The sequence below is a fragment of the Ochotona curzoniae genome, unplaced genomic scaffold (genome assembly GCF_017591425.1).
Source record: "Ochotona curzoniae isolate NIBS_2020 unplaced genomic scaffold, NIBS_Ocur_1.0 contig_1, whole genome shotgun sequence".
Classification (NCBI taxonomy): Eukaryota; Metazoa; Chordata; class Mammalia; order Lagomorpha; family Ochotonidae; genus Ochotona; species Ochotona curzoniae.
This window is the reverse complement of record NW_024464918.1, coordinates 16,953,178-17,080,155: the sequence shown is the minus strand read 5'-3', so window position 1 is coordinate 17,080,155 and position 126,978 is coordinate 16,953,178. Positions and strand designations below refer to the sequence as shown.

Genomic DNA, 126,978 nt, shown 5'->3' with positions numbered 1-126,978 from the left:
TTTTAAATATGGGCTAATTTAACTTCAATGTAGACTAATTTAATGTGTTCTAAAATTTAAATTTCTGACCCCCACACTCTTCCCATCAAAATTTTATTTAGTAGGTCTTAGTTGGATCCTGGAAATTTAACCAAAAAAAATTTTTTTAAGCCCTTATGTGATTATGATGTTGAGCTAGGTTTGACCATAGGAACCTAAAAATGTTTTATTCAAAGACTTGGGTGATACAAACCATTCCTACGATGAAAGCTGCAGGCAACATTGTCAAGATTCAGACACTTTAACAAATGGCCAAATGCTGAGTCTACAGTAATTCCCAAGTCTAAATCCGCAGGTTTTTGCAGATGATCTTAAAATTCTCCACAGAAAGAGAACCAAAATTAACCAACACATAATCCCTAGAATTTAGAAGCGGGGAAATTCTAACAAGAAGTGTGACAAAAATGGTTGGTTGTGCCCTAGACACACATTCCAGCCTTCTAGTCAAGTAATAGAACTCTCCATTTTCATATGAGCACACAGCCAGGAGGAATAAAGACTGCATTTCCCCAGTCCCTCTTGCCATTAGATATGGCTAAATTCTGGCAAAAGACATATGGATGTAATAGGGAGGTTCACCTATAGCTTCTGGGAAGAGTCCCAGATGAAGGATGAAGAGCAGGATGAAGAGCAAGGATGAAGGGGCAGGATTTTGGCTTAGCGATTAAGATGCCCATATCAAGTGCCACTCTGCTACTGTGCTCCCAGTTCCAGGTCCCTACTAATTAACGTGCACCCTAGGAAGCAGCAGGTAATGCTCAAGTGGATACTTGTGTATCCACTCCATGTAAGAAGCCTGAATTGGGTTATGAGCCCTAGCAGTAACCTGGCCCAGCTCCAGCTGTTGCAGGCACTCGGAGACTAAACCGTCCCAAGAAGAAATTACTATCCCTACATTATCAGTGAGGAAACTGAGCTATGGGCGGGCCACATAATTTGCAAAAGCCCCACAGCAGCAGAGTCAGGATGCCAGCATAGTGTGAATAGATGTTGGCATTCCTAACCCCTATGCAGTGGTCCCTCTTCCTGCCAGAAGTTAAGATATCCACCAACCATCTACTCATCAATTCAGTGAATTCTAATCAAGTGCCTGGGCACTGGAGACTTAGGGGCTGTATAAACAACTCCCTGTCCCTACAGAGCTTTCAGTCCCCAAACAAGCAACACATCTACAAGCACCTCCAGAGTCTGAGGAGTGCAACTGCCAGTCCCTGGGGACACAGCAGGCAGGAACCACCACTAGTGCTCCAATCATTGCCAGCATCTGCCTCTCAAATGTAACCATTGGATTTCACTGGACAAACTGTCTTGTGGGGGTTAAGCTAGTGGTCTTATCCACTATCTGCCCACTCCAACCAGGGGATGCTAATAGATTAGAGACCCCATCACCAGGAACCAGGCCTAAAAAGTGCCCATCTGTTTTCAACAAAGGACAACCGCTGAAAATCACTCCTAGAGCCACTTGGCAAGAAGGTGGGAAGGGAGAGCAGTGGGCAGGAAAGAGCTTTTCCAAGACTGTGACTACGTGGCTCAAGTGTCCCGTCCTGATTCATTCAGACTTGGGGGTAGGAGAAGAATAACTTCTAAACTGGGGACTGACTGGATGGGAGGAGCTGTGAGGGAAGGGTAGGAGCGGGGAAGCATCACTGCCAAATTTAAGAAAGATTGCCAGGGAGCCTGGTCAAAAATCATACATGATCTTTGACCACAATTTCACTCTGGCCCTCCACAAGGTAATGAAAAAAAGCCTTATGTTCAAAAGTATTTATATAGAACCATAAAAAAAAAAAATCCAACTACTACAGACACATGTAGGTAAACTATGGTAGTAGCACTCCTAACATTCATTAACCACTTATGCTATTTCAGGCATTATGTTATACAGCTACTTGTCAGCACCCATTCCATCAAGCCTAAGAAGAGAAACGATTTGTTAATACACAACAGCAAGAAAGGAGTCTAATTCAGATTTGAACCCAGCAAAACCAACACACCTGAGCAGCAGTGAACTGTACTACAGCATCTGGAGTGTTACAAAGTCATTAAAAATGGTAACTGTGAAAACTATATAACCTGGGGCATGGTTAACAATCAGGTATTCCTTTAAAGACTTCAAAGTTATACAGAAAGGATGAGCTACAGAAAGGCTCCCAGACCCTGAAGACTAGATGCTAGGATTGCTTCCCTACCTGCAAGGATCGGGATGAGAGGTGCAGGGTATCCCCTCACCCTGACACCTGAGGTATAAGCAGGTAGATGTGTTGGGGAAATCCTCTTCTCTGCAGAGATGAGAGCGCCCGGTTGAAACTGGCCAGGGCCAAGGCAATCCAGACCATTTTGGTCATTTGTAGCACTAAGCCAGAAAGACATGAGCTCTAGCAACTCTCCTGACCCTCACTTTTGAGGAAATTAATGAATTAAAAAAGATGGGCATGAGGCTGCCCCAGCCTCCCCTTCCCTCTATCATCTCTGCAGAAGCTGGAGGTATCAGTATGGGGTCTAATTAAAAAGGAGAAACCATCAATTTGATCAGAGGAGTATTAATACAAAAATTGACTCATTATAACTTTGCCTGGTAAAAAGAAAAGAGAACTGTAAGAAACACAACCATAGCAGGTATAAGCAGCAGCTAACCATGTGCCCAAGCCAAAGATCCTGCTTCCTCTCAGACAGGGGAAGCTGGTGCTGAAGAAGTTATGTGTGCCACAGTGGCATAACACTGAACACAATACTGTTTTGAAAAAGTTCTAAGTGCAAAATGAATGTGGGAAATGTAGAGCTTCTGTCCACACTGACTGTCTTTGGAACCAACAGCACACACGTGCTTGTTCGGAAACCCAGCTGTTTTCAGAGTATACAGCGGAACTCCCCAGCTGAAAGATGACAAGGCAAAGCTGTGTTTCAACTTTCTGTCACCAGCCTTACACTGGATATATACCATGTGTTCAACATTTATTTTTGAATATATTAACTCTGAGGGAGAACTAGTAAACTAATTTTTTCCTATTGCAAATGTAACCAAAATATTTGTTGGGGAAATACAAAGGTAGAATAGGAGAAAACTATGAACAATATCCCTGCTACCCCCAAAATAATCACAATTAGAACTTCCGAATATTTATTAAGTAAAAATAATATATTTCTAGTTTTTTTTTATTGCCAAGTCAGATATATATACAGAGAGGAAGATCTTCCATCCGATGATTCACTCCCCAAATGACAGCACAGCCAGAGCTGAGCCAATCCAAAGCCAGGAGCCAAGAGCTCTTCTGGGTCTCCCACAGGTACAGGATCTCAAGGCTTTGGCCCGTCCTCTGCTGCTTTCCAAGGCCACAAGCAGGGAGCTGGGTGGTAAGTAGGACTGCCAGGGATAGGAACTGGCACCTTTATGGGATCCCGGTGCATTCAAGGCGAGGATTTTAGCCACTAGGCCACTGTGCTGGGCCCTATATTTCTGTTTTCAAGACTTATTTGAAAGGTACAGTGACCAAGAAAAGGAGAGACAAAAAGATCCTCCATCCACTTAGTTCACTTTCCAAATGGTCCCCAGTGGCTACAGCTAGAACAGACTGAAGGCAGGAGTCTGGAACTGCATTCAGGTCTCCCACACACTTGGGCCACCTTCTGCTGCTTTCCTAGGCACATTAGCAAGCAGCCGAAATGAAAGCAGGGCAGTGCAAACTCCAACAGGTGCTCCTGTATGGGATCCTATCACTGAAGGGAGTACCTTGACCCCAAATGCCACAACCCAGGGACCAGGCCCCTTCTTTTAAAATACAGATGTAAACATTTGATATCCTATATGAAATTTTATTTCATGCACATTTTAAAAAAGTATTTTTATAATCATTCATCTACTGTTGAAGAATTAACAGTGACTTATCACAGAAAATGTTTACATTGATGCTGAAATTCCCTCTCTTAAATGTTGACTGCTCAGCATCTCATTCTCAAAATGATAGGTAGTTTATGCAACTAACCACTTCCTTTTTGGAATTTGTAGCTTTTTAAAATTTTTTTCCTTATCATAAATAACCCCAGATAGAGTACTGTTGTGCTTAACATTTTTTTTCTGAGAGGCCTGTCTTAAGATGGATGTCTCTTTTGTAAAATTACTGCGTTGGATGGCATAAATGTACTTAGGGTCACTGAGGAAAATTTATTTATTTATAAATAAATTTATTTATTTTTACTTGAGTTTTCCCTTTTTAAACAGGACACAAACCCAGGACCTTCTATGCCCTCTAGCAGGAAACAGGAAAGCAAAATACCATAAATCAACAACACTTGCTCACCTATTATCACGCTCCCTCCCTTTACATGCTACCCAGCCCAATCCTGGTTTGTCCCATATTCTACGTGTGTCGCCAAGCTGCCCAGTTGCTAATGTACTTACTAGATGATTCCCTAAGGCCCTTTCAGGAGGGTGGAATGGTGCCCTTGGGGCACCAAACTGCAGGTGCCCGGGCGTGGCAGGGCGAGGCTAACTCACAACAAACAGCACAGAGCTCCCGGGAGGGCCCGAGGCTACGCAACTCCTTCCCCAGCGGCAGCCCCTCTTCACCGGTCCACCCTCCCGGACCTTACCGAACTGCAGGTTCTTCCCCGTGGAAGGGTCGCCCAAGCACGGGGGGCTCTCCTTCCTCCCGCCCCTTTCCTCTCTGGGTCCTCCGAGCCAGACCCCAGTCTGAGGTCTCCGCCACCCCCAAGATCCCGACCCGATTCCGCCCCCTCCTGTTCTCGGCACCTCTTTGCCCCGCATCTGTACGGACTCGTCCTTCAGTCTTTCCCGACTTGACTGGTTTCTGCCCTGTTTTATCCTCGCCCCTCTCCAACCTCCCGTCGGTCTGCGAGTGTCTGGTCCCGGCCCAGTCGCCGGTACCCCGAGTGTCTCTCTCCTGACAGGATCGGATCCCTGTAGGTCTCCTTGCCTACGCCCTCCCCCAAGCCTGTCCCTCTGCGCCCCCGCCCGCCTCTGTGTTTCTGTCAGCTTCCGGGTGTGTTCCGCATGTTCTGAGCCTCGCCCTCTGTCCCTCCAGATCCCTGCTCGTTCTTCCTCCCCGGGGACGGAGAATCTTCGACCTGGTTCCCCGCCCTCACCAACGAACTCTTCCCTCTTCCACTTTCTCTACTTTGAACCCATCCCAGCAGAGTCCAGGAAGTAGCCTGGCGCCGGAGACTGGCGGCGGCGGTGCCCAATGGAGCGCGCCAGCGGCGGCGGCGGCCCCGCCCTGAGCGCGAACAAGGCCAATGGACGAGCGGAGGCGGGACTTCCGCTGTCCCGAAGAGGGCGGGGGGAGCGAACTGTTGTGGTGCGGCGCGTTGTGCGGGCGGCGGCCGGGCGGCCCAGGGGCTGCCGCGGGAACTCGGGGTGCAGCCGAGAGGCTGCAGGGGCGGGGCGGGCCGGACACGCCGCGGGGGCCCGGGCGCCGCGGGTTCGAGGCCGGGCCCCGCGCGGGGAGGCCGCGTCACCCCGGGGGAGCTGCCCGGCAGCGAGTTTGCCCCACTGCCGAAAGAAGGCGGGAGCCGACGGGGGCCTTCGAAACCCCCTGGCAACCCCGGCCCGGAGTCCCTAGGGAGCGGCCGCTTCCTGAGACCCCGTACGGGAACGCCAGTGTCGCAGGGTAGCTGCAGTGAGCCCCCCTCAGCAAGAGGGGCCTCCGGGTGACCCCCCGTGAACCGCCGGAGTCGACTCCGGGGCCTCTCGCCCTGGAGGTAGAGGGTTCCCGGAGACTCGCGGCCGAGAGGTCTGAGGGAGCAGGGCCTCTGGGACGCGGGGCAAGGTAGCCCTGGTGTGGAGACTGGCTCTGGGACCCTCGGGTACGGGGGGTCTCGGCGACCTGCCCCGCAGGGAGTGCGGCCGCGGAGTGGCCTGCAGGGGACCTTGCCCCGGAGGGGCCGACGCGGAGCGGGGAGATGAACGGCTTCAGCACGGAGGAGGACAGCCGCGAAGGGCCCCCAGCCTCCGCCGCCAACGCCGCTGCTGCCGCCGCCGCCGCCGCCGCCCCGGGCTACGGCCAGAGCTGCTGCCTCATCGAGGACGGGGAGCGCTGCGTCCGGCCCGCGGGCAACGCCTCCTTCAGCAAGAGGGTGCAGAAGAGCATCTCGCAGAAGAAACTCAAGCTGGACATCGACAAGAGCGTGAGTCCGCGCGCCCTGCCGCTCGTCGGCCGCTGCCCCGGGGCCGAGGAGCTTTCCTGCCGCGGACCTCGCCGCCCCTCCTCGGCCAGCCGGAGGAGTTGGGAGCGGGATTTGAGAGGCCGCTGGAAGCGCGGACCTGCCCTGGCTGTGATTCTGCTCAGATCCGGGAGGTTGGGGGCGGGGGAGGGGTGCGAGGACTCCTCCTGCCGGAGAAGATTTGACAGCAGTTTGCAGCTCGTGTTATTGGCTCAGACGTTAGGGAAGTGGGAAGTGGGTTAATGTTGGCCCACGAAGGTGCGAGAATTGGGAAAGGGGTGATAAAAGGACCCGGCTCTTGGCCAACTTCTGGTTCCTTCTAGGAACCCTGTTTGTAGTGCCTTCAGATGGGGAGAGGTGGCGGCCACTTCCCTGTCCCTGCGACCTCTTTCCGCGGAGGATCGCCTCGCGGACGGTGGTTTTTCCAGGGTGTTGCAGAAATAAGGCCACGGGCAGGTCTTCGGAGGTGACACTAGCGAACGTAGTGATTGGGTTCGTGGAGGGCGGGGAGGAGAGGGGAGTGTCAGCCTGGTAGCGTCTTAGAGAAATGCGGAGGTGGAAGATGGAGATTTAAGTCTTGCTTGCCCTGCCTTGTGGCTAATAATAGGGAACTTTTCCTGTGTGATTTCTCTACTTGTAGTTAACAATTCTGAAGCTGTGTCTTTTGTCATCCAGTTAAGAACTTTTTGGTTCAACATCTGTTGCTGCAAGCCTTGAGTGGCTGTTTTGTGACTAGGAATTGGAAGTGAGTTAAGGGGGGGAGCAGGGTTAATGTGTAGGTGCTTTAGCTAAGAGGTTAGGTGGTTAATATCCATTCTCTTGAGGGACTAGAATTCTTCCAGAGTTTAGGAAAATCAAAGAACGTTAAACTGAGAGGAAGCGCACGATTTTGCTTGTGATTTCATTGTTGACACTGAAGCCCAGATACTGGAAAGCTTGGCCCTGGATACACACAGTCTCCGAAGCTGGTTGAGATCTTAAACGCATTATCTGGTTTATTCTGTAGCCACAGGGGCAAACCTTCATGAAACTGCCCCTAAAATGTCTTCCCTGACCTTCCAGGCTCTTGCCACCCTGCCCCGATTGTATTTGAATTTTGTTGTTATAATGTATCTGTTGCTGGGAGTGAGTGAGTTTCTCTTACTATAAATCTGAAAGACTGGAAGAGATTAATTTTGGAAGGGACAACTGACTGGACATTGTGATTAAATCAAGTGTTGGGATGAAATGTTTGTAGGACATCAGTGGAAATGATCTCTACTTTCCCTATAGTTAGTAAAAGCTTTTATATTCATGTAATGCAGTCTGTAAGAATAGAGAAAGAAGTATCCAGTCGGTTTAAATGCTTGGAGCCTTCACATGGGAGTGGTTCTGCTGCTGCAGTTGCAGCTCTGTTAACCCGTTGACCCCTACAGGACGCCTGTGTTGCTCATTGCACACGCACAGGCGCCATCCCATCCAGGAGAGAGGCCGCCTGAGTTGAGTGCTAGTTTCCCAAAAGTCACGCTTCTGCAAGAAAAAGGTTCCCAGGTGGAGTCCCTCACCATTGGTTTCACTGTGGTGTTGTGGAGTCATTATTTCTGAAAACGATTCTATTTCTTTCTCACATGCTTGGACAGAAATTCAATTCCAAGTAATTGCTGTGTTATAAGGATTTTTAGCTGTTAGTGAAAAGTTAAATTTTGCTGCTGCTATACTGCCCATTTCTTACTCCAAAGGCCCCATACTCAAAGCTGTAAAAATAGTAATAATTTTTTTTTAAGATGTATGTATTGGAAAGACAGATTTATAAAGAGAAGGAGAGCCAGAGAGAGAGAAATCTTCCCAACACTGGTTTTCTCCCCAAATGACTGCAACGGCCAGAGCTGAGCTGATCTAGAGCCAGGAGCTTCTTCGAGGTCTCCCATACAGTTGCAGAGGCCCAAGGACCTGAGTCTTCCTCTATTGCTTTCCCAGGCCATAAGCAAGGGGCTGGATGGGAAGTGGGACAGCCAGGATATGAACCAGCACCCATATGGGATGCTGGCAATAGGCAGGTGGTGGATTTAACTCTTTGTGATATTCTTTGAAGCATGTATATTGGAAAAGTGTTAAGGAGAAACAGTGACTATCTTGTGAAAGGATCTGGCAGAAAACCTTTGTAACATCAACAAATCAGAAAAGTTAACTCATGTTACACAGACATGGCAATATTCTGGTATTTGTATTAATGTATACATGAAACCATTTCTCCCATTGATATTTTTCTGGAGAGAAGTGAAATTGAGAATCGAATAAAGGAAAAAAAGTAGGCCTAGGAATGGAAATATGCCAGGAATTAGAAGATTTTGGTGACATTGGTCAGATCCTTTGTGCCCTCTAAGTGGCTTCAGGCTGCCCTTCCAGGAAATGAGATTGGGAACTGTGAGTTTGCACTCGTGCTTTCTAAATTCTCTTCCAGCTAGGATTCCAATATTCTAGTGTTACCACTTGAAATCTTCCTCAAGCCAAGCAGGAAGTTGCCTGCTCTGCCTATTGTCATGCTGTTGTACTTGCAACTCTGAACTTGAGGTGTGCCTGGTCTCAGCATTCACATGCCAGCCTGCTGGGCAGGTTTGTCTCAGGAATTTAGTCTCCTTCTGGAAAAAGACATGTCCAGGAATACAGGGGCACTTCAAAAAATGCATGGAAAGATGGAATTCAGAGAATTTAATTTTGTTGCAAAAAAGTCTTTAAGTTTATGCATAGTTTTAGCATAATAATACATTTACAAAACCTGCTTTTGAAGTACCCTCTCATGTATGTTTATGTGTATATCAGCTAGGTGGGATTCTGTGGCACAGTGGGCATGTGCTGTGTCTGAAAAATACTGAAAGAGTTGAATTTGTCAAAGTTATCTATCCCAGTTTATTACCATGTGAGTGATAGTGTTTGTTTCTTTTTAACTGGCCTTATGGATGTGTCAGCCTTCATGGAGTACCTGCTGTTTACCAAAGACAATCATAGTGTAACCTTAAAACTGCTATGTCTCTTTAATCTAACCACACAGAAATGGTAGTTCATCTGACTAAATAAAGTTTTCACTATTTTCTTTACAAAAAGTACTGAATTGATGCTGATTACCTGTTAGTTTATTTTTATCTTTAAAGATTTATGAAGTAAACTCAAAATCTCTCTAAAATATCATACAACAGCTACTTTTAATATCAGTAACCCCCAGTCATTTATAAAGGCATTAGGTTTCTATAAGGTTTAGAATGGTTCCCCCAGATAACCCTGATACTGACGTCTGTAAATAAAAATATATTCTTCGCATCTTAGCTGCCATTATCACCTTCATTGTCAGAATGGCTCCAGCTGGTATTAGGAAATAAGCAGTAAGATCCTTGTGAGAATTTCCACATTTCTTTTTGTATGGATCATTTGTGAAGCAATGCAGAAATTAGAAATGATACATGGAGTCATATTTTTTAAGGAGTTATCTTGCCATAGTAACTATGTCAGTAACAGTTTATAGCATGTCCCATGGACTATTACCACAGCCCTTTTTCCCTCCTTCCCTTCTCCCAGGACAATTTGTTCTAGCCCCACTTAATGTCATGACTTTTATAGCCCTGGAAATGTTGCACCACTTCTTGTCTAAAAAAACAATGAGGGCTTCTATCTTAAGGAAAATCTGAGCTGTTCTTGCTTGCCTACACAGGCGGTCACTACCACCTAACTGCTGTGGTGTGCCCTGGACTGCCTCACTCTGTGTGATAACATCCTAGCTTCTCCTTCCCATCTGAAATGCTTCCTCTGCACATCTTCCCTTCTAGACAGGAATCTCCACCTTATCTGATCATTGCAACCACAGAAATATTTCCCTTTGCTCAGTCAGGGCTATTTACTGTCTTTACCTCTGTGGATGCTTGGCCTCTCTATGTGTATTTTGTTGTGCAGTTCAGTAGCGAGCCTCTAAAGTCTGGCCCACTTACTCCTCTCTCCTTCCAATGACCTCAAAAGAAAATTAGCCCCATCACTTGGCACTTACTTGTTGAAGTTCCTGTGAAACTGGCAACCCTGACTTTTAATTTCCTTTCCATCAGGTAAGGCACCTATATATCTGCGACTTCCACAAAAATTTCATCCAGAGTGTCCGAAATAAAAGGAAGAGGAAGACAAGTGATGATGGTGGAGATTCTCCTGAACACGACACTGACATTCCTGAGGTAAAGGCCAAAGAAATACCAGCCTGAGAGATGGAGAAGGAACCTCTGATCTCATCCTTACCCTTGGCCTGGTGTCCTTCTTGCGCTAACAGGTCATTTTAGTTCCCTTTGTCTGCTGTATTTATTTTAAAATTGGTTCATAGAGCCATAATATTAAATCTGAATACATAAAAGCATGGAAATCCACTGGACTGACTGCCCCATCATCTTAACAGGTACAGAGACCTAAATTGATGTCCATGGTTTGATCCGAAAGCTCTACTCTAGCATCCTTCCCAATAGACCACCCTACTTTGTCCATAAGGTCCTTCACAAATGCTTAAATACAACCACAGTGTCAGAACATTTAAAATCTTCCTTTTGACTTTACAGACTGAATGTCTATGGTTTGAGAATGTAATCTCTTCCTCTGCGGTTTGTAAAATAAAGATGTAAATTTGTCATTTCTCACCAGCTCTGGTTTTCTGTCCCTTTCTGCTTCTGTTACTCCTCCTAGTGCAGGCTGCTTGTTCCTGAGAATCCATTCCAAAGTCAGTTATCCTGCACCAGAGTTCCTCAGCCCTGGCACTTTTAATATTTGACAACCAGATAATTCTTGTTCTGGGGGATGCCCTGTACATTGGAGAAGCCAATTATACCACCCCTGGAGTCCTGACAGTCAAAACAGGTTCCCAAACATTGCTAAGTGCCTTTTTGGGGCTCCAGTGCTCAGGTGTTGCGAACCACTGCACTAGATCATGAGACCTGCGCTTCTGAAACCACACAGCCTTCAAGGTGCCAGTGTCTGTGAAGTGAGGCTCCTGGAAAGGATATTGGATTTTTTTTCTATCTAAATTGTTTTCACTTAAGACTCAGCAAAAGAAGAACCGTTTATAGTGTACATTGAATATTTGGTGCATGAATATTTCATAAGGCAACTGCCTGTTAGCACTCAGAGTGAAAATGACTGTGTAGGAATAGAAAGAGTAGGCGGGCCTTTGTCTGCAGATGTGGAAGAAACCTTTGAAAATCTGGGTGCTTTTCCCCTTGTCCCTCTCTGAGTTGCCTTTTCAAGTGTTAGTTTATAGCACCTTTCTGTTGCATTTAGCATTGTTTTATAAAGAAATTGATGTGATAGATTTCTAACTGCTTTTCATAAAAAAGAAAAAAAAAAGCACGGTTTGAGGAATGTTTTGAAAAGAATAAAGGACTTGGGTCCTTCATATTGATATTCATTTTGTTTTTAAGTGCTCACCACCTGCCTGAAGCAAGAACATCCCTTTTAGAGGCAGGTAAAGACAGCCCAACTTTCTGGGCCTTCAATGTTTCATGACTATATAGCTTTCCTTTCTTGCTGTGTTAGGGGAAAAAAAAATGGTGGGAGGTCCCTTGCCCTCTATTATCCAGTCACCTGCAGAGACCCTCACCCTGACTTGCCAGTTGTCCATTTACTGGAGGAGCTTTTGCATCTTCTTTTGGAAGGTCATTAAGAATTCTAATACTTTCTGGAAGAGCTAATAAAAAAGAAATACTTGAGTGCCTCCTAGTGTTCCTCATGCCCTCTGCCCAGTGCCCGCTGCTTCTGGCAGGTCTTGGTCCCAAGCATCTCTCTGGTTTGTGCTTTTGCCCTTCATCCTCGGTAAAATTCAGCCACATCATCTCACTCAGGACTGCTGCTGCAGCATAGCTTTCTGGCCTGGCTTGCAGTCAGTCTTCACTGTGAATGACCCTGCACCAGATCCACCTTCCTGAAACAACTCCATGCACTGCCTGTGGGAACTCCTCTTGCTTTTCCAGGCTTGCTGCCATCCCACTGTTTTTCAAACCACTGTGATTGCCTATACCCTCTTGCACATCTGTTCGCCTCGTGACCTTCTGTGCATGTGACCTTCTTCCACCTCACTTCCTTTCTAGACCCTTCCCCTACTTTGCTTCAGCTTCACTTCTACCTCTCTGTCTGGATCACCCCACCCAGCTGGAACTCTTTTTCCACTGTTGTTTTTATCTTCTCAGCCAGTTACTAGTCCTCAAAGGGCCATTTTTTTCTTAACATTTATTTGTTTATTGGAAAGTCAGATATACAGAGAGGAGGAGAGATAGAGAGAGGAAGATCTTCCATCCGATGATTCACTCCCCAAGTGAGCGCAATGGCCGATGCTATGCCAATCCGAAGCAAGGAGCCAGGAGCCTCTTCTGGGTCTCCCACAGGTGCAGGATCCCAAAGGCTTTGGGCCGTCTTCAACTGCTTTCCCAGGCCACAAGCAGGGAGCTGGATGGGAAGCGGGGCTGCCGGGATTAGAACCAGCACCCACATGGGATCCTGGGTGTGCAAGGCGAGAGGAGCTTAACCACTGCGCCACCGCGCCGGGCCCCCAAAGGGCCATTTCTAAGACTTCTTTTGTAGCCGTACCCATCCTTATCATCACCTACAGTGACACAAAGCATATATTGGACTCTTAATGAATCCTAAGTGATCATGTGATAGGTAACAAGTTTCTGCTTTTTTTTCTAGGTTGATCTGTTCCAGCTGCAAGTGAACACCCTACGACGTTATAAACGACACTACAAGTTGCAGACCAGACCAGGCTTCAATAAGGCCCAGTTAGCAGAAGTAGGTGACAATATTCTCTTAAAAAGAGAAAGCCAGCTCTGCGATTCTGATGGTGACTCTAATTCTCCTCTATTTCAGTGTGTCTCTTCATTATATTTTTCGTAGTTCTAAAAGCAACTTTCTCATCCCTGTTTTGCATATATTATAACCCCAGAGTTTAGACTTGACAAGAAGGTCCCTTTTTTTTAAAATTTATTTTTATTACAAAGTCAGATATACAGAGAGGAGGAGAGACAGAGAAGAAGATCTTCCGTTGATGATTCACTCCCCAAGTGAGCTAACAGCCAGTACTGCGCCGATCTGAAGCTGGGAACCAGGAACTTCTTCCGGGTCTCCCGCGCAGGTGCAGGGTCCCAAAGCTCTGGGCCATCCTCGACTACTTTCCCGGGCCACAAGCAGGGAGCTGGATGGGAAGTGGAGCTGCCGAGATTAGAACTGGCGCCCATATGGGATCCCGGCGCGTTCAAGGCGAGGACTTTTAGCGGCTAGGCCATGTCGCTGGGCCCAAGAAGGTCCCATTTTTAAAAAGAAAAGCATGATAGTGGAGAGGAGTAGACTTGTGTAAGATCACATAGCAGGGCTATATAGGTATTTAGCCCAGTGATTAAGCTGCTGCTTGGGATACCCACATGTCATATCAGAGTCCTTGGATTTCCTGCTAATGCACACCCTGAGAGGCAGCAGGTGATATGTCAAGTATTTGGTCCCTGCCACCCAGGTGGGAGACTTGATTGGAGTCCTGGCTTCAGCCTGGTCCAGCCCTTGCTGTTGCAGGTGTTTGGGGAATGAATCAACCAATGGAAGATAGCAATCTCAAAATCAGTCTCTCTGATACAGTGTTCTGCTAGACCTTTTTATTGTAATTATTACTTGACATGGAAATAGAGTACTCCTATCCTATGATTCACTCCAGAGACCCACAGCAACCAGAGCTGGGACACATCCAGAAGCCAAGAACTCGGGCCCGGTGTCCCATGGACCAAAATATTTGAACTATCAGTTGCTGCCTCTCAGAGTCTGCGTTGGCAGGAAACTAGAGCCATAAATCAAACTCAGGATATACACTGTAGGATTTGTGCACCTTTTTTTGTTTGTTTGTTTTCTTTTGGCTTTTGTTTTTTTTGTTTGTTTGTTTTTTCCTTTTTTAAAGATTGATTTATTTACTTGAAAGGTATAGTTACCAGAGAGAACTTATATCTGCTGGTTCATTCCCCAAATGTCTGCAATAGCCAGTGCTGGGCTAAAGCCAGGAGCGTCATCTGGGTCTCCCACTGGGGTTGAATAGCCCAAATATTTGGACCATCTTACACTGCTTTTCCCAGGCCTTTACAGGAGATGGATTAGAGCAGCCTAGACTTGAACTGCCACCCATTAAGGATGCCAGTGTCACAAGCTGTGGCTTTACCTGTTACACCACCTGCCAGCCTCTACATAGGCATCTGAACTGCTAAGCCAAATGTTTATTTTATGGACTTTTTTCTTTTCTTTCTTCTTCTTTTTTTGTTTTGTTTTGTTTTGTTTTTTAATTTGAAAAAGAGATCTTAAATCTGATAGCCCACTCTGCAAATGACCTGCAACAGCTAGGACTTGTCCAATCTGAAACCAGGAGCCATGGACTCAATCTCCCATGGGTGACAGGGACCCAATACTTGAGCAGTGGTCTCCAGCCCCCAGAGTGTGTGTTAAGAAGAAGCTGAGTCAGAAGCAGAAGCAGATCTCATCCTAGGCACTCCAGTAAGGGATGCAAAGGTCCCAGAAGGCAGGTTAATTTGCTATGACACAGTGTCCATCCCAGACTTACTTTTTTTTGTTGCTCCTTTTTTTTGATTTCTTCTATTCTGGTGTTGATGAAAGTATTCATTATAGATTATTATTGTAATGAATGGTGCCCAAGAAAGATTTCTCCTGGTTGAGGACCTGAGTTCTTGAAAGAGTTGGGAAAGAGGAAATGCTCCATTGGTAAATATTTTTTGTTACACTGCCAGCCTGGTTGATACTTCTGTTACTGGCTTTTGTGTGGGTATTTTCTCATTCCTCTTTTCTTCCTTTTTTTCCTTTTAGTATTTTAAAACTAGCTTTTTTGAATTCTATTTTTAATGTTGTTTACATAGTTGAGGATGTCTGCCCATGTGAGCCACCAGTTAGGGAGTGTCAAGACATAGAGGAAGGAGGGTGGGACACATGCCTCCAGTTCTTTCTCTCCTGTATCTGCAGGGCAGATGAGGGGAAAGGGAGGGTGAGTGTTGTTCCCTGTTGCCAAACTACGTCTGACCCAGGGATGAGGGGGTCATTTGATGTTATCTTACAGACCTTGATGGGAGGAATGTTCTGAGGATGTTTCTTGAATGCTTTTGATAGTTTTAGGTCATTGTGGTTTCGATGCTGCAGTGTTGAGAAAATCTTTCCAAGGTCTATTTGTTGACAAAGTCCACCTTAGTCCATCCACACACCCTTGCTGTAAAGCATGGCCAGGAGAGTTGTCCAACCAGTTCTGCTTTCCATCCTCTCACAAAGTGCTCAGTGTCCTCTGTTGGCCTTGATGAGCTGATTTTCATGTCCCCTGTGGGCATCTGGTCATGTTGTCTGTTGCACAGGCATCAGCAACCGAGCCTGTCCAGTCCTAATACGTGTACACTAATATACCCAATACATAGCACATATCGTATGATTTTCCCGGTAACCGGAGTTGGAGTCCAGCGGCATAGTTGGGGAGTCCCACAAGAAACCTAGTCTGATCCCAGACCTGACTCTTTTTTTTTTTAAAGATGTATTTATTTTTATTGGAAAGTCAGATATACAGAGAGGAGGAGAGACAGAGAGGAAGATCTTCTGTCTGATGATTCACTCCCCAAGAGAGCGCAACGGCCAGAGCTGCACTGATCCAAAGCCAGGAGCCAGAAACCTCCTCCAGGTCTCCCACACGGGTGCAGGGTCCAGGCTTTGGGCTGTGCTTGACTGCTTTCCCAGACCTCAAGCAGGGAGCTGAATGGGAAGCAGGGCTGCCGGGATTAGAATCTGCACCTGTATGGGATCCTGGCGCATTCAAAGCAAGGACTTTAGCCATTAGGCCACTGAACCAGCCCCAGACCTGACTCTTGAGTGCACCAGCTAGTAAAGGGTCCACTTCAGTCCATCACCCACATCATTCCATGCACATGCTGATGAATGCAGTTGCCTAGTCATTTGTGCCGCCAGCCCCATCTCCTACACAAACCAATGGGTGCAGTGGCCTAGCAAAACCCAGTCCTTGTATATACCAGCAGAAACTGCAGCCTAGTCAAGGCCACCCCCGATAGCTCCAATCAGGCCTGCCCTGAGTCTTAGTTCCTGCATGTGCCAGCATGTACTTCAGTCTTAGTCTGGTCTGTGCCACATCTCAGCCACTCTCATACATTCCTAAGATTCTGCAGCTTAGCTTTGTCAGACCCATCCCCAGACCCAGCACACAAATCTGCTGACAAGATACTGTCACCTTGTCTAGCTTTATCACCCCCAGCTCTGGCTCCCATGCCCATCGGTGGGAGCAGCAGCCCAGCAGAGTTCTCCCAGCAGGCCAACTCCCAGCCCCAGACCCTGCATCTGTTACGGAGTACTACAGTACAGCCTGACATCACCTGTACCCAGACCCAGCATTTACCAGCAGATATGGCAAAGCCCAGCTGGCCTGCACTCATCCTGGCTTTTGTATGTCCAGCAGATGTGTCAGCCCTGTCTAGCCTTGCCCTCTCCCAAACTCAGCCCACATGCAGACCAATGGGCCCTCCTGTCCACCCCCAGTCCCAGCTCTCACACCCACCAGCAGGAATAGTGGCATCCTTGAGTTTCCTGTAGCAGGTTTGTCCCTAACCCTGTGTCTTGCCTGTGCCAACAGGTGCTACAACCCATTCTGACATGGCCCACTCCACCTTTGCATTCACTGGCAGATCCTTTAGCCTGGCTCTGCACAGCCCACCCTAGTCCCAGCTCACCCTGGTGGTGCTATAGCCTAGCTCAGCCTTCTGCCCCCATCCTTATGTGAACCAGGGGTTGAAGTAACCCAGCCTGACATGGGCCAGACCCCATCCTGGTTCCCATACATACAAGTGGGTACTGAGGCTTGGCTCAGCCCAACCTGACAAGCCCCCTGAGTCAGCCCACACACATGCCAAGTGGTATAGCCCTGCCTGGCCTTGACCCACCCTGAGCCCAGGCCCTCTCACTTACCAGTTGGAGCCATGGCTTTGTAGAGGCACTCCCCAAATTCTCCCTACCAGGCCCACTGCCAGGCCCGATCTCATGCATGCCAGCGGGTGCTAGGCCCTTGCCCAGCATAGTTAACCTTCAGTCCTGGCCTTTGTATATGAACAACCTAACCTGCCCACAGACCCAATTCTTGAGTACTACAGTCTGGCCCAGCCTGGCATGCTTCCACGAGTGTCGGCGAGTTCTGTGGTCATTCTTGGCCCGGACAGCTACAACCCCCAGCAAACCAGCAGACACTGCAGACCCACATATCTCCCATAGAATCTGTCCCCAGACCTTGGCTCTCCCACATGCTGGCAGTGTCATGGCCCAGCCCTGTGTCGCCCATCCCCTGTCCCAACTGATATGTGCTACAGCCCAGCCCCCAAAGGCATGTCCATGGTCATTACCTCTCATGTACGCCAGTGGATGGCAGGTCTCCCACATGGGCAGTGCATTGTTTGGATCCAGATACACCGCCTTCCTCACCCCCTTGGTTTTCCCACCCCAACCCACCTGATCTTGACTTCCTCACCTACCTCTGACTACAGTGGCCCAGTTCACGGACACCTCCAGAAATCACTCCACACCTGCAAGACACTCCCTTGGTGGGTCCCCGACTCCCACACATCTCTAAAACCATCTTTCTCTGGCAAATCTGGTGGGACCTCCCAGCTGCCAGCCCCCCTCCCATGTATTTTAAAAAAAAGAAAGAAAAAGAATAGGAGCTATGCTGGCAGACTGGTATAGTTAACACAGATTTGGCTTTAACCAGGTCCAGAATGCCTGCCAGCTATTGGTTGCTTTTCTCCCAGCAGTGTAACATTTCCTTAGGAACAAGGCAACCTAGACAGTTGCCTTCAGCTGGGGCACTTCTCTTCATGGTTTTCTTTTGTTTGTTTGTTTTTTGTTTGTTTTGTTTTTGTTTTTCTTTAGAGATTTTTAACTGAGTTATTATCTTTTCTTAAGCCTCTTTATTTCCAGCATCCTCTTTAAGTACAGGTGCAATCCAGACTTTCCAAGTTTAAGGTAACTCCACCATGGGGCTGGTGTTGTGGCACTGCAGGTTAAGCTGACACTTTAAATGCAGGTGTCTGTTCAAGTCCTGGTTCCTCTACTTCCAGTCCAGTTCCCTGGGAAAACAACATAGAATAGCCCAACTATTTGGGCTCCTGCCACCTACCTGGGAAACCCAGATTGTGTTCCAGGATCCTGGCTTCTGCCTGGGGACTAGTCCCAGCTGTAATGGCCTCTTGAGAAATGAACTAATGATTGGAAACTATTTCTCTTTCTTTTTGTTTCTGTCTTTCTGTCTTGCTCTGTCACTGTCAAATTAATAAATCTTTTAAAAAATAATAATATCACTCGCTTGTCAGTGTTCACACCTGGTGGACAAGATGAGGCAAGAGGAAGCCTGCCTTCTTGGATTTTTGCAGATAAACACAACGTCAGGAATATGTAGTAAATGATGAGTTTTCCTTTAAGTCTGATACCTTTTAAGAGGCAGTTATGTGCTTCAGTTTAAACACATGTGTTCGGCTCCAGTGTGATAGCCTAGTGGTTAAATCCATGTCTTGCATGTTCTAAGATTCCAAATGAGCGCTGGTATGTATCCCAGCTGTTCCACTTCCCATCCAGGTCCCTGCTTGTGACCTGGGAAAGCAGTAGATGATAGCCATGGCCTTGGGAGTTTGCACCTACGTGGGAGACCTGGAAGAAACTCCTGGCTTCAGATTGGCTTGGCTCCAGCCATTGCAGCCACTTGGGAAATGAACCAGTGGATGGAAGATCTTTCTCTTTATGTCTGTTCTCTGTGTATCTGCCTTTCCAATACAAATAGATCTTGAAAAAATACATGAGTTCAGTTGACTGTTCATCTGACGTAATTTTTTTTGCATTTATTAGTTTATATTGGAAAGGCAGATTTACAGAGAGGAAAGGCAGAGAGAACAGTCTTTCATCCATTTGTTCACTGTACAAGTGTTCAGCTAGACCTGAGCTGATCCAAAGCCAAGAGCAACTTTTATGTCTCCAGTGTGGGTGCAGGAGCCCAAGGACTTGGGCCATCCTCTGCTGCTTTCCCAGGCCATAAGCAGGGAGCTGGATGGGAAGTGGAGCAGCCAGGATACAAGCCGGCACCCATTTATGGGATGCTAGTGCTTAGAGGTAAAGGATTAGCCCATTGAACCATAATGTTGGCCCTGACACAGATTTTGTTTTCATGTTTCTACCAGGACCAGAGAGGGTTGGTAGCAACTGACTAAGCAGAGCAGGCCATTTCTTCCTCCTTGTGGATGACCATTTAAATTATGTCATAATGAATGATTAGCTGCCATAAATAGAATTGTTCCCTGACTAATTCAAGTGCCACTTACGGAATCCGGGAAACCAAGACACCGTTGTACACTGTTGCAGAACTTCTGTAGTAACAGTAGTTCCCTACTTAGTACTGGAAGCAAGTCCCTGTCCCCTGTTATTTAGGTATAAAGGATTTTGGTTTCTCTCCTTTGCAGACTGTCAGCCGACACTTCAGGAATATACCTGTGAATGAAAAAGAGACCCTCGCCTATTTCATCTACATGGTGAAGAGTAACAAGAGCAGACTGGACCAGAAATCAGAGGGCAGCAAGCAGCTTGAATGAAGACAAAGCCCTTGATATATAATGCTTAATGCACAGGTGATATCTGCTACACTTAAAGACTGTTAATTTTTATTGTAAATAAAAAAGTTTGAATGATGAATACTGTAAATCTTTTCGGTCAAGAGAATTAATATTCTCATGACTCAGCATGTGTATAGAAAGACTTTTTAAGATAATTGCTGGACTGAAACAAACAGGATCATAAAAAGAATTACAGAAAAATGATGTATTGCAGCATTCAGCAAAATATTATGTTTCTTCTACTGGAAATGTGAGATAAGAAATAGTTTGGTTGTCACCTTGCAATTGCAGGCTGCCACCTGTGAGACACCACCACCCTAGAATGGGATAGGGTAGAGTTGATGGTGGGGGTGCCTTAGCAGAATAGAACTGGGCTTCAACATTGCCCACAGGGAATGTAGATGGCCTGCTTTGTTGAAAATTTTGTTGTCATTATTAGTTTGACGTTGTTCCCCTCACTAGTTCTGTGCCTTTTCTACAGTGGGCACTTGATCAGTATTGCGTTGGCTGACCTGTCAGCAGTGCCAGCACTGTGATGTCTGCCTCCTTGCTCTTGCTACTGAAATGTCCACCATTTCTATTGCTTTGCCACTTAATTACAGTGTGGAGAAAATTTGATGCAAAGAGAGGTTGCAGATCCAAAGAGTATTTTGGGGCAATTGGATGTCCCTACTTGTCAAGGCTTCAAAAACACTGATAAATGTTTCTCACAGGAGACATGGTACTTTGCACACCCCTCTATGCTTCACTTTAGAGATGAAGTTACTTATTAAAACTTCAGCCAGGCTCCTGGGCAATAAATGCTTTGACCCAATGAGCAGTGTAGTGATTTGGGGCTAATGTTTTCAGAAGTATTAATCCTCAGTTCATAACCACCAGGAAAGCTGCCAAGGACCGTAAGACTCCTGCTCAGAAGTTCAGCTGTGGGGTAGAAAGTCTGCTGACCTTGAATCCCTGGGCTCTCTCTGATAGACAGCACATCATGAATTTGAGCAACCAAGGTTAGTGCCATCTGATGCTCATTTTGTGAGCAATTTACTTCCCAATTTGAGAGGAAGCTTGCATAAGATAATTTTTAAAGTATTAACAATGACCTGATTGTTGTTGTTCAGTAAGTCACTCTTCTAATTATATTGGAACCAAAGTATCCTGTGAAAACAAAGCTTTATATATGTTTAAAAAAAAAGCTTTTGCAGAATTCTCTTTATAATTAGTGTGTTGAGAGCAGAGAGTTGGGTAGAAGGAAGCTGAGAGAAAAAGAATTTGGATTCTAATTTCTGACAATCTTGATAAATGATTGTCATCTTCCTTCTCAATTTTGATTTTGTTTTTATTTTGTAAGCCTTAATATTAAAAGGAGCAGCACACAGCCTGGCTAGCAAAGTTTTCATGCCTCATAGATGACTTAATCTGAGCACCGTCAGCGAAAAGTCAGAACAGAACCAAAAACCCCACTGGGCAGTGTGGCAGTGTCCGAAGGTCCCAGTTCTGTGAGCAGAGTACCATACCTTCTGTGCAACGGGGACGGGACCACCACGCTCACCACCATGCAGTGTGTTCCCTTGCAGCAAGGCTGTCACCAGTGTTCCAAGTGCATGTCTGGCAGATTGCACCCTTTTTACATGTGTGTAGATGAATGTATATAGACAGTACTCTGGACTCTGTAGGGATCCTGTTTTGATACACTTGACTGTGGCTGGCATGTCAAGGTACTCTTGAGTATTCTCAGTCATTCAGATCCAGTATGTATTTAGTGATTATTTCCTTACCTACAGCTGAAGAATATGGATAGCAACCTCAAGAACCCTCATCAGGGGCTGAAGTTTGGTGGCAGATGGAGCCTGCAGGTTAAGGCATCATTAACGTGCTCTCTGGAAATGTATCTTGTTAAGGAATAATGTATTTTTTTGATATTTATTGCCAAAATTGTGAGCATGTAGGTCATGTCACAACTTTGTTAACAGCAAATCTGTTTTCCCAGTGGAGAGAAACAGCAGCGCATTTCTGTACAAGAAGACGTGGTATCAGGATCCACCTGTTGAAGTGTGTCTGTAAGATGGCTTTTGTTCCAAAGTGAGGCCTAGGCGACTTTTCACCTTCAGCCGAAGGCTGTGCATACTTGAGTCTTCATGTCGTCTTGAAAAGTGCTTTGGAAAGTGGAAATTATAGATATCTTTTTCAGCTTTTTAAAAACAGATCGGTTAAGACGAAGAGACACCGTTGTTTGAAGTTTACTCATGTCCAGCTATCTGTTCTTTCATCAAACCACTAAACCACTTGCCTTAGCCTCTGCCACAATTGCTGACAGCTTCATCTGTGTGCACAACACTTCTGCCTGTGAGCAACAGCAGGCCTTCCACAACAACAGGCTCTGGCTAGAGGGAGCGGTGGGGCTGGGGAAAGCAGTGTGGGGCATGGCTACCTGTCAGATGTGTGCGCTTCTCTCCAGGTGTGACTGCAGCATTGCCTTCTCTCCTCTTGGTGCTCCTGGGCAAAACTGGAATGTGACACCCAGAACTGGCATTGTCTTGTCTAACAGTTATGGTTCCTGCCTCTGTTCCAGCATTGCAAGATTCTTTGATGTGCCCTGAAGGTGGTCACAAGAAAACATCAGTATCCTGCCATTTGTGTTTTTTTCAACTTGTTTTCAAAAAACAAACAGACAAACTTTCAAAGAACAGACTCTTAGGTTGGCCGACAGCATGTAATAATGATCATAGCTGAATCTCATGAAAGATTGAAACCAAAGGATTCAAGACAGTGTTGTAAACTGAAGAATTTCATTGTTGTGTTATAGCTGCCGAGTTATTAGATGTTCTCTTGTAGCTAAATAGTCACAGCTAGCCTCTTGAAGAACAGCTAGAACAGCTAGAATGTGGAGTTGGCATTTGGACTGTTTATTTTGTGGGAACTTTTTGTTACTAACCTGTACAACATCTACCCTGGTAGAAGGGAGAGAAAGTGGGGATGCAAACTGCTTGTTGAATGGGTTGTCCTCGGTGTGTGTCCCAGGGGAATTTGGCCCTGGATGTCACCTGAAAACTCTGAACCATTACAAGAATAAGGTCCAAAAGTTGTGAAAGGACTTTACATTGCCTAGCCCAATTTCCCCTTAGGTGCTGACATGCTGCTTTACAACTATCCCAACAAGGAGTTGAGCAGTCTGGACTTAAACACCTCTGAGGACAGAGAACTCACTACCTCCTGGGGAACCTGTTCTATCCTTGTAAACCTCTGGCTTTTTTGTATTCTCTGTCATTTCCATCTGCTCTGTGGTGCCCATTGTGGAATAAGTTTATTTTGGCCAAGTACCTAATTGCACTATCCCAGGGCATAATGTGTTTGGGAAAGGAGCGACTAGGACATAGGCACTCTTACGTTCTGACTGTCCTTGTCCCCGAGTATTGGTCTACTTAGTTCCTTGTTGGAGGATGTGGAAGAAACCCCATTAGTCTGGCTGTACTCCTTTGTTCCTGTCAAAGTGGTGACATGGGGCAGGAGCAGGGAGGATGTTAGCACCTTGCTAAAAAAAAGAAAATCTCCTAAGACAGATGAGGCTTTAGTTGTGTGCTTGTCCTACAAAAACCTAATGCTCACAGTATCACTTAGGGTAAACTTCACCCAGAACATTATAAAATGTCATTGCTATGCGTGAAGTTTGGAGGTCCCATGGTTGCCAGCAGTGTGTACCTTGTGATTCCTGTAACAACCTCACACAGTTTTCAAAAGCAAAGGTGAAGAACCTGAGAGTGGGAAGTCATGTCTTAGAGAAGTGCCATAGTGGAAGTCCTTTTTAAGTTACAATTGTCCAATCAATTTTTAAGGATGAAAAAACCAAATTCACGATTTGCTTGAGGTGATATAGCATTATCAAACTAATTTCTAGTCCTCTTAAACTGTCCAGCATTCAGATCACCTTATGATTTAAACAATGCATCTAATTCAGTCAAAAATAAGCTGCCCTCAGACTCTAAAGAATTTGTAACAGAGCATAAGTCCAAGGCCACCCTGGTTCTCGGGACAATGAACCAACCTACAGAATGTAGGGTTAAATTCCAAATGATTGGACTAGACAAGCTTTTGTAAAACCAGTAATAAAGGGAAAACAGATCTGTTAATTCAAGACCAAGGTTCACAGGCTTTCATAGGAAATATCTTGTCCTAGAGTCAGTTCTCATGAAATAGGCTTGGTGCTGAGGGGTCCATTTTCCACCTTCCAAGCAGTCCTTTGAGAGTATGCAGTTCAGCTGGCTCTGGCCCCTGGCCCTCCTGCTGAGTTCTGCAGTTGAGAAACAGGTGAACTGAACATCATGCCCTGGGGAAGTAGGGTGCCATTTACTCCTTTCATTATTACAGACTGTTCCCACAATTATGATTAGGAAGGGTCAAGTTGATTGCCATTTGAAGTAGAATCCAGCCTGAGGCAAGGTGGGACCTTTTCTTGAGGCAAAAAAAAAAAAAAGGCTATACTCAGTTGTTGCATCAAGCTTATGTCTTGACACACCTACCCTTCAGTTGCTTTCATCTACTGAATACATTTACCAGCGACACAGGGCTGAACAGGATCCCTGTTTAGCATCGCTGTTGACCTGTGCTCATCAGAGTATTTTGGGGTATGGGTCTTTTCCTTTCTCCATTTTGTAAATGCCTTATTGAAAAGTAAGTGCCCTTCCATTTCAGGCCTCCTCATATTGTACTTGTTTCCTGCAAAAATTCAGGAGATTGTGTTTTAATTTTATAATCTATGGCTCTGTACTGTTTGAAAGACTCTCAATTCTATGAGGTCTCTTTGTATGTATGTGACTTTCATGCTGCAGTATCGCACAGATGAGATGGCTCTTAATAAACGATCTGAATGAGTAAAAGACACTCTGTGTGTCCTTTGAAGGTCCCGTTCGGAATTCAGGTTTTTTGGCGTCCTTCACTGTACGTTATAGGGATTAATGTCAGCAGTCCGTGTTCTCAGCTTCTTGTATCAGCACCTACATTTCCCCGGCACCCACAGAGCATATCCAGTTTGTTCAGATCGCAAGTGATTGGGCACACGTTCTAGCTTTCCTATCCCAGTCACTTAATGTGGAAAGAGACTGGCCAGACCCAACGGCTTGATGGTGGGGCTTAACTTCGGTGTAGTGTACCAGATACCCTGGGCAGTGGTGTGCACTCTCTAGGTCTTCCCCTGTTCATCAGTGCATGAGAGTCCTGAGTCAAATAGAAGGAGGGTTGTACATTAAAATGCCTGCAAGGGGCAGCTGCATTCTGGCACACTTGGATCCCTTCACAAGTCAGCCACTGCTCAGCTCCTGCCTGTTGCTACCATGTGGGATCAGGTCTTGCAATTTTAACAACAGGAATTGGAAGTCTAGACCTTCATGTAAATGTTCCCAAAACTTAATTTTAACAGTGGATAGGATGTATTTATTTAACATTGCCCCATTGGAAAAGTACTTGGGAAGAAATGTGCAGTCTCTTTACCTGCATCTACCATCCAGGAACCAGACCAGGCTGGTACCTAGCGCGTTGTGGTTTGAGAAGCCTGGGCTATTAACTGAGTTTCACTGATTGGGTCCCTGGGGCCTGGCAGGAGGATTCCCATTCCCCAGCTCAGGCCCAGGTCTCCTTTCAAATTCCTTATGAGTGTATGAATGCCATTTGACTACATCTCTGTCCTCAATAGACGGAAAGAAAGAAAGTAAATTGTCTTTATCATACTGGTTAAATAGAAGTAATAATCCTGCGTGTAAAGTTTTTTTTGTTTTGTTTGTTAATTATTGGGCCCAGTGTGATAGCTTGGTGGCTAATGTCCTCACCTTGCATGCACTGGGGTCCTATGTGGGTTTGTATCCCAACTGTTCCACTGCCCATCCAGCTCCCTGCATGTGTCTTGGGAAAGCAGTAGAGGATGGTCCAAAGCCTTGAAACCCTGCACCCATGTGGGAGATCCAGAAGAAGCCCCTGGCTTCAGATTAGCTTGGCTCTGGCTATTGCAGCCATTTGGGGAGTAAACCAGCAGATGTAAGACCAAATATATATTTTTAAAAATTTATTTACTTTTTATGAGAAAGGTGGATTTACAGAGAGGCAAGAGAGAAAGATTCGTCCACTGGTTCACCCAGCCAGTCTGAAGCCAGGAGCTTCCTCTGGGTCTCCCATGCAGGTACAGGATTCAAGGCTTTGGGCCCAGCGGCGTGGCCTAGTGGCTAAAGTCCTCACCTTGAACGCACCACGATCCCATGTGGACGCCGGTTCTAATCCCAGTGGCCCCACTTCCCCTCCAGCTCCCTGCTTGTGGCCTGGGAAAGCAGTTGAGGACAGCCCAAAGCCTTTGGGACCCTGCACTCATGTGAGAGACCCAGAAGAGGTTCCTGGTTCCCGGCTTTGGATCGGTGCAATACCAGCCGTTGCGGCTCAGTTGGGGAGTGAATCATCAGACAGAAGATTTTCCTCTCTGTCTCTCCTCCTCTCTGTATATCTGACTTTGTAATAAAAATGAATAAATCTTTAAAAAAACAAAAACAAAAACAGGATTCAAGGCTTTAAGCCGTCCTCTGCTGCTTTTCAAGGCCACAAGCAGGGAGCTGGATGGGAAGTGGAGCAACCAGGACAGAAACCCGGGAAACTTTTAAACCATAAGTAAATTTAAAAAGTGTAGACCCTCTCACCATCTTCATTTTCTTATTCCACTCCCCTATAAGCCTTGTGGGGAGAGATGTCCCATGAGGCTTTAGTGGGGTCTAAGAATGGGGAGTTCTGGCTTTTGCCAGGACCCTCACAGGACCAAGATGGATTTTTGCTGAAGAATACCATTATTTACAGGATCTCCGAGTTGATCTTCTGACTGCAAAGGAAGTTCCACTTGTCCTGCCATTTGGTCTCTCCATTTGAGGCATACTGTAAGTAGTTGTTTCTATTCCTCTGCTGCCCTCCACACTTTATATCCAACCACAGAGGCAGTCTACTCTCCTCTGGCTACTTACACACTGAACTGCAGAGAAGTGCTTTATTCCCAAGCTTCTCCCAAACTCTGCTGCATATTCTGCAAGGCAGTTAGTACTTGGATCTCTGTGCTCCTGGCTTCAGCTCTGTCCAGCCCAAGCCATTCCAGGTATCTGGGGAGTGACTCAGCAGATAGGAACCCCCTTTTTTTCTATCAACCTGTTATTCTACCTGTCAACTAAATAATTTCAAATTAGAAAAATAAATTTCCCAGAGCCATCGTGGCCCAACATGTTACCACTTGCAGCGTCTCCTCTCAGAACCCAATAACATTCCAGCTACTCTGTTTCTGATCCAGCTGCCTGCTAATGAGCATGGGAAGACAGAGAAATTGGCTCAAGCACCTCAAGCCTTGCCCTCATGGGTCCTAACATCAGCCTAGCCCAGCCTAAGCCATTATGGCCATTTGGAAAGAAATAGTGGATGGAAGATTGTTTCCCCACCCATACCACTACTGTCACTCCACAAATCATCATCATCATCTAAGCAAAAATCCTGCAGTAAAAATGAATTTCCCCAGGTAAGACTTAAACTCAATAAAGCAGAGAAGCACTTTTGTGGTCCCAAGATTGCCCAGTCCTAGCCTGCAGATGAGCAGCTTCAGCAAGATAAAAATTAACAGTGAGATCTATATAAATAAAAGTCTTGAGGTGGAGGGGCTTGGGTGGGAGGGTAAGAGGAAGCTGTGTTTTTATATAATCTGGATTTTTCTCTTCACATCCAGGTTTGAGAGCCTCTAGATTCAACCACCTAAGGCTCAGGACAGCAAAGTAGCTACGTTGAGCATCAAAACAGGTCAGTGTCAGCCTGAGCACATAGAATGACAGGGCAGCCACAAAGATACCATTAAGGCACATCATTCAAACAGATAGCCTTCAGTCTATACAGGGTCAGAGTTGGAACAGGCCACAATTCCCAGTGCAGTGCCTGGCATGTTGGCCACTGTAAATGTTGGTGATTGAAACTTTTCATTTATAAAACTTTTTAAATTTCCAAGGCTTTTCCACATCCAGGAATAATAATAGCTACCAAGGACAGGGTGCATGCCAATGTTCTAATGATTTCATGCACATTATTTCATTTAATCTCTACAATCATATAAAATAGGAACTGCTATTAATTCCAATTTATAGAGGTATAAATACAGACTCAGAGAGGTCGAGGAACTTCTGGGACCAGAGCCAAGCTTCATCTGGCCCTGGGGACACTGTTGTCAGGTCCTGCCATCAAAGAACTCAGAATGCCGAGCTTTGAAGCAGCACAGCCACAACAGTTAACCCTTGTGCTGATAAACGGGATTGACTAAACTTTAATGAGGTATTCCAAGAAGTCTCTGAGACTCGTTAGGAAATTTAATAGGGTTTAATGGAGGTTAACAAGATACATCCACTCTCCTAGCCAGGTTTCAACTTACCAGAACTGAACAGGAATTAAACCCAGGAGGTAGAAAGGCACCTGCATGATTTAATGGGGTTAATGAAACTGTCAGAGGTTGACTGAGAGGGACAGAACTAGAGTGGACCACTGTTAATAATTCAATCCAGTTGAGGTCAACGTTTATTCAGCAGCTGAAGCCTGCCCTGCCCTGCCCTGGGCACTACAGAGGTAGCAAGTGAAAAAGAGGCCACAACCAGCAGGCTGATCGTGGTTAGACTTGGTTGATGGTTTGGGGAGTGAGCTTTACTTTCTCCTTTGTAATTTCTTGGCATCCTCTAAACTGTTGATAACAGGCAGAGATCATTTTCACCATAATTGTAAAATAGCAAAATAATTCTTAAGATGCCCTCAAAATACTATCTGCTTGCATAATTTAAATTGCATATTCCTAAGACAGGTAGAAAGTAGAAGATGGGAAAACAACTTAAATTTGGCAGCACTTGGAGTTGTAAAGAGCTATCTCTGTCTCTGGGTTTTTATCACACAGAGGAAAGCAGTGAAATTGTGGGTCACACCAGTAGAGGGAAAGCCTCAGCAAATCCTCCCCTTACACCTCCCAAATTGGTACCAAGTTGTCACCAATGGCTGACTATGTGATAGGTCCCATAGTAAGCATCTCATGTGTCTTGACAACTCTATGAGATACAAACCATTGTAATCCTTGTTGTAGATAAAAGATGAATGGTGAGATGGCTTGTCCAGAATCATCAGCAAGTGGTGGAGATGAGAGTCTTAGCACAGGTCCCAGAGTCCACCCTTGCTGTGCTGCCTGCTATATGGGCAAGGTGATATCTAACAGGAGCATTGTTTGGAACAGTGAAGAACTAAATACAGCCTGTATACCGAGTCAGAGTTCTGAGGTGGTGGGCTTCTAGAATAGCAATTAAGATGCCAATGAAGGTGCCATGTCTCATATTAGGTTCAGTTCCCAACTCCTGCTCCTCATTCCAAAATTCTGCTAATGCACACAATGAACTATGGTCAAGAAAATTAGCATCTGTTGTGGGCAGGTGTCTATGGGAATAAACTGTGCTCCAGGAGCAGGAAATTTCAGAAAGGATCAAGACTCACTTAGGAGTGAAACACAGCCCTTCTGCTACCAAGATGGCAGAATCTGGGAGCAAGGCACAGAACCCCAGGTCCAGCCCCACTCAACTGAAGAAGGAGCATCAGTAAAATGGGCTCTTAAAAGTCCTAGGGAAGCCAGTGAGACGTAGCATCCTTAGCACACTTACTTAAGCTAAGAAGTGAATGAAGCTTCCCGAGGGCTCATAGCCACCAGCAGGGCTGCATGTGGATAGATCAGCAGTGGGAGGGTACCTGTGCCCCATTAACACCTCTGCCACCTGCCTAGGTGACAGAGTGAGAGGAAGGGGAAGAGCTTCAGGGGGAGATGCTCAGTGAGCTGGACCATCATGGTCAGATGGGGCTCAGACTTAGTTTTGTCAACAAGCAACCATCAAGTGAAACTGGATCTTATGCAGCTTGGTGAACCTGAAGAGTAAGAACGGAGGGGAGGCCAGGTTAGGGAGAACTCTGCCTGTTTTTGGTGGTTCATCTTAGCTCTGATAGTTTGTCATTTTAAAGATTTATTTTTATTATTTTTTCATTGGAAAGGCGGATATACAGAGAGGAGAGACAGAGAGGAAGATCTTCCGTCCGATGATTCACTCCCCAAGTGAGCGCAACGGGCCGATACTATGCCGATCCGAAGCCAGGAGCCTCTTCCGGGTCTCCCACGCGGGTGCAGGTTCCCAAAGCTTTGGGCTGTCCTCGACTGCTTTCCCAGGCCACAAGCAGGGAGCTGGAAGGGAAGCGGGGCTGCCAGGATTAGAACCGGCGCCCATATGGGATCCCGGGCGTGCAAGGTGAGGACCTTTAACCACTTGCGCCACCGCGCCGGGCCCTAGTTTGTCATTTTAAACAGATTCACTATTTCTCTCTCTCTTATAAAAAATTTATTTTATTTTTATTGAAAGGCAGATTTACTCAGAGAAGGCAAGAAAGATCTTCCACTTGCTGGTTCATTCCCCAAATGGCTGGAGCTAAGCCAATCCAAAGCCAGGAGCTAGGAGCTTCTTCTGATTCTCCCATGTGGGTATAGGGTCCCAAGCCTTTGTTTCATCCTCTACTGCTTTCCCAGGCTACAAGCAGAGAACAGGATGGGAAGTGGACCAGCACCTATATGGAATGTTGGCACTTGCAAGCGGAGGATTAGCTAGTTGAGCCACCCATCATTTTTTAAGGAGGCTCCTTCACCTTCTGAAGTATTTATCTGTGGCTGCTGATACCATTTTCAAGTGCATACTATGCATATTGCTGCCAAGGAACCATGATTGCACAGCTGGATATGAAAAGGTGCTCAGGATGGCAGGCCTCAGGAATGTAGCCATTGTTTATGTTATGTATATATTTAAAGATTTATTTTTATTGGAAAGGCAGATATATAAAGAGAAGGAGACACAGAAAGAAAGGACTCCCATCTGCTAGTTCACTCCCCAAACGGCTGCAGTGGCTGGAGCTGAGCTGATCTGAAACCAGGAGCCAGGAGCTTATTCTGGGTCTCCCACGTGGGTACAGAGTCCCAAGGCTTTGGGCTGTCCTCAACTGCCCTCCCAGGCTACCAGCAGGGAGCTGGATGGCAAGCAGAGCAGCTAGAATTAGAATTAGTGCCCATCATTGTTCCTGCTAGGTCAGGAGGTGAACTGAGTAGAGCTGGCCCATGGACCCACCTGTGTATGCGAGATCTGGCATTGGGAAAGGTTCTGATGGGGAAACCTGGGAAACTGTTCTGTCAGGACACAGTCCTTGCAGGTGAGTGCCAGAACCATGATAGGGAACAGCCCAGACAAGGCCAGGGAACTGTACCCAGCGGCATACATTTGGCATAGGTTGGGGGTGAACCAGGCAGGGCCAGTTCACATCACCCGCTGGCAAATCCGAGCACCAGAATGGAGAGTGGGTTGGGCCAATTTCTGTCGCAACACACACCTGTACACATGAGGGCTTGGACTGGGTGCCAACTAGGCTGGGCTAGGCTGTAGCCCCCACCAACCTGAGCTGAATTGGAGGTAGGCCAGGCCAGGCTAGGCTAAAGCACTACTGGCAAAAGCTGAGGTGAGGCAGGCATGCCAGACCAGATTGTGGCACCCAACCAGTACACACAAGACCCAGTCGGGGGAGGGTAGGCAAAGCTGGTAGGGGAAATGTGGAGGGCTCCCTTGCTGGATCACCACTCCCACTGGAGAGCTTGAGTTGGGTTGGGGCAGGCCAGACCCAGCAGTGCTGCAACACCTGTTGGCTTCATGTGAGCTGGACCAGGGAAAAGCCAGGCTGGGTTGAATATTCCTACTGGTACAAGTATAAGTCAGAGTGGGTATGAGTTGGTTGGGCTCTGCTGCAGCATCAGCTGACAGATGCTGGCACAGGGGGCTAATTCTGTCAAGCCAAATTGCAAAACCATCTGGAGAGTACATGATCTGGGAGTGGGAGTGAGCCAGGTAGGGAAATAGTGGGTTGCCTCCTGGGTTGCCACTTCATTTGGTGAGCATGAGAAACAGGACTGGGGCAGGCTTGGCTAGACAGAGAGTAGCACCCATCGGTAGGTGTGTGGGCTGGATAGGTTGGAGTGAACTAAGTTTCAATGCCCATTGACATATATGAGAGCTGAATGGGATGTGGGACAGACTGGACCAGTCTGCTATACATACTGGCAAGCATGGGAACCAGCAGGGGAGCAGACCTGGTGAGGGTTAATGGAGTTACCCCAACTAGGCTGCAGCTCCCACTGGTTTACGTGGCCAAGTTTGTGGTGGGCAGGTTCAGGATGGGCTCCAACAACCATTGGTATGTGTAGAAGACGGGGCTGGAGGCAGAACTGACCCAGCAATTGCAACCTCCAACATATGCATAGGCTGATGGGGCGATGGACTGTGCTGGGCCCTGTACTGGCAAACACACCCAAGAATCTGGTCTGGGATCACTTCAGATGAAATTTCTTTGGGGATCCTCCCAGTTGAACTGCCAGACTCAGAAACCCAACCATAAAGAGAAGTGCAAGTTCCATGGTCTGACTTGGTCAAAGCTGAGCCTCCTCAGTGACTCAGACAGAGCAGTGGACAGCATATCCAGGTGCACACGAAGGATATGGTAGCACATTGGAGCCTGCAGAGGACACCTGATATAACATCAGAGGGCAGAACAAATTGATCAACTACCCCAGCCAAGACTTGGCAATGAAAATCTGGAAAAGTAGAGATGCTGGGGTGGACTGTGTCAGCCAGTGGATTCTGAAGAGATTTCATCGTGCTTGGAATGGTGAGATTGGCAGCAATTCAGAACAGTTGAACTAACGAAACCACTTGAGTAGTACCCTTGGAGCATGCCCCACATCAGGGACCCTGGGATGGTTGGGAAGGTGGGTGTGGCTTCTCCCTTTGTCCCTTTCCTCCAGATATAGGAAGGAAAAAAGAGTGTGGAAATAATGGTCTTATCCACTTTCCTGTATCCCTTTGAGCCCTAATAAACTATGATAAACTATGTAAAGATCATTGAAAAAAACAAAAAACAAAAACGGGTGCCCATATGGGCTCCTGGTACATGCAAGGAAAAGACCTTAGTCACTAGACTACTATGCTGGGTTTTATATATATATATACACACACACACACACACACACATATCTCCCAGTATATGATTTTGTTTGAAAAGCAAAGAGAGAAAGCTGTTCCAGCCACTGTTTCACTCCCTAGTTAGCTGTTACAGCCAACACTGGATCAACCCAAGGCCAGGAGGTTTATCCATGTCTTCCACATGGATACTGGGGCCCAAGCACTTGAGCCATCTTTTGCTGCTTTTTCCAGTCCATTAGCAGGGACCTGGATCACAGGTGGAGCAACTGGAACCATTACCAGAGCCCATTTGGGATGTTGGCATCACAGGCAGCGGCTTTACACCACAGTACTGGCCCCTTGTTGCTGCTGAGAGTTATACAAAGGAAGAGAGTGCTCTTTCACTCATTGGTTCACTCCTCAAGTAATTGAAACAGCCAGGACTAGGCCAGGCTGAAGTCAGAAGTCTGCAACTGCATCTTGGATGCAGGACACAAAGGATTTTTGACATCTGCTGCATTCATAGGTGCAATAGCAGGGAGCTGGATTGATTAAAAGTGGAGCAGCCAGGATTCGAACAACACTCATCTGGGATGTGAGCATCAAAGGCAGTGGCTCAATTTGCTGCCCCCACAACACTGGCCCCGTAGCCATTATTTATTAAGCACGTATTAACAAGTATCTTTGTGCTCCCGTATTTCAGTGTGTGGTCATATCCTCATTGAAGCCAGCACAGAAGTTCTTATCACCCCAAATTTTCAGATGGGACACTAAAGCTCAAAGAAGTTGTGACCTAGGATATTTTATCCATAACCTCATATTCCATGCTCCAATGTCCTCCCCACCCTCTCCACACACATGGAGAAGGGAATGCTGACTGTGTTGGGGAGATGGAAGAGTAGCAAAAACTCTTGGAAGAACTTGGAATTACAGTGGTTGGTGTAGTGGGATCCTACCTTCTACATTTTATCAATCCACTACAGTAGCAGCTGTAGGACTTTGGACTGCCTTCTATTCACAGTAGCAAGAAGAAGAAAGTATACATTTTAATGTTTTAAACAAGGGTTTATTTATTTTTTCGAAAGTCAAGTAAAATTTTTGCTGCATCTGATTCACTTTCCAAATAGGCCAGAATTAAATCAAAAGCCTAGAACTCCGCCTGGGCCTCCCAAGTAGGTGGCAAATACTCAAGTACTTGGGCCTGCATCCACTGACTTTCTCAGCACATTAGCCTGAAACTGAATCCAAAGTTGAACAACCAGGACTGGCATTTTACTTTGGGTTGTGGCCCTGGCAAGTGGCTTAAGCTGCTATACCAGAATATCCTCACCTGTATGATTGTTGGGAAGAATGTCTGGGATCTTGGATTCCAAAATCCCAGCGTCCCTGCAGAGTCAGCCTCTAATCCAAGACTTCTGATTCCATGAACTTGCTGGGCGCCCTCTCTGCGCCAAGAAAGGGAGTGCTGAAGCTTTGGACTCACTGTGCAGGAGGAATTAGGACTCTTCAGTGCTGTGAGTGCAGTGGAAGGAGTGATACCACCAGGGGGCGCCCTCCCCTCAATCGCTAGGCAGCCACAGTATATGGGAAAGCTCAAGAGCATTTTCTTTCCTTAAAGATACTGCATTTGAAAAAAAAAAAAAGATACTGCATTTGGTGAATGCTTTCATTCATATTGTGGCAAAAATCCTAGACAAAGCATAAGAAAAAAAATGTGTCTGTGACTGTTCTATCTCATAGATGGCACCAAAGTCCAGCAAAGACAAGGAAGAAGCTAAGATCACAGGATAACCTCAATGCAGTTATTTTGGCCCATGAGTGCAGTACCTTTTCTGCCACACCAATTGTTGCGATAATCCTACATGCCACCTACTGACTACCTGAATATCCACTTCAGCCATGGGCCTCCCCCTGACGCTCACTACACACTGTTGCTTCAAAGCAGGTCCAGCAGCCAAGCTGGACAGTAGTAAGAGTTAGTGTCTCACACCTGCCCACTCAGAGGCAAGCCAAAAGCTGTCGGAGTCATCACTGGCGCTTCACCACATCTTTGGAAGCTAGTCTGCTTTCCCATTCCCAGTAGAGAACCCTGGGGCTAGAACTCAAGAAACGTGCCCAGTGCCATTCTGCCCTCCTAGCCAGCTTCTCTGCTTAAGATCAGGCCTGGAGGCTCATCCAGACCTCTGTCTTGACCTTGGCCTGGTCTCATGTGCTGTATTTTCTACTTCAAAACACTGTCAAAGACCTTCTCCCCTTTAAGCCTAGTTAAAAATAAGCTATTGTCAACCACTTTGGAGAAGAAACTGGAACTTAAGGGAATGATTGGGCCAAAGCCACTTGACTTGTAGTATACTTGGATCTGGAACTAGGCAAAATGTCTGAGGACATTCTGTGTCCCTCTAGTAAGTCCAGCCCCTAGGGAATTGGGGGACTCAACAGCTAACGTAGGTTTGTGAGTCACAGGAGGTTGAATCTGCAACCCAGCATTCCTGTTTGACATTTACGTAACTGAAGAAATGATGTACTGCCATGTCTTGCAGAAGGAAATGAGCCCTTAGTTGTCGTCTACGGCCATACCACCTTGAACGTGCCTGATCTCGGAAATGAGCCCTTAGACAAGACACCACACGCCATCAGACACCAATAGACCGGGCTCCAGGACTTGCGCACTCGCAGGCATAGAGGCTATGGATTGCTCAGGAGAAGGGGCTTGAGGATATGTGGGAAGGGGAACCGCTGAGGGAGAAGTACATTACAGATGAGGAATGACTTCTGGGGACTTCACTGACCAGGCCACTGCACTTGCAGACCTGCATAGGATGTTGAGTGTCATGTCAGAAGATGGAGAGCAGAACAGGTTGGACAACTCTCCTGGTCAAGCTTTGGCAGCAAGGGTTTTGGTGAGTGGGTGCTCTAAGATGGACTGTGAGCTAATGGACGTTGGAAGGATTTTCTTAAACTTGGAGCAGCAGAAGCAGCCACATCTTGGAACTATCAAAACCATTCAGGAAATACTTTTGGAACATTCTTCCCCACTTCATCAGGGTTTCTAAGATGACATCAAGTGGACCCCCCACATCCCTGAATACTGATATAGCTTGGCAGCTGAGAGCAGCCCTCTCCCCATGTCTCACTCCCTTTCCCCTCCCCAGATATAGGAGAAAAGGGAAGAAAAGGAAAATAGGAAGCATTTGTCCCACCTGCCTTCCCCATGCCTTGACCCTCTCCGCCCTAATCAGTGCTCTTCATGGGCATGCATTCTTGTCAACTATGTGAACAGCATCAAAAATAAAATCAAAAAAAGTAATGAGCCCTTCAGTGTCAAGTATTAGCTACCTAATGAATGGTCAATGCTCAATTAAACATGTGGCTATTCTGTGACATGCTCTGCCTTTAAAATTCCTATGCTTTCACATCGGCAATGTTCAACATGGTAAGCCCTCACCATATCTGGCTATTAAATACTTGATGGGGCAGACATGTTGCTTGCAAGCACTGGGATCCCCTGTGAGTACTGATTCATGTCTCAGCTGCTCCACTGCCCATCCAACTTCCTGCTAATCGCCTGGGACTTCAGTGGAGGACAGCCCAAAGCTTCGGGACCCTGCACCTACATGGGAGACTCGGAGGAAGCTCCTGGCTCATAGCTTTGAATCTGCTCAGCTCTGGCTCCTGTGTCCATCTGGGGAGTGAATCAACGGATGGAAGATCTTTCTGTCTCTCCTTCTCTCTGTAAATCAGCCTTTTCAATAAAAACAAATCTTTTTTTTAAAATGTAAGGATCTCAGAAATTTTTTACATTAACATTAAAATTATATTTTGGACAGGCATTGTGGCACAGCAAGTTAAGCCACCACTGGGACACCCATAGCTCCTATCAGAGTTCTGGTTTGAGCTGAATCTTTTCCACTTTCAATCCAGCTTCCTGCTGATGCTGCTGGGAATGCAGGCCGTGATAGCTAGGTGCTTGGAGTTCCAGGCTTCTGAGTTCAGCCTGGCCCAGCCCTGGCTGTTGCATGCATTTGGGGAGTGAAGCAGCAGATAGAAAAATCTGACTTTCCCCTCTCACTGCCACTCTGTCTTTCAAATAAATTTTGAATTTTGTGTTATAAATTAAGTTACTGTATTAAAAAAAATATCTTTAGCTGTTTCTCTTTATGTATCAACACAGCTACTAGATTTTCACATGATTCATTTGTGCCTTACATTGTACTTCTATTGCACAATGCTGCCTGATACGGCTTCAAAAATGTAACTGGGGCTGGTACTGTGGTACAGTGGGTAAAGCCACTGCCTGCTATGCCAGCATCTCAAATGGATACTGATTCCAATCCCAGCTGCTTCATTTGCAATCCAGCTCCCTGTTTATGGCCTGGGAAGCAGCAGAGGATGGCCCAAGTGTTCGGCTCCCTTGTACTCAGGTGGAATACTTAGAGGAAGCTCCTGGCTGCCATTTCAGTAGCAAACTAACAAATGGAAAATATCTCTTTCTCTACCTTTCAAATAATTAAATCCTTTAAAAATATATATAATTGCTGCCACCTGCCTGGCCCTTGATTTACTTTGATGATGTGAAGTATACCTGTCAGAGCTTTAAATCTGGAATTCATTCCTGGCTGTGTGCTCTTGGGCAAGTCACTAAAATTTGTCCCTGTGGAAAGTTCCCCTGCTTTTACAAACAAATCAAAATAAAACTTCACTCCCTCACAAGGCTGTGGTAGGTATTAAATAAAACAGTAAAAGTAGCTGTGGCTCAGGACACCATACCCACTAATTTGCTTGTCTTATTTCATTTCATCCTTGGAAACTCCAGGACGGATGTTGGGACGATCTCCTCCTTCACTTAGTAGATGAGGAAATGGAGAGTGGCATGTGTGCAGGGTCTCTGGGCCACCACATGGTGCTGCTGTGCCTTGCACTGGAGGTAGAAGATGCCAAATAAACAAAAGGCAGGAAAAGAAGAGGTTGGCTGCCTCAGGACCCCGAGCAGTCCCTCCCCTGTGTGGGCCTTGCTTCCCTTTGGGGACAACAAGGGGATGGTGGGGAGAGATGGTGGAGGCATCAGCACCATGGGGTATTCAGACATCTCAGCATGTGCCTTTCTGGCCTTCCGTTGTCCATTCTGTGGGGATAAATGTGCTTTTCTGTTTGTTGTAATAACATTTGTAGGAGCTTTATATAGTGTTTCTGTCTGCTTACATTAGACGCTGTGTATTATAGTTAAGAGTCTTTCACCATTTCCCATATAAACCTTGTTTTTTATGGGTTTGGGAGTGCTCAGCTGTAAAAACTCTCTCCACTGGAAAAAAAAATTTTTTTTTTCCAAACAAATTGGGTTTAAATCAGGAGTCTAGTTTCAGACACTTTAGAGGGTGCATATTTTTTTTATTCCCAGTCACTTTTCATTTAAAAATGAGGCTGACTGATTCCTTAGTTTCATTTCTTTTACGAGGATTAGGCAAGATCATTAGCTCAACTGTTAGTGGCTTGAAGAGAGCCATCACACAGCGGGGTTTTCTCCCCTGACCCTCTCCAGAGCCCCGGAGCTGAAGCCTGCCGGCCCACCTTGTCACCCTGCTCAGTGGGCTCTGGCACCCTAAGCTGGTCACTTCACCTCCATGAATCTCCTGCCCCAGCTGCCTTCTAGCCAGTGGTGAAGAAAACGTGCTAGTAGGAGTATGCGAGCACGTGGACAGGAGAATGTGTTGTGCCAATGCCAGAGGCTGCAGCCAGGATCCCACATTGTACTGAGTTATCCCCAGCAGACAGTCAATTCTGGGCATCACAATTAGGTAGTCAGAAAAGCATCTCCAGATCTTGGAGCCCACCCTCTGCCTCATTTTATAGATGGAGCCACTCGGAGACCTAGCATGGAAAGAAGGTTCCAGGCAGAAGGCTGGTGGTCAAACCCTACACTCTGGTGAGTACATCCTTCCTCTTTTTCTTTTTCTACATACTGTGAGGAACAAGGAGCACTGGATTGTGAGAAGCAGAATTTGGGTGCACATATGCACGCGTGCATATACACACACACACCCTGGAGGTGCTCCAAGGTATAGAGAAAAGCCAGGGCTCTAACCACTCGCAGAACTGCATGTTGATCCAAGCCTGCTTTTCTTGGTCTCAATGACCTTGAGTGAAGTCTTCCACCTCTCTGAGCTCCCATGCCTCCACGTCAATCTCACAGAGCCCTTGTGAGGGTTCTATGAAATAATGCCACCTCAGGGTTTACACCATTCCTTTTCTGAATGGTAACTATTATTATAATGGCATTTATCAAAAGGGTTTACATGTTTAAAAAAAAAAAGCAAAAACAATTTCCTGTGTTGAAGCAAACAGCATGGTCTTCAAGATAATTACCATTACAGGTTAATGACTAGTTACTACCAGGACTTTTTTCTTAGTCATTTATATTGTCCTGTGAGGAGCACGTGGGGAGCAAACGATTGTTGAATAAACATGAGAACGCAATCTAAGTGTGCTGGCAGCAGGAAAAATTAGGAGGAAGTCGCAGCTTAATTTTTACTGTAAAAGTAAATCCATATTCATTGTAAAAACAACATTTGGAAAAATATAGCTAAGCAGGAGGAGAAGTGAAAATCACCCTCTCTCCCACAAGTCAGAAGTGGAAATATGAATGTTTTAAGACTCCACTTTTTTCTCCATGGCTGTTTATCTATTTATCCTTGATGTGGCACTCACCATGGACAATATTTAGCAATGCAGGAGGAGCTTTCTGCTCCATGCATCGTGAGGAATTTGCATTCAGTTCTCACATTTTTTCCCCTAGCAAGTGAGTGGTAACTCAATAGGATTTCTTTAACCAGTTCTGTAATTACAGTTTGTGGGGATCCATCCCTAGTTCTCACTCTCCAAAAAGGCCTGTAGTCAAAGCTTTGTACCATGATAAATTCTGGAATTTATTCTTAAGTTCAATACCACACTGATTTCCCCCTATGTTAAAAAAAAAAAAAAAATTACATATTTGGGCCCAGCACAGTAGCCTAGCAGCTAACGTCCTCGCCTTGCATACCCAGGATCCCATGTGGGCGCCAGTTCTAATCCCTGCAGCCCCACTTCCAATCCAGCTCCTTACTTGTGGCCTGGGAAAGCAGTTCAGAACGGCCCAAAGCCTTGGGACTCTGCACGCACGCACGTGGGGGACCTGGAGGATTGACTCAGCTCCAGCCTTTGCAGTCGTTTGGGGAGTGAATCATCAGACAGGATCTTCCTCTCTGTCTCTCCTCCTCTCTCTGTGTCGACTTTGCAATAAAAATAAAATAAATAGCTTTTTTTTAATTACATATTTAATTCAGAAAGAATAATCACATGGCCTCTTCAGGATTGAGGAATCCTGGACTGAGAATAAGAAAGATTCAGCTAACAGAGCAGGATGGGAGCTGGTGGAGTGAGGGAGTAGGACCCTTGTTAAACTGGTGGCTCTGCTTCCCTGTTGTGCCCTGAGGGCCTAGGACAGGGCTCAAGTCCTTCATTCCTTGGTTCCTTGTTGGAGTGAAGGCCTGGGTTGGTGGCAGGGGGAGGGAGGAAGGTGGGCAAACATCCCTTTGGGCACCAGTTCCCAGGCTCAGGGTCTGACCTGGGGATTAAGTCAGGCTGGAGCTCCATCTCTGGCAAATGACAGAGGAGGAGGGTTCCCTGTTGCAGTGGCCGTTGAACCCCTCAGTATCCTACTGCTTCACCAGCAAGGAAAGCACACGGGTGCACATTCCTCCCGTGCCTGGGATACTTCCCCCAGCTAAAAATAACCACGGGAGCTGGACCCTATGTATAGCCCTGGAGGTCTGTCCGAATCTACACTAGTCCTGGGTTCGAATCTACACTAGGTCTGGGGGCAGGGGTGGGGAGGAATTTAGATCACTGGCTCACTGGGATTCAGTTTCCCCCTTGTGTTCCAGGATTTCTAGACTTCTGATTTCTAAACCCTCTTGGAACGTTTAGAAACTTTTCTTTTTGTGGTGTGTGTTCTTCCCAGAGGAGGCCCTTAGGGCTGAGGCCGGGGGAGGGGTGCGTGCTGCAGCGGCTCATTACCGCGAGGTGTTGCCCTCGTTAAACTGCAGGCCTTTTTGATCTGGCTGCGGGACTAGAGGGAATAAAGAACAAACTAGGGGTAACGGGGTGGGGAAGACGTAGGGTGACGCTCACTTCCCCCATCTTTTATTAACTCGTTCGTGTCCGAGAAGACCCGGGTGGACTGTCAGCTCCTGCCATGGTGTTTATAGCCAAGGCTAATAGGGCCCCATATTCACCCCATGCCCGGGTGAGGCGTCTGAGGCACGCCTATGCTGCAATAATAAGGACCCTAGAGCTGCCCAGTGCCTCCCTTCTGGTCCCTGAGGCTAACGCCCAGCCCAGGGATGTAGAGTGGAAACGCTGCAGGACTGTGCGCCCCCTGCCACCTCCTCAGCGGGGAGTGTTGGAAATCCAAGTCAGCAAGTCAGCGTTAGGAGGTACTGGCACATGCTTACTCAACTCGGTATTTACCCATTATTGTTACGAAAACATAACCACCCTTGTTTATCTGCCCCCAGCATAGCCCAACTCACATGCTTGCTCCTGGGCAAATTTGTTCACTCGCACAGCCAGGCAAGGGTGTGCATGGGGGGACTCAGAGGTCGCTATCCGGCATCAGAACCAGATTGCCAGCAGACATTCTCTTTCTTTGCACAAGTCCATGGGCTCTCATGAACCTGGGGGATGCTCTGTGGCCAGAGAGAAACCAAAATGTTTGCATGCAGGCATAATCGCCTCCAAGCTTCTTTTACATATCCATAAAATCACAGTGGCCACCGCTGGTTCCAGTTTCCTGCCTGCTGGGAGCTGTGCTAAGCCCACTCTTGTAGCTCCCTGCACAGCCTTCGGTCTCATAAGGGTGGTGCCCAGCCTCCAAGTTCAGAATTTCACAGGCTCCAGAAAGATTCCAGAGCCTACACCCCGCTTCCAAGCCACGAGCCACATGGCCCTGCAAATGTTCTTTCCTTATGGGATAGGCGCCCTTCCTTACCCAAACCACTGTGTGCATGTGGCAGCATGCCTACTAACCCACAAAGCAGGTAGGGACTGTGGATCCAGTCTCCGGATTCAGGTAGGTCATCCGTCTGTGTTCGCACTATGAGGAGAAAGTTGCTTCTTGGTTTGGGTTTGGCTTTGCTCTGAGCCTTCTTGCCTTCACTTCGATTTGGTGTTTACCCCTGGAGCAGGGGCTAGAGCACTGGGGCTCTGCTCTGGAGCCCGCAGAGACATCACATAGGCTCTGGGGAAATTTCAGAAAACTTTTTTTTTATTATTATTATTAATCAAGAGCATAGATACTGCTTTGGCAAAGGGAGGACGGTGAGTGGCCATACAGTTTTGAGGTAGAAAAGGGGTGGGCATGGAGGCATTAGACAAACACCTGAGCAACAGGCACTTTAGGTAGTTTAAATACATAAAAACTTCCCGACATGGGTAAGTTTTTATTTACAAAGAATCAAGAAAATAAAAGGAGAAAGAATAAGAAAAGAGAGTGTGTGTTTCCCTTGGAACTAAGTAGGAAATGCAGCCACAAAATAAAATAAAATAAAATGCTACTGCGGAAAGGAAAACAACAAAAGGGAACTCTCCATCTTCCTGCTTTTGGTTCTCTTCCCCAGCCAGAACCACGGGTTCTTCTTACTGTGTTTTAATAAGAGACGAGGGTGGAGAGAAAGCCAAAAGAAGGGCAGGATGGCCTTGGCACTAGGCTGTCACAGTTCATCCCAGAAGGGTGGGTAGGGTGCATCTTCGGGCGCCTGGCTCCTCAGTGTCCTTGCTGCTGCTGCCTTGAGCCTCCAAGAACCACCCTCAAAGGAGGTGGATATATATATAGATATAGATATATATATTTCTCTTTCTCTTAATGTATTAAAAACAATTTCAAATGACATTGCACGTGCGATCCAAGTGTGTGGTTGCAGCAGGCAACCGGCCAGCATTCAGCAGAGGCTCCCACAATCCGGCCGCAACCCAGAGCCTGGACTTCGCCGCCCACCGCCGTCCTATGTTCCTGAGGCCCCGGGGGTCGTTGGCCAGCCGTGGCCCGTCCTTGGCTCAGGGCTCAGCTCACTGGTTCAGCTCCAGAGCCCAGACCTGCTGCGGCCAGCCGGTGCGCCCTTTCATCCTCTTTTCTCCAGGGCCCAGAGCCGGAGGGAAGCCTTCTTGCTGCTGCTGAAGGGATGACACAGGAGAAGAGGGGAGGAAGAGAAAGAGAAGATTGAAATATTTCTGCTCCAATCACCCTACGTGGAGTGACTGGGGGAATAGGTGTCGGGAGTCTTTAAATAAGTGACGGATTTCTGTTTGCAAAATAGGCAAACAGGCTCATAAATTAGCCTTTATGCATGCCAAGTTCCTGGGACCCGGGATGGGATGCACGACTTGGGAAGGTTGGGTAAGGAGACCTCTGTGCGGCTGGTGACACTGTTGCCGCACCCTGAGGCCCTTGCGGTGCCTACAGAAGATATCAGCAGGGTGGGATCAGGAGGGCTAGCTATCAGCAGGTCTTTACCCACTCCATGCACACAGTGCCCAACCACTGACTCTCCAGCGTGATTCAAGGAGTTGGGTCCATTTTGAGCTAGAGCTCCGGAAGGAAGGGGAGTCAGCCTGGCCTATCCTCCTCTTTCCTTCTCCCAGCAGGAATCCAAGCAAGGCTCCCAGAAGGAGGTAGGCTCGAGGAGAGGGATCGGGATCTGCCCCCAGAACTTACAGCCTGGCGCCACCGCGGCCAGCCTCTCCCCCAGCCTAAGGCAGCAGTCAGAGACCCGATGGCTATCTGCCTTTCAACCTGGTCCCAGGCCGGCAAGCTTCTCCTTTTCTCCTGACTTTACTACAGTCAGATAAAACCCAAGTGAACGGGGCTGCTCCTGGCCTGGAGGTACCAATGTGGGGAAACCAGTTTTCTAGCCCAGAAATCTCTGCACCCATCCAGCGCCTTCCTGAGTAGCAAAACTGAGTGCCAAAAAGGTTCGCCCTTACACCAGGGGAGGCAAGAAAGGGATTTCCAAGAGAAGGGATTTCCAAAGCCAAAAATAAGTTGGGAGGGGGTGCTGGGGATGTGCCAAGCCATGGAGATTGCCTGCGAAATCAGTCCCCGGGCCCTGAAGAGAGGAGCCTCCTGGGTGCTCTCTTGCAAAGGAGTGAAAGAACTGACTTGTCTCACCCCAGCTTCACCTCTGACACCCCTTTCCACTCTTGGCCTCAGTACTGAGGACTGATCTACAGCAATGAGCCTTTAAAACAGTAACAGCCGCAAACACTCATATTTAAGCAAGCCCATATACTCCTACCCACATTCCTATTAACCTGACTTCCAGAAGAGCCCAGGGATGGATCGGGACCTGTCCAAAAAGGAGTAATGTGCCCAGTGTGTGTGCATTTCCCCTTTGGCAGAGGTTTTCAATGGATTCTTAACAGAGCCCTGAGAATCAATCCCAAAGGGCTAAGATTCTGGTTCCCTGAGCCTATCCCACATTACAGATAAAGTCAATTATGAATTTGTCTCTCACACACACACACTCAGATATGGAGGCCATCTCAGAACTCTCTGTAGCCTTTCAAAAACATCTCAGGAGACAGCACAGTTCCCCCCCCCCGACCGACCCCCCTCCCCCCCCCCCCCCCCCCCGCCACTCCCGCTAGAGCAGCTGGGTCTCAGGACTCACCAACTCCCTTTTCCGTTTGCTATCTCGGCCGCCATCCACTTTCTTGAGTTCAGCTTTAAAAGCCTCGGGATCTCCCGCCTGGGCATCCTTGGCCAGCACGTCCATCAGGTAGGCGATGTAGCTGGTGGCCAGACGCAGAGTCTTGATCTTGGAGAGCTTGGTGTCAGCCGGCACGTTAGGGATGCACTCGCGCAGCTCTGCGAACGCGCTGTTAATGCTTTCTGTGCGTCTCCGCTCCTTCTTGGGTCCCGAGCCCTTCCGCCGGCCCAGGCGACCTCCCAGCGCTTCCAGCCTCCCAGGGCTCTGGCCAGGCCTGGCGTCAGGACCGTAAGTGGCGGCGGCCGCAGCGGCTGTGGGCGGTGGCCCTCCCGCAGGGAAGTCCGGGGCCGCGTCAGCCGGGCTCAGCAGCCAGCTCTGGAAGTAGGGCCTCTCCTGGTGACAGCGCGAGGCCGGGCCGAAGAGGAAGGGCTCGTGGAGCATGGGGTGCGTGGGATGCGCGTGGTGATGGTGATGATGATGTGCGTAGCTGCCCACGAGGTTCATTTTGGAGCGGCTCTTGGCTTGCGCCGCCAGCCCGATTAACGCCGCCCCATGCGCCCCAGAGACTACTTTAGCCACCGGTGGGCTCTGGGGCCGCGCCCTGCTAGGTGCAGGCTTCAGGGGAGTCTGGGGACAAGGATAATGACCAGACGTGCTGCTCTCTGCTTTCCTGCGGGTCTTGGTCCGGGGCGCGGGAGCGATGCCCTAAGACCTGTTTAACCCTTCTGCGGACTCGGCTTCGGGCTCCGGTTTATATAAGGCCGCGGCTTTGAAGTCAACCTCTACCGAGAGCCAATGGCAGGGGGGCGGGGAGGAGTAGAAAGGGGGGTGGCCGTCCCAGGTTTTACGCTCTGCTAACGCCACTCGGAGCGGCCTGCGGGGACAGCAGAGACGCCCCGCCTCCGCCCCTCCCCCAGTTCCCAGCGCCTGGGCGGGGGGGAGGGGGGTGGTAGCGGCTGGACGCGTGAAGCTGGGGCCCGCCAGCGTTCGGGCCTGTGGCTACCACCCTATCCGCGAACCCACGGACCGGAATCTGGAATCCAGGAGCGAAAAGGTCTTCTACAGCCCACCCCTCGAATTTACAGGCAGGGAAACCAAGGCCCAAAGAAAACAAGGGTTATGTTTCTATAATTCAGAAGAGGACTCCCAGCCGGTCTCGTTCTGGAGCTACCAATGCGTGGCTCCGCGTCGCGGGTGGAAGAAAAGACGCGGCTTGGCGGGGCGGGGAGAAGTTAGGCCACGATGTTCTTCCCGAACCCCCGCCGACTCTGTCTTCGCCATCCGCCCCTTCTTGCCGGATTGGGAGCCATACGTGCTTGCCCTGGCTGCAAGTCCACCAGTTCTAGCCTTGTCCTGGGCAGAAAGGCCGGCAACCAGCCAGCCTAGGAGCCATTTCAGAGGCTGGAGACGGGGTGGAGCTGGGGGTTAACCGGACGGGGATGCTTAGGCAAACTCCAAGTCCATGGGTGTTTCTGGTTCGTTGCAAGCTGGAGCGCTGAGATCCCCGATTCCAGCCTCCTAGGCGCGCCTGATGGGCGGCTGCGGCTGACGCTGAAGCCCTCCGGCGGCGGCTTGGGTCCTCGGTCATATTACCCCGCAGGACTCCAAGCATCTCTTCCCGCAGTTCTGGCACAGAATCCGGGGGCTCGGCTTTGCGGGGCCGCCCCCACTCTGAGAATTTTTGACTCAGTAAGCCAACTGTGCCAGACAGCACGGTTCTGCCGCAAACCTGCTGCGGCACGGACCACGATGCGTGCATCCACGAGGCTGGCGCGGCTCGGGCCGTCTCACGCGCACTGCGAGGTGACTTCGTACAGACTGCTCTGGCGTGCCCGAGTCTCCTAGTGGGCTTTCCCCGGGGCTGACGTGGGAACCCGGCAATCTCCGGGCAGTGACAATGCAAACTGGAGGGCCAGGTCTTACTTCGCCTTACACTAACTTCCCTGCTCAACTCCGGGAACCCTCCATCTTTGCCACTCTTGTCCCTGCGCCTCGCTCCTTCCCTGGCCAGGATGCAAGGCATTGCGCCTTTCAAGAACAGTAAAGAAAGATGTGCGCCTGAAAGATGATCCACTCAGGGGCTCTTTTCAGAGGGCAGACGCGTTATTTATCCATTCACTCAACAACTGCTGCTGCCCACAAAGTGCCTGGCACAAGTCACTAGTCAAAAGGCGAGAGGGGACGGTTGGCCGTTTTCTATTACGACTAGAAGAGTGCAGCGCGGAGCGGACCAAGAGTTTTCCTGCAAGTAGGTTAGTGTGCAGCTCAGTGGAGGGACTCACGCCACGCCGCGGCGTAATGAAAAATGGTGCGCTCGGGAATGGGACGCTGACTCCTGAACGGGACAACAGGTTCCACCTGAGGGAGCTGGGCGCGACGGAGGATCCGATGTGCCGTGGGCGGAGGAGCGGGGCCAGAAAGGTCCGGATTTCCAGCCCGAGGCGGGCTGCAAAGCCGACTCTCGCCCTACGCCTGGCGCCAGTAGTTCTAGGGTTGAGCACAGCCAGAGGCTCCCGGGGAGCGAGCGCCGGTGCTCCGCCAGCTCTACGGGTTCCCGCGCCTCTCCAGCCTAAAGGCGTTCCTGAGACGAGTGCGGATGTGGAAAGTAATGACTCGGTGGAGCTGCACCTCAGTGCTGCAGACGCACACACAGTCTTTTTCTTGATTCGGGGCACGGCCACCGCTCCGCAGCCTCTTACTGGGGCGCTCGAAGCCATGGCTTTTCACAAGCACATGGACGCGAAACAAGCCGTACTTCCTCAAGCCTGTCTATACAGACGCCCCCAAAGTAAGTGTAGTGTCCCAGCGATCACATTTACCCTCTGCGCCAAACATTCAAGATTCATTCATTTCTAAAATTTTAGATGTTGTCTCTGTCACCATAGGGTACAAGCCAGACGTGCTCCATCTCCAAGCCATTTCCAGTTCCACACTCAGGCGCTCACAAAGACGGCAGTCACACCCTAAGAAACAGGCAGAAGTACCATTTTACATGAATCTTAGAAATTTCACACAGGTACAACCAATTTGCTATTTCTTGCAATCCCACCCCGCCCCCGCAAAGGTACACAAACCACAAACTTCCAACACCTCCTCTGCCCCCATGCCACATTTTTGTATTCTCAATGTCTCTGCTACACCGTGGGTCCCACAAGCACACACAAGGACAAAACCATGGTTAGCATTCCATTTGCAAAGGCGCTCACACAAGTAGACATGCTCGCAGGCTGACATGTTACACATAGGCACGCAAATTCCACACTCCACACTTAGGTACATATCCTGAGCCTTCCCTCTCAGAGGGAAGTCGCGATCGCAGGCCCTGGAAGTGAAAAAGTACTGTGGTGTGTACATTACCAAAGCCCTCACAAACAGTAAGCACAGTCACCCACACATAAACACTGACTGACTGAGCTCCTCACTTGTTCACAGACACTGGCCCCAACCACATCTATCTCCCAGGGCTGCACATGCTCTTCAGATATAGCTAGTTAGTGGAGTGGAGAGTGAATTGTCAGTACTGGGTGAGGAGCCCCAGCTCCAAGAGGACCCTGAGATATGTTGGGAATTGAGGGTCAAGTTTGGGGGCGGTGGGATGTGGGTAGTCACTGAGCGCTCTGCTCCTCATCCTTCCTAGATTCAGATTCGAAGTCCTTTGTACAGTAATGCTCGCACTGATGGTGCAGTCTCCAGCACTGGCTGGGGCTGCAGCTGCAGTTGGTGCTGTGACTGAGGCTGGAGCTCAGGCTGGGGTTGAGGCTGGAACTGTGACTGAAGTAGGGCTGGGGCTGAGGTTGGAGCGAGGGCAGAGGCAGAGGCTGGAGCTGAAGTTGGGACCGGAGCTGAGGCTGGGGCTGTGACTGGGGCTGAGGTTGGAGCTAATGTCAGAGGCTGGAGCTGAGATGGGGTTGGAGCTGGGGCTGGATATGGCAGATCAGAATGAATGTAGGGAAGACAGCGAGGCACCAAGGCTCCAGATACACTTTTCAGGAGCCCTCAGCATGCTCTTAAGGCTATGGGAGGTTGGGGAGAAGCTCAGGTGTGTGAGAACGGCACAAGTGGGACCTGATAAACATCTTTTCTCGCTCTGCCCCAGACCCCATGGTAGGTGGTCATCTAACACTGCCTTAGGCACTAGATTTGAGTTGTGACTCACCCTAGCCCCTCACTGTGTCTTGTCCAGGTCAAGTCTGTTGCCTGCCCCCTTTGCAAAGGGGACAGAATATATAGTCTGGAGCTCTGACTTCCCAACTGCCTGCTGCTGCTACACGAGCTGCCTTGGTTCCTCCCTAATGCTGACCTAGCGCCCCACTCCTGGGCCTCAGTGGAACTACCCTTTCCATTGCTCTGGCCCACTTCTAAAGACCAGGAACCATGAGCTGGGGACTCAGGGAATCTACCAGCCAGCCTGCAGCCCTCACAACCTAGAGAGTGCCTACAGGAGGTTAGAACCCTTAGCACTTTCAGTAGCAGGCTTCTTTTTCCATTCTGCCTACCATCACCCTCCGGAAGCCTCCAGAAGAGCAGGGACTCTTCCTAAGTTTCACAGCGTATCAACTTAAGTGCACAGAGGTGAGACGTTTGGATTAAAGGAGCGCTGGACTCAGGCACTCCTGGGTCATTGTGTGCTCCACCCCATCCACCCAGGGTTGGCTTAGCATTCAGTAAAGTGAAATCAGCCCTTCTAATTCTGGATCAATAGCGGCTGTTTTAGGAGCACGCATTTCACAGAGGGTAGGAAGGGAATCAGAGGAACCTGCAGACCACAGCTTTCTATCGGTAAAGCAGAGGAAGCCAGGCCAATGGATTCCACCCTGGGCGCCTGACCTGACCCTGCCTGCTCACTGTATGCTGCCTCAGCCTTAACACTGGGAAGGCTGGAGGTGGAAACCAGCCAGCACCAGGTGGCCCTTAGGTAGCCAGACCCCGATTTCTAGCTCCAGGTAACCCCTACTCCACACCCATTTCCCTTCCTAAAAGGATGTTGGGGAGGACCCAGGTCCCCAGTCTGTACAGTGGCTGCTCAAAGAACCAGGAGACTTCAAGTTTCCCCAGCAAGCCCAGGGGCTGTGTGGAGGCTCCCTCCCCTGCCTCGTTCCCTCTTTCGCTGTCACCCCTACCCTGGACTAGCAAGCCTTGGAAAGCCCGCGCCGCGGCGCCTACCGCAAAACCTTCTCCCGCCGCATCCCGTGACCTTGACGCCACGAACAATCCCCGCACCGGACCCCTTATCTAAATAGGGCAGTAAATCAAGGCCCTGTCAGGGCCCGGGTAATTACAGGAACTCCATAAAAAGGCCCCGGCCGGCCGCCTGTTTATATTAGCGCGGTGTAAAATATTCTCGCTGTCTTGGGGAATCGCGTCGCGCAGTAACGCGCCATAAATCAGCCCGCGGGCCATTTACCCCGCAGCTTGAGCGCGCAAATCCCTTAAACATTTCTCTGCTGAATCTAAAGAGGGTCTAGGACTTTCCAATCTGGCCCCGGCTTGCTCCTCTGAGGTGGGGGACGGCCGGGGGCAGGGGATGGATTTCTCACAGAATGAAAACGTTCCTGCGCTTCACCGATACGCCAGAGTAGGAAGTTTACTGAGAGCTGGTGAGGGGAATTACTTTGTAAGTAGAGCCATCGCGCCCAGAGAGCTGACTGAACTTCCGTAAGGACACACAGCAGGGAGGCTAATCAGACCTTACCCCCTCCCCCCTTTTTTTAAATTTATTCGTTTGAAAGACGGGAAGAGATAAATCTTCCATCTGCTGGTTTACTCCTCAAAAGGCTGAAAACAGCTTGCTCAAGCTGGGAGCTGGGAACTGCCTGCAGTTCTCCAAAGTGGGTGGCAAGGACCCGCGTAATTGTGCCATCCTCTGCTGTCTTCCCCTGAGCAGGAAACTGGATGGGAAGCAAAATTGTCAGGGCTGGAATGGGTGTAGCGTTGTTTAACTCACTGTGCCCCATTGCCAAGCCCCAAGCCCAGACCTCAGGGAGCTGATATCCATCCACCACAGATTCTGTGCCTCCTCCAAAGGATTCAGATCCCAAGCTTAGTTCTTATCTTTGACCTAGGGTTCCTCCGCTTTTCTGCGGCTGTGCACAGAATAACCTGTGAATTCTCATCTATTCAACTGCGGCTTCTGACTCCTTGGGCTGTCTGCAGGTGGCAAAACAAGCCCAGAGGGTGAGGAGGGACTTGACCAAGTGCACACATCTCAAAATCACAGACTGTTATTAAAAGAATTTATATTGGCCCCTCTACTCCATTCCTCCTTTCCCAACGAAAAACCGAAAGGGAGAAAGTGAATGTGTGGAGGGATACAACTCTATCCTCTCTTGTTCCTAACAGTCTCAAAAACAGCATATCTACTCAAGGAAAGCAGGCTGCTGTCCATTGTCTAATGAGTAACATAATTCAAACTTATGGAAAAAGAAGATTAAATTTTCCATGTCTTCCCTCCAGATTTGGACCAGAAAATCCAAGGGAGAATTAAACATGGATGTGTTTTCTCCCTCCACCCCTTTTCTCCGCCTTCTCCCCCCCCCCCCCCAATTCCCTTTCTCTTCCGAAGTCTGTAAATGACAATGTGTTTACACAAGTTTTTATGTCGTCTGAGCTTCGTCCCGGCTCCGTTTCCTCCTCTGTGTATTTTCCGCGCAGAGAGATGTCTGCTTCGGGACACGTTCAACCTAAACAGAACCCTGTCTGATTGGAAAATGTATTTATTTGAAAAATCGTAACTCACAGTTTTGGTTGAAAACGGCCCCCAAATTTATGGGGTAGCTTGGGGCGCGGTGGTTGTAAATCAAAAAGTACTGGATACCCCCTCTTCCCTTCCATCCCTCCAACCCTTCTCATCCTAGAGTAGTTGGGGTCAGGCTCTCCCCAGCACCCGCAGACCTGGCTCCTTCCGGGTGCTCTGCTGCCCCAGGAGAGCCTCGGCTCCAGTCCCTTGGAGTGGTGAGCTGCCGCTGACAGGCAGGTGGATTTCACTCCAGTTCCTTCAGGACAGTTTCATGCTGGTCAGCTTCCAGTGATCAGTGTGCGGTGGATAATCAATACGGTCTGCTGAGCACCAGTGTGGTTTAGGTGTGTGGCGAGTCTCTGTTAGTCTCATGCTTGCTAGTGTTGCAGAACTCGGGTCCCTAACATGCTGTGGGAGCTGGTTTTTTTTTTTTTTAGATTTATTTTTATTATTTTTTTAATTGGAAAGGCGGATATACAGAGAGGAGAGACAGAGAGGAAGATCTTCCGTCCTATGATTCACTCCCCAAGTGAGCGCAACGGACCGATACTATGCCGATCCGAAGCCAGGAGCCTCTTCCGGGTCTCCCATGCGGGTGCAGGTTCCCAAAGCCTTGGGCCGTCCTTGACTGCCTTCCCGGGCCACAGGCAGGGAGCTGGAAGGGAAGCGGGGCTGCCGGGATTAGAACCGGCACCAATATGGGATCCCAGGCATGCAAGGCGAGGACCTTTAACCACTTGCGCCACCGCGCCGAGCCCTGTGGGAGCTGTTTTATGCCAAGGAGACTTATCTCTAATGTGAAGATCACTTTCACTCTCGAATGTTGCTTCCCAGGTCAGAGGAATATTTTCCCCCTATTTAAACTGATTTCCAGGACAGAGATAGAATAAATCCACTTCACCTGTTGCCATCATGCTGATTTTAAGAACAGGGTGGGGATGAGAGAGAAGGCTGGAACTAGGAGTGGCCACGCGGGTGGGGTGTCCTGGTGTGTGCTGTGCCCTTCACAAGCAGACCCGGGGTCTGCTTTCTCCTGCAGATGCACAACCGAGCCACAAGCATCTCTTTCTGACTAGATCTTGGACTTCTCTGCCTATCCCCACTGGGAACAGAACAAGCTCTTGTTGTCTCCAGGAGGATTTGGGTCTCCATTCAAAACTCCTGGGCTCTTTTCTCCAGGGTAGGCAAAACAGTCTGCTGCGGGCAGCAACCTGGCTCTTGGAGACAACTGTGGTGGCGGCTGGAGGACTGTGCGAAGTCAAGCTTTATCCCAGCCCACCCGCTGCCTGCAAGCCCATTCACTGACCCAAGCCCTCAGCCACCACCTGCCAGGAATGATCTACGCTGAGTAGCATTTGTTTTAAAGAAATGCAGTAAATTGGGCAAAGAAAAGCCGTTCTGATCGCCCCAATCTGGTGAGATTCAGAATGTCCCAGTGTTGGAGAGAGGCTCCCCTTCCGCTCCACTCCCCCTTAAAACTTGTATCTAACACAGGGGAAGAAATGGCCCCTTCTCCCACTCTAAAGTGGGATCCACACCACATCTACACACCGGTGAGCCCGAGTCAGACAAACTTCTAAATTAATTCTTTTGAAAAAATATTGTCAATGTTTATTAACACATAACCATAACTCTTGGGGAATTTGCAGTATTAATCTTGGGAAACGAAAAACAGCCCAGTTGCTGGTAAAGATGCTGGGTCTTCAACCTTCCCCTTGGAGCACAGGCAGCCTTGAGGGTCTGCAGAGAAGAAGCTGTTCTTATTAGTCCTGTTACCACACACGGGCTGGGCTAGATCCGTCATCATGGGTCTCATAACTGTAAACACACTTTAAAAGAGAAAAACAACAACGGAATGTAATGTTGCCACTGGGAAAATGCTCAACCCTGGACTTGCTGGTCTGGGTGCTTTCCGTTAAATTTCTAATTTTTTCAGGGGTCTTCATGGTCTGTTGTGTAACGAGGGGAATCCTTTCTTAAAGTGTCATGGATGGGTGGAAGTGCCATGGTTCCAGGAGGGACCAGGGAGTGGAGTGGGAACTCCTACAACCTCAACAAACTGGGTTGTTTCTGGCCACCTTGCCATTGCAGCCACCTTGGAAGTTGCAGCCCCTGTCTGCTCCCTCTGCTGCAGCAGCTCTGGAGTGAGTAGATGAGAAAATAAGGGAGTGATGGTAAAAACAGGAACCAGAAAGCACAGAGGCATAAAGAGAGCCTGGCAAGAGCTATTGACACCATCATCAAATATTACAGCGATTTAAGCAGTTCTTCCTGGTATGAAAGACTCCCTCCCTGCCCCAGCACCCCATGCACCCCAGCAGAACATGCACCCCAGCAGAAACAGGATTGTTTGCATGCATGTCCTAAAACCCACCCAGAAAATTCTGCAAGGCATAAAGTGAAACCCAGCCATAAACTCAAACCAACTGCTGGCAGTGATTCATTTTCATCTGTGCAAGCAAGGCACCCAGAAAAGAAAAAAAAAATTTTTTTTAAGGGACAAAAACCAAAGGTGGTTGGGGAAGAGAGATCAGAGAGAGAAAAGCCGCAGAAACCAGAGCAGAAATTAATTTAATTACCTCTCCTCCTCTGCCATAAATTCCACAGAGGAAATCAAATCTTTCTGAACATGTGTATAAAAACCAATCAGTCTATTGAGCTCTCCAAAACCCATTATGTCTCAAACTGGGTATCCTAATTGAATGAGTGCACCAGGCAACCAGGCATCCCGCGGAACCAGGTTTTTCCAAGGGCGCTTGCCACAGAGCCAGAGAGGATAAACATTGGTTGGAAGCACACACTAATCAACTTGCTTGTTTGCCGAGAAGGGGACCCGCTCTGAGCCCTGTCGGAGCCCAGCACTGGCAGATGCGTCCTAACATTTTGCGTCAGATTGTAATGGAATATTTCTCGTAAACAGCCAAGTGTCTCTCCCGGCCACTCACCTGACATGTTTTTTGTTGTTTAACTTCAGATCTGACAGATGATGATAACCTGGAAAAGAGAGAGGTTACAAATGCTGAGGGCTGTGGGACTGGCCAGTGTAAAGGGCGCCAGCTCAAGAATTAGGACAGGGCCATGATTTGTAGCGCCCGGAAAAGGCTGTTATGCAACCAACGGCAAGCAGGGCGGCTGGGAGAGGCGATGGCGGAGCAGGACCACAGCTCAGGCATTGGAGCTCAGGGCAGCTGGCTGCCGGAAACCTTTGCATTGCATTTTGCGCGCGGTAGAGTGCCCACCGCCTCCTCCCTCTCCCCGCTCTTCCATCCTCTCCCTAGTACCCTCCTCTCTCACGGGCACACTGATTTATAGCACCTGTTAAAAACACATAATGGATGCAATTAGCTGTGGCACTAGACGAAAAAAGTAGGAGTTGACTGTATTCCAATGAAAGATAAATGTGTTTGTTTTTGTTACCTTGGTTCATTAATCTGAGTTTCTGGGGGCCAGTGTTTAAAAATTACTGCTGCTTTTTTTTTCCGCCCCCACATGGAGATCATCTGAATAGGTGTTGGTTCTGCAAGTTTACTGGTGTCACAGTCTCTATGGGAAATTTGGGTTTGAAATGAAGAGTCTCCTGTTGGAGAAGGGTGGACCAGGGATGGCAGTTTCATTAACGCTGGCAAACAGTTTCTGATTCAGGAAACTTGCTTTAAGAATAAGATTTACTTGGATGTGGTAGCAGGTACCCAAGAGTAACCTTTTTACTCATGAAAATTCCACTGTAAGGAGAGGTTATCTTCACTTGCCCACTCCCAACCCAACGCCAGCACTTATCTAGCGCATTGTAAGGACTAAAAAAAAAAAAGATACCTGAAGTTATGGGGTTAGATGATTAGAAAGTTATAAAGTTCTTACTAATCCCAGTTGTCTCTTTAAAATTCTTGGTTCTAGGGGAAAAATGGAAAAAAAAATGGATGAATTCAAATATATTGTCACTTAGACCTTGGACATTCAAACGTGTGTGTGTGTGTGTGTTGTGTATTTTTTCTGTGTCTTGTCACCTGATCTGACAGCTGTAGCTGATACCAGATGAAGGTTGGCCTTGCCCGAGGCAGCCCAGCCATCACTATGAGCTGGAATTGGGTAAAATGGTCCCCACCTTGTACCAAACAGCAGACATGTTGAGACTCCAGCAAAATTGCACAGACAGGAAGGCTGGGCAGTTTTAGTTTTCAGATGTGTAATTCTTGCCTGCAAGAATCTTAGTTTTCAGATTCTTGCACCCAAGCCTGAGGTGGACCCCTCTCCCTGCCATCACAGTAACATAACAACTACGGCTGCTTACTCTTGCTCTTAACACACATTTCTCATTTAACCCTGCAGCAACACTTATGTAGTAGACCTGGAGTTAATGGCTGGGGCTCCTCAGCTGGCACACTGGGGAGCTGGGACTCGAGCCCAGGAGTCCCTGACTCTGGAAACATTGCTCTTCATCACTGTAAATGTGTATGAGGCATGGGGGTAGGGGAGGGAAGGCAAGAAGAATACTTAAAATGATAAAAATATTTTTATTATCCAGCAAGATCATATCAACATTAGACAATAGTAAGTTACACTAAGTAACAATAGTTAAAGAAGAATATGAGTCTGCCACTCAAACAGTGGTTTCTGTTTCATTTCTCACCTCCAAATATTGCATCCTAAGAATCCTTTCTGATATACTCAGTTCATGCTCACCCATTTTAATTGTGGCAGCTAGAGCTCATCAGGTTACATCTAGATGACTCGTCATAATGACAGTGAATGTGTACCCAGCTGCTACCATAGCCACCTGCACATCGATATGCTACAATAAATTGTCGAATGAATGAATGAATGAATGATGTCATGCTCAGTTCAAACAACTCAGAGACAGTGTCTTTATCAAAATTATCATCCAGGAATCAGCCCTGTCACTTCCTGGGGACCTTGGAAGACGTGGTAGGAAGAATACTCTTGAGAAAAAGATAGCTGACACAACTTCAGTGTCCTTGCTCACAATTGGGATCATGGGGCCTGGCAGGATAGCATAGTGGTTAAAGTCCTCGCCTTGAACGCGCCACGATTCCATATGGTAGCCGATTCTAATCCTGGTGGCCCTGCTTGTGGCCTGGGAAAGCAGTTGAGGGCAGTCCAACGCCTTGGGACCCTGCACCCTTGTGGGAGACCTGGAGGAAGTTCCTGGCTCCTGGCTTTGGATCGGTGCAGCTCTGGCCGTTGGGGGTCACTTGGGGAGTGAACCATCTGACAGAAGATCTTCTTTCTGTCTCTCCTCCTCTCTATATATATGCCTTTCCAGTAAAAATAGTAAATAAATCTTTAAAAAAAATTGGTATCATGGTAGCAGCTTTATTGATATGACTTCCCTTAAGCGCAAATGTTTTCAAGAAACTTCATTTCAGAACAATTCTAGACAGAAACTCGCAAAGATATTAGAGTTACTGTATCCCTTTATCCTTTATTTTTCCGCTTTAAAATAGTCTTAAGTTTATGTGTTTTTAATTATTTGAAAAGCAGAAACAAGCTAAGAGATGGACTGTGAGCCCTCTCATCCTTTGATTTATTACCAAAATGTCTGCAACATCTGGGGCGGTGCTAGACTAAAGCAGGAGCCCAGAGTTCAATTCAGGCCTCACATATGGGTGGCAAAACTTGGGCCGTTGTCCGCTGTCTCCCAGGAACATTAGCTCAGAGCAGGATAAGAAGCCAGGGAGGGACTCAGTCCCAAGCACTCTGATCATATGCAGCCGTGCATGCTTCCTAAGCAGCAGCTTGATCTGCAGCACCACAACATCTGTCCCTCCCTAAAGATAGGCTTTTATAATTGTGAAATAAATACTCACAGGGCCAAGCACGGCAGCCTAGTGGTTAGAGTCCTCCCCTTGCATGTGCTGGGAGCTCATATGAACGCCAGTTCTAATCCTGACAATTCCGTTTCCCATCCAGCTCCCTGCTTGTGGTCTGGGAAAGCAGTTGAGGATGGGCCCAAAGCCTTGGGACCCTGCACCCACGTGGGAGACCTGGAGGAAGTTCCTGGCTCCTGGCTTAAGATCAGCGCAGCACCGGCCGTTGTGGCCACTTGGGGAGTGAATCATCGGATAGGAGATCTTCCTCTCTGTCTCTTCTCTCTGTATGTCTGACTTTGCAATAAAAACAAATAAATTAAAAAAAAAAACAAAACAGGTAACATTCTAAGAATATGTGTTTCCAAGGGTCTTCAAAAGACTGATGGAAAATGTATATTATCTTTTAGTTCCATTTTCCAGTAACCTTTTAAAGTATGTGTGTCTAGGCTGCTACCACCTTGCTCAGAAATAATGGCATAACTACCTAAATCAGTGATTTTCAGAGAGAAAGTGATAAATGTTTTGTGGGGTATGAAAACATCTCAAGAGATTTCAATGAGGTTAAGATCATCAGAGTAAATAGAATAGGAAACTTTAGAATGTGTCTCCTACAGAAAGGTCAGCATTAAGGCATGAGCCTTCAACTTCAAGTATGTATGTGCTGGTCTCAAGGTCAGATGACTGCCTCCTGTGTTGTCCACCTGACCCCAACACTAGCGACCTTCAACTATGACCTGAGGCAGTCCTAAGATTTTAGGCATAGTGAATTTGTTTCCTATCTCTAATTATTTTAGGAACTCTGAAATCAGAGTTCGATGCAGTAAGAGGGGGCTCAGGAATGACCCAACCTAGCCCCCTCTCCTATCCAGGGACAGAAAGACAGGCCCAGAGAGGGAGGGACTTGCCCAAGGTCACACAGCAACGCTGGCACTTGCAAGAGAGGAGTGTGACAATGTCTTTTTTGTCTCAACCATGAAAGCCCAGGGGTCTGGGGGATCTGGTCCAGAGGCCCCACAGCCTGAGGGAACATGACTCTGGAATGTGTTGGGGAAACAAGATGCCTTCTCTTCCAGACCCGACAAGCCAACAGGCCTATGTGTGGCAAGAAGGGACCCTGGTTATCTGCCACCCGCCTCTGTTTCGTTTGGTCTGTCAACTCTAGCAGCAAAGTGCCCCCAAGGTGTGAGGCTTGATAAAGGTGGGAAGGTAAGAGGGCGGAGGTGGCAGGACATCAGGGACCCGAGCTTGAGAGCAGTCCCAGGCCCTCCGCTCCCACGTTTCCTCCCCAAGAGCAGGGATAACCAGCAAGATCCTCCTGTCTCCCTTTACAATCTCCCCTCAGCCCCGGCAGGGAGCTGCAGCTGGGAGCCCCAACTTCTCAGGGTGTCTGGGTCTTCTTCATCTCAAGATGGAAGAGGATAAACCCTTGGAACTTAAAGGCTGAATCAGAGAATTTAGTCTTTTGAAAATAAAGCTTACCTTTAAAAAAAAATAGGGAAAGGACAGCCTTTTTTTAAAAAAAGATTTTTTTTTATTGCAAAATCAGATATATATATATCTGGTATATATATATATCAGAGAGGAGGAGAGACAGAGAGGAAAACCTTTCGTCCGATGATTCACTCCCCAAGTGGCCACAACGGCCGGTGCTGCGCCGACCTGAAGCTAGGAGCCAGGAACTTCCTCCAGGTCTCCCACGCAGGTACAGGGTCCCAAGGCTTTGGGCCATACTCAACTGCTTTCCCAGGCCACAAGCAGGGAGCTGGATGGGAAATGGAGCTGTCAGAATTAGAACTGGCAACCATATGGGATTGTGGCACGTTCAAAGCGAAGACTTTAGCCGCTAGGCCACCGCACCAGGCCCAGAGCTTACTTTTTTATATTAAATTTTGTTTAGTTTTAAAATGTAATAATTTTAACATGGTACCACTTTCAGTTCATAGATAGACATTATATCCATACAAATATTGGCTATTATTTCTTGAAAATATAGACATTCATATTACCAAGAGAGGGATTGATGACATGATCCTGACATGGGGAAAGAGTAAATTGTCATTTACATAGCACAATTCAGTCAGGCAACACTTATAACTAAATACCAAATGATATGACATCCATATAATTTTCATACTCTGTATGTTGGGAGAAAAAACAAGTAAGAAGAAACAAATGATATTTATGTTTCTGGGTGTGGCTTATGTCACTCAAGTTCCACTGATTTTGTTAGAAATGTCAAGATTTCATTTTTTAATGGCTCAGTAATAATACTCCATTACATATATGTCACATTTTCTTCATCTAGTCATTAGTTGAAAGGTATCTAGGGTGATTACCTGTATTTGCTATTGTGAATTGAGCTGCTATAAACAGAATGTTGACTCCACTTCCTTTAGGTGTATTTCCAAGAGTGAGATAGCTGTGTTGTGGATTTACTTTTAGTTTTCTGAGGAATTTTCATATTGTTTTTCCAACATGATTGTAATTATTTGTGCTCCCATCAATATCCTTACCTGCATTTGCTTTTCTTTTGACTTTGAAATGATAGCCAAGGTAACTGATCTGAGGTGAAAACACTGCAGTTACATTTACATTTCCCTGGTGACTTGTGATCCTGAGCGTTTTTCCATGTGTCTGTTGGCCATTTATATATCATTCTTGGCAAAATGTTTGTTCATATTCTTTGCTCATTTTTTAGTTGGGTTGTTTGTTTTGTTGCTGTGTTTTCTGAGCTTCTTGTTTGTTGTGGGTATTAATCCTTTGTCAGAAATGTAGTTGCAATAATTTCATTTTTTGCATTGTGTCTTCATTTTGTTAATTGTTTTCTTTGCTGTGCAGAAATTTCATAGCTTGTAATCCCATTTGTTTACTTCTGCTTTCATTACCTGTCCTCCTATGGACTTAGCAAAGCAATTTTGACCTCAGCCAATTTCCTGTAGTATTTTCCCTGTTTTCCTCTAGTAGTTTGGTTTCAGGTCTTAGGTTTAGATTTTGGTCAATTTAGCATCTATTTTTAAAAAGATTTTATTTATTTTAATTGGAAAGGTGGATATGCAGAGAGGAAGATCTTCCATCTGATGTTTCACTCCCCAATTAGCTGCAGTGTCCGGAGCTGAGCCAATCTAAAGCCAGGAGCCAGGAGCTTCTTCTGGGTCTCCCATGTGGCTGCATGGTCCCAAGGCTTTGGGCCGTGCTCAACTGCTTTCCCAGGCCACAAGCAGGGAGCTGCATGGAAAGTGGGGCTGTTGGGATACAAACCGACGCCCATCTGGGATCCCAGTGAGTGCAAGACGAGGACTTTAATCACTAGACTACCATGCCAGGGCCTGCATTGATTTTTTTTTAATGCCCTATAAAGTAGGGGTCAAGTCTACTTTTTTTTTTAAAGATTTACTTATATATTTGAAAGGCAAAGTGACAGTGGAAGCGAGAAAAGGAAGGAGACACAGCAGGAGAGGTCTATCTGTTGGTTCACTCCTCAAATGTTTATAATGGCCAGGGCTGGGACCAGGCTGAAGCCAGGAGTCAGGAGCTTCATCCAGATCTCCTTTGTGGGTCGTTTCCACTTCTTTTCCAGGCACAGTAGCAGGGAGCTAGATCGGAACTGGAACAGCAGGACATGAACCAGTGCCCATATGGGATGCTTGCACTGAAGACTGTGGCCTACCCATCTTGTGCCAGTGTCAGTACCAAGTCTATTATTATTATTTTTTAAGTTTATTTATTTGAAAGTCAGAGCAAGAGAGAACTGGGTCAGGCAGAAGCCAGGAGCCCAAAACTCCATCTGGGTATTCCATGTGGTTGGCAGGGGCCCAAGCACTTGGATCATCATCAGCTGCATTAGCAGGGAGCTGGATCAGAAGAAGAGCAGCTGAGATAGAGTATGCTAAAGTTGCAAGCAGTGGCTTAAACCACTGCACCATAATTGCAATCCCAGGTCCCCAGAGTTTTATGTTAACATTGGTTAAAAGGTAAAAACCTAATTCTCATTGTGATATTTTGAGGTGAAATCTTGGGAAGTGATTGGATTGGTGATTAGGGTAGAGTCCATGAATTTCACTGGCTTCATAAGAGACCAGACAGATGAATAGGCATGCTCCAATCCTTTGCCCTGTGATGCCTGTGTTATCTTGGGACTTTGCCAGGAAGAATGCCATGACCAGTTGTTGAACCAGTAGGGCTGCTTGATCTTGAACTATGAACTTCCAAAACTGTGAACAACAACAACAACAACAAAAAAAAATACAACTCCTTCCTTTATAAACAGATTATGTCAGGTATTGCATTATAGTAATGAAAGTTGAATGATACCTGCACAGTGTTGTATAGTGTGGCATGAATTATGTAATGGTCTCTTAGCTGACATTTCATTTGTACAGTCCTATTACACTTTTAATAATAGCCAGCATTAATTTGATGTTTTCACAAGGTAGGCTTGGGACTTAACTAATTGTGAATATTTACTGTTTTATTGTTAGTTTTCAGCTCTCTATTCCTATTGCAAACTGCAATTTGATTTCTTTTTAATTAATTCCCCAGATTGGGACCTTCATTACTGGTGGTGTAACAGATGCCGTTGGGGTTCTTCTAGAATCCCTGTCTGTGCTCACTGCCAGGGTGTGTACGGTTGGCTCAGAGCTACCCCCTTGTCACAGGGCTATTGGAGGTGACTCACCTGGAGCTACCAGAGAAACTATACTCCTCCTCCTGGAGTCAGTGACTGATAGGTAAACCTAGCCTCTTGTCTCTGCTGTGCAGTTGGAGCTCCAGCGTGTCTCAGGAGGTCTGGCTGAGCCTTAACCTCCTATCACCAACTCAGTCCCCTGTCTGACAGTCCCCTCGTCCCTGAAGGCACTCTGAGCAAATGAACAGCTCGGAAATGCTTGCCTCAAGCCCTGCTTCCAAGACAGCTGTCATAACTCCAGTGGGAATGTGACCTCAAGCAGTTCAGCCTTCCAGGGTACTGGATCCAAGAGGGAAGAAAAATGAGGGTAGACCTTACCCATCCCAGTGCTGGCTCCTCCATAGAGCTGTCCACTATTCCTGCTCTCTTGATTCCTGGAACACCCTCATTATTCAGTTTTCCTTGGGATTCTCTGAGTATTCCACATGCTTCTCTCCAACAATATCCTGTTTTGCTCACTTTGTAGCCAGACTCCATTTCTGAAGGCCATCACTAAATAACTCTGCAAATCCACTGCATTTGAATACAGCATCTCAGTCTTCTAGTTAACTTAAGGAGCAGGTGTTAGTATCCATTTCATCTCATAGAAATAGAAGCTGAAGCTCAGAGAGGCATAGGCACTTGCCTTATGCAACACAGCTGGTAATTGGTACTCCTAGGAATCGGCCCATCTGATCCCAAAGCCATGCTTCTCACCACTCTACTGTGTTGTCTCCAAGTGGGAAGATCCAGATGCTATAGGGTGACATTGTAATTTGCAAATGAGCATATCACCATTGTTCCCTGTTGCAGGGGGGTCTGGTAGCCTAAGGACTTAGGCTTTGCACTTTGGTTGGAATCCAGGTTTTACTATTTGATGTCATTTAGCCACATTGCCTGGGATCTTTTAGCCTCACTTTCTCATTGGTCCATGGAGACAGTAATGCCCAGATGGGATTGTCTGGGAGAGCTAGGGATGGAGGGTTAGAGGAATCCCACTTAGCTCTGTGCCCATCAAGAGGAAAGCACTCAGTCTGCTATAGCTGTCATTCATTGTTGTATTGTCAGTTGCTGTCACACAAGTTGACTTGGCATGTTTTAGTCAGTGAAAGGGCCAGTAAGGACTGTTTGGTGTTCTCTTGGGACCCTCTGGCCCTACTGTAGCCAGACCCACATAAGCTCCTCCCAAGGCCCTGCTTAAATACAGAGGAGGCCTGCAGAGGCTGGGGGAGAACCTTAATAGTCTGTCATGAGCCAAGTGCATCAGTGCCCTCCAGCTAGTTGTGGCTATTTGAGGATGTGTACCCAGGGTAACCAAACCCTGTGAGTTTTCTGGAAATGCCAGGAATCTAGGTCGTTACGTAAAATCTCCCAATTCTTGAATGTTTTAAGTTAAAACACATTTTAACGGTGATTGGGCCAAACTAAACCCATCTGTGGCTGGATGCAGCCTCAGTTTGCAGCTCTGAACTGGAAGCTTTTCAGTGGATGTGGCAGTTGTGGAAAAGCAAAGGCTGCCCTTCTCCCAAGATGGCGGAGTCCCCACTCTTGAGGCTACCTTCGCTTTTGGCTTTGCTCAGTTAGAAACAGGGTGTGGATATGGGGCAAGCTCAGTGCTGAAGAGAGGATCAAAGGATTTTGCTCCTGAAAGATGTGAGGTTTCATGAGTTGAGATGTCATGTCACATCATTAGCAGTGCAAGGACAGGAATGAAAGCAGTGTATGTGTGTGTGTGTGGTACAGAATCTTCCAGATCCAATCCAATCGGAACCCTAAAGTTTACAAAGCAATGTTTGACTTTCAGTAATGTGCGTGCTGGAAGGCGAGAAAGAAAATCACCTATTCATTGAACAAACTTAAGGAGTGATGAGTGAGAGAGTTCTTCCCTAAGTCTTTTTTTGACACAATGTGAAGAACGAGCAGATAGCTATGAGGGGTGCCCAAGAGGATTTCATTTCAAGACACTGAGCAAGCAGGGCCAAACACTCCCCAGGGATTGAACGCCAGGTGTCAGTCTCCATGTGCCAGCAGGAGAGACACAGTATGGAATGAGGCTGCTGGTTACGGCAGGGATGGCGGTGGGGAGGCCTGAGCGCCCCCTTCACACACACACACACACACACACACCCTCCCAGGTCACTGCCGCACTCTCCCTTTCCACCCCCGCCGGGCCCTCAGCAACTGGCTGTGTTCTGGCACCTCACTATTTCAGAAAGCCTATAGCCAACACAGCGTCAGGATTGATGGCTTGAGCTTCCCTGACTCAGGCTCTCCTCACTGCAGCCATCCCCTCTCCTCACATCATGACTTTTGTCAAGTTGCCCCACTATGACTTAGGGAGAGTTTCAAGGAGCTGTCTCCTGCTGCACTCAGTGTGTGGGAGCGGCGTGGCCAACTCTCGCCCACCCATGGTGCAGGTCCCACCAAGTCCTGCTTGGGAATGGGACATTCCCAAGCCTATGTCCCTAGACATTTGGAGAGCTAGGGAAGTATGGGGAATAGACATTTCAAATTCCCTGGGAAATTCTGATGCAGGTGCTCTTTGGCACACAAGCTGAGGGTCAACCTGCTCATTGCCGGATAGTGAGATGGAAGTCCATGGAGGAGAAGGGACTTGCCTAGGGGCACCCCGCCAGCCTGGCAGACAGCCTCTTTCACCCCTCACTGAGTTCTGAATGCTGACAAATGTTATTGTTTTCTTATGCCTCCAGTTTAAAAATCCTGTCAAGGGTCGACAGGCCTAATGCACAGAGGCATTAACCAGACTCGCAACCCAAGCTACGCCAGCTCCTGTGGTCAGAGCACATCCTCTCTAGCGGGTTGCTGCTCTGGTGGTGGTGGTGGTGGCTCCCTCTGGATAAAGGGCCCCATCAGGCACCATCACCCACCTGGTGGGCACCAGGACCCCTGCACAGACCTCCTGGGGGCAGGAGCTAGCCAGCCTGTCACCATGGCAACCCTGCAGCAGTCAGGAAACCACTGAGGTAACCGTTCCTAGACACAGGAGGAGCAAAGCTGGGGAAACTGAGGCCCAGAAAGACGGAGACCCTGGCTCATGTTGTCCGCCAGTTTCCTTTCAGTGTCCAGGAACTGAGGGAAGCAGAAGACCAACAGCAACCCTAGAGGGAGGCCCCAAAGGCTTGGGACTGTGGGATGGGGCCAAGCTGAACTCCGGGCTGGAGCACCCTGCCTGCATTCCTGCTGCTGTTCGTAGGGACAGAGCCACTGTGGCATGGCCAGTGGCTGTGTCCTTCCCTCACCAAGTCGTCTTGCTGAGCCCTAGTCAGGGTTGAGTCCAGCTCCTGCCATTTTGGGAGTGAACAGTAGATGGAACATCTGTCTTTTTTTAAGATTTGTTTATTTTTATTGTAAAGTCAGATATACAGAGAGGAGTAACAGAAAGATCTTTCATCAGCTGATTCACTCCCCAAGTGACTGCAATGGTTGGAGTTGAGCTGATCTGAAACCAGGAGCTGCTTCTGGTTCTCCCATACAGGTCCAGGATCCCAGGATTTTGGGCCATCCTCAACTGCTTTCCCAGGCCACAAGCAGGGAGTTGGGTGGGAAGTGGGGCTGCCAGGACATGAATCAGTGTCCATATGGGATCCTGGCACGTGCAAGACAAAGACTTTAGCCACTAGGCTACTGTGCCAGGCCCAGGACATCTGTCTTAGCTCTCCTTCTCACTGTTATAACTCTGCCTTTCAAATAACAATAAATAAATCTTTTAAAAAGATAAGATAAATTTGAGAGATAGGGGAGAGACAGAGCACTTCCATGCACTGGTTCATTCCCCAAATAGCCATGATGACCAGAACTGGGCCAGAGGCTAAAGCTGAGAACTCAGTTTAAATTTCCCAAGTGAGTGGCAAGGACCTATCTGCTTGAGCCACTATCTGCTGCCTCCCAGAGTCTGCACTGGCAGGAAACTGGAATCAGAAGCTGGAGCTGGCAATTGAACCTAGGCAGTACAACATGGAAGGTGGGGATTTAAACCACTATGTCAAATGCTTGCCCTAAGAGCATCTATGTTGTGAAGCCCTCATCCCTAGTGACAAAACTGGTATGTGAGTTCAGTTGAACTGAACAAGTATGAATTCACTGAATGAAGACATGAAAGCCTGACGACCCTGGAGTGCAGGCAAGCTGAAGGTCTAGTTGCAGGGGCTGCTATAGCTACATGTGTTGGTAATTGAGAGAAATGAGGAATCTCTGTGTAGTTTGCTTGCCATGGAGGAGGTTGCCACACCTCCATGAGCTTCACTTTTTCTTCATGTAACACAAGAGCCATGGACCCCATAAGGCAATTGTGATGATTACATTAAGATGCTGTGGTGAGGAATTTAGCCAGGCCCGGCAGTGCTCTGTCATTTGTGTTCCGCCATGGGAAGGCAGGCTGTAACACTTCACCTGCGAATCTGCTCTGACTATAGGCCCCCCTGACTCTGATGCATCAGCTATTATACTAAGTGTGCACTGTATCCTTTCAGCCCCTCCTTGGGTCCTCTGTGTGCAAGGAGCTTCTGCAGCAAGGGGCAGGCAGTCCTGACCTGGGAACCAGAAGATGGAAGAACTCTCTCTCTCTTCTTCTTATTATTATTATTATTAGATTTTTTTTTTAAATTGCAAAGTCAGATATACAGAGAGAAAGAGGAGAGAGAGAGGAAGATCATCTGTCCAATGGTTCACTCCCCAAGCAACTACAACGGCTGAAGCTGAGCCAATCCAATGCCAGGAGACTCTTCTGGGTCTCCCACATGGGTGCAGGGTCCCAAAGCTTTGGCTCATCCTCGATTGCTTTCCCAGGCCACAAGCAGGGAGCTGGATGGGAAGTGGAGCTGCCAGGATTAGAACCGGCGCCTATATGGGATCCCAGCGTGTTCAAGGTGAGGACTACGCTATAGCGCCAGGCCCAGATTTATTTATTTATTTATTTATTTATTGGAAAGTTAGATATACAGATAGGAAAGATCTTCTATCCACTGATTCACTCCCCAAGAGACTGCAATGGTTGGAGCTGAGCTGATTTGAAGCCAGAGGGCAGGAGCCTCTTTCTGGTCTCCCAGGCAGGTTCAAGGTCCCAAAGCTTTGCGCCATCCTTGACTGCTTTCCCAGACCTCAAGCAGGGAGCTAGATGGGAAGCAAGACTGCCAAGACATGAACCAGTGCCCATGTGGGATCCTGGGTGTGCAAGGCAAGGACTTTAGCTGCTAGGCTACCGTGCTGTTTTTTGCCCACACTCTGTGTCACTCTACCTTTCAGAATGTCTGGTTCAGATCCTGGCTACTTCACTTCCAAGCCAGCTTCCTGCTAATGCACAGCATGGGAGAGAACAGATGTTGGCTCAAGTGCCCAGATCTGTGCCACCCACATGAAAAAGCTGGATGGATTTCTTGGTTCCTGGCTTTAGCCTGGCTCAGCCCTGGCTTTTGTGGGATGGAGACCTCTGTGTTCATCTCTCTGCCTTTCAAGTAAGATATGTGGGAGAGAAGATGTCTGGGCTCGATAATGAGTTCCATTTCTATGGGTCAAGCACCACATTGGTCCTGGGGGAACAATGGTTATAGTGTGCGGGGGTGGGGAGGAGGTGGTAAATCAGCATAAGCAAATAACATGGCAAACGATGACAGATGGAATACAGAGTAACAGCGCAGGGTGAGGGGACATAGGAGAGGCAGGAGGGACTGCAGTTTCGAACACAATGGCCGGGACAGCTTAGTAAGAATGTTTTCCTTCCAATTTGATTTAAAAAAAAAACTTTATGATAGAATTCATATATCATTGCAAGTCTACAATTTAGCAGCTTTTGTGTGTTCACAGGGTTGTATAACTATTACCACAACCTAATTCCAGAACATTTTCATCATCCCCAAAAGAAACCCTGTATCCATCAGCAGTCACCCCATAGGCTTCCCTCTCCCCGCCTCACCACAGCCGTGGCAACCACTGACTTTGTGTCTTTGTGGATTGTCCTGTTCTGGACAGTTCCCTATGAGGAGACTCATTTACTCTGTGACCTTTGGCAAACCAGCTCCTGTCACTTATATTTGTAACAAGGAGGCTTCTGAGTTGAGACCCATTGGAGGTGAACAAGTTGGCCATGTAAATTCTGGGGGTGACACCCAGGGCAGGCTAGACACCATGAAGGTGAACCCCACACTGCTCAGCCACAGAAAATAGCACCACCAAGTTTACTGAGGCCCCCTGGGGAAGGCAGCTGGCCTGGAAGGCAGCAAAAAAGGATGGTTGAGGCTGCTGGGCATAGGGGAACCTAGAAAACCTGTTCTGTCGATTGAATCAGTGTGTGGCACAGGTGGTCTCTGACATCCCAGGAGACCAAGGTCTGTGCCAGCCCCTCAGGTATCTGGAGAGGCCCCATGAGGGGAGTTTTGCACAGCCAGAGAATGGAATACAGACATTCCTAGTACTCATAGTCAATTCTGGGATTTTCTAGGCTGAGAGAAGACTGGGATCTTGGCGGTGTGGAGGGATGGAAGGCAGAGGTGTCAAGAGTCTCAGGGAGACCTTTACTGAGAACTTCTCCTCTGGTAGCCCATAGATGGCCCTGTATGAGGATACTAGGGGGGCACAGTTCAGAGCACCCCAGAAGCCCATACCCCGAGCCCCAGACAGGAGTCTCACAGACACAGAAGTAAGCAAGCTCAAGACAGAACACATGATTTGGCATCTGGTCTGACAGCAGGGCACAGTTTTTCTCTTAAAATATGCCCACTTTTGGGGTTTTGTAAATAACTGCCAAACCACTCATGACCCATAGAGCAGTCAATGGTTGCCACTACAGTGCTGAGGACGAGCACTCCTGGGGCAGGCACAGTGGTAAAGACATGGCATCTCACACTGGATGCCTGGGTTCAAGTCCTGGCTCTGCTCCCTGTGGATGAACACCCTCAGAGGCAGGAAACGACGCTTGAAGTGGTTGGTGCCTGGCACTCATGTGGGAGGCTGATGTTAAGTTCCTAGCTCCCAGCTTCTGTGAGCCTGGACTGTTGTAGGTATTTGGGGAGTAAGCCCCTCTGCCCTTTGAAATAAAATAGGAAGCAAAGAGGCCCCAAACTGGATCCAAGGAAAGCTGCAGCTGGGTTTGGCTGAAGTTGTTAGGGCTTGGCTCTGGATTGGAGCTGATCCTCTCTGTGTCCCTTCTGGATTCAGTGGGCTGTCCTCGGATGTGCTCTTCTCTTGCTGAGGACAATTCACCCAAGTGCAAGACCAGCTCTGTCTGCACATGGCCGCATTCTGGAGTTCACATGACCAATCCCACCTCCTCATCTGTTTCCCTCAACCCCTGCCCCTGCTCAGAATCAAGCGGTACGGAAGCAGGTTCTGCCTCCTGTTAGGAGGAGCTGGCAGCAAAACAGTGAAAAATTGTCACCAGTTTGGCAGTCAGACAAACAGGATCCTCCAGAGGTGACTGATGAGAATTGTGTGTGTTTCTTTCTATGCATTTCTTCATGAGCGGTAGAGTTAGTGTGGTTATTGATCTCTGCTGTCATTTATTTCCCCCATCTGGTCTGTAACCTGTAGTAGCCTGGTTGAGCACAACCCCACTAATCTCTGAGAGATGCCTTGCTCTTTAATATTCATCATGAGATCTGCCAGGCACAGTCTCTTTTCCAGACCCAGAATCAGTCCCTTCCTTTCATTACCTTAGCCATTTTTATTTTGAAAATGCATTCATTTTAGTCTTTTTCCCAACACCTAAAAGTTACACATATGTGTGAAATATATGTAATGTTTCAGAATGAGTATGCATTATGTAATATTTCAGTCAGGGTAGCCTTTCTATTTCCTCCAACGCTCACAGTGATTTTGGAATGAAATTATTCAAATCCCTTCTCTGAGATTTTTTTTGAAGGACACAGTACATTAGCATTGTCTACAGGTATGCTACTGTGCAATAACAAACCAGAATTTATTTGATCTATTCCTAGTGGAGAACCCATTGTTCACTCCTTCCCCTTCTCTCATCTCTCCCACACGCCTGCCCTCCCCAAACTCTGATAACCCATGTTCTATCTCAACTTCTGTGACATCAGCTTTTTTAGATTCCAAATGTGAATGACATTCTGTATCTTGGGTTTCTGGGCATGTCCACTTGTTTTTTCAAAAGTTTTAATTTCACTTATTTTTTATTTTTATTTTTTTTGTTTCATTTCATGACACAGTTTGATAGGATCTGGGACTCCCCCAACCCCTCCCCAAACCCTCCCCCCCATGTTGGATTCCTCCACATTGTTTCAGTAGAATTTCACTTATTTTTAAAGGCAGAGGGTCACCAGAGAGAGGGAAGAGAGAGAATTCTATCTTCCACACGCTGGGTCAATCCTCCAAAGGCTACAATGGCTGGGAAGCCAGGAGTCTGGACTGGTACTCCACCCAGGTTTTTAGCATTTGGGTCATCCTCTGCTGTTCTCCCATGTGCACTAGCAGGGAGCTAGATTGTAAGCAGAGCAGACAGGACTCGAACTAGCACTCTGGTAGGGGATGCTGGTGTTGCAAGTGGCAGTTCAACACACTCTACCACAGGTTGAAAAGTCAAGTAGTTTCTCAAGTGTCACATGGATAGCAGATGACCTTCCCCAGCCACCAGGACTCCTCACACCTGCCCTTAGATGCAACTGTCGTGATCACTGGGACATGAATCTTCCCGGAGATATTCCATTACTAATTAAGTATATACAATATGTCTTTTTTGTTTTTTAGTTGATAAGCAGAATTACAGGGAGAAAAAAAAAAAAAAGGAAAAACAGAGACAGAAATCTTCTATCTGCTGAACCAGGGCTGGGACAATTTGAGGCCAGCAGTCTGGTGCTTCTTTCTTGTTTCCCATATGGGTGCAGGAGCCCAAGGCCTTGGGCCATCCCCTACTGCTTTTCTCAAGCTATTAGCAGGGGAGCCGGGTCAGAAGTGAAGCATCCACGACTCAAACTGGTACCCCTAGAGAACACTGGTACAGCAGAAGGAGTCTTAGCTGCCCACCCCGACTGCCATATGCATTTTCTTAAACACAAAAAAGTTAATTTTTATTTCATAGTATGTAGTATTTTGATTTTGCAGTGTGTAATAATAGTTCCAGTTCACATTGTATAGCACTTGCCTGGTACTGGGAGAGCTGCTGTGTGAATGGAAATCAGCTGAAGTTCAGGCTGTGACCATCCTGGAGATACCAGACACACCAGCTCACCATGTTGTGCTTTTTCAGGTCAGGGTTTCCCAGAGGGGGCCAAGCTCAATGATTTTTACTTGGTATAAAGTAAACATTTTCTGCAGTATCATTTGGGGCAGATTTTAATATATGAGAGACAAAAATAACATGAAAATAACAAGGAAGTCTGTTGCATCCCACGATTCTTAAATTGTTTTTTTTTAAAGATTTATTTATTTTTCATTACAAAGTCAGATATACAGAGAGGAGGAGAGACAGAGAGGAAGATCTTCCATCCGGTGATTCATTCCCCAAGTGAGTGTAATGCCGGTACTACGCCAATCCGAAGCCAGAAACCAGGAACCTCTTCCGGGTCTCCCACATGGGTGTGGGGTCCCAAGGCTTTGGGCCATCCTCAACTGCTTTCCCAGGCCACAAGCAGGGAGCTGGATGGGAAGTGGAGCTGCTGGGATTAGAACCGGTACCCATATGGGATCCCAGCACGTTCAAGGCGAGGACTTTAGCCACTAGGCAACGCCACTGGGCCCAACATCCCATGATTCTTAAATTGTATCCATTACTGAATTTGAATTTGAGTTTGGGACTGCTCTGGGCTGGCTCTGAGTAGAAGATAACTTAGAAGACTCTTCTGTCTTTCAAACTGAAAAACCAGCTGAGGAATGGGTATTGTGATGCAGCAAGTCAAGCCAACTCTTGGGATGCCATATCGGAGTACCAGTTTGAATCCTGGCTATTCTACTTCTGGTCCAACACCCTGAGAGGCAATGGGTGGTGGCCCAGGACCTTGGGTCCCTACTGCCCATATAGGAGACTAGAACAGAGTGCCTGGCTCTTGGTTACTGCCTGGCCAAGCCCTGTCCATTGCAGCCATTTGGGGAATGAACCAGCAAATGGAAGATCTCTCTGTTACTCTCTCTCTATGTATACTTCTGCATTTTAAATAAATGAATCAATCTATTTGAAAAAGTATTATTTGGGAAGCATAGAGACAGAACAGAGAGCTCCCATCCATAAGTTCTCTCCTTAAATGACTCAAACAGCTGCAACTGGGATGGCACAGGACTGCAAGCTGGGGATTCAACCCAAGGCTCCTGTGTGGGTGGCAGGAACTCAATTACTTGAGCTAACATCACAACATTGGGAGGAAGCTGGAGTCAGTGACCCAGGCCAGAAACAGAACCCAGGTCTCTTTATATGGATTACAAGTGTCATTATTGCTACTGCTAAGCTTAAACACTTGTTTCTTTCTCTTATTCATAGCATAGTTTTAATTATACACATTATAAAAAATGTAACATTTGAATACATGTATACAGTTTGTGACAATGATCTGGGTAACTAGCACAGCTATCATCTTAGATATCCACCTTGCTTTTTTGAGAGGTAGCTCTCATTTCAAATCCCATTTCTGTTGTTTTTCCAAGTAGCTCTGGGCAAAGCCCTCTATCTCACTGTATCTCTGCTTCATCCTCCACTGGGAGACCCAGGGGGTAATTCTGAGACTTTGATTAGAATCAAGACAATCCCAGAGGGTCTGAGCATCAGCGACTGGTAGGCTCCATCTCTGCCAAGACTTTGCTTGTACAAGTAGAGACACAGAGGCCTCCACAATGGCAGTGGTCTGCCTGAGGCCGCACCATGGGTTACACAGTGTAGTCATCTCTGTGCCACACCAAATTGTGCCACAAGGTGTGTGTGTGTGTTCCCCAGGAAAAGAAGACAACCTCAGTGTTCTGAGCCATTTGGTAAAGGGGAGGATGGCTTCCTACTACATGCAAATCAGAATTAAGAGATTATCAGGCAGTCTCCAAAAGGGAAATAACTTTCAAACAATCCCAACGAAAACAAAAGGCAAATCAGGCCTTCAACAACTGGCATTTCTCCCACTCTCAGCCTCCAGTCTCCATCCTCAGACAGCACTGCTAGTTTCTGAAGTATTGAAACAGGGACAGTCTTCTGCGTGCAGCAGAGAGGGGTGTGCGTAGATGTACATGCCCTTAAAAGTCATGTGCTTGGAGTTTCCCCATGGGATGATGGAAAGTTCTGGCGGGCAGCACTGGGCAGCACTGTGAACGTATTTAACACCACTAAACAGTACACTTTAGAAATGGTTACAGCCGTACAGTTGGTGCTTCATGCAGCTCACTACAATACAAAAATCTTGGCTGTACCGTCCAGATTTCCTTTATTTTCAACTGTGTCTATACCATTCACTCCATCAGCCCCAGGGCGATTTGTTTTCAGCCTTGTTGGTTAAGCTGTGCTTCCCAGAATGCCCTTCTCAGCAGGGTGTCCTGTTAGAGTGAGCCAGAGAGGAAGCTGTGGAGATGTGGATGGTGGAAGTGAGTCAGCCACCACTCTCCTCTCAAGGCTGTTGTGTCAGATGCCACCTCAGGCAGATGCAGAGGTACAGGAGGTTCCTGCCTGTCCTCATGCTCCTCTCTTCACAACTTCCTTCTCTTTCCAACCTATAGTCGGGCTGCCTGAGGGGCCCTGGATCCACTCCCAACAAGAGGTGTGGTCGGCAGAGACGTGATGGCATGGAGGCATGGTTGCATGCAGGCCTCCCCAGTGATGTCCCTGTCCTTGTCCTGCCCAGGCCTCCGGCCAGCTGGGTCTCTTCCTGAGAGTCCAGTTTGCCAGTCATGCAGGGATACTGCTCCAATAGTCATGCCCTCCCTCTGAATGTCAGTTTCTGTTTCCCCAGGAGCTAACAATCTCACCCCATGTTCTACTTCATCAGTTTCTGTGAGAGACCCGGCCTACATTGTTGTTGTTTTTAAATATTCATTTATTTGAAAGACAGACAGAGAGTAATGGAGAGATAGAATCTTGCATCTGCTAATTAATTTCCTTAAAAGCTGCAATAGCCAGGGTTGGATCAGCCAGAAACCAGAACCTAGAAATTCTATCAAGTCTCCCACATGGGTGATAGGGACCCAAATACTTGGGCCATTGCTTGCTGCCTTCCCAGGCACATCAGCAAGGAGTGGGAGCAGGACTGAAGGTGAGAGACACTTTGATGGGAAGGCAGGCATTCCACCCCTGCCTCATCCTTTTGTAAAAGTTGTGGCTAAACATATACAATATAAATGTTTATCATACCCATTTTAAGTGTGCAATGTAATGGAATTAAATAGACTGGTGTTGTGCAATCGAACTCCAGAACTCTTTTCATCTTGCAAAACTGAAATTCTACCCGTTAAGCAATCACTGGCCTCTTCTTGCTCCCACCATTCTGCCTTCTGTTTCCAAGGCTTTGCCTACTCATGGTTCTCTGTGTAAGTACAATCACACAGTGTTTGCCTTTCGTGACAGACGCCTTCCACTCATGGTAGTCCTTGAGGTACACCCATGTGGCAGGATCTCTCTTTAAAAAAAAGAAAAGATTTTCTTTTTATAAAAGATTTTATTTTTATTGTAAAGTCAGATTTGCAGAGTGAATCAGAGACAGAGAGAAAAATCTGTCATCTGCTGATTCACTCCCAAGTAGCCGCAACGGTCGGTGCTGAGCCAATCCGAAGCCAGGAGCCAGAAACTTCTTTCAAATCCCCCACATGGGTGCAGGGTCCTAAGACTTTGGGCCATCCTTTACTGCTTTCTCAGGCCACAAACAGGGAGCCAGAAGGAAAGTGGAGCAGCCAGGATACGAACTGGTGCCCATATGAGATCCCGGTTGTGCAAGGCGAAGACTTTAGCCACTAGTCTACTGCACCGGCCTCATGAAACCCCTCTTTTGAAAGCTGGTTAGGATTCAGTTGCATGCATGTGGTATACGTGTCCATTTATTTATTAGTGAGCGCTTGGTTACCTCCACCTCACGGTAACTGCCAACAGTGCTACAGCACAACTTTAATGGCTACTCAGTGCAGTGTTCCCCTGGGGTACAGTGCTTTGTACACAAGCTTTGGAGCCTTATGGAATCAAGTGGAACCTTACTGTCACGCTTAGGACGTACTTGGGACCTTGGATACTCAGAAAGTGTTCCATGAAGAAGGACTATCACCCTCATTTTGTCTTCCCTGGAAGAAGTTTTCTTTTCAGAACCATGACCAGGAGAGGGTATTGTGGCACAATGGGTTAAGCCATACTTTGGGTAACTGCACCCCATGTTGGAGTACTGGTTTGAATCCCACTTGCTCCACTTCCTATCCAACTTCCAGTTAATTGACCTCATGGTTATCACTGGGTGCCTGCCACCCACATTGGAGATCTGGGTGGAATTCCTGGCTCCTGGCTTGGGCCTGGACTAGAAATGGCTGTTACAGCCATTGGGAGGGTGAAACTACAGAGATGAACCTGTCTCTCTCCCTTTAAAATAGATAAGGCTTTAAAAAAAAAAAGAAAGGAGAGAAGAGGAGAGGAGAGGAGAGGAGAGGAGAGGAGAGGAAAGGAAAGGAAAGGAAAGGAAAGGAAAAGAAAAAGACATGGTCATGCCTTTCTGGACAGCCTTAGGTCTCTCCCTTTGTCCTCAGTCAGGTGCTCAGTTCCTTTTTTTTTTTTTTTAAGATTTATTTATTTATTGGAAAGTCAGATATACAGAGAGGAGGAGAGACAGAGAGGAAGATCTTCCATCCGATGATTCACTCCCCAAGTGACCGCAACGGCCGGTGTTACGCCGATCCAAAGCTGGGTACCAGGAACCTCCTCCGGGTCTCCCACGCGGGTGCAGGCTCCCAAAGCCTTGGGCCATCCTTGACTGCTTTCCCAGGCCACAAGCAAGGAGCTGGATGGGAAGTGGAGCTGCCGGGATTAGAACCGGCGCCCATATGGGATCCTGGCACGTTCAAGGAGAGGACTTTAGCCACTAGACCATGCCGCCGCTCCCCCCCCCCTTTTTTTTTAAATAAGATTCATTTATTTATTTGAAAGACAGAATTTTACAGAGAGAGACAGAGAAAGACAGACATTTTCCATCTGCTGATTCTCTCCCCAGATGACTGTGGTAGTTGAAGCTGGACCAGTTGGAAGTCAGCAGTTTCTTCCAGATCTCTCACATGGATGCAGGGGCCCCAAGGACTTGGGCAACCCTCCATTACTTTCCCAGGCCATTAATAGGGAATTGGATCAGAAGTGGAACAGGTGGGATTCCCGCCAATGTCGCAGCTGGTGGTTTTGCTCATGACACCGCAACACTGTTCTCTCATTTTGGGGGTGGGAGGTTGCAAATCACTGAACTTGGAGTCAGCAAACTCATTCATATCAGTCTGCACCAGCCTGTGGGTGAGTTCAGCAAGCAGTTCCCCCACTGGGAGTGCTCTCAGGGAAGGATCGGCAATGACTAGAGTCATTTTTGGTAGTCACAGCCAGTGGAGGAGGCGATGGTGTTACCCTGACATCCCAGCAACAGAGCCAGGCTTGCTACTGGACATCCTGTCAGTGTCCAGAAAGGCCCCTTCCCATCCAACAGACATCATCTAACCCAGAATGTGCACAGCACTAAGCAAGGTTGTGAAACTTCTAGATATGAGTAATAGTACTGTTATTATTTAATAATATAAATACATTTAAAGATGCAAAAATAGAAATGCATGTGTGTTAAAACTCATAACGGACTACAACCGCAGTTTTTCTGACTCCTTCAAATGATACAGGCAGAAGCGTTTCCAACGGTCAAGAGCCCACCAGTAGAATTAGATGGCCAGAATCCAAGCCCTGGTCCCTACCGCTCTGTGCCTCAGTTTCCCTGTCAAGTGTGGGTACTAATTGTCACCTACTTCACATTCAGCACGATGTCAGTTGTTACAATTTGTATGGGTGGGGAGGAGAGGCAGGGAAGAGAGGATTAGGCCCATGGCACAGGTCCGGAGGACATAGGAACTTGGAATCCAGCAGTGACTTAATGCAGGCTGCCAGGAAAGTCAGACCCAGCTCTCTGCAACTTGAGTGGCACTTTTGATGGAATTCTGTGTTTTCTATCTCTGCCTCCTCGATTCTGTTTTGTTTTTTTTGAGGTATAAGCAGGTCCCCAAGAGGGAGGACGTCAGCTCTCTATAAGGGGTGGCCTCAGGGCCTGGGGTCCATCTCCCTCTGCTGAGCCACCCTGAGCCCCCACCTCACCACGACTGGGCCTGGCTCTCTGCTGGGCTGGGAGCAGGCCCTGCCTTATCTCCAGACGCTTGTTATCGACACACCCATCTGTGCACAAATGGCCGGCTGGCTGGCTCCTGGTCACCCCTGCCTGGAGGGGGGCCTCCTCTCAGGCCTGTGTCTGGCAATTTGGGCTGGAGCCCAAGGTGGGGGGTCTCCTGGTAGATGAGGCCCAGCACAGCCCCACCCCTGGAGCTTTAAACCCTAGAAAGATGCTGCTTGGACATTCCAATCACAGGGCAGGAATCTGGGCCAGGAAAACCATCGAGTGTGCACCCCCACTCCACCCTGCCTCGGACTCTCTTGGTTCTCCAGCCCGCCTTGTGAAGTGTTCAGGGTTACATCCGTCATTGTTGATGAGCATTTGGGACAGTGAGGCCCGGAGAAGGGCTCAGACTTGTTGCAGGTCACACAGCAAGGCAACAGCAGTGGTACACAGGCCTCTCTTCTATCCTGGTCTCCCAGTAGGGAAGCCCATCAACTGACCCTAAGTTCCAGGCCCATCCTGCCCTGATGAGCAGTGGCTGGAGCACAGTCACGGTCTTCCTTTGGGTCTTACTTCCAGCACCTCTCAGCGACAGAGATGAAAGGGGGCTGGGAACAGGCCTGGTCTTTACTCCAGAGGCCAAGGGAGCACAAAACAGGCCTGGCAGAGAGCTGACACATGCAGGTGCCAAGTGCACCTAGCCTAAGTCCCACTTTTCCCCACTTATACCAACAGTTTTGGGCAATCACTTCACTTCCTTGTTTGTGCCTTGGTTTCCCCAAAAGAAAAATGGGTAAACAAGAATTCTTACCCCACAGAGGGCCATGAGGATTACCTGAGTCCATCTACTGCAAACACTTAGAGCATAATGAGTGCTCATTCATGGGAGTTGCTATTACTTCTATGATAGTAGAATGCTGCGGTCCATGGCAGCACAGTCGCAGTATCTGGCATTGTAGCCTAACTGCACTCATCTGTTGAAGGGGCCATGGGCTATGGAGGCAGTGGCAAACGGCCTGGCACAGAGCGTGGCCCCAGGACCCAGGTGAGGCTGGGGCTCCCAGCTGACCTTCAGAAGGGGTGTGTTCCTGACAGGCAGAGACAGCCAGTGGCCTTTGTTTACAGAGCCCCGCTCTCCACTGATGGATGCGGCCGGCAGAAATCTGTTTGTAAGTCTCTCTTGGAGACATGAATCCCAGTCTGTTTGGAGTACACGTGCGTGCCTCTGTCAAACATTCTGCCTGCTCTGGGGCTGGCAAGAGCAGAGCGGATCCCAGATTGTCCCCAGGGACTGAGCACAGGCTGGGACACAGAGGAGGGGCAGGGCTGGGCTCTGCAGTCCTTGGAGACAGGCGCCCTCCCTGGCCTCAAGGAGCTCTCTAGAAAGCAAGATAAGAGCTAGGCCGGGCCAGAAAGCAGAGAGGGAGCGATAAGGGCCCATCTGCTTCCACTCTTGTCCCCTCTGGCCCTCCAGGGCTGCTTGCTCCAGAGTAAGCTTTGAAAAATGTAGATTCCTTCCCCCTAGTCAACTCCTGCTCACAACCCTCCAGCAACTTCCTTTGCAGTAGAATTGGGGTCAGCTCTCTTGAAAATGGCCGTGGGTCCCATGGGATCTCACCGCCCTGCAGGGTGGGGAGGTGGGGGCAGCACCTGGCACCTCTCTTCTACTAGCCTCACTGGGTTTCCTGTAGCCCCTCACTGAGGCTGACGTATGCCTGTCCCTGCCTGGCCCACAGGTTCCCTAGGCCAGTGCTCTGGTCTTGGTGCCTACCCAGGTCAGGTCAGGCTGGGCTCAGCTCTCCCCTCCTCTGGGACCTCCATTTTCCCTCCTGTCTCATCACCTTGTCTTTGCCATGGCCTGCCTCCTACCTGTAGTTGTGAGTGCATTTGTTAGTCTGTGCGTTGAGACTCTGCTTCCACCACAGGCTGAGGGCAGCTCTAGGAAAACAGTATTACATAGCCTGGGTGGACTTTGGCCCAGTGGTTAAGGTATTACTGGGGGCCACACTGTGGCACAAAGGGATAGGCCGCTACCTGTGACAATGCCACCCTATATGGGTGCTGGTTATGGCTGCTCCACTTCCAGTCCAGGTCCCTGCTAATGCACCTGGAAAAATAGCAGTAATGGTCCAAGTGCTTGATTCCCTGTATCCACATGGTAGCCCTGGATGGATTGTGTGGCTCGTGGCTTTGGTCTGCCCCAGCCTTAGTCATTACAGACATTTGGGGAGTTGAAGCAGCAGGTGGAAAAAAATCTCTTTTTCTTCTTCCCTCTAACTCTGCCTTTCACATAAATAAATACACTTTTTTAAAAAAAAGAAAGATGCTGATTGATAAGTTCCCATCTCATATCAGAGGGCTTGAGTTTGAATCTTATTTTTTTTTTAAAGATTTTATTTTTATTGGAAAGGCAAATTTACACAGAAGAGGAGAGACAGAGAGGAAGATCTTTCATCTGATGATTCATTCCCCAAGAAGCTGCAACGGCTGGAGATGAGCTGATACGAAGCAAGGAGCTTCTTTCGGGTCTCCCATGCAGATGCAGGGTCCCAAGGCTTCAGGCCGACCACCACTACTTTCCCAGGACACAGCAGGGAGCTAGATGGGAAGCTGGGCTGTTGGGATACTAACTGGCTTACTTATGGGATCCCGGTGGTATCTGCCAGGCAATGTCTTTAGCCACTAGGCTACCTCTCTGGGCCTTTATTCCAATTTTCTGCTGATGTTCACCCTGGGGTGCAGCAGGATTTGCTCAAGTATTTAGGTCCCTGCCAACCATAAGAAAGGCATATGGAGTTCCAGACTCCTGACTTTGGCTTGGCCCAGCCGTGGCTCTTGTAGCCTTTTGGGAAGTGAGTCACAGATGGAATATCTCTGTCCATCTCTCTAAAATAACAACAACAACAACAAACTTAGAGCCCAGTGAACAGTACATACCATGCCTACAGATTTTCATTTTACTACCAGCCCAGTCTGTTCATTTTTAATGCTGTATTTAAAAATTATATTGAAATAATCTCATATTTTATGGACAAACACACTACTTAGAATTGTCTTTCCTGAACTCCCTGAAAGAGTTTAAATCAAGGATAGAATGATTAATCTCACCTGAGTATCTTTGTGGCCTTTTTAAAAATTTTATTTATTTGAGGATTGGGCATGGTGGCCTAGCGGCTAACGTCCTCGCCTTGAACGCGCCGGGATCCCATATGAGCGCTGGTTCTAATCCCGGCAGCTGCACTTCCCATCCAGCTCCCTGCCTGTGGCCTGAGAAAGCAGTCGAGGATGGCCCAAAGCTTTGGGACCCTGCACCCCTGTGGGAGACCTAGAAGAAATTCCTGGCTCCTGGCACCGGACTGGCATAGCATTGGCCATTGCACTCACTTGGGGAGTGAATTATTGGATGAAAGATCTTCCTCTCTGTCTTTCCTCCTCTCTGCATATCTGACTTTGTAATAAAAAATAAATAAATAAATCTTACAAAAATTTATTTATTTATTTGTAAAGCAGAGTTATAGAAGCAGACACATACACAGAGAAACAAAGATCTTTCATCCACTAGTTTATTCCAAATGACCACGGTGGCTGAGACTGGGCCAAGCCAACGCCGAAGCAAGGAGCCAGGACCTCCTTCTGGGTCTCCCATGTGTGTGCGGGAGCCCAAGGATTTGAGCCATCTTCTGCTGCGTCACCATGCACATTAGCAGGGAACTGAATCGGATTTGAAGCATCAAGGACTCCAACATAAACCCACATGGGATGTGGTGCCTTATGGTGGCTTTCTCCTCTACTCCACAAGGTCAGGTCCTGTCTTCCTTGTTGTTTCCAACAAACCAGGATGAGCTTCTACAGACCAGAGCACAGTCATCAGTCCACCCTGTCCGTGGCTCCGCCTCACAGCACATTCTGCCGGGTTGGAATCGCCTGCCTGCGTTGACTTGTTACATTCTGTTCCCTTTCTCTGGTCTGGAACCACTTCTCTGGCTTTTCTTTAAAATGCATGACTTTGGTGATCAGCCACTTTGCAAAGTATCCCCCCACTGGGGCCTTGTTTGATGACAAGGTTCAGGTTTGCCTCTTCAGTTGAGCCACTGCAGACCTGATGCTGTTTCTTCCATTTGATATTTACAGGTGAAGAAATGAGGAAGGAGGAACAGGTCAGGTTAAGGAAAAGCTAAATAGCTTGAGTAGAAAAACTGAGATGGGAAAGTATGTGGCATACTTTACATTAAGCCTTTTCTGCTGCAAGAATTTACTAGATGTTCACTGAAGTGAACCCTGCCTGGAATGTTCCCCACAGCAATTAAGAGGCTAGTGCCAGGCAGTGGGTGGGACACTTTCTCCAGGCGACCAAAGTGCTGGGCTTCCAGTGTCCCCTAGGTGGCGCCCAATTCTCTGGGGAGAAGACGTGGTTTTGGAGGAGCTGAGCAGTGCCCACGGGTTGCCATGGGGAACTCAGCTCTGCAGCCTGCTGGCTCAGGACAAGAGCCCAGCAGTCATGCCCCACCTGCCTGTAGCCACGATGCTACTCCACAGAGTGATGCTTCATATCTGGTTCGCCCCTGACTTTGCTGTAAGACTTGAAGCAACTTTGCAGCTCTCAGTCTTCCTGACACTATAGGAAAAAAAAATGAGAATGCCAGCTTGGTGGGAGTAGGCTCCTATTTCATCATTCCCTCCACCTACCCTCCCACCTCTTTCAATCTGACTACCCAGACCCCGCTCCAGATTCCTAGGTCCCTCAAGATTAAAGTCTCACAGGCAGGTGAGAATATGGCCGAAAAGGGTAGGGGCTGGCATTGCCAGGAAGGGAGGGAGGGAGGAGAGAGCTGGGAGGCCTTTGAGGGGCTGTCCTCCCCCGCCCCCCAGCTGAGGGAAAGCAGTTCTGGCACCCACTCTCCAACGGCTGCCCTGTGGCCTGCTCCCCAGCTGTGTCTCAGCCATTTAGAAATTACAGCGACAAGGAAGCATGGCCTAAACTCTCCTCTCAGGTTCCCTCCTGGCTTTGGCAAACGACTCACCTCAGTGTCTTTCAGGTTCTCAATCTGTAAAATGGTTACCAGCCATACTTTCCTCATAGGCAAGTGGAGGCTGCAACTGCTGATTCAAATGCTTCCAAACACATCTCAGTACCAGCTTGATGCGGGGAGCCCTCTTGGCACAATCCTAGAGGAGGAGAAAGGGGCCTCTGGGTGCTTTGGGCATGACATATGCCCTGATCACTCCAGCCACAGGAGGTACCTTGCAACATCCGAGTGCTCCTCTGCCCAATCCTTGAGATGACTAACACGTTCTACCTTGATTGGTGGGGAGACAAGGACTTGGCAAGGGAAAGGCTCATAGCTGTGCATCTTGGCTAAGCCACACGATCGTAGGCAAAGTACTTCATCTCTCTCAGCCTCCTGTCTTCATTCATTCAGTAGTGGGAGTACAAAATCATGGTGCAAACTAAGAGTAAGAGGTTGGGTGCCGTGGAGTTTGGGTTGGTTCACAGCGGATTTATCTCAGGCAGGTGGAGAGATGTTTTCTCATCTTGCTCCTTGAGTCTCAGCAGTAGACTCTGCCAACTGCTTCCCACTCATCTCTGGATGGATTATAAGCCCTGTGAAGCCAGGGATCGGGTGGGGTTTTACCCTGCATTCTCGTTCCTCAGCCCGTGTGCTGGTAAGGCTGCTTAGCATTTTTCTGCCTGTGTTCCTGTACTGCTCACCACACCCACCCTGGGCCCCAGGTGGGAGCGGCTGTTCTCCCACCACAGGGAAGGCAGAAATGGAATTCAGCAAAGGGCCAGGTGATGGTGAAGCAAGCAAGGCACCCAGCAGCATTTCAGAAGGCACTGCATTTCAGGGTTGTGCTGAGGCTCAAACCCAGGCTTGCAGGGGGCTTCAGCTGCCATACCACTGTTACCGTCCACTGCCAACAGAATCTCCATCCCTCTTAATACACAGCTGCATCCCTGGGTCCCACCAACACCTGTCCCCACACTTCTGTGTGTTCCAGGGTGCTGGAACAAGCTGTGTTGTTAAGGTGGTGGGCAGCCCTGCCAGCTGCACGAAGAGGTGGCAGACTGCTTCAATACAACCAGAAAAGGCTTGCGAACCATCCATCCCCAGAGGCTTTTGCAAAAGCTGACTGCTTCAGGAGGGAATTACCAGTGTAAATTTGCCGCCTTCCCCTCCCCTCCCCTCCAGCCCTTTCATCTGGACAATAACAGCTCCTGTCTCCAAGAAATCATTCCTACAGGTTCCAACGGGTGGTGGGATTAGACCTTAGGGTGGCAATTAGCTGATAAGGCGATGACCTCACCCAGAGCAGAGACCCGGAGACCCGGAGACCCGGCTAGCTGGAGCCTGCCCTGCAAGAACCTCCTTCCCTGAGCCTCCTTTCATGGACATAGAGTCAGGGACCATGGTTCAAGACCTTCATCAGGTCTCTTCCCCTCTCTGAGCCTCTGATTGCCCATCCGTGAAATGGAACACGTTATGACCTTCACGAGTTTATAGACAGTGTTGGTAAAATACTAAGAAACTAATTAGGAAGCAACTCTGCAACACTGCATTGCTGCCCACACACCTCCACAGGACTGGAGCCTTTCTGGAATGTTCTTACAAGACCACAGGAAAAGGCAGTGGCTGCTGCGGTGGAATTTCTGACCCCAATTCCCGCATTCACCAGCTATGTGCTCCCCACTGGGCTGCTTCTGTCCCCTCCCTGAAAAACAGGGCAGTGGCTGGGCCTTGCCCTCCAGGCCTGTGGTTTTAAGATGTCAGAGACATGAGGCAAGAGAGCCTAGTGGTTAAGACAACAGGCTGCCGATGAGGTACACCCAGATTCAGGTGCTGTCCCTGGCACTATCTTACTACTGAGCACCCTCAGGCTAGCCACTCAACCTCTGAGTCTCAGTGTTCCCATCCAGCCCAAGTCAGCCCCAGCCAAGCCGAGGGCAACGCCTTGGGCTTCAGTAACACACCATGCTGGAGCAAAGGCTGCAGATGCTGTTGGCCCAGTCACGTAGAAAGTATCTCCATGGACTTCCACCCCTCTCTGCTCACGTCAAGGTGCTCTGTGTGTGTTTGTTTTTTTAATTTCGATCATCGATCAGGGTGGGAAGGAGCTAGAGTTAGTGGGTGTGATCGTTGTTTTCAGACTTTCTATTTCTTCCCATTTCTGGGGGAAGGGTAGAAATAGGGGAATAGGCCATACCCAGCTTCCCAACCATCCCAGTACCCGAGAATGGGTAAAGACCACCTGATATCAACCCAGGGTCACAATAGCACATGTTCCGAAGGATCTGTGCAGGTGGATGTGATAGCTTCGAAATGCTGTCAATTTCACTAATCTGTGGATGAGGAATTCTTTCCAGTGTCCCTTGGCTGACACCATCAACTTTATAGTCTCCAATCGCCCAGATATTTGCTGTCATTGTTTAATTGGGGTAGTCATTCATATGTTCTGTTCTCCATTCTCTGCTGTGGTACCAGATGTCCTCTGCAGGTCCCAATGAGCTACCATGTCCTTCATGTGCACCATGGTCTGCCGTCCAGCACTCCATCCTCCATACTGAAGAGGACCAGTTCTCCCAAATGGGCTCATGAGCCCCAGGGGTGGGAGGTCCAGCGTGTCCCAGGTCACCTGGCTCAGGTCCATCTTGCAGGCAGGTCCATGGCCCCAGGCCATGCGACGCAGGACCGAATAGACCTCCTACTCCCAGGGCTCATTCATGGACCTGACCCCCACCATGCAAGTAGGCTCGGTGACCTGGACCAGGAGACCCAGATCCCTCTGGGACCCCCACCCCTGGGGCTCACAGATCCAGCACCCATCTCACTGGCAGGCCCAAGGACCTGTGCCAGGAGACCACTGGTCAAGCCAGACCCCCTACCACTGAACTCACAGATCCAACATCCACAGTACAAGCAGGCCCAAGACCGCAGACTGTGCAACCCGGGACTTGCCAAACCCTACCCCTGGAACTCACTGACCCAACCCTTATCACAAAGGTGAGCTCAGTGACCTGGCCCAGGAGCCCAGGCACTTTCACACCCTTTACCCCTGGGGCTTATGGATTCAACTCTTCCCTGGGCAGGCAGGCCCAAGGCCCTGGACCTTGTGTCCCAGAACCCACCAGACCTCCAACCCCTAGGTCTCATGGACCCAACACCCACTACGTAACTGGGCCCTAGGATCTGGCCAGGAGACTCAGGACCCATCGGACCTCCCCCACCCCGGGGCTCATGGACCTGACACCCACCACCCTCAGACTGACATTGCTCTTCTTTCCTCGGCATCCACTAATGGGTACTCTATTCTAATTCTATCCAACCTGTCCCCCAGTTCTAGCTTGTGCTGGTTGGTGCTGCAGCCTAGCCTCTCCCAGTCAGCCCCCAGTCCCTGCTTGAGTGTAAACTGGCTGGTGATGCAGCCTGACCTGATGCCTCTTGTACCCCATCTTGGTTCTCGGATCTGCAGTTGGAGATTATGAACTGACCCGGCCTGGCCTACCCCTTGACCTGACTCACATGTATGTTGGCAGGTACTATAACCTGGTCTAGTTTGGGCTGCTCCTTGCCTTGGTTCTTGCACTTACCTGTAGGGACTGCAACCTGACAAAGGAGTTTACCAAACTCCTCTATCCAGACCCCTCCCAGGGGGCAGATCTTGAGCATACTGGTGGGTTTAGCCCAGCCAAGGTGCTCTGTGAAGCCAACTTGCCCATGTTTGACCCTGGACCTCATGTTCCACTTCTGTAAACTGGGGCAATAATTGTCCTGCCTCATGATTTGTGTATCAAAAGTACTTAACCCTGCTGGACAGGGTAGTACTCAGCTCAGTCACATTTCTGGACACCTGTGATCTGGAAGCACTCACATTGTCTCGTATAAGCTCTTTGCCCCTATTGGGGCTTGGTGGCAGAGAATGCAGAAACAGCAGAGGGAACAGTGAGAATCCTGACGCCCGGCCCTGCCTTTTCCATGCTCAGCATCATTGGCCAGTCCTTTCCTTACTCAAGGCCCAATCCCCCCATTGGCAGAAGAAGAGAGTAACCTGGAACTTTCTAGAATTCCAGGTCCCAGTGGTGACAGAGTCCCCCCAGGGAGGGCTCCTCAGGGACCCCTTCTGCTTACCAGCCTCCAGGATGTCTGGATAGGCTGGGTCCCCACCGTAAAGACCCTCCTTGGCTTTATCACTCCACAGCTCTGGCCCTGAGAGGAAGCAGACCCCAGCCTAGGCAGTAACAGGGGCTGATCCTACCCTAGATTGTGTTGGGTACAGGCAGGATGGCTCACAAGCAGGCCTGTGGACACTGACACTTGCAAAAACATAGACATACAGTAACTTTGATGCCTACAACAGGCCTATGCTTACACACCACAACATCAACACCTCCCTGAGACAACCACAGACAGGACCCCTCACCCCCAACCTGTGTTTAGGGGGCTCTGGCCTGGTACATGGCACACATTGATCTAGGCAGATATTAGCTGGGTGGGCTTAACAAATGACAGCTTCATGGAACGCTGCCCTTCCCTGGTCAGACCCCAGAACTTCAACCTCTGAGAGCATGAGAGGGTGTTAGGTATCTCAGATGAAACATTTGAATGCCAGCAGGCACAAGTTTATGCAAGTGGGATATAGATAAAATGCAGCCAGTGCTTGCAGTGGCATGATAGAAGTACTTAAATTTGACCTTATTATTTCTTAAAGAGTTACTTATTTATTTGAAAGGCAGAAAGAGAGAGAGAGAGATCTTCCATCTGCTGGTTCACTCCCCCAGATGGTTGCAAAATTGGAGCTGGGCCAGCTGAAGCCAGGAGCCAGGAATTTCATCTAGGTCTCCCATGTCAGTGACAGACACTCAAACACTTGGTCCATTAACTGCTGCCTTCCCAGGCAGGGTTCAAGACAAGGAAGGGGACAACAGAACCTTCCTCCAGAAATGATGATGACCAAGCTGAGATGAAAGAGAAACAAGGGGTTAATTTGGCAAAGGGAGAGGAAAAGCAGCCCAGACAGAGGATGCAGCCCATGCAAAGGTCTTGTGGCAGGTAAGAGCTACCAGATGAAGCAGAAGGATGAGGCAGGGCCAAGCCTGCAGAGTTCAAGGGCCAGTTAGGATCAGGGCTATACCTCTATGCCTTTAAGAGCATGGGAACCCATTAAAGGCTTTTAAGCAGAGAGTGACTGCATTTTGACAGGCTCATTGGCCATAAGTCAAGTGTAAAAGAAAGGAACAGAAGAGGGAGACTTCCTTTATAGAAACCAGAACCTCCCATGAAGTCACAGAAATCAGATCACTGCTGTAGTAGAAAGGTCCAGATGAATGGTTCCATGGAACATGGCGCATCCAGAATTAGATCCCAGAATGGAGTTGTCAGTATTTGGCAAGAAGGACCTTGTCTCAATGGGAAGAAGGTAGCTTATGTCACAAATAGTGTGGTCTAATCATGTGATTCCCTGGAATAAGTAAAATAATCTCCCCATTTTAAAACATGAAATACTTTAAACTTCATGCAAACTTAAAAAAATTAATAAGGCCAAAACAATACAAAAGTTTGTAAAACATTTTAGGAAACTGCAAGCATAATGTGGAGAAAGGACCTGCAAACTCCTGCCATGGACCAAATCCAGATGATCACTTTGTTAAAAATCATTTTAAATAGTAACTTCCCCTAACAGGTACACTACTCAATAGGTCTTGGTATATTCATGAGAGATACATCAATTTCAGAACATTTCATTAAAGTCAATTTCAGGACATTCTTACCCCCTCATACCTTTTAGTTTCCCATCTGCTTCAGCCCTATGCACTACTAGCTAATCTGCTGCCTATTTCCACAGATTCACCTGTTCTGCATGTGTTCTGAGATGGAATCATAGGCTAGCCGACCTTTTGTACTATTCTCAGCATCCATACATGTTGTTGGTAGCAAGCATTCATCTGTTGCTCCTTTGCATGGCTGAATAGCAGGCCACTGCTGGGACACATTGCACCTTGCTTAGCCATCTGTCCACTGAGGGGCATAGTCACTGGCTAGCTCTATAGTGAGTGTTGTTATGAGTATGTGTGGACAACTTTTGTGTCCACACCGTCATTTCTCCTGGGTGGAATTACCCTTCCTCTTTTTGCAAACATTGTTTTACTGGAACACATCTGTAGCCTTACAGTCCATGGCTACTTGCATGCTACAAAAACATGGTCAAGTGTTGATAATGAAGACACATGCACATCCAAGGCTGAAATAGATACGATTTGGCATTTTACAGAATCAGTCTGCCAACTCCTAGTCTAAAGTCTGGGAGGAGCTTACATTTCCACACTGAAAATCAAGACGCTCTAAAGCAAAAGAAAGACTTGTTAAAAAAAAATTAAAGTTTTATATATTTATATATATATATATATATATATATATATATATATATATATATATATAATAAAGTCCTCCAGCTGGCCAAGGATACTGAAACCAAGTCCAGAGGCAAAGTTAGAGATTGAAAAATAAAATCCCTGTAACATTGTAAACAGAGAAAAGATTTCTGTCACGCACTGATCCTGCCTGCCAGAGGGAGGTGCCCAATGAAATAGGTAGTTTAAGGGGCTGATAGAAAGGATAGCACAGAGGAATTTTTTTTAAGATTTATTTTTATTTTTATTGCAAAGTCAGATATACAGAGAGGAGGAGAGACAGAAAGGAAGATCTTCCGTCCGATGATTCACTCCCCAAGTGTGCGCAATGGCTGAAACTGAACTATTCCAAAGCCAGGAGCTTCTTCCTCCAAGTCTCTCACATGGGTGCAGGGTCCCAAGGCTTTGGGCCATCCTAGACTGTTTCTCAGGCCACAAACAGGGAACTAGATGGGAAGCAGAGACGCCAGGATTAGAACCAGTGTCTATATGGGATCACGGCGTGTTCAAGGCCAAGACTTTAGCCACTCTCGCACCAGGCCCAGGAATTTTTTTTAAGGCATTCATTTATTTGAAACACAGAGTTATACAAAAAGAGACAGAGGGAGATCTTCTACTTGCCGGTTTACTACCCAGATGGCCACAATGGGCAGGGCAGGGCCAGGCTGAAGCTCAGAAGCAAGAATTTCTTCTGGTTCTCCTGTGTGGGTGCAGTGCTCCAAACACTTGGGCCATGTTCTGCTGCTTTCCCAGCTTCTTAGCAGGGAGCTGGATCAGATGTGGATCAGCCAAGACTCAAACTGGCATTCCAGCGTGTCAAATGCAGTCTGCACCATAACTCCTGCTCCAGAGGAATTGTTCTCAAAGGAGTGAGACAGGTTTGGCATATGGACACAAAGAGGTGCACAGCCCCTGGGGCTGGTATCGGAAGCAAGTCAGTTCTGTTAGGCCTAAGGGGTTGGGGACAGAAAATAGCGTTCAGTGCCTGGTGAGTGCTGGGAGAGTGCCCTGTAGGACAAGAGCTATAGCCTGCAGAGATGCGAAGCTGACCGATGTGAATGGGGAAAGGACTTGGGAATAAATACCCTAAACTTCCTTTCCTCCTGTTTGTGATCTCCCACAGGGCAAACCCAGCTGAAGATGAGACTGAATCTCTTTGCAGTCCATGTGTTATAAGAGGTACAGACAGATGCTGGAAGGCAGCGTGTGGATCTGGAGGCCCAGGTGGCAATATGCAGCATGTAACTTGAAAGGGTCGAACATCTCAATAGAAAAATGAAGAAAAGCTGGAAGTAAACAGGTAATGATTGAATGATGCAGAAAATATTCCAATGTATGTCAGAAGTTAGGAAAATGCAAATGAGTCTAACATCATGATAAAATGGTAGCAGATAAGGGTCTTGCAAGAATCCTGACACCTGTTCTTGGTGGGAAGGTAAGGTTGTGGTGCTCCTATATGTTGTTGGTGGCAACACAAAATGCTATGGACATTTTTCAAAGCAGGAATTCAACTCCTGGGAATTTACCCCATAGACATAGAGGCTCCAGTAAGGAAGAACTTATTTGCAAGAAGATTGAGGTAGATGCGGTCAAAGTCCTTATTGCCCACCATCATTTGAAAAACCTTTCTTGTGTTTGGAGAAATTGCTGCTCCAGTTCAAATAAGAGGTGTTTTTTTTATTGCATTTCATTTTGTAACATTGTTTCATAGGCTCTGATGTTTCCCCAACCCCTCCTTGTGCCCTTCCCCCATGGTGGATTGCTCCAACTTATTGCAGTATTACAGTTCAAATCCAGTCTTGTTTTTTTCATTGCAAGCATTTGCCATGCATAAAGTCCAGCATCTTATTGTCCAGCTCAATTCAACAGTTTCTTGGGGAGACCAACTCTGGTCTAAAGGTGTAGCTGGCAGAATATCGTTCCGACTAGTTAAAAGCCATAACATCAACAACTGTTTCCAACATTATGGGGTTAATTGACATTGTATTGAGTGACTGATATGTTAGAAAATGCTGGTTCTTAACCACGTTCTATGACTACTTCATTAACATTTCAATTTTAGTTTGTATGCAACTGGCTTCTATCTACCTTAAAATGGCTATATGATCAAATAAGTGTTTAAATTCATGTTCCAGCCCCCCTTTGCAACTAGGATGTGGCCATCACATTGGACTGTACCACTCAGATGGACACTGGGAAACTTCTGCTTTGTGTCAGAGCAGAGGAGGGGTCCAGTCTTAGGGCTGTAGGACTAGGGATAGTTTGCCAGTGGCTGCAAGATGGAATTCCAGGTACGGAAGGACAAGGAGCACAGCCAGGGATGAGGATGGTGGGGAGGGAAGCTGATAAGCTCTCAGGCTGTTCCATGGCCTGGTTTGGGGCCTTGATCCTTGAAATGGGACCTTGAGCTTATCTACACAGCATCCACTTCCGTTGCTTATAGCTCCACTACATGGATACTGCAGCAGTATCCCCCGTGGTCAAAACTGGAAGTAAATGATGACCACCAACAGGATGATGATGGAAATATTATGGTCCCAGGTAGAATACTCCGTAGTCACGGGAAAGAATGAACTAGACCTATTCCAGCTGACTTGAAAAATGTCTCTGAAATTTTGTGAATTTTTGTTGTGGGGAGGGAGTCCTTTGCACACGAGTGCAGGGTAGGTGCTTTTCCCCAGGAGAAAGGGACCTTGGGGTGATCACCTTCAGTGGAATCAGGAGGGGAAGCCCGAGGAGGCTAACTGCTGCAGCCAGCACAGCGGGAAGAACCATCCAACTGTGCTGACCACAATGAAAGGTGTGTGCTTCCTACGATGGTGTCTGACACTGTGTATGCCCATGTGGAGGCATGGTCTGCTCGGTCTGCTCGCAGTCCTGTAAGGCAAGGTAAGTGCCTCTGGCAAGCCGACTTTCAACTGGTTTGCTTTGAAATTTGAACACTTTAGAAGGGTGGGGAGGAGACGGAATCTGTGATTACCATGAACAGACGTGGGCAGCATGGCTTTTTTTTTTTAAAGGAAATTCTTCTCATTTGTAAAGGATTGACTCAAAGGCCTCCTTCCTGTTTCCTGGGTTGGGCTGGTTGGAAAAGCTCACAGTGCCTGACAGTGCAGACTCAGCTGTCTATCTGGCTGTCTGCCATACTGCAGGCTACTTGCCAGCTGTGTGGGGAGAGGGTAAAGTTGCCTGGAGTAGCCTGAGAACAGGCATGGTGTCGCTGTCGCGTTGCCTGAGAGCCAGCAACGACCTTCACTGGGCTCTCAAAAAACCATATGCATAGAGGAGGGCGGTGAAAGTGCAGCTGGCTTTGCTGTTAATATTTACTAATGGTATTTTCCATGCATTTCCCAGTACTTCTATTTCCTGACTCAGGCTATAAAGACAAATAGTATTTCTCAGAAGCAAGGAGCAATACCTTGTGAAGTAAGCCCTTACCCTGTGTCAGGCACTGTATTACATGCCTTGCAGGCTTGGTCTGTTCAAACCTCTGCATAGTTCTTTGAAGAGAGTCTTCGGCTAGGCCTGTTTCACCACAGTGGGAAAAGGAGGTTTGGCAAGGTTGTGGTAGTCGTGACAGTCTGGAAACCACGCAGAACACTGTTCGTGTGGCACATGCACACAGCATTCCCTAGTGTGTAGAATCAGCAGTTGACCTAATTGGGCTTGGATGGGCCCTGAGCCCTCACAAGTCAGGGACTCCATTCCAGGAGCCTAATGATATTTGTTTAACTTTGTTGCTCGGGTTGATGTCTTGCTGGTTCAATCATGTTGCCACAAATGGCAGAATCTCCTTTAATATATATATACATATGGTAATATTATATCTGTGGAAAGAGCAACAGATAGACAAAAGCTCCCATTTTCTGGTTCACTTCCCAAATGCTGGAAATAATCAAGGCTAGGCAAGACTAAAGCTTGGAGTAAAAAACTCAACTCATAGGTAAGTGTGGATATTCAACTGATGGACATTCAAGTTGAGTCTGTCTTGTCTGTTGTCAGTAAATATGGGACATGAGAGTACAGATGTCTGAATGTTCTGATAGCCTTTCTTTGCAATACACAAATAGAAGTATGATGCCTATCATATGAGAGTTCTGTGTTTCATTTTTTAAGGAAACTTCATATTTTTTCCCAACAGATACTGTAGTTTACATTCCCATAAACAATATACAAGGGTTCCTTTTGCTCCATGGCACCAACTCTATCTTTTTGTGTTGTTTTTTTCATTTTTATTATATTTTTGACAATCTTTACATAGTTAATTAGGGTGAAAAGGTTCAAGGGCTATAGGAAAGTGGGTAAGACTATTATTTCCATATTGTTTCCTTCATGTATCTGAGGTAAAGGGCGATATTGAGGGAGAAGCCCCACCCAGTTTCCCACCTACCCCAGGTCCCAGAAGTGGGGAATGCTCTGAGATACTTGCTCAAGTGGTTTTGATAGTTCACCAGTTATGAATCGCTGCCAATCTCACCACTCCAAGCATGATGAGGTCATTGAAGAATCCATTGATTGACATAGTCCATCATAGAGCCTCCATTTGCCCAGTATTTCACTGGCAACATATAGCTGAGGTGTTTGATTGACTTGTTCTATCTTCTGTCCCTTTTTGGTTAGGGTTCTGTCCTGGCATTTTGATTGGGGAGATCCCCAAAGAAACTCTATCTTTTTGAATTCTTTCTGGAGTGAAGTAACATCTTATTGTGGCTTTGATTTGCATTTCCCTGATGCTGAGTGATACACAGCTTTTCATAGATCTGTTGACTTTTTTTAAATTTTCTTCTGAGAAATATCTGTTCATTTTCTTGGTCTGATTTTTTATTCAGATTATTCATTTTGTGGCCATGAAGTTACTTGAGTTCATTATAGATTTGGGGTATTAACTCTATCAGATAGATATATATATAGGACATTACTTACATGAAAGATGTAAAATAATACAAGATACAAAAATACAGTGTAGCATGATGATCACCAGAATTGGGGAAGAGGGGGATGTTGATCAAGAGGATACAGTTTTAGTTGTATGGCGTGAAAAAGTTCCAAAGATCCAGTGTAAAACTGTGTGATCATCATTAACAAAACCATATTGATATCTACCAAGAGGGTAGATTTGAAATACAATCACACATGACTGATTGATGAGGATTTATTTTGTGAAATGAGTCACTAGGCAAGCTTGGCCTTGCATAAACATCATGGAATATACTCACACAAATGGAGTTAGTTGCGTCCTCACAAGGTGGAACTAGTGTGACTGTCATCATTTACGCAGCCTCCTGTTGACAGAAACGTCATTATGTGGCACATGACTCTGTTTTCTCCCACAATTGTGTATAAAGCGATTGGCATGCTGATTACCTCACCTGTGATGACCCTTTCACAGTGTACGTGCATATTGACACATCAGGCTGTTCATCTTAGATTTATGAAGTGTTTGTCAATGATACTTCAGTAAAGCCACAAAAGAAAAGGATCCAGGTAACCTTCATTAGGTAGCTGAGAGAAACCACAAAGTCTGTGTGATGGAACATGGGCTCCCTTATGGTTCTAGTGGGGTGAGACAGAACTCTGGCCCACAAGCCAGACAAAGCCATCTTACCACGCACTGATAGGCAGCAGTGCCACAAGACGGCTAGGACTCTGAGCACACAGGTGCCCCTAGGCTCAGGAAAGCAACATCGCCTGGTAGGTGGAGTCTTATCTATGCCTATTGCATGTCACAGGGAAAAGAACCTGCAAATGCTCCTTACTGGGCTTTATGTCCTGAGGGGAACTGAGCTCACTGAGCCACGCTTTACAGAACATCCAGTTCTAGAATGAATGACACAACCCTGACTGTCCAGATATTTTTTCCTCATTTCAGGGTGTTTCTCTCTCACTCTCACTCTCTCGCTCTCTCACTCTGTTAAAGATTTATTTTTATTGGAAAGGTAGAATTATAGAAGAAATAAGAGAGAAAGATCTTCCATCTTGCTGATTCACAATGGCTAGAGCTGATCTGATCCAAAGGCAACAGCCAGGAGCCAGGAGCTTCTTCCAGGTCTCCCACGTGGGTGCAGGATCCCACTACTTTGGGCCATCCTCAACTGCTTTCCCGGGCCACAAGCAGAGAGCTGAATGGGAAGTGGAGCCGGTGGGACACAAACTGACACCCGTGTGGGATCCCAGCACTTGCAGATAGAAGATTAGCCAACATTATTCCCTTTTGATACAAGAGGGCTCTGAGACTGAACAAAGGAGGATGAGTGGCTTGCCCAATTTATTTAATTTCAAGTACAAGAAGCTGAGATTTGGTTTGAGACCTGGCTAATCCGAATCCCAACTTTTGGGATGGGTGCTGTAACATAGTAGGTTAAGATGATGCCTGGGATCAAGTGCTGCTTTTGCTTGACGTCTAGATTCCCGCTAATCTGCCAGAAAGCAGTAGAGGATGTTTCAAGTACTTGGATTCTTGTCACGTACATGGGAGACCTAGATGGAGTGTCTGGCTTCTGACTTCTGCCTTGACCACTTCTATCTGATGCAGGCATTTGGAACCAGCAATAGAAACCTCTCCTCTTTGTCATTCTGTCCTTCTGCCTTTCAAGTTTATAAAACTGAATATATAAACACTGAAAAGAAAGAAAAATGCCTTTGCAAAACCAAAACCAAAACATTAGCTTTCCCAAGCTCAGTGTGCATAGCCACAGCTCTGTGATGATCTCTGTTAAGGTATAAGCAGAGAAAGTCTTCCCCTGGAACTTAGATTCCTGTTCTTTTTCTTTTTTAAGATTTATTTTTGGGCCCGGTGCGGTGGTACAGTGGCTAAGGTCCTCGCCTTGCACGCCCAGGATCCCATATGGCCACCGGTTCTATCCCAGCAGCCCTGCTTCCCTTCCAGCTCCCTGCCTGTGGCCCAGGAAAGCAGTCGAGAACGGCCCAAAGCTTTGGGACCCTGCACCTGCGTGGGAGACCTGGAAGAGGCTCCTGGCTTTGGATCTGCATAGCATCGGCCGTTGCACTCACTTGGGGAGTGAATCATCGGACGGAAGATCTTCCTCTCTGTCTCTCCTCTCTGTATATCCGGCTTTTTAATAAAAAAGGAATAAAAATAAATCTTAAAAAAAAAAAGATTTATTTATTTTCTTATCAGAAATTCAGATCATGGAGAAGGAGAGACAAAGGCCTTACAATCATTGATTCACTCTCCAAGCAATGGCTGGAGCCGAGTCCCTGAACTGATCTGAAGCCAGGAGCTTCCTCCAGGTCTCTCACGCGGGTGCAGGATCCCAAGGCTTTGGGCCGTCCTCAACAGGTTTCCCAGGCCACAAGCAGGGAGCTGCATGGGAAATGGGGGAGTCGAGACACAAACCAGAGACCATATGGAATCCCAGCATGCAAGGCAAGGACCTCAGCAACCATGCTACCACACCAGGCCCCGGAACTTCCTGTTCTATGCCCAGAGGTTTTCCAGTGGCAACTGTAGGCCATGGTGAGAATGTCATGGAACAAGCACACTGCATTGGGTGAGCAGTGAAGCAGTGAACAATATCCTTTTCCCTCCTTCTTTTTCATTCCCTTGGATGAATGAGAGCCATTCTTTAGCAGACCTGAACTAAAATATTAATCCAGATACTCACAACCTCTGTGACCTTAGACAAGCCATTTAAATTCTGGTCTTCAGTTTCTTCATTTGCCAGATGGAGACTGTGACAGACATTGCCTCAAGTTATCTGAGTCAGGAAATACACATAGAGAGCTTTGCACAGTGCAGGGTGGCTGCTGTTACTCTCTCCTCTGATTGGTTCTGTCTATAGGAGCCTCAGTGTCCCAATTTGTACAGAGAGTGACCGTGTCAGCATCTCCTGCAATGTGACACACTGTGGAAAACAGCATGATTTTACATGGTGCAAAGTGAAAATTATGTGTATTAGGCTATGAACGTAGTTTATACGAGAAAAAAGTAAAACCAATCTGGCAAACATAATTTCATCAACAGTGTTTTGAACAAATCTAAGTAGAAAGCATTGTGGTAAAGATGCCTGCACACGATGTGTAAGTGTTTGAGATTGAGTTCTGGCTCTGCTTCCAGTTCCAGCTTCCTACTAATGTGCACCCGGGGAGATAACAGGTGATGGCTCAAGTGGTTGGATCCCTGCCACCCACATGAGAGACCTGGATTGAGCTCCCAGCTCTCAGCTACTGTCTGGCTCAGTCCTGGTTCTTGTGGTCACCAGGTAATGAACCAATGGATAGTAACTTGCTTTCTCTCTCCCTCACTCTCTTTCTCAAGTAAATATGTCAATTTTTACAAAGTAAAGTACAGCACACTCAGTAAATCACAGACCAAGTGGTGCACAGGCACAGAAGAAAATAGAAGTGATTCTTGAACATCCCAGGTTTGGCCAATTCCAAACTGCATGATCTGGCTTCAATTATGTGGCTGCCCAGATAAACTGTGGCTTATGAGTGACTTGTGAGGGGGACCCACTGAATCCCCCTATTTTTTTAAGTGGATGGGCCCCGTAAGTCCTGTTGCCAGGAGTTTGGGCTAATGCCCTTTGAGTACACATTGCAAAAAGAATATAAATAACTCATCCGAGGACTTCAAACATGCCACCTCAGATGTATGGTGGGAGATTACAGGTTTCCAAGCCGCAGCCCCTCCATCATTCCCCTGGCTTACAGGCTCGCTGGAGAGCCGAGATCAATGCTTTGGTTTTATGGGCAGCTGGGCCACGTGACTGGGCCCCAAATCCTTTGCTTTATGGGTTGTTTACACATTCCTGGTGAGAAATGGTTTACATTCTAGGCCCTGAGCACACTCCTAAATCAGCTGCTGGGTTCTTGCAGTCGGAGGTGAAGGAGAGCTGTGTGTTGCTGGGCACCAGAAGGCAAGGGAAAGGACAGAGGGAAAACTAATGTGGACTGGAGAAGGGGCCCCTTGGGGCCTCTGGTTTCCCACCTCTGGCACCTGGAAACAATTTCTGAGTCCAATGATTGTAAGGCAGAGGTGAGAAAGAAACCTGAGGGGTGCAAAGCCTGTGGGCATTCTGGCTATGTCTGCTCATTGTAGTCCCATGCCAACCCTAGGAGGTAGGACTTACTCCCATTTCTGAGGAGGAACCAGAGACCTGTTGTTTATCACAGTGGGGACTGCCAGAGGATTCGAACCCTTCTCCAACTGAGGCAAAGGCTGTGTTCTCATCACTCAACTGTGGTCACTGGGGTTCCACTGAAGCTATTTGGCTTGGAATTTAGGATGTGTTCCTGGCTTGGGGAAGATTTAGGAGAAGACAGTTTCTGTCTGGGTTTTGCCCTGACTTAGCTAAGTCACTGTCTGAGAATCCCATGTCAACAAACACAACCTTACAGATCTCATGCACGAAGACCCACTCCAATCATCTGGAAAAGCGTCTGCCTGTCCCTTCCCAGTCTGCCCTTGCTCCTCCCCCTCGTTCCTTGTTTCCCCGCCTTTTCCTGATCTCCTTTTCCCTCCCAATCTCTTCTGTTTTCCGATTATCCTCACTGTCCATCCCACTCCTCTTCCTTGGCTCCGACACCTTAGCCCGCAGCTCTGCCCTTGGCAGCCTAGGAAGCCACGTGGGTGATGGGGGTGACCCTCATCCCCATGAGTTTTCTCCAAATCACCTTACCCTCAATGACTTCAGAAATTCCCCAGTTGGTGGACATATGGCCTCTTCATCATCCTAACTGCTGCCTGATGTGGGTGAGACAGGGGGTGATCCAAGGTTGGAGAAAAGGGCTTAGCAGCCTGGGTTAAGGATTCTTTTGTGGGACCAAGAGGCACCCGTGAGGGTACTGCAGGAAATTAGGAATGGCAGTCTTGTCCCAACATTGGATCAGCTCACTCAAGGCCTGTGACCTCTTCTAGCCTTGATTTTCTCCCCTATGCAACAGAAGTAATAACTGCAGTGGACATCCAAGGTTTGTTGTTGTTGTTTTGTTTCTTGTTTGTTTGCCACCCAGAAGCCTTCAACTTTCTACCCAGCATCCCCAGTTCCTGTAGGGAACTGTCCCTCTTCCACTCACCACCCATGTGATTTGGGGTTAGTCCCATCCTTAGCATGGAGAATGAACTACTCAGCTCTTCCCTTGTACTACACCCTCCCCCTCCAATGATTGGTTTAGACATGGACATATGACCCAACTGTAGCCAAAGAGAGTATAGTACTGAAAGGACAGAGTCTGTCTTTTAAGTAGATATAAAGCTGTGAGGATGTTTAGCATGGAGTCACTTTTGTTTGGCTTCTCTGAAGGAAAAACATGTCTGCAAAAGGAACAACCTGTGGAGTACTGCCAAGCCAAATAGCAATACTACTTGAGAGTCTGCATTCAAGTGAACCTGAAGTCAGAGTCTTTTGACTTTTCTTTTTCTTTTTTGTTTTTTAAGATTTATTTATTTTTTTTTTATTACAAAGTCAGATATACAGAGAGAAGTAGAGTCAGAGAGGAAGATCTTCCATGCAATGATTCACTCCCCAAGTGACCGCAATGGCCAGCGCTGCGCCAATCCTGGAGCCAGGAACTTCCTCCAGGTCTCCCACACGGGTGCAAGGTCCCAAAGCCTTGGACTGTCCTCGCCTGCTTTCCCAGGCTATGAGAAGGGAGCTGGATGGGAAGTGGAGCCACCAGGATCAGAACTGGCGCCCACATGGGATCGCGGCACGTTCAAGGAGAGGACCTCAGCCGCTAGGCCATGCTGCCGGGCCCATGTTTTGACTTTTCAAATACATAAATAAATAAATTCCTTAGGGAAGATTAGTTACCAAGATGGCCCCACTTTTCTATCCTTCCCTGGGTCTATGTCCTTTCAATATGGCTTTATAGAAATTCCTATCAAAACACGGAATCCACTTCCCCACTGTTTTGTTTGGTTTAGAGATTCAGTTTGGCCACTAGAACATGGCAGAGGAAGTAGTTGGCTAGTTTCAAGCCACTGCCCTCTTGGACCTGTGGGAATCCAGGAATAGCCTAGTGAGGAGAAACCCGGACAGCCCAACCAAGATCAGCCAAGATCAGGCTGAGCTCAGCAGGCCAGAAGAACCACCCAGCTGATCAGTAGACTCACAAGCAATATGAATGAATATTGCATATTACTGTAAGCATTACATTTTTGTATTTATTATGCCACAGGAATCTAATAGAGTGTCTTGTTCTGCTTCAATTTGTCTTGGCTGGCTTTTCTGTCATTTTCAATCAATATATTTTTAATGATGTAACTAATAACTCCCTCCTGAGACTGCTGTAATGATTGGAGGGGGTGTTACAGCATACCTGGCCCCTTTGAAGCACACAGGAAGGGGTGGCTGTGTTACTTAGCCCTGCTCATCCCTGAGGCACATCCACACACATGCTTCTCACAGAGGCAGGCTGTGTTCTGTGTGGAGGCAAGGGTTGTGGTTTAGATGTGTTTTGCCCCGAGGTGGGGTCTTGGTCTTGAACTTCTCACCTGCAGTATTGGGTGAAACTAAAAGTCTATTCGGTAAGCCTGGGATATTCTTGTACAGTAGCCCAGGCTAATTCCTACACCATCCCAGTGATGAGTCTCTCTATAAATTGTATCACTTCCCTAAACTTGAGCTTCATTTGTAAAAATTAGGGTTAAAAAATAAGTCGCCAAAGAAAGTGAGATGAAGATTATATAGATGATACTGGGAGTGCGTGGGACCCACTTCAGGGTGAAAACTCCAGACTGCTTTGGCAGTCACTTACATGTTGTTCATTCTAGTTTACTTCTCGGTTTACATAGCCACAACTTTTTATGATTACAAAAGTCATGTGTGTTTACTATTTGAAAATCTAAAATAATCAAGAACAAAAACATCTTTGAAACCTCAGCCCCTCTTTCACATCTAGGTGTGCATTAAAAAACAATTGCATCCACAGCACTCATGCACTGCCCTGACCTCCTTCCTCCAGTAGTGCAGGGCAAACAGTTCCCTGGGGATTGTGATTCTTAAATGCACCTTACACTCCTGCTTTGCTGGGTATAGGTAAGGGGGTACTAAATTGGGTTTCAAAAAGATTGGTCCTGCTGTCTTTGGGGAGGCAGTCAGTTTCCCTCATTTTGGGGCCCTGGCCCCTCATACCCCTTCCTAGGATGCTGATTGGAAGAGGCTTCCCTGACACCGCCCCCTGGCTAGTACCCACCCTCATCTTTCCACCTTCCTACCACCACCACCCTTCTGTTTCTTGGCCCTGCCCCTCCCAGGTGTTGAACAGGGGAGAAGGGAGGGAATTTCAGTCTGGAGAGAATGTTTACAGCTTACTTGAAACCCTTAAAAATAAAAATTCATCATGAACTGACAGATCCTTAAATTTAACTAGGCAAACAGTGCCGCTATGATATTTAAGCTCTGCTTGAATGGGCTTTCTATCAAAACCACATGGGCTCCCACCTGGTTGCCTCCCCGCAGCTGCTGACTTTGAGGAAATGCTGGTGGACTGTTTATTTGGGTTGAAGGTGCAGACCCTGCTTACTCTGTCTTTCTATTTTTTTTTGGCAGGGGTGGTGGGGTGGGGCCTTCATTCGTGTTGCTGGGTCCGCAGCCTGGGCCTTGGGCCTCCAGGAATTCCCCTTGCAACCTGGAGAGCAGTTGGCAGTCAACATTCCCAACTTGCTCAGTTGCAATCTTGATTTTCAAATGACCAACCTTGCTGTCTTCAGGACCTAACCAGACCACTCCATGCTTCATTTCCTGATCTGTAAAACAAGCAGGTATGTATGGTGCCAAGAGTTCTTCCTTATTATGAAGGCCAGATGTGTTAACTTATGTGATGAACAACAATACCTGTGATATAGGATCTCATCAATAAATGTGTGTGGGAAAAAATGAATGAATGTGTGGGGTAAGGGGAGAGAAAGAAATGTCAGGTGTAGAAAGTTCAGGTGACCACATCCAGAAATTATTACAATTGTTGACATTAAGGCTATTTCCAACTTTTGCTAGTATGTGCATAAATATTATGTACAAGCTGTGTGTGTGTCCCTGTGTGTGTGTGTGTGTGTGTGTGTGTGTGTGTGTGTGTGTATATTCCTAGATCATAGGGTAGGTGGCTGTATTTTACCTTGAAAGGAAACTTTCAAATTGGCCAGAGTAATTTTACCGTTGTCTACTCTAACCAAAAGCATGTTCCACAATGCCATCAGCACTCGATGTTTGTACCTTCAATTTCAGCCATTCTGGCAGATAGTGAGTGTCCCATATAGACTTTAATTTGCCTTGCCTTTGTATCTAGCGACACTGAAAATATTTCTGTTTGCTTACTGGTCATTTCTATACCCCTTATACAGAGTTCACTTTTGGGGCTTTTTCCTTTAAATTGGCTGGCAGTCTTTTGCTATTGAATTGTAGAAATCTTTCTATATTCTATATGTAAGTCCTTTAAAAAATATGTATTACAGATACTTTCCATCTCTTTTTTTGTTTTGGTTTTTAATGATCTTTGATGCAAAAATTACTTTTTAAAAAGATTTACTTATTTTTATTGCTAAGTCAGATATACAGAGAAGAGGAGAGACAGAGGGGAAGATCCTCCATCCGGTGATTCACTCTCCAAGCGGCTGCAATGGTTGGAGCTGAGCCAAACCTGAAGCCAGGAGCCAGGAGCCAGGAGCCTCGTCCAGGTCTCCCACATGGGTGCAGGGTCCCAAGGCTTGGGCTGTCCTCAACTGCTTTCCCAGGCCACAAACAGGGAGCTGGATGAGAAGTGGGGTTGCTGGGATTAGACCCAGCACCCATATGGGATCCTGGCGCATGCAAGGCGAGGACTTTAACCACTACGCTATTGTGCCAGGCCCCAAAAATTACTTTTTTGATGAACTATAACTTATCACGTTTTTAGTAAACTGTTTTCTTTTAAAAAATATATGTTTTAATTGGAAAGACAGGTTTACAGAAAGAAAAAGAGATGGAGGTAAAGATCTTCTATCTCCTGGTTCACTCCCCAAGTGGCTGCAACAGTTAGAGCTGAGCCAAACTGAAGCCAGGAGCTTCTTTCAGGTCTACCATGTAGGTGCAGAGTCCCAAGGTTTGCCCAGGCCACAAGCAGTGACTGGATGGGAAGTGGAACAGCCAGGACATGAACTGGCACCCATATGGGAACCTGGCACTTGAAGTAGGAGGGTTAGCCAGTGAAACCATAGCACCAGGCCAACTAAACAGGTTGCTTGAAGAAATTTTAGGTTCACTAAAAAACTTGAGAGTTCTAATGGACATCTCGATTACTAGCTTATTTTGGCAATTGTGAATAAAGTGATAATAAACATTTGTGAACATGTTTTTGTGTGGATGCAACTTTCTAATTCATTTGGATAAATACCAAATTCTGCTTGGTAAGAATATCTTTAGTTGAGGGCCTGCTGCATCAGCCTAGTGGCTAAAGTCCTTGCCTTACATGCTCCGGGATCCTATATGGGCACCACTTCATGTCCTGGCTGCCCCACTTTCCATCCAGTTTCCTGCTTGTGACCTGGGAAGGCAGTAGAAGATGGTCCAAAGCCTTGAGGACCCTGCACCCACGTGGGAGACCAAGAAGTTCCTGGCTCTTGGCTTCAGATCAGCTCAGCTCCAGCTATTGCGGCTACTTGGGGAGTGAACCAGCAGATAGAAGATATTTCTGTCTCTCCTTCTCTCTGTAAATCTGTCTTTCCAATAAAAACAAAAAAATGCTGTGACTAAAGTAAAAAAAAAAAAAAGTTGTTTGTTTAGTAATAAGCTGCCAAACTGTCTTCCCAAGTGTGTGTGCCACTCTGCATGCCCTGATACTCCCTGACTTTTCATACCCTCACTAGCATTTTTTTTATTCCAATGTTTTAGATTTGGGCCGTTCTCATGGACATGTAGTAGGGTCTTGTTGTAATGTGCAGTTCCTTAATGACATGAGATGTTAAGCTTTGTGTCATATGCTTATTTGTCATCTATGTATCTTCATTGGTTAGATCTATTCAGGTCTTCGTCCATTTCTTAATTGGTTCCTACTGCTGACTTTTAAAGACTTCCCTGTATATTTTGGATAACCATTCTGTATCAGATATGTCTTTTGTGTTTTCTCCCTGTATGTGGCTTGTGTTTTCATTCTCCTGAAGATCTGTCAACATGTATGTCAGAGATTTTTGCCTATTCAACTCTCTAGAAGACGTATGTATCTACCTCACAGTTGTGAAAGCATTCTCCTGTGTTTGTTTCTAGAAGCTTTGTAGTTGTTGCTTACCCATTTAGATCTTGGACTCATCTGGAATTAATTTTGAGGTATCATGTTAGATAGGGGATGAAAGTCTTTACTTTCTCTACTGAATTAGCCTAGTGCCTTTGTTGAATTTCAGTTGAATATACACCATATTAAGAACATCTATATGTATATGTAAATAGGGAACTTATTTTTAGATACTCTTCAGTTTTATTGATCTGGGTCCATTCTTGGCTTATCAATACATCATCATCTAGATTATAATAGCTTTTTTAAAGATTTATTTTATTTTTATTACAAAGTCAGATATACAGAGAGGAGGAGAGACAGAGAGGAAGATCCTCCATCCAATGATTCACTCCCCAAGTGAGCGCAACGGCCCGTACTGAGCCGATCCGAAGTCAGGAGCCAGTAACTTCCTCCAGGTATCCCACATGGGTGCAGGAGTCCAAGGCCTTGGGCCATCCTCGACTGCTTTCCCAGGCCACAAGCAGGGAGCTGGACGGGAAGTGTAGCTACCGGGATTAGAACCGGCGCCTATATGGGATTCTGGTGCTTTCAAGGTGAGGACTTTAACCACTAGGTCACGCCGCCAGGCCTTAGATTATAATGGCTTTACAGTAAGTCTTGAAATCAGATAGGATAAGTTATTTTCACTTTTTCTCCTTTTTAAACATTTATTTGAATTTACTAGGCTGTTGACATGTCCATTCAGTGTTTGGTATACAGACTAAGTTGCCACTTGGGATGTTCATGTTTCATATTGGCTTGCTTGATTCAGATTCCAGCTTATATGTTCCCTGTGAGACAGCAGGTGACAGATCTGGGTTCTTGCCGTCAAGTCGGGAGACCAGAATTGAGTTTCAAGTTTCTGTCTTTAGCCGGGCCTAACATTGGGTATTGTAAGCACTTGGATAGTGAACTAGCAAAGGAAAGGTCTCTCTATTCATCTGTCTTACTTCCTTCCGAAATTTGCTTATTTATTTAAAAGGCAGAGTTAGGAGATGAAGAGAGACAGAGAGAGAGATGTTCCATTTGCTAGTTCACCTACCAAATGGCCACAGTAGTCAAGACTGGGCCAAGTGAAAGCCAAGAGCCTGGGACTCCATTCAGATCTCCCGTGCGAGTGGCAGGGAGCCAAGTACCTGGATCATCCTCCACTGCTTTCTCTGTCAGATTAGCAGGGAGCTGATTGGAAGTGGAAGAGGTGGGACTTGAAGTAATGATCAAATGTGATGCTAGTATTGCTGGTGGTGGTCCAACTAGATGTGCCACAATTCCAGCTCCATGTTTCTGTCTAATAACAGTGCCTTAAAAATCCTGCTGTAATTTTTATTGAGATTGTATTGAATCAATACATAAATTTAGAGAGAATTGCCATCTTCCATATATATTGAATCTATTGATTCACAAACATGGTATAGCTCCTCACTGGCATAGCTTAGATTTTCTTTCATTTGTTTTATCAACATTTTGTCATTTTAGTGTAGATGTATTATATATCTGATAATTTATTACTAAGAACTTCATGCTTTCTGAAAATATTGTTAGTGGTATTTTTAGTTTAAATGTGCTGGTTTTTAAGATTTATTATTTTTATTGGAAAGGCGAATTTACAGAGAGGAGAGACAAAGATCTTCCATCTGCTGCTTCACTTGCCAAATAGCCTGCTTTCCCAGATTATACGCAGGGAGCCTTACGGGAAGTGAAACACCCAAGTACCAGAACCATCTTCTACTACTTCCCCAGGTGTAGTTGCAGGGAGCTGTATCAGAAGTGGAGCCACCAAAATTTGAACTGGTGCCCATATGGGATGCCTGTGTCACAGGTAGAGGTGTAAGTGGTTATGCCACAATGCTTCCCCTTCATTTTAATTTGTCACTGTTTTCTATTTCTCAAGAATTTGTTCTTGTTATATTCTTACCAAATTTTGGTATTGTGATTGTTTATAAAACAGATTTGAAAGTGTTCATTCTCCTTTATATTCTAGAAGAAAGGATATATGTGTATTGTTAAGTATTTGATATAATTCACCAGTATTTCCATTTGTGTCCAGAATTTTCTTGAAGATTTTAATCACAATTCAGTTTCTTTAAAAGACATATATAAAGAGAAAGTCAAGGGGTGATAAGGAAATGACATATGAGCCATGGCTTTGTGAGGTGTTTCAAGGACCTTGACCTTTACTTGACAGCTTCCTCATCTGTGAACCTGGGAGCCAGGGCCAGCACTGTGGCACAGTAGGTTAATCCACTGCTTATCCCATCCTTTATTGGAATGACAGCTTTAGTCTCAGCTGTTCTGCTTACAATCCAGCTATTGCTAATGCACCTGGGAAAGCAGAGGAAGCTGGCCCAAATTCCTGGGCCTCTGCATCCATGTGGGAAACCCAAAAGAAGTTTCTAGCTTCAAACTAGCCCAACCCCAACTGTTGCAGCCATTTGGGAGGTGTACTAGTAGATTTGAAAATTTCTCTCTCTCTCTCATTTTTCTCTCTCTCTCCCTCTTTCTTATTATGCCTTTCAAATAAACAAATGAATCATTTTTGTAGAAGATTGGTAGAAATGAAAAATACCTCAAAGAATTGAAGAGGGACTGGCGTTGTGGCATAATCTCATTTGGACATGAGCTCGTGTCCCTGTTGCTCTATTTTTGATTCATTTCCCTGTTAGTGGCCTGGGAAAAGCAGCAGAGGATGACCAAAGTGCTTGAGACCCTACTACCCAGGTGTGAGACCTAGATGAAGCTCCTGACTCCTGGCTTTGGTCTGGCCCAGCACTGGCTGTTGTGGCCATCAGGGGAATGAACCAATGGGCAGAAGAGCTCTCTCAGTGTCTCTTCCTCTCTCTCTCTCTCTCTGTAACTCTGATTTTCAAGTAAGTAAGTCTTAAACACAATGGAAAGGTTAAATAAACTCCTAGCTCAGCAGTGTCCTGATATACCAGCCTGGGAGGCAGGATAGTAACACTGTTTGTATTCTGGCAAATCAGCTTGTAGTTTCAGAGCTTCACCTCCCATAGGCCACATTGCCAAGCAGCATCATAACCACTACACCAAACACCTGCCCCAGATGCAATTTTTTTTCTTTCAAAGATATATTTTTAAAATGTATTCATCTTGGGCCTGACATGGTAGTCTAGTGGCTTAAGTCCTTGCCTTGAATGTGCTGGGATCTCATATGAGTACCAGTTCTAGTCCCCGCAGCCCCACTTCCCAACCAGCTCCTTGCTTGTGGCCTGGGACAGCCTGAGGCTTTGGAATTCTGTACCTACTTGGGAGACCTGGAAGAGGCTTTGGCTGCTGGCTTTGGATCAGCTTAGCTCCGGCCATTGTGGCTGCTTGGGGAATGAATCAGCAAACAGAACATCTTCTTCTCTGTCTCTCCTCCTCTCTGTATATCTGACTGTCCAATTAAAAAAAATCTAAAAGAAAATGTATTTAACTTTTATTTGAAAGGCAAAATTACAGAAAGAGAAGGGCAGCCAGAAATCTTCCATCTAGTTGTGATTCATTCCCCCAAGTCACCACAATGGCCAGAGCTGGGCTGGTCCAAAGTTGGGAGTCAGGAATTTGCTCAGGTCTTCTACATGGGTGTGGAGACCCAACCAAAGACTTGGGCTATCCTCGGCTGCCTTCCCAAGACTGGATCAGAAGTGGAGCAGCTGGGACTCATTCAGGAACCAATATGGGATACTGCCACCGCAGGCAGAGGCTTAGCCCGATACTCCATGGTATGAGCCCAAGTGTTTTTGATCTGGGGCTAAAATGTGTTCACAATGTGAAACTCAAGGATACTAGGAACCAAATGTGTATATAACCTGCTCTTTATCTATACTGTCTCTGAATATGGAAATGCATGTGCATAAACAAGAGAGAATGGTAGGATGTTTTAAGTTTGTGTAATTGTTACCACACTGTGAATTCATCTGCAGCTTGTTTCACAGAAATGCATCTGTGAGAATCACCCATTTTGATCAACAAAGTTATTTGTTCATCTTCGATGCTGTATGGCATTATGGTGCAGAGATTCTATGTGTCCATTCTTCCACTGGTGGACGTGTGAATTGTTTCCAATTTTTTGCTTACAAACAAGGCCATGTTAAACTTCCTATCACATGCTTGTCTAGTGCCCAAGCCTGAGCTTCTGAGTTCTGTTTGTTTGTTGGGAGTTTTGTTTTGTCCTGTTTTCAGGCCAACAATGCTAGTATGGGCTCCAGGCAGCTGGGGGGAGAAACAGTCTGAGCTGGTGGGTGGGGATGAGAGCTGTGGCAGTTGAGTTCCAGTTCACAGGTTCTAAGGTTCTGTAAGGAACTGCTCTTCAAACATAGTTTGTTAAAGACTTGGGTGTAATTGAATCAGCTACCTGGGTGACACTTGCCTTAAATCATTCAGACTTTGGAGTGGGGTGCAGTGTCCTGGGCTGGGGTTAGGGCCAGCTGTTTCATGGCTGCCCCATTTGCTAGCCTCACTGCACTTCCCAACATCAGGTTGTGCGGAATGGAAAATACTAACTACCCACATGCCCTTGACACAGCCAGAGGGGCTGTCGAATGGGGGACATAGTGGAGCCTTGAGCCTGGGCACAGAAGTACTGGCATCCTGGTTCCTAAGTTGCCTCTGCTGGCTTTGTGGCTTTGGGTCAGTCACCCAATTTCTCGGGGGTTCAGTTTCCTTGTTCATAACATTAGCTGCCTGAGAGGCAGGTTTGGTGGCCCAGTGTGATAGCCTACTGGCTAAATCCTCACCTTGCATCCACCAGGATCCCATATGGGCACCTGTTCATATCCCAGCTGCTCTACTTCCCATCCAGCTCAAGATCTTAGGTTTGGCACTGTTGTGGTGTAGCAGGCAAAGCTGCCACTTGCAACACTGGCATCCCATATGGACACCAGTTCAAGTCTCACTGCTCCACTTCTGATCCAGCTCCCTGCTAGTAGACTAGAAAAGGCAGTAAAAGATGACCAAACGATTACCCACATGGAAGACCTGGAAGAAGCACCTGACTCCTAGTTTTGTCCTGGCTCATTGAACATTAGGGCCACCTGGGGAGTTAACCAGTGGGTGGAAGGTCTCTTTCTTTCTGTCGTCCATCCCTCCCCCTTCCTCTCTGTAGCTCTTTCAAATGAATCTTTTAAAAAGTAATACTAGGATTGAGTCCATCCTCTTTTTTTTTTTCCTCTCTGCCCTGGTTTCCTCATTTGTATAATGGGAATACTAAAAATATCCACCACATAGGTTGTTGTGAAGGATTAAGTAGCAAGTCATGTAGCTAGAAAATGTCGGTGTCCTAGTGGTCATTCAATGGATACCACACTCTTCTTTTTCTAATTGATGGCAAAGATCAGTCCAACTCTGACTCTCCCTGACACTCGCAGTCCAGGATGTAGATGTGAACTTGAAGCAGGATTATGCAGAACCCAGCCCTTTCCACTCCATTAGCAGCCACATCCCTACTTCATGCTCAGCATTCCATACCATTGTAAATATGAACATATAGCCCATGCTAACACGGATCTTACTGAGCCATCGTCTGCTTTGATCACTCTCACTGTTTTGTGTATGTCCACATCATTGATACTCCCTGTATCAGTGTCTAGCAGTGGACAGAAGCACAGCAAACTAACATTTGCCAGCTGCCCACCATGAATGCCCCTTGCAGCATTCTGTGTTTCCCAGGGGTGGTTCCATATAACCTTAACAAAAAAGGGCAGTGAAGGTGATCTCATCATTCTCCCCTTTTTACAGCCTAGAGAGTAACAAAGAGGTTTAGAGAAGCTAAGGATGCTTAAAGTTCACTCAAGTGACTGCTAAGTACATGGCTCCCATGTTGAAGCAAAACTACCCAGTGACTTCAGACCCCTAATCTGAGACTCAAAGTTTTCCTCCTGCATCTTACTTTTAACTGAGTCTGTGTTGAAACAGTCTAGGGATTGCTTCTTAGGGATGCATTGTCAGTGGCCTAGTGTCTGGATTTTCACTTGAAGATGAGGGATAGCAAGACCGGGCAAGCTGGAGGCTGGAGAGGGAGATGCAGGAGAAGGTGTAGCTGCAAAGCCCACATACCTGGTTCAGGCAGAAGCCTTGAAGAATCTACTTTCTTTGTGTTCTGGTTTTTCTGACTGCACGGAAGTCTCTGCTCGGTGGATCACCTGCGAGACACACATGTGCAAATATCCAGTCCACCCTCCGGCAATCAGGTGTGATGGAGACACTTGCTGAAAGAGTTTTCTTTGCACAGCTGAGAAATCTCCCTGGATAAAGCCACTCGACACTTTCTCTCTTAACTGAACTGGCTTAGCTCAATGTTTTTGTAACAGCTTTATTGTTTTTGAAAGAAAATTACATACATGTTCACTGCTTTTAATATTTTCTCAGAAGAATATAAACTCTCTGAGGCTGTGTAGGTGTTTTAGAGTTCTCCATTCAGATGCACTGACAGAGGCGTGTTTTACAAACTGTAGCATGTAAGTGTGTTGCACGGTCTGACTTGGCAGGTCCTGATGCTCTTAGGGCTGGCCCCAGCTGTGGTCCAAGGACCAGTCTGCAGGGAGCAAGGAAAACTGGCTTTCTCCTGTCGTGGATACACCCCTGCCCAATCACTGCTCAGAATGTTCTCAGAGCAGAGTTGCAAGGGATCTTAGAAGGAATCTACCCAGCATCCCTGTTAATGGACAGGTAAACTGAGGCCCAGAGAGAGAAATGGACAGGCCCGAGACGGGGAGCTCTGGGTTCTTTATTTTCTATGAAACCCTGGATCTTGGTTACTCTGGACCATGGGACCATAGTGGGACCAAAGGCATCAGGTAGAGAGTGTAGACCCCACACTAAGCATAATATGGGTGCACAGACATACTCAGAAAATCCTCAGCATAACCCTGCAGAGCAGTGCTGTCACCTCGATGTGAATGGGGCTCAGAAAGTACAGCAGTCTCTGGGAGGTTAGCACCTGTGCCATGAGTGAGCCATATCCCCAGCCCAGACTCCTGAACCACCCTAAACAGGGGTTTTTACCAGTGGCATGTTCACACAGTGAAGTTAACTTCCATCAAGCGAAAATCAACACCATTCAAAAGACACCATTTAGAATGCATTCAATGGAAATCCAAGAGTGTACTAAAACCTAGCCAGATCTTGCCCCACTCCCTCTGCCACAGAGCCCTAGGCCTGCCCTCTGTGTTAATAGGAAATACTATTTTTGGCGAGGAGGTAAAAACAGGCTCAGCCTCACATGGAGGCTTCTCTTTTACCGAAACCCAAAGGATTAAAAGGAAATTGAAGGGAGAATTTTGGTGGGACCTGAGTCCCTGCTGGCCCTGCCTGTGTGAAATGGGCCTTTCTTCCACTGGGAAGGCAAGAGCTTTCACATTGTACCATGCTGCCCATCTGCCCCGAGTCCAAGAGTGTCAGTCAGCACGGGCTCCCTGCACCAGCCGCCTGAGCCCATTCACGGCACAGGAGAGCTAAGTATGAGTTATCTCTGTTTGTTTTTTGTTTTGTTTTGTTTTGTTTTGTTTTGTTTTGTTTTTTGTTTTTTGTTTTTTTGCAGTCACCAGGAGTACTGTCCTCACTCTTGCAGGGATCAGCAGTTGCCCAGAGCCAGGACATGCTCTTCCGTGTCCACCCTGCCAAAAGATGACCCACTGGCCAGGATGCCTGATGTGACCACTTTAGAAAATCGTTTATCCTCATACTGCCAGAAACAGCTTCAAAGTGACTCCCGTCTAGACCATGCCAGGGTTGATTATGGGATCCCAAGCTGACAGAAGCCACAGGGGGACATGGTGGTTTGCTCTAATGCAATCAAAGTACAGCACACTCAGGTAGCAGAGTGGGGCCGCTAGAAGGTGGAGGAGTCACTGCCACTCTGCGCCATTTTTTACTGGCATGGCAGTGTCTCCAGGCAAGCTTGCCTCTGGGATGCCCCTCACTCTGCCCCTTGCTGTCCTGGGGGCTGCCAGGTAAAGACCAGAAGGAATTTGTGAGGACAGCCCAGGAGCAAAGAGTGAGAAGGGAAGGAGTTAGCAAAGCTCACAGCAGAAGAGGCAGATGTGGCCACCCATCACCTCAGGTCTCCCCCTAAATCTCCATCGCAAGAGAGGAAGGGGCCTGGCTAGTTTTGGAGATGAGGTCCCTGCAGCAGGGCTTCAATAAGGAACACCAAGAAAATGAGCCTCCCCTCCCCCATGGAGGCCTGGCCCTACAGTCCAGGGGTCTGGAAAGAATTTGGGAAACTCCTCACCTCAACCCCGGCCTCTCCCCGAGGAGTGAGCCTAGCAGACCAAGCCCTGGGGTAGCTCCTCAGTGCCCTGCCGTAACCAGGGGCCTCAGATCCAGTGTAACCACCTTCTCCAACCCTGGGTCCCCTGCCTGTTACTCATCAGCTGCTGCTCTCAGAGCTTTTCTGCTCCGCCTCTTTCTTCTCCTCCTTTCCTGCCTCCCCATTCTTCCTCCACTCCCCCGCCAGTCTTTTTCTTCCCACTTTACTGATTCCAAAGGCTGTGGTTATTTGACTTGTTTCTAATCGTCCTGGCCACCCCTTATTAAGCCCTCACATGCAGACACTGTGTCAGTGGCTACACTACCTTTATCTCGTGATCTCCACAGTAACCTTACAGGAGAGATACTGTTCATATTCTGGTCTTATAGATAGATACACTGCAGCCCAGAGAAACAGATTAAGGCTGAGAGGACAGAACTAGGAATCTCAAGGGGAAAGCAGCTCTTAACCCTGGAAGGAAGGCCTTGCTCCTGGGCTGCCTGTGAGAGCAGACAGTGGTTGACCAGAAAGCAGCAGCATGGTTGAGGGGGTTCCCACATAGACCTGAGGGGCTGTGCTAAACTCAGCAATTTCTCACATCCCTCTCACCCCAAGACCCTCAAGACACATGATGATCTTCTCTCATGCTAAAGAGAGACCTGGTGAGAAAGGGGCTACAAGCCTTCCCAAGCCAGTTACCACATTGCGCCTCAGTGTGTGCCCTGTACATTGCAGATAGTTGTCAGTACTGAGTGGTTGAATACATGTCTCCATTAACTGCCATCACAGAGATGGCTGTTGCTTTCGGGAGGTGGCCATCACCAGGATGCATATGCTTTGGACCTACGCTATCTCTTTTCTACTTACTTGTTTATTGTTGAAGCAGTATGACAATGGGAGAGAAAGGGATCTTCCATCTACTGGTTTGCCACCCAACAGGCCACAATGGCTGGGCTATTCCAGGCCAAAGCTTGGAGCCTATAGCTCCATTTTGGCTTCCCACAGGAGAGTCAGGAGCCCAAGCATGGGACCATCTTCCACTATTTTTCCAGGCACAAGACAGGGGCTTGATCAGAAGCAGAGCAACCAGGACTCAAATCAGAAGTCTGATACAGGATATTGGCATCACAGGCTGTGGCTTGACCCTCTGAGTCACAACACCAGCCCCCTGTGCTATCTTGTCTTATTTCCTCTTTTCCCAGAGCTTCACAGGCTAGAAGCTACTATTACTCCCATTTTATAGCTAAGAAAACTGAGACCAAGGCTGCCTGATTCCAAAGCTTTTAACCACTGTGTAAGCAGATGGCAAAGCTGGCCCATGTAAGACAGAATATTTATTTAACCATTCCAACAACCTTAAAACCCCCAGGAATCCTTAGCACACAGTAGTTTCTTAATAAATAATGAATGAGTGAATGAGTTGACCCAGGCATCTGATGTAGTCCACGAGGGTCGACAGAGCAATCAAGCAAGCAATAAGATCTCTGGGTCCTTAAAATTTGCTTCACCAGTGCCCCACACACAGTAGGTACTCAGTGAGTATTTGAGGGGTGAACAGCCCTTTGGCCCCTGGTGAGCTGCTCTGCACATAAATTTCAGCTCCAGGCACTTTGAAGCTCCCTCAGGGGACAGCTGCTCCTCTTGTTATCGATCCCTACAGCTCCAGTCCCCACCCCCAACCCTTACCAGCCCCCTGGGCCCGTCCAGACCAGGGACCTGGGGCCGCCAGAGCCCAGAGATAAGGATGATGGATGGCCAGTGGCCTGGCTCCACTGCAGCCTGGGGTTTCCTGGGAGCGGGAGACAGTCTAGTGATTCCAAAGCCCCTCGGAATTCAGTGGCGAGAGCATGAGAGGGGGTGGAGGCAGGGGCCCTATCTCCTCTGAGATGCTGGTTTCAGCACCCCCTGGCTGCCTTGATCTCCTCCCATGTTGACAAGGCGTCCTTTCAGCATGTGCTGGACACCAGGACTCATCATGGGAACCACCAGTGGCAATCACAGAGATGGCACCCTCTGCCCCACCCAGCCACTACTCCCCAGGGTCTGGAGGCAGAGGCAGCCTGCTTCCCAGTTTGCCATTCCGACTACACACATGGTGGAGTCCTTGGCAAATTAGGAAATCATAATATCTAGGCCTTGGTTTCCCCACCAATGAAAGGAGTCATAGGGGACGTGCTATGGCCTTGCTGAGACAAGACCCTAAGGGGCCATGGAGAAGTGAATGTAGCTGAATACAGTGAGGGCTGCCTCTTGGTTGGGCCAGCTCATTTTCAGACCTACACAGTCATAACCACTGGGTTTGTTTACTTTAAGCCAGGGCCCTTGCTAGTTGTGGGTACATAGGGGAGTCCGCCCATGCCAGGCCGAGAAAAAGACTGAGAAATGTTAACTTATTTCTTTCTTTTCCTTCTCTTCACACTCAAGGTGATTTTAAATTTTAGAATAGTTTAAGCTGTCAACAATGGTTGCATATGTCTTCCTTCTTTAGAAACATAATGCACCTCCAGAAATTCCCCAACACCTATTTTCTTCAGCAGTTGTTCGTTTGTTGATAAGAAAGGCAGAGTGACAAAGAGGAGAAACAGAGATCTCCCATCTGCTGATTCACTTCCCAGATGGCTGCGGCAGACAGCTGGGCCAGGCCAAAGCCAGGAGCTAAGAACTCAGTCAGAGTCTCACACATACGTGGTACTTGAGTGCCACGCACCTGAGTCATCACCCACTATCTTCCCAGGAGCATTAGCAGGAATGCTGGATTAGAAGTGGAGCATCCAGTGGGCCAAATAGGAAATGTGTGCATTGAGAGCAGTGGCTTAGCCCTCTGCACAATGCCAGCCCACCTGGCATACAGACTTGTCCTGCTGAGGTGAAGGGTTATGTCAAGGATCCATTCCGTGCTGGGCATAGACTTGCTGCCACTGCTCTGCATCATGGCCTGCAAAACCAGCTTTTCGTCAGGGTGGAGGCAGCACTGGGGGAAATATGTAGATCCAGCTCAATTCTCGTAACTATAGCACAGCTCACAACCAGGCAGACCCACCTCCCAGGCATGTCCCAAGAGGATGGAGATTTGGTCTTTTAAAATATTTTTTCCTTTTTTTTTAATTGGAAAAGCAGGGCTACGTAGAAAGGAGAGACACAGAGAATCTTCTACTGGTTCACTCCCCAAGTGGCCTCAACGGCTAAAGCTAAACTAGTCTGAAGCTAGGAACCTGGAGCTTCTTTCGTGTTTTCCACTTGGGTAAGGAGGCCAAGCACTTGGGCCAGCTTCTGCTGCTCTCCCAGGTCATAAGCAAGAAGCTGGATCAGAAGTGGAACAGCTGGGACTCAAATAGGCACTCCTATGGGATGCTGGTACTTCAGACAGAGTCCTAACCTACTTAACACAGCACCAGCCCCTGAGAGTTGGTCTATTTTATAGATTTATTTACTTATTTGAAGGAGAGAAAGAGGTTTTCTGGGTATTGGTGCACTTACCAAAATATTGCAGTAGACAAAGCTGGTCTAGGCAGAAACTGGGAGGCCGGTCCTCCTTTTGTGCCTCCTACATGGTGGTGGTGGCCCAAGTACTTGGACCATCCTTTGCTGCTTTCCCAGGAGTTTTATCAGGGGGCTGGGTCAGAAATGGAGTAGCCCAGACTCCAATTGGTGCTGTAACGTGGGATGCCGAGATAGTAGACAGTGTCTTAACCCACTGACTTCAGCACCAGCTCAGACTTATTTTCTGCTTCTTTGATTCTTGGTGTCTAAAACAGGCTAATGAAACATACAAGCAAACATAAAGCATTGATCAGCACTCACTCAGTAACTATTCCATGAATAAATGTAGATATGAGTAAGTGAATGATCAGCTTCATTTAATGTACAGGTAGATGTGTTGACAGCATCTAAGTTTTCTCCAGGACAAACACAATTATTATCCCCAGATCTGCCTCTCTGTGTTTATTTTTTGAGGAACAGTTACTTGTGGTGGCTCTTGTTGAGCCCCAAAGAGCACTGTTTAAGACTACACTGGCTGGACCAAAGTCTTCATGTTGTAGATGTGACAGGGGAGCTCAGAGTGAGCAGGTGCCTTCCTCCATGATTGGAGCTTCTTAGTGCTGGCTCTTTACCTGCCACCGCCCCCCACCAACTCCAGCCTGCTCTTAAGGAGTGATTTAGAGACACAGTCTCTGATTCCTGTGTCCAGAGAAGGAAGACTGGGCAGAGTTGGAAGCCTGGGAGGTTTGTCCCAGGGCTCCACTGTTGAAGTACCTGGCTAAGTCACTTTCCCTCTCTGAACCTCAGTTTTCTCTAGCCTATTAAATGGACCTGATAATTCTCGCTTAACCTTTTTTAAAAAAAGTTTCATTTATTTTTATTGCTAAGTCAGATATACAGAGAGGAGGAGAGACAGAGAGGAAGATCCGTCCGATGATTCACTCCCCAAGTGACTGAAATGGCCAGCGCTGCGCCAATCCGAAGCCAGGAGCCAGGAACTTCCTTTAGGTCTCCCACATGAGTGCAGGATCCCAAGGCTTTGGACCATCCTTGACTGTTTTCCCAGGCCACAAGCAGGCAGCTGGATGGGAAGTGGAGGTGCCAGGATTAGAACCGGCGCCCATATGGGATTCTGGTGTGTTCAAGGCGAGGACTTCAGCCACTAGGCCACCATGCCGGGACCCTCGCTTAACTTTTGAAGTGAAGATGAAAAGTTAGTTTATAGAACAGAGTGGACAGGAAATCTAGAAGAGGGTTCGTTTAACTTAAACTGTGGATTTTTTTTAAAGTAAGTGCCAAGTTAAAAGATACAGCATGAAGGCTTGTGTTGTGGCACAGCAAGCTAAACTGCTGCTTGCACTGGCATCCCATATCAGAGTGCTAACTCCAATCCCAGCTGTTCTAGTTCAATCCAGCTTCCTTCTAATGAGCCTGAGAAGAAACAGATGAGGCCCAAGTACTTGGGCCCCTGCAGTCTGTATGGGAGACCCAGTAGAGTTCCTAGACCTTGGCTTCTACCTGGTCTGGGCTTGGTAGTACAGATATTTGTAGAATGAGTTACCAAAGGAAACACATTTTCTCTGTCTCTCTCTTTCTGGAACAAATGTTAAAAAAGAATGAAGCATATTTCCCTTTATGGAGGTGTAGTTAAGTTTGCATAGTGAAAAAGGTGATGGCAGCAAATGCTTATCATCAGTTATTTCCTGTGAGTTGGGCCTTGCAGAGTCGGGAGGGCTATTAGCAGGTTCTTGCCACACTCAGCCGTGTTTGATTTGATAAAACCTTGACAAAAGCTACACTGACACACTAAGCATCTAATCTCAGAAATGTAAAAAGACAATACTGCTCTAGGAAAAAAAAAAAAAGAGGAAAGCCATGACTAATCTTTTTATGAAAAAAAAAAAAACAAATAGCTAAACAAGAAAATAGGTTCACTCTGAGAGTGATCAAATTAGTAAAGGTTAAAGCTGCAACAAAAGTTCTTTTTTTCCTGCCCATTGAATTGTAAGAAATTATATTAAAAATGTGTTAAGAATAAGGGGGACTTATTCCTGATCTGAAGAGTTCTGTCATGGTGGGAATTAGGTGTGGGACAGGGATGTGGTGCCCTCACAGTGATGACACATCCATCCTGTCCTGTCCCCTGGTGCCCTGATAGAGTCATCCCAGGACGAGGAGAGGTGACAGGGCAGCCTGGACTTCCACCTCTGAGAACAACCGTGGCGTCCCTCATCTGACTGTCTCCCGCCAGGGACACTCCACCCTCATCCAACCTAAATCCCCTTCCTCCGATAAAATGGTCCAGGATTCTGTGACAAGACCCGGAATGACTGGTAAGGTGCCAGTGGCCTAAAGACCATCCCCCCCCCCCCCCCCCGCTACTCCCAGAGGAATTTTTACATTCAAAACAGAGAATCCCATTGTGGGGTCAGAAGTCATCTTGTTAACCCCCTGCACTACTACTACCAGTAATTTTTTTTTTTCTGGAAGAGGGAAATATGGGACAAACCATACTAGGAAAAGACATCAGCTTTTACATGAAACTATGTCTAGAACCAAGATCTCTTGACTCCTAGTAGAGTGCTCTTCCTGCTCAGATTCATGGGGGCCATATCTTTTTCTGCGAACTTCATTTGTTTTGTTTTGTTTTTTTAAAATCTCTGTACATGAAAATCTATTATCTCTTTGATTATAGCTAAAAATATCAACAGTTCACTTGGGGAAGGAAGTAAAGATTTATGCATTCACTATGTAGATCATATATTTAAAAGGAGAAAAGAAACTGAATTACTTATAATAATAATTAACACTAATAATAGTAAATATCAGTAAAAAACAAAATTAAAAATCATGAGGCTGGTGTTTGATACCATGGGTTAAACTACTTCTTGCAACATTTGCATCACATATAAGAGTGCTTGGTTTGAATCCCAACTACCCCACTTGTGGTCCAGCTTCCTGCTAATACAATTCTGGAAGGCAACAGATGATGGCTCAAGTGCTTGGGTCCCTGTGATCCACATGGGAGACCTGGATGGAGTTCTAGCCTTTTGGCTTCCACAGGCATTTGAAAAGTAGGTTGGCGCCAACATGATGGCCCAACTGGCTGATCCTGTGCCTCAAATGCAGGTATCCCATGTGGACACTGGCTCATGTCCCAGCTGTTCCACTTCAGATCCAGCTCCCTGCTTATGGCTTGGGAAGGCAGTGGAAGATGGCCCAAAGAAGACCCAAAAGGGGCTCCTGGCTTTAGATTGGCTCCAGCCTTTGGTGGCCATTTGGGGAGTGAACCAATGGATAGATCTTTCTTTTTCTGTCTCTCTTTCTTTCATTGATCTATCTTTCTAATAAAAATTAATTTTTTTTTAATTAAAATAAAAGGAAAGTAAATCAATGATTGGAAGATCTCTCTCCCTTTCTTTATCTCTCTGACTTTCAAATAAACATTTTTTAAATTAAAGATCATTATAAATAATATTTTTTCTGATAAAATATCAGAAGTCCCCAAGTTATATCATAATATACTAATGTAATACATGAGAGGTCATTGATGTGCTTAACATAATGTGTTTTCTTGGTTTTACCTGGCATAGTCTCCTCAACTAAAAACATGTGCACAGAAAGAGATGGAGCAAAGAGAATGTCACATCAGGCAGGGATTGGATCTCTGCCTATTTGAGGATTCACTCCTAGGACTCATCCTCACTCCTGCCTCACAGTGTGCCTTGGGTTAAGAGGATGCTCTTACAGAATTCTCAAGGGGAAGCTATAAAATGGCCCTCAAGAATAGGAAAAGGCAAACAGCCGGGTAACAAATGCGTTGAGTCATGTGAGTCATATGAATACAGCCCGCTGGCAGTGACTCCACCTACCGCTGTTGCTCAAAAGCAGATGCTGTTGTTTTACCTGTTCCCAATATAAATTTATTGACAAAAACAGATACTGCACAAGGTTTGGCCCATGAGCCATCTTTTGCTGACTCCTAGCTATAACAGGATGGGCTCAGAAGACAACTTGAGTTGGAATTTGACTCTACTAATTTGTTTTCAGTGTGAGCTTGATTAACTAGCTTTGTTGTTGTTTTATATATATATATATATATAAGAGATGTATTTATTTTATTGGAAATGCAGAATTTTAGAATGAAGAAGGAGCTTCCTCTGTTGGTTCACTCCCATAATGGCTACAACAGCCTGGGCTGAGCTGCCCAAAGCCAGGAGCTTCTTCCAGGTCTCATGTGGGTGCCTGAGCCCAAGGATTTCTACCATTCTCTGCTGCTTTCCCAGGCCTTTAGTAGGGAACAGGATCGGAAGTGGAGCAGCCAGGGTTCAAAGTACTCATTGCAGAAAATGAGATGGGTAAGTGGTGCAGGGCTTTGTAATTTGCTCTTGTCCATGCAACTGCCTGCCCCGCCATGGCAAACAGCCCTTGAAGAGGGTCAACCCTGATGTCAATCAATGCTGGATTGAACAGACTGCACCTGGCACTGGTGCTCCAGGGTCCCAGTGCTTCCACCCACAACTTGTATTGCCCTAGCTAAGTTTAATGACACATCCCTCCTCCTATGACTATGTTCCTGCCTGGGGAACATGACTTGGAGGCCTCTTGCCTCCACACTGCCCCACCCTGGGACTGCTCCGGTGTGTCCATCCCCTGGAAAGAGTGTGGTGCCTGGACTGCGTTCCTACCCAGCAGGCTGGGATGTCACAAGGGTGAGTCAGCTTCTGTCTATGATAACATCTGCCCCACCAGCCCTGAGAGCAGGTGCTTCTAGCACTGGAGGGATGGGTTTGGGACACAGAGGAGCCTTTTCTGTCCTTGCTGAGCCTTCCCTCAGGGCAGGGAGTGGGGGCTGGGAGGATGCAAAGAAGAAAACACCCTCATCTCCCCACCCTGGTCTCTTTGAGAACAACCAATGGGGAAGGCTTCTCCATCTGACTCACAGAAACTGAGTGTGCAGGTACCTGCATAGAGAGGTGGGTGGAAAGTTCTGGCTAGAAAGGGGGCTAGGTCATTCTGGGGTGGGCTCTGTGTTTCCTGAGGCTGAGGTTGGGGAGGTGGTGATGCCTGTTAATGCCAGCAGGAATGCTCAGAAGGCACAGCATTGCCCTAGGTATTTACATAATTCCTGGGTAGGAACCCACACACCTAGACTCCACTGTTAAGAAACTCCTGCTGACTTTGGAACAGTGTTACCTCTTCTCTGGGCCTCAGTTTCCCCATCTACAGATGGCTGCATGGGGCACCTTCAGCCAGGGAGAACCTGTATGGCCCAGTAGCAGGGGGCCAGGGCTCTGGTTTAGGCACGGCTGCCTGTGAATGCAGGTCTGCCCTGTCACAGCTGTTTCACAGGAGACAAAGTCATTAAGCACTGAACCTTGATTTTCACATTTATATAATGGGATGATGTGTGTTCTTCTTGTGCCTTGCACTAGTTGTTGCTCAGTAAACAGCAGTGGGTGTATAGGCCGCGAATGCCAGCGCCTCAACTTTCCAAGATTCTGCAAGTGGGAGCAGGAAAGCCAAGCTTGGGTGAGGAAGCCAGGGTTGTGTGTGATCCTGAATGCCCTCAGGCCCAGTTTTTCGACTTCTGCTGTTTTTCAGTTGAGAGAGAGCCCTTCTGTTCACTGCCAATTCATTCCCTCACTAAAGAACTGCAGTCAGTTCTTGGCTGGACAAAACCTGGAGCTAAAGACTCGATCCAGGTTTCCCAGAAACCGAACCAGTTAAGCCATCACCTGCTGCCTCCTGGGGTATGCATTGGCAAGAAACTGGAATGGACATAAAACCAGGACTCAGTCCCAGATACTCTGACACAGGGGGTGAGCATTTTAACCACAAGGACACACACTTGTCCCTGGGTCCAATTTTTTTTTTTCTTTGTGAGTCCAATTTTGAAACATGCTGAGCTCAGAATGCCTCTGGTACCTCGCTTCTCCTTCATGTCCCTCCCTCCAGACATTGGCAAGTCCAAGCTTCTTCCTAGATGTCACTTGTGCCCCACCCATCCAGTCTTGCTCATGTGCTACCCCCCTCTGGAAATGTTTCCCAACTCCTTCCTTCCCTGCCAACACCCAGCTTCTCTGATACATGTGCTGGGCAGTTGCCCCCTACTTACTTACTTACTTTCTTTCTTTTCTTTCTTTCTTTCTTTCTTTCTTTCTTTCTTTCTTTCTTTCTTTCTTTCTTTCTTTCTTTCTTCCTTTCTTTCTTTCTTCCTTTCTTTCTTTCAGGCTTATTTATTTTTATTAGAAGGTCAGATTTATACAAAGGAGAGACAGAGAGAAAGATCTTCCATCCACTGGTTCACTCCCCAGTGGCTACAACAGCTGGAGCTAAGCCAGTCCAAAGCCAGGAGCCAAGAGCTTCTTCCGGGTCTCCCATCTGAGTGCAGGGTCCCAAGGCTTTGGACTGTTCTCTGCTGCTTTCTCAGGCCATGAGCTAGGAGTTGGATGAGAAATGGAACTGCTGGGATACGAACTGGTGCCCATATGGGATCCCAGTTCATTCAAGGTAGGGATTTAGCTACTATGCTAGCACATCACCCTCACCCTTCACTTTTGTATTAGCTCGTGGGCACAGCTTACCTGCAGGTAGCACCAGCTGACCCACAGAAGTGGGTTCATTTGAGTTTTTTAGAGAAGAATAAATGCAAATCCAAGTTGAATTTGAAAACCAGTGTTAAATACATATTTTCAAGTATTTTCTGATGGAGGAAGGCACCCAGACTCCTCACTTCCCATTCCTCCCACTGCCCCTCACCCAACACACTCCCAACTCTTTCTCAGCATATCCCTAGTTTACCAACGGGAGGCCTGGAGCTGGGCCTGCCTCAACCCAGACACAGATAACCTCTCCCAGGGATGTGTAAACTTGCAGTGGGCGGCCAGGCAGAAGAATGTGGAAACAAATTCCTTTCCCTAAAAGCCCAGGACCTCTTCCAGACTGTGTCAAAATTGCACTGGCCACAGGCCCTTTGCACCCTCATCCATTATCCCTGGTGCTTCCTTGGTATAGATGACATCTCAGACCTCCACAGAGAAGACAGCTGGTAGGGCTCCCTACAGGCACCTGTCCCCAACCCCTCACCTTCCCTGGCTTTGTGCTCACTCACTAGCCTTTCCTCCCCTGGAGTGTTACAGTGGTACCTCTGGTACCTCTGGGAGGTTTGATGTAAAAACAAGTGGTTTACATTTAAGAGAAGAACACCAGGGAGCTCATTAGAAAGCCTCATGGTGATAAAGAGAGATTTGTTTTATATCATTTTTTAGAGAACCAAATCTTAGCAAAGTAGTGCTGTTAAGTTTGAATGTCAGCAACACTTCTCAGCAGTTTGTTTCAAGGTTTAAGAAAAAAAAGTTTGTTTTGAAAAGTTGGACAGAGGAATGAGCAGGAATGCGCAAAAGCTCTGTGCAAACCAAGGGCCCAGAAATGTGGCAGGTGATGGTGACCATTCCTCATCTCCATCCCACACCAACTGTGCTCTCAGCTCTGAGCAGGCCGAGGCACAGTGGGCACAGGGATGACACAGGTGCTTTCCCAGGCCATGAGCTAGGAGTTGGACTGCAGACTGGTATCCACTCAACTTCAAAGACAAGCGCTGCCAGCTGTTACCAATGTTTGGCAAGAGAGAACAATGACTCCCACTCCCCACCTTGATCTGGTGACACTCTTGCCCTTTTTGACTTAATTCCAAAGTGCTAGGGTGCTTTCCAAATGTGTGTGTAGCTCGCCTGCCACGCATCTGTGGAAACTGAAGCTGTCACTGAATTGCAAGGTGCTCCCATGCAGCCTGTGTACACATGCCTGCTCATACACATGCGTGACTGTGCACACACATGCCTGCACACACACTCAGCTCGGCTCAGCTGTGGCCATCCTCATGCAGCCTCCTCCCATGCGCCTTCCACCCAATTCCACTCCTACTTTCTCAGAGCTTGCATGCAGGGGTGTGGTGGGGTCCCCTTCTCTACATGCAGTTGTCCTGTACCTGAGGAGAGGTGCCACTGCCCCTTCTGCCTGGGCTGGTCCTGCCCCACCTTTCCCAAGGCAGGTTCCTTCCACCCTGCTCCTCCCAGGGCTGGTGGCCATCAGGGAGTCTTTGATCCTCTTTCCATTGCTAAGTGTCAGCGTCTCAAGGACCTCAAGGACAGGAGCCCAGTCTGTCTTGTTTACTACTGCATCCCTGGATGCAGGACCTGGCACCTGTTGAGACTGCAGAGAGGCAGAATGAACAAGTGAATGAATCAATGTAGGAGTCAACAGACCTGGTTGCTGGTTCCCTGTGGACAGAGTCTCCCTTCGCCTCTGTCCCAACTCTCTTGTTCCTCCTTCCTTTCCTCCTCTTCCTTGGGTCACTGAATAAAGTTCTCCAGGCTCCCCAAGATTGTAGCATGTATCACAATGTCACTTCTTTTTCTGGCTGAATAACATTTTGTCTGTACGGTTTCTGTTGACGGACACTTGGATGCTTTGCATCTTTTGGCCGTTGTGAGTAATGCTGCTGGGAACATTACTGGGAGGAGCAGATCTGCTTGAACCTCTGCTTTCAGTTATGTGGGCATACAGACCTACAAGCAAAGTTGCTGGGATATAATGTAGCTTTGTTTTTGACAGGCTAAAAACTGCCAAATGGTTTTCCCCTAGAGCTGCACCATTTTGCATGCCCACCAGCAGTGCACAAGAGCTCCAGCTCCCCCAAATCCTTGCTAGCCTTTGTTATTCTCTGTTCTTGTTTTCTGAATAGTAGCATCAGAGCAGATGTTTAGCCTAGTAGGTAAGAGGCCAGTTAAGATGCCCACATCCCACCCTGGAGGGCTGAGGCTCAATTTCCACTCTGGCTGCTGACTCCAGTTTCCTGTTAATGCAGACCCTAGGTGGTAACTAGTAATGACTGAAGATATGGGGTTCCTGCCACCCAGGTCGGAGACCTGGTTTGAGTTTACAGTTCCCAGCTTCAGTCCCGACCATCTCTGTGCGGGGGTATGTGGAGAGTAAGCCAGCAGGTGGGAGCTCTTTATTATATACATAAATAAAATTTACAGTATGAAAACATATAAACAGTAGCCATCTTAGTTAATTAAGGACTTGTTGTCTTAATGTGTTTTTGGTTCACGTTTTCCTAGAAACTGACAATGTTGAACATCTTTTCATGTGCTTCCTAGTCTACTACCTGTTTTAAATTATCTCGTTCATTTTTTGTTTGTTTGTTTGTTTTTTGTTTTAAAGATTTATTTATTGCAAAGTCAGATAGATATACAGAGATGGGGAGAGACAGAGAGGAAGATCCTCTGTCCAACAATTCACTCCCCAAGTGACCGCAACAGCCGGTGCTGTGCCAATCCAAAGCCAGGATCCAGGAGCCTCTTCCGGGTATCGCACACGGGTGCAGGTCCCAAAGCTTTGGACCGTCCTTGACTGTTTTCCCAGGCCACAAGCAGGGAGCTGGATGGGAACTGGCATCCATATGGGAGCCCAGTGCATTCAAGGCGAGGACTTTTAGCCACTAGGCCACACCACCGGGCCATGTTTTCTTTTTCTAAAAAAAGATTTACTTTCTTGAAACAGTTGCAGAGAGACAAGGGGAGCCAGAGAAAGAGAGAAGTTCTCCATGCACTGGCTCACTCCCCAAAAGGCTGCAGTTATAGGGACTGGGCCAAGCCAAAGCCAGGAGGCAGGAGCTTCAAGGGCCTGGGCCATCTTGTACTGTGTTCTCAGAAATATTAGCAGGGAGCTGAATCAAAATTAAGGAAACCTGGACTTGAACAAGTGCCCATGTGGAATATCAGTGCTGTAGGTGATGACTTAACCCACTATACCACAATGCCAGCCCTGCCTGGTTCATTTCATTGTCAATTGTGGGAGTTCTGTCTATATTCTGAATATAGCCCTTTATCAAGTTTCATGATTTACAGATATTTTCTCGGATCCTCTTTCAATAATGTTCCTTAGTGCCAAAAACAATTAAACAATTTTTTTAACTTTGATTAAACCCATTTTTCCCCTAAAGTCTGAGGTTTTGGTACCCTAGAAAGAAATAGTCATTGAGGGCCCATCGTGATAGCCTAATGTCTAAATCCTCACCTTTCAAGTGCTGGGATCTCATATGGGTGTGGTATCCAGACTGCTCCACTTCCCATCCAGCTCCATGGTAATGGCCTGGGAAAGCAGAAGAAGATGACCCAAAGCCTTGAGATCTTACACTCACATGGGAGACCTAAAAGAAGCTCCTGGCTGCTAACTTTGGATCAGCTCAGCTCTGACCATTGCAGCCACTTGGGGAGTGAATCAGTGGATGGAAGATCTTTCTGTCTCTCATTCTCTCTGTAAATTTGACTTTCCAATAATATAAAATAAAGAAATAAATCTTTTTAAAAAGAAAAGAATCATTGAATCCAAGATCATGTCATGAAGATTTCGCCTACATTTAAATCTAAGAGTTGTGTGGGTCTAACTTTTTTCTTAAGATTTGTTTTATTTTTTAATCGAAATGGTAGATATACAGAGAGGAAGATCTTCTGTCCAATGATTCACTCCCCAAGCAGCTGCAACGGCCAGGGCTGAGCTAATCCAAAGCCAGGAGCCAGGAGTTCCTCTGGGTCTCCCACACGGGTGCAGGGTCCCAAGGTCTTGGGCCGTCCCTGACCGCCTTCCCAGGCCACAAGCAGGGAACTGGATGGGGGAAGCAGGGCCGCCGGGATCAGAACCGGTGCCCATACGGGATCACGGCGCATGCAAGGAGAAGACCTTAACCACTACACTATCACACTGGACCCATGTGGGGCTAATTTTAAGTTTAGATCATTGGTCCATTTTGAGTTAATTATTGCATTTGGTGTAAAGAAGGGACCGAGCTTCATTCTTCTGTATGTGGATATTCTAATTTTCTCAATGCCATTTCTTGAAAAGGCTGTCCTGTTCCCTTGGAATGATGTTGGCTCTAGTGTCAGCTGACACTAGTATTTCAAGATTTGTTTCTGGGCCTCTATTTTATTCCATTGGTTTGTATGTCCATCGTCAAGTTGATATCACACTGTTTTGAGTCTCACAGCTTTGTAGTATTTCCGAAATCAGGACATGCAAGATTCCTGACGCTTTCTTCTACTAGATTACATTTAACATTTTAAAGTGCTGGCCTGGAACTATAGCCTTCCATATGAATTTTAGAATGGGATTTTCTATTTCCTGAGACAATGCTTTTGGGATTTTGATAGGAAATACAGTTGGGTTGGGCCTGGCAGCGTGGCCTAGGAGCTTAAGTCCTCACCTTGAACACGCCGGTATCCCATATGGATGCCAGTTCTAATCCTGGCAGCTCCACTTCCCATCCAGCTCCCTGTTTATGGCCTGGGAAAGCAGTCAAGGACAGCCCGAGGCCCTGGGACCCTGCACCTGTGTGGGATACCTGGAAGAAGTTGCTGGCTCCTGGCTTCGGATTGGCACAGCACCGGCTATTACGGCCACTTGGGGAGTGAATCATCGGACAGAGGAT

The 126,978-nt window shown here is 47.3% G+C and overlaps 2 protein-coding genes across 7 annotated transcripts; one reads left to right on the top strand and one right to left on the bottom strand.

Annotated features, from left to right (window-relative positions):
* The first annotated feature begins 5,308 nt into the window (after positions 1 to 5,308).
* SAP30L (SAP30 like) lies at positions 5,309 to 24,745 on the top strand. 5 transcript variants are annotated; one of them, XR_005885169.1, is made up of 5 exons: positions 5,469 to 6,180; positions 10,284 to 10,406; positions 12,898 to 12,996; positions 19,731 to 20,881; positions 22,444 to 24,745. XR_005885169.1 is itself a non-coding variant. In XM_040992998.1 (4 exons), the coding sequence occupies exons 1-4, from the start codon at positions 5,956 to 5,958 to the stop codon at positions 19,857 to 19,859; spliced, it is 576 nt and encodes a 191-aa protein (XP_040848932.1). In that variant the 5' UTR covers positions 5,309 to 5,955; the 3' UTR covers positions 19,860 to 20,416. The 5 variants fall into 5 exon arrangements, 3 of the variants coding, with proteins under 3 accessions (XP_040848932.1, XP_040849180.1, XP_040849097.1); XR_005885165.1 differs by having other exon boundaries at positions 22,330 to 24,745; XM_040992998.1 differs by lacking the exon at positions 22,444 to 24,745 and having other exon boundaries at positions 5,309 to 6,180; positions 19,731 to 20,416.
* Positions 24,746 to 43,021: 18,276 nt separating this feature from the next.
* Positions 43,022 to 45,420, bottom strand: HAND1 (heart and neural crest derivatives expressed 1). 2 transcript variants are annotated; one of them, XM_040992873.1, is made up of 3 exons: positions 44,623 to 45,420; positions 43,276 to 43,278; positions 43,022 to 43,126 (listed from the first exon to the last, which is right to left on the bottom strand). In XM_040992873.1, exons 1-3 carry the CDS (start codon positions 45,163 to 45,165, stop codon positions 43,022 to 43,024), a joined length of 651 nt encoding a protein of 216 aa, XP_040848807.1. In that variant the 5' UTR covers positions 45,166 to 45,420. The 2 variants fall into 2 exon arrangements, with proteins under 2 accessions (XP_040848807.1, XP_040848720.1); XM_040992786.1 differs by lacking the exon at positions 43,276 to 43,278.
* Between the last annotated feature and the right edge of the window lie 81,558 nt (positions 45,421 to 126,978).

Coding starts and splice junctions, on each gene's coding strand:
- SAP30L (XM_040992998.1), top strand. CDS start 5,956: ATGAACGGCTTCAGCACGGAGGAGGACAGCCGCGAAGGGCCCCCAGCC. Junction 6,181..10,283: donor AGCTGGACATCGACAAGAGC/GTGAGTCCGCGC, acceptor CCTTTCCATCAG/GTAAGGCACCTATATATCTG. Junction 12,997..19,730: donor ATAAGGCCCAGTTAGCAGAA/GTAGGTGACAAT, acceptor TCTCCTTTGCAG/ACTGTCAGCCGACACTTCAG.
- HAND1 (XM_040992873.1), bottom strand. CDS start 45,165: ATGAACCTCGTGGGCAGCTACGCACATCATCATCACCATCACCACGCG.